General features: G+C 38.7%; 6 protein-coding genes across 12 annotated transcripts in view; 4 read left to right on the plus strand and 2 right to left on the minus strand.

The window, feature by feature from the left end:
- Positions 1–15,030: 15,030 nt before the first annotated feature.
- On the minus strand, positions 15,031–30,731 carry kcnj19b (potassium inwardly rectifying channel subfamily J member 19b). The gene is made up of 3 exons (XM_053639021.1): positions 30,066–30,731; positions 16,061–16,277; positions 15,031–15,804 (listed from the first exon to the last, which is right to left on the minus strand). Exons 1-3 carry the CDS (start codon positions 30,729–30,731, stop codon positions 15,206–15,208), a joined length of 1,482 nt encoding a protein of 493 aa, XP_053494996.1. The 3' UTR covers positions 15,031–15,205.
- A 3,790-nt stretch (positions 30,732–34,521) lies between these two features.
- Positions 34,522–45,076, plus strand: znf281b (zinc finger protein 281b). Of its 2 annotated transcripts, none has more exons than XM_053639010.1 (7): positions 34,522–34,938; positions 37,195–37,617; positions 37,833–37,949; positions 38,086–38,209; positions 38,331–38,414; positions 39,387–39,505; positions 39,646–45,076. In XM_053639010.1, the coding sequence occupies exons 1-7, from the start codon at positions 34,672–34,674 to the stop codon at positions 41,275–41,277; spliced, it is 2,766 nt and encodes a 921-aa protein (XP_053494985.1). In that variant the 5' UTR covers positions 34,522–34,671; the 3' UTR covers positions 41,278–45,076. The 2 variants fall into 2 exon arrangements, with proteins under 2 accessions (XP_053494985.1, XP_053494986.1); XM_053639011.1 differs by having other exon boundaries at positions 37,836–37,949.
- Positions 45,077–51,303: 6,227 nt separating this feature from the next.
- On the plus strand, positions 51,304–61,048 carry muc13b (mucin 13b, cell surface associated). 3 transcript variants are annotated; one of them, XM_053639023.1, is made up of 18 exons: positions 51,304–51,968; positions 54,924–54,956; positions 55,239–55,274; positions 55,548–55,583; positions 55,866–55,901; positions 56,167–56,202; positions 56,508–56,543; positions 56,814–56,849; positions 56,957–57,076; positions 57,252–57,361; positions 57,547–57,605; positions 57,861–57,970; positions 58,080–58,208; positions 58,311–58,356; positions 58,548–58,585; positions 58,719–58,806; positions 59,710–59,899; positions 60,038–61,048. In XM_053639023.1, exons 1-18 carry the CDS (start codon positions 51,917–51,919, stop codon positions 60,188–60,190), a joined length of 1,344 nt encoding a protein of 447 aa, XP_053494998.1. In that variant the 5' UTR covers positions 51,304–51,916; the 3' UTR covers positions 60,191–61,048. The 3 variants fall into 3 exon arrangements, with proteins under 3 accessions (XP_053494998.1, XP_053494999.1, XP_053495000.1); XM_053639024.1 differs by lacking the exons at positions 55,548–55,583; positions 55,866–55,901; XM_053639025.1 differs by lacking the exons at positions 55,866–55,901; positions 56,167–56,202; positions 56,508–56,543.
- Positions 61,049–71,958: 10,910 nt separating this feature from the next.
- On the plus strand, positions 71,959–91,056 carry mpp3b (MAGUK p55 scaffold protein 3b). The gene is made up of 20 exons (XM_053639020.1): positions 71,959–72,521; positions 74,921–75,060; positions 75,210–75,328; positions 75,431–75,508; positions 76,363–76,443; positions 76,908–77,045; positions 77,341–77,422; positions 80,346–80,431; positions 80,590–80,664; positions 80,803–80,999; positions 81,140–81,204; positions 82,436–82,456; positions 83,077–83,112; positions 83,550–83,615; positions 83,989–84,150; positions 84,276–84,356; positions 84,543–84,636; positions 84,760–84,868; positions 86,876–87,004; positions 88,940–91,056. The coding sequence occupies exons 2-20, from the start codon at positions 75,024–75,026 to the stop codon at positions 89,111–89,113; spliced, it is 1,830 nt and encodes a 609-aa protein (XP_053494995.1). The 5' UTR covers positions 71,959–72,521; positions 74,921–75,023; the 3' UTR covers positions 89,114–91,056.
- A 3,646-nt stretch (positions 91,057–94,702) lies between these two features.
- On the plus strand, positions 94,703–100,108 carry ppp1r3cb (protein phosphatase 1, regulatory subunit 3Cb). Of its 4 annotated transcripts, XM_053639029.1 has the most exons (3): positions 94,717–94,792; positions 95,892–96,031; positions 97,693–100,108. In XM_053639029.1, the coding sequence occupies exons 2-3, from the start codon at positions 95,955–95,957 to the stop codon at positions 98,639–98,641; spliced, it is 1,026 nt and encodes a 341-aa protein (XP_053495004.1). In that variant the 5' UTR covers positions 94,717–94,792; positions 95,892–95,954; the 3' UTR covers positions 98,642–100,108. The 4 variants fall into 4 exon arrangements, with proteins under 4 accessions (XP_053495007.1, XP_053495004.1, XP_053495006.1 ...); XM_053639032.1 differs by lacking the exon at positions 95,892–96,031 and having other exon boundaries at positions 94,703–94,792; XM_053639031.1 differs by lacking the exons at positions 94,717–94,792; positions 95,892–96,031 and adding an exon at positions 96,604–96,787.
- Positions 100,109–115,693: 15,585 nt separating this feature from the next.
- Positions 115,694–118,530, minus strand: part of hectd2 (HECT domain containing 2) — a 22,605-nt gene continuing 19,768 nt past the window's right edge. The window contains exons 19-21 of the mRNA XM_053639019.1: positions 118,307–118,422; positions 117,581–117,724; positions 115,694–117,304 (exon numbers count right to left, since the gene is read on the minus strand). Of these exons, the coding sequence (XP_053494994.1) occupies positions 117,184–117,304; positions 117,581–117,724; positions 118,307–118,422 (381 nt within the window). The 3' untranslated portion in view covers positions 115,694–117,183. The remainder of the gene's footprint in view (positions 117,305–117,580; positions 117,725–118,306; positions 118,423–118,530) is intronic.

The raw sequence follows: 118,530 nt of genomic DNA on the forward strand, positions 1-118,530 counted from the left end.
ACTTTTATAACAGGACAAAAAGCAAGTACCTGCTTTCAGTGTGCCACACACTCAGTGTGCTCCTCTACTGACCTTTAGATGTTGAGGTCTAGAGCAGCGCAGGGTTTTTTATTCATTGCGGCTGCTCCTGAGCAGATGGTGTTTGTCTGTGTTGTTGTTTGCTGCATGATCCATTCACTGAAGACGAAGATCCTCTGTTTCACTATTAAAGCTTGATATGATACATATGTCCATGTCTTTACTGAATGTTGGATCATTAATAAGACAGTGACGCATGCTGAGTTTTGGTTTGGTGGACAGGTGGTTAATCTTGAAGTAGCTGAACAGCTTTAAATCTGAAACAGTTCATTATCTATCATACAAATGGAATAATAAATTCAATAAAGTAAATATGGGAGCAGGCAATGCTTGTGGCATGACCTGGCTTTAGAAATGTTAGTTTGTTTGTTTATCTGAGCACTTATCTGATTCTTTCCAAGGCCTTATGTTTCTATCTGTCTTTTGGAATAACACGATTCATGTTCATATCTTTTATACTGCTTTAATGATGAATGATTTTGTCTTCCATGTCTGATTTTTGAAAGCCTTACAGTGTTTTATTAAACTTCTGGCGAATAACATTCTCATTATTAGTTATACAGAAGCTCAATCGTCAGGCTCTGACACCCAAAGTTATTTAGCTACTAGTAATGTAATCTAATGACCAAGCATTTATTAGAAAGTGATTTGGCAGTGGATGGCGTTATAGCCTAACAGCTCCAGGGTCCCTGGTTTGATCCTAAGCTCAGGTCGCTGTTTGGTTTCACGAGTTCTTTTTCACCTCCCAAATACATGGGGTGGACTGGTGACTCCGAATTGCTCCTAGGTGGGAATATGCGTGTGCCCCAGTTTTACCAAGATGCTCACCAGAATAAAGCGGATACTGAAGATGAATGATTCATTTTGGATCACCCTAAGCTAACAGGTGCTATTAGAACTTACAGTAACGTGTGTAAGCAGGTCAAGCTGTTGGAAAAAAAAAATTATGTGAAAACATGTGACTTCATATTTTTCTTCATAATGTGCTTAGAGCATTAGTCACATAACCTTCTCTTTTGTGGATTAAGTCCTTACTTTCTACTAAAATAGTTGCATTAACTCAATGTTATAAATATATCATAAATGTTTCCTCAGAATAATCAAAATACTCTACATTCTAATAACTAAAATCTCCTTGAAACATAACATGTACACACTGAAAATATCATCCAGGTGATGTTTGCACTTTTCAGTCATCATTGAAAAGTCTTCACCATCCTCTGATTATATATATATATATATATATATATATATATATATATATATATATATATATATATATATATATATATATATATATATATTAACAACTTTACTGCTTTACTGCAGCATTTATGTCCTTATATCTCTCCTTTCTATCTGTCTCCGAATGATCGAATGGTTCCTCTTGGCAAGAGTGTGGCACTGGTTGTGAAAGCTGCTACAAGATATTTCATGTGGTGAAAGTGGGGCTATGTTGTATTTCAAGCGGTTTCACAAGGGGTGGATGGGGGGTGAACATAGCTTTTGGTGTAAGCTGGCTGTGTGTGTGAAAGTGTGTGTCACTTTGTGGGGGGGGGACTTCAGTAACCTTCAGAGTGAATGAAATAATGCCAACCCATCTGCTTCATCCTCTCCAGTGATCAATAGCCTGACAACTCACTAAATCACACACACACACACACACACACACACACACACACACACACACACACCATTTATAAACGTAATATTTTCTGTTTAACACTCAGCATTCTCAAATCAATCTAGTCCCACTGTCCATACTAAATTACTGTTAGACTGAAACATGGTTGTATTCGTGTAGTGATAAAAAAAGAAAGAAAGTGTTTTACCTATGCATGAGGACATCGCATGTGTTGCGATTGATGTCCAGTTTATGATCATGGCTTGTAATACACTAGTGTGCGACATGAAATATAGTATTGCCAAAACGCCTCTTGATTCATGCATTTGTGGACATGCATGGTTCTAATTTTAGTTACATAATTAGATCCTTTTTTAGTCTGTCACTATCACAGTGGTCCTCTCATTCAGACTGCTGTAAGATATCTCTTACTTCTGTAGTGATGGACTTTGCAGGCCTTGTCAGATTTGAGGCTGCCCTAATGGAACAATGAATTATTTATATAATTCTCTGCATGAAACCATAAGCTGTCTAATCAAGGCTTGAACTTTTTTTTTATTAAACTGAGTAAAAAGAGAAAGTCATCTGGTCTGTCCTCAATAACAGAAACTTTTGTTGTATTTTATTTTGGTAGGGGACAGTGCTTGGAGCTATTTAACAAATTATGGTATGTGACCTAATTAGGTTTCACAAATGAACTGGGGTGCACTGATTTCATAAATGGGACATAATCGGGGGAAAAACTAATACTTCTGGAACTTTGAATTGTTCTACATATTCCTCAAGGCTTTACAGAGGCCTTGTTTTCCTTGTGTTCCTTTTCTTTCTCTGAACCTATGCACTATTTGCTGTACATACAGGATATATTTATATGGAATTGGAGAAGCAAGAATACTTTAAATAATAATAATAATAATAATAAAAACATTAATGCACATCTAACATCACTCTTCATTTAAATACATTTGTCTTTGTGCTCTAGAAATTGATATGAGCGCTTGACAGAAGCAACAGAAGCTCTCAAAATATTTCTCACTGTTTCTTCACTGAATACAGATTTCCTCTTCTATCCTCTCTTGCTCACCTTCTCCCTCCGGTTATTCGCTGATAGCCTGCAGCAGCTCTCTGATTCCTGGATACAGATTGGATTTGGTGGCCAAGTCCGACTGCCAGGACTAATGCGACCCTGGCTCTGTGTTCCTGGAGCTGTCTCGCACCTCTCACACTCTGCAGGTTTTCCATTCGTGACCACAGCACTGGTTCCTTTGAAGGGCATGTCCACAGCTCAGACAGACACGGACAGAGAGGGGGGTTTAATCTAATCAAATGCAAATGGAACAGGCAGTAAAACGGGAACAGAATCACTGAGCAAGCGGGACACGGGGTGACTCATGATTCCATGAGAGAGGGTTTGAGATGGTGCTTTGACAGTTACTGAATTAGTGACAGCTTGGCTGATAATGGCTCTTTATTATGCAGAGAGATGCTTGTGAGATCGGATTGAGATTCAGTTTTAAGACACGAAATCTCTTTCATAAAAAAGTTTCGTATACACCATCAAACAAAAGTAACTGAGTAGGGAAAGAACCTTACTTAAAGCTTTATGTAAACAGTGAGAACATTCTAAAGTATTATTTTGGTGTCACGATAGTGTTCTGGAGTAGCTGCTCACATTAACTCTTTGGACTGCTGTGTGCTGCACTCATTTCTAATTTAAGGGAAAGGGAAATCTTCCAGAGTCGCCACTTGGTGTCTTCTACAGCACACTGCCATCCTCTTAGCCAGCAGGAATCCCAGGGCCAAGCTGTTCTACCAAGGAAAATTGGCACAGAGAGGCAAACGAAGCCATATTGGTCCACCCTGGACACCATAATGATTAGTTATTTTTTTCCTAAATTTTCCATTAAGTATGTGCACCGCAAGCATGACTCCAGAGTTGACATGCACATTTGAATTGATTACATGTCATTTTACTCCAACGTGTGCCAGTCAAAGGTTTTTGAGCACCGGAAGGTTATTTTATTACAGTTTAATCACTATTACTGCCACTGAACACACAAAATGTAAATCATTGAATATCATCAGAATGGCATTTAAATAAGGAAACCTAAATCTTTTTGAAACTGGATGCTCTCATTTCTTAATGATGCTTTAAATGAGGGCTTTATTAAAGGCAACAACAACAACAAAAAAACTTGGAAGGTTAGCGTGTTAAGCCTATAGATAAAAGAGCTGTAGAGAGTATTAAGATTCACTGTAAAACATTACAAAGTGGTGTGCTACAAATGCCTAATTCAAAGGTGTCCAATCTTATCCACAAAGGGAATGATTTTCATTTCCTGATTCTAGCTGTTTAATTAGTTGATTTTGACTTTCAATAGACTATAGCTGCGTTCAGGCCATGGCGTAATTACCGCAGTTACGAGATTCCATCTTGTAAAAAGCGTTCACGTCCTCGTAGAAGTCCTAATTTCAACTTGTAAAACTAGGCATTTTCTGAGGGCTCAGACTTGTACAACCTGGCCGCTGCAAATATCATGTGGAAACCCTCAAAAAGTCGCTAATTAGTTATCTCGTAATATTTCTGTGTAATAATTCATATAAATGACTATGATTAATGTCTTATTAATGCAAGATTAATCTGAAAATAAATGAAAGGCATACAATACAGTTTAATGTAGCTAGCAAAGTATTGGATAACCGTCTATTGTCTAATGTCGCATAATTCCAAGTGAACAGCTCCGAGTTGAATGTCCAGATCGTCATCTAGTAATTACGGTAATTCTGACATGGCGTGAAAGCAGCATGTTAGGCCTGGATTCTGCTTGGTTGGAAGGAAAACCTGCACCCACACTGGCTCTTTCTGGATAAGATTGGACACTCCTGGCCCTTTATCAATTCAATAAATATTTAATAATAAACATTTCTTGATTGACTTATACCTATTCTATGGTTTGATTCTGAAAATTTAGATTATTAAGAATGATGTCTGTCATATCCGAATCCACTGCCGATCCAAGAGTCACCACAATTCCAGTGTATTTAACTTTCAGTGTATTTCAGTTCAAGCACCTTTATTGTTTGTGAGGTTTTGTCATGTTCAACATGCATTTTTGAGTGTTGTATCTCTGTGTTACATATTCTGCTTCTATTCTTCATTGATGAATTGGATTGCACTGCATTTTTCTGATTCTCTGATTTGTTGACACCTGCCTTCTTCCTCTTTATGATTTGGTCTGCCAATTTGCTTTGAATAAAAAAAAGCTTGCACTTACATCCTACTGCCTCTGTTTCATGACAGTCATTTAGATAAAAATGCTCAAATATAGGGTGTTCAAAACATTTAATGGCAGTACAGGTGCAGATCTTCTTTGTCACAGCTCCTCTTTGTCTGTTGCATGGGGAGTAAAATGGACATTTAGCATGGAATCCAGGTTCACACTTGTGCCTCTTATATATTTGTTCCTCCTGAGAATTCTCACAAAGACAGTAAGTTCCTCTTGTTCTTATACACTGCCACTCCAGCACACTTCACTAAACCAATGCATCCTAATGGAGGAAGCTGAAGATTAAAGGCGTCCTTGCATGTTGAAACAGGTTTTGCATATCAAAAGCTTGGGGAGTACTTACACACACTGCACACAGTGTTTTAGAGTTCTTAGGATTTTGCAGGTCTTGTGGATGTTGTTGATACTGTGAGCGTTACACTTTGCTCTGCCGTCCTTCTCTAACTGCTCTATTGCTTCATCTTTTCTTTTCACGAAAAATGTTAAGGATGCATCCAGGTATGTAAGTCATGAATAACAGCAGATATGCTCAGGTCTTTGAGCTTCATCCTTGTTCCACAATGTTTTCTATGAAGGAAACCATTTTTCTAGTAATATGAATATCTTTTTGCTCTGTTAAATAACGTAATTTTTTTGTATTAGTAACACTGTTACAACTTGTTACAACAGCCATCTTGAACTATGAAATGCTAGCTAACCATCGTATTATTGTAAGCTGTGAATCAGGCTTACAGTGAATCAGAACTGGTGAGCTATTTTGGTGTCATTTCCATACAAAATGAACACATTCATTCATGTTTTCCAGTTGAGGACAATTACATACTGCAAAATTTGCACCTAAAATTCTATAATTAAGCGCTTGTATTTTTTCAAGCAGGCCAAGGTTGCTACTGTTGCTACTTGCTTAGTGTCACCACTGTAGATTATTGCTGACTGGAGCAATTGATACAAGTGTTTGTTTTTTTCTCCATTATGTCGTAAATAAATGACTTGTACATATTGCTTCAACGTATCCCTTGTGATTAGCAGTGTGGAACATTGCTGGTTGTAATGTGTGATTTTTTTTGGTAAGCCCTTGCAGTGAGCGGCTAATAGCACTGCCAATTTCAAACCAGAGTAATCGGCTCCAGTTCTTGCCTGACTGAGTGGGCAACTATAGTCTTTGGCACATGAGCTGCTCTGTTTTTTTTGATGTCCTCCAGGGAGCTTCCACTAGACCTGTCAGTGAGGGAGATTTTGGCTCAGCTTACCCATGCTGCACTGCTCTAGTCACACTTCAGCACTATTCCTTCTCCTGCACACGGTCACCTGACACGAGCCCATCACCTGGACAGGCTGAACTGTAGGCTTTTAAGGCTTCTACAGATGGATAGGGTAATTTTTTTTTTAACACAATAGAATAACACTCAATAGTTGCCAGAAGGAAATGGAGTAAATACCATTCATATTAAATAAAATCAACAAATGTATGTTTGACTTAGCTCAAATCAGAGAAGTATATAGTTAACATCAGGTAAATATACTCAGCAAAAAAAAAAAAAAACATTCTCTCACATTTAACTGCTTTTATTTCCAGCATATTTCTTAACTTGTGTAAATATTTGTACTAACACAAAAATATTCAACAACTGAGACATAAACTGAAGAAGTTTCATAGACATTTGATGAACAGAAATGGAATAATGAGTCCCTGAACAAAGAGAGAGTCAATATTAAAAGTAACAGTCAGTATCTGGTGGCCATCAGCTGATTTAAGTACTACAGTGCATCTCATCCTCATGGACTGCAGCAGATTCGTCACTTCTTGCTGTGAGATGTTCCTCCACTCTTCCACCAAGGCATTTACAAGTTCTCCATCACGTCTGGGGGGGACACATGGTTACATGTAATTTTCCACAGCAAGGACGATCAGCTGTCTTTCCTGTCTCCCTGTAGCACCGTCTTAGGCGTCTTAGGCGACATTGCAGTTTATTGCTCTGACCACATCTGCAGTCCTCATGCCTCCCTGCAGCAGGCCTATGGCATGTTCACGCAGGTGAGCAGGAACCCTAGGCATCTTTCTTCTGGTGTTTTTCAGAGTCAGTAGAAAGGTCTCTTTAGTGTCCTAAGTTATTGTAACTGTGACCGTAATTGCCTACCACCTGTAAACTGTTCGTGTCTTAAGGACTGTTCCACAGGTGCATGTGCAATAATTGTTTATGGTTCATTGAACAAGCATGAAAAACATTGTTTAAACCCTTTCCAATAAAGATCTGTAAAGCTTATTTGGATTTTACAAAATTATCTTTAAAATACAGTTTCGTGAAAAAGGGACGTTTCTTTTTTTGCTGTGTATATATTTATTATTGATACCACAAAAAACATTGGGCAAAAATGGCATTTTCAGTTTGAGGCTGAAAAAGAAACAGGGACAAAAAAATGGACCCCAAAAGATTAAATAGCCCTACAGTGAAATGTCAGATCTAACTCTTTATAGAAAATGTTAGTGGTAATGACAATTAGAAAGCAATTAAATATGCTGGGTTTTTTTTTTTTTTAACTTGCACCAGTCAGTACCCAGATGAGCTCAATCACTTTGAGCAGCAGCATTAAGAATGAAAAATGTCAGATGTGGACAACAGATTTGTAAAAGGACTATACTATACTATAGAAAATGTACTTTAACTGCTTATTGAACATTCACAATTGCCGCTGCCAGCAAGCAGTTCCAGACTGCACAGCTGATAAAATTATCACACCCCCATACCAGACATGGTGGAAATGCTCATTTTCTGTTGTTTCTTTTCCTCTGCAAGTGTAATTGGAAATTTAAAAAAAAAACCTAACCCTAACATTTATTTATGCAAATGGACCTTTGCTTAAGGATGTTACACTATCTGTTGTTACCCAGATGAGGATGGGTTCCCATCTGAGTCTGATTCCTCTCAAGGTTTCTTACTCATATCATCAAAGGGAGTTTTTCCTCGCCACCGTCGCCACTGGCTTGCTCAATAGGGATAAATTCAAACACTTAAAATCTGTATCCTGTGTTTATATGTTTCTGTAAAGCTGCTTTGAGACAATGTCCATTGTTAAAAGCGCTATACAAATAAAATTGAATTGAATTGAATTGCTTGATTAAATTCTGTATGTGCAAATGTGGATAATACAAACAAAAATCTACTCTTTGGATGATAGAATGTTTATTTCACTGCAAAGACACATTTAAGAGAAAGACTTTTCAGAATAGTTTGTTGGAAAGTCATTTCTTTACTGTATAATGAAGCTTGAATAATGAATAAGAAAAGAAAAAGAAATGAATTTTTTTTATCAACTTATCTATAAATTTTTATTTATAAATTTTTCACTTATCAACATTTTTGGAAATTCCTCTGTAATGTCTCTATAAAGAGTGATAGGAAAGAATATATAAAATTTCATGAATGAAGGCTAAAGATACTCCATCTCAGTTTTTCCATAACTCCACACATTTTGTGTTGCCATGCATTTCAAAAGTAGGCCCTTAAGTACAGGTGTACTCCCAATTAACTTCTGATTATGACAATTGGCCAATCAGAAGATTTTAAAAGTCATTGCATAATTTTCTGGAAACCTCCACACTGTTTAAAGAGGCAGTTAACTTTGTGTATTATCAAAAGATTAATATAACACCATAGCACAGAATTTCAGCTTTCATTTCCTGAAACTAATATCTAGATGTGTTAAACAACATGGCAACTTTGATGGCAGACCTCTCAATGTTTAGTTGAGCAAAAGTATTGGAGCAGATAGTCTTAAAGCAAATTAAAGTAAACAACATTTAATATTTGATTGCAATAACTTCAAAAATACTGGCTTGCAATAACTGCTTATTGTTTGTTTTGGGGGGTTTCTCCCTTCAGTCTCCTCTTCAGGAGGTGAAATGTATGCTCAATTGGGTTATGGTCTGGTGTTTGACTTGGCCAGTTTTTTCCCCTTTTTCCCCATGATGTAGTCATTTCTTGTGTTGGTAGGGTTCTGGATCATTGTCTTGCTGCATGATAAAGTTCCTCCCAAGTAGATTGGATGCATTTCTCTGTAAATTGGCAGACAGAATGTTTCTGTAGACTTCTGAATTCATTCTGCTGCTATCATCATGAGTTACATCATCAATAAAGATTAGTGAGTCTGATCCAGAAGCAGCTATGCAAGCCCAAGCCATGGCACTACCTCCACCGTGCTTGACAGATGAGCTTTTTCTGTGTTTTGTATCATGAGCAGATCCTTTCCATCACATTAGTAGAGGTTAATGCTGGTTCCTGAACTTTTTGGTTTATCTCGGTATTTCCTTTTTGAATTCCAATCTGGCTTTCTGACTCTTACTGCTGATGAATGGATTGCATCTTGTAGTATGGCCTCTATATTTCTGCTCTTGAAGTCTTCTTCGAATGCTGGATTGTGATACCTACACCCCTGCCCTCTGAAGGTTGTTGGTGATGTCAATGACTGATGTTTTGGGCTTTTCTTCACAGCTGTCACAATGTGTCTCCAATCAGTTGCCGTTGTTCTCTTATCAGTGGCTGACCTGTTCGATGTCAGTCTGTTAGTACAGCAGTAGTTTCTTTCTTTTTCAGGACATTTCAAATTGTTGTATTGGCTATGCCCAATGCTTGTACAATGCCTCTGATCGATTTTCACTTTTTTCTCAGCTTCAAAATGGCTTGCTTTTCTCCCATAGACAGCTTGCTGATCTCCATGTTGGTTTATCCTTTTTAAGAAGCACAGTCTTCATTCCATGGTGGAATAGTAGGTAGCATGTGGTGCTCACACTGCCGTGGCCTGGGTTTGATTCCCAGTCAGGGAACTGGCCCCAGCCACTGGAAGGTTGCACAAGCCAGTGCATTCTCAGTACCAGTCCCAAGCCTGGAAAATGAGGAGGGTGTGGGGAAACACAACAAGTGCAGTATTCACAGGTGAAATGAAGAGTAGATTTTCAAGGCTATTGATTGTTTAATCAACTAACCTAAAAGGGCACTCCTGGGCAACAAGGAACACCTGTCAGTCATATTTTCCAAGATTTTTAATCAGTTGAAAAAAGGGTGTGTTCAAACAAAAGCTGCCATGTTCTAAGCTGTTTAACACATATCAAGAAATGAAAGCTGAAATTCTGATCGGTCATCTCATAATCATATTTTAATCTCAAACCCAGATGTCCCATTCTTTTGGAGGGGACTGTGGGTGCTCTATAATGGTTTCAAAATTGGATTCGGACTGTGATGGCACTGTGATTTTCCCCCTCTTGCTTCACGTTAGCATTGATTATATCTAGTGGACATGGCAATGAACATTCATTTAGTAATAGTAGCTGTCTGTTTAATTAAGTTTGTCCGTCGGCCTGGTCTCTGGCATAGAGGATCAACTATGTAATGATTTACAAACTTCCTTTTGAAAATGCACTGAAATGAGATTAGTCCATGTTGATGGATAAGTGCTGACATAATGAGGCTGCTCTGCTCTTATAAAAGACTTTATCTATAAAATTGATACTTGCATTATGCTGAACATTAGCAGGGTGCATCAGATATTTGGACAAGAACAGATGTATTAATAATTATATCATAATTTTCTCAGAACAGTAGCGCTTCTCCCTAATGCTTTTCAGAAGTACTATCTAAAGGCAACACATATCTCTGCCAAAAAGTGTGTAGACTGCAATATCTGCAGTATGCACACCACCTTATTTATTCAAACTTATATAAAGTTATACACGGCTATACAAGGACAACTCACACTGATTGCTATGCAGAACCAAAGCTGATTGTGCACTTCCTCAGTGCTGCTAAAATGTTACAAACAAGTATTTATTTTTGACTCAACAAAAATGAGGTTAGGGGTGCAGGTATATCCAGCATTTTTTGTCAGAAGTTAGCCTCTCAAACACTCACTGAATGGGAGTCCACGAGGAGAAGCTTTAATAATTTACAGGCATGTGGAGACACCTTCTTGTCCTGATTAGTTGGATGTTGGTAATCCATAAAATTTATTCTCCTTTTTCCCTGAGGAACCTGAGGCTCAGGAAAAAAATCTTCTCTGAGCAGATCTGTAGTATTTTATCAACAGCTGCCAGTATGTGACATTAACAGGGTCAAATATGTGAATATAAAAGTGTTCCTAGCATAAAAATCACTGTCCCCAAGAAAAAAAATACCCTTGTAAAACTGTCAAAAACTTCTCCCATACCATTTGGATGAATAATATCATTGACAGATCCAGGGACTCCAGGAGGTTAATCCTGAGCGCAGATTACTGTGTTTATGTATTTTTGCATGTTTTACCTGTGTTCACATACATGGGTTTCCTCCGGGTACTCTGGTTTCCACCCCTAATTCAAAGACATGAGTTGTAGGCTGATTGGCATCTCTAAATTGTCTTTAGTGTTTGAATATGTGTGTGTGTGTGTGTGTGTAATTGTGCTCTGTGAGCCTGGTGTATATGTGTACAGGGTGTCCCACGCCTTGTGCCCCAAGTCCCCTAGGATAGGCTCCAAGCTCCCCCACGACCCTGTGTTGGATAAGCAGCATGGAAAATGGATGGATGTCTATGCCTGGTAAACCTAAGTGAACCATATTAGATGTGTTGACTGTCCTTAAAAAGACAAGACAAAATCTACTCCAGAGTTGAATAGAAATGAAAGATTATTATTTCAAATTTTTGCGGACTTAACATTACTGTGACATTATTGAGACCACATTCATAGCCAAGGTAAGATTCCTTTTGGCCTTCAGCTTCTGAAACAAACATTTCCATAACAATTTAACGATGTTTAAAAAAAAACAGAGTGCTAGCTAATGTAACTGGGCTTTGTCTCCTGGTGTAAAAAAATTATTTAAATGCATTTTCAACCCACTTCCACTGATTATTACTTACAATTTGCCCACTGTGTAATGAATATCTACAGAATGAAAACTCTTAACGCATTTTCTTTAAGTAAACAAAGAACTCTTTCTGCATCCTTCCTGTTGTTTTTGTCCCTATGAGGGAGACAACCATACAGTCTGTGACACATTTTCCCTCAACATCTGTGGTGCCTGGAGTGAGAGTGAAGCGTGCAGGTGAAGTTTCTTGCTGCATTTTATATTCCCAGTCTCTGCTCACTATCTTCTGCCTGTCCAGGAACAGTCGGCAGAGATTGTGCACATGTATTCCAGTGTATTTGATCCTGTTTATTTGGGGCTCATTAGATATTTATGAGCATCTGGGCAGCATGGTGAGCGTGACTGTGGGCATTTTGGCTTTGTGTACAGCCTTTGGCATATCCTGCATGCAACTTGATTATTCGGTGCAGTTAACCGATGTAAGTGTAATCTTGTGTAAACTCAGGTACATCTGTGTTACTTAACCCAGAGGGTTTTCATTGCACAAATCAATGACAGACATTGTAATCTCCGGAAGCAGGATGTCGAAATAGATATCTTTCCCTTCATTAAATGATCACACAGAGCTTTCTCTTTTCCCTTTCTTTCACGTTTGTCCGCGATCTACACACATCTCTGAGCACAATTCTGTGCAGCTGCTCTGCTACAGCAATGCAGTAGAGAAGCCACGATTATTCAGATGTAACATTTGTCCAGGCTCGTATGGCAGCACTGGGCAATCGATACAGTGTCTCGGAAGGGTATTTGAATGTAGAGAAATAACCTTGTCCTCCATGCCAGGGTTAGCTACACCCCCCCCCCCCCCCCCCCCCGCCCCATAAAGAGCATGCACTCTGTAATTCATTTTCAGCAGCTCTGCAGATTGCAGGTCACTGTGCTCATGATTTATGGTTGCTCTCAGTGCAATTTCCATTTTCTAACTTGTGGCACAATCGTGTAAACTTTTAAGACAACCAAGCAATGAAATAAATGCAGAGTTTTGAAAAGGAAATTCCTAGACAGCTACATTAAATGGAATTATCACAGCACTGACTGTGCCTTTCTTTCTGCACTTGAATCAAGCGCTGGCGTCCTTGGTGTATATTTGGGGACATTAAGTGCACTGCCCCATGCTTATACTGCAGGTCGAGCTGTCCCTCTGTGAAACATATCTTCTCTGGCCCATGAGGACTGAGTGGCTCTGGTAATGAAGGATGCCATGGAAATTCCTTCTTTCTTTACGGGTACAATTAGGAGTAAGGAAGTTGTGGTAGTGGGTGCATACTGCATGGTAAATAGCTGTGATTGATGTCTTGCTGAAGACTAACTGAATTACATTAACTTCCGCCCACAGCCTAAGGTGAGAGCTGGAAGGTTGCAGTAGAAATGGTAATTACAAATAGCTCTCTGATGCCTCTATAATAGTGTCTCCTTTTCCTGTACACTAATGGATGTTAATGTAAATAACACATGCATGTTCTACAGAGCGTTACAGTGACTGCCACTGTAATGATGTTGTGTCAGGTGTCATGTACATGGCTCTCTGGGAACTGTATTATTTACTATAGCTGCATGAGTAAAGGTATAAATGCACTGTATAATAGATTATATTGTATAGTAGATTTCAATTGTTATAACATAAAATTAGCACTTAAATCATTTACTGTAACGTGAATATATGAAAATGCTATATAATAATATGCATGGAGAAATGAAGGTGTATATTAAGTATCCATTATCCCTGCATCCTGCATTCTGTATTACAAATGCGTGACAAATGAAAGGAAAAAACAAAATAAAGTGTATTAGTAAGGTGTGGGGCCACCAAGAGCTGCTTTGGTACACACTGAAAACCATTCTTGCAAAATATAGTCCCTCGATTCATATTTTGATGATAGTGGTAAAGTGTGCTATCTAACACACGGGTTCAAAATCTCTCACGTGTCTTCAGTTGAGTTGTTATGTGGTGACTGTGAAAGCCAAAACATATCATTTACATCATTTTCATCCTCAGTGAGTCCTCATGTCGTGTGGATGGAGAATTGTCTTTCGGGAAGAGCCTACTCCCATCAGGACAGAAATGTTTCATTACAGGATAGTGATCAGTCAGAAGAACCGTGTATTGATTTGTAGTGATCGTTACCTCTAAGGAGACAAGTGGACCCAAACCATGGCAGCAAAATAAATGACTCCAAATCACCAACTACAGAGCCACAGAGTTTTTCTTTAATTTGTCACCCCGTCTGTATATAACAATAGAAGGAGAAGCATTTTAAAGTCACTATGTATGCCTTATTGGGTCTACTGGGTGTAATTCACATATTCAGACAAATGTCTGTTTATCTCAGGAGAACAGTTCATTGGTAGTTGAAGTAACCTCGTACTGAAAGACAATTAAATGTAACATTGTAAAATCTTTACATACCAGTAATGTGTCATCCTAAATAAATCATTTCTAATCAGCTTATTGAAAATATAGATTTATCATAAATAGATATGTGCAGATATGAAATGTTCATTTCACATTAATTGCTTAAGCTTTTATCATAGTTTACAATATCCTCACTATATTGTATTTCAATAAATACCTACATACTTACTGGCACCTGTTTTGCTGATAGCATTTTAAACAGAACCTCACTTCGAGCAAGCTGTGCATGTGACTTTTGTTGCACTCGCTAACATCTCGGCTTGGATAAAAAACCCAACTGGGAGCTATAAATAGGGCAATAGCTTGAAAAGTGAGATGACTAGTCAGCTCATTCTTTTTTGTTGTTGTTTTTGTTTGTTAACAAATTGCCTTTGCTAAGAAATACACATGCAGTGCTGCCTTCAAAATTGGGCAATATCTTATATCTTGCCTATTTTATACTGCCTTTCAAATGGGACAAACCTTTTCTACCTACTTAACAAGATGCTTAACAAGGTGCATGTTAAATATATATATATATCCATTGTCATATTCTATAACTGATTATAGGCATATGCCTAATCAGAACTAAAACAAGAACATGATTTAGTTTGATCAGTTAAGCATACATTAATAAACAGAGTAGCATGATACATATGAACATTTTACACAAAAACAAGTGTTCATTTAGTCTCAAAATATATTAAGCATATTTGAAACTGAACAGAATTCTGGCGGATGAAGATGTAATCAGTTTGGCAATGACAGACATGGCTGTTTCCTTTGTGTAATAATTTAAAAGAATCACAGTATAGTCCAGCTAAAGTTTATATTGAATTTGTGTTTCAGAACTAGCCTTGTCTTCGCAAAGCCTCTCTGTTCATCAGTCTGAGTCTGAGTCATGGTGGAAGTGGACAGCATCTTGGCTAATGGCTCAGCGGTCCACATTCATCCTGCGTAGCTTCTCGGGCAGGTTGTCCTCGGGCCAGCCGCCAGCTGCTGGCAACTGGTTGAGGTTGGGTCCTGCTACTGGAGTAGGCATTAAAGGCAGTCTGTGATACTCCAGCTCTCCTGCTGACAAGATGTGTGGCTCTGCCTTCATCTGGTTGGTGGATTCCTCCAGCCTGGCTGATGAGCGCAGCGGCTCACTTGTGTTAGATGTTTTTTCAGCTGCTTGTGTATTGCTGGCTTTCCCAGCCTCTTTACCATTTCTGGAGCTCATACGCTGGAGCTTACTGGGCAACCTAGAGACCGTTCCTTCAGTGTGGGGAGCACCATCAAGGGAGAAGATGCGCTCTCTGCGGCTTCGTGGATCTCCTGGAGTTGGTGTGAGAGGAGGAGCAGGGGAAGGCAGGCAAGATGATTCCTCCTGCTCCTTTACACTGTAGGGAGGTGTGGGCACCTCAAAGGTGCTGTGGAACTGCGAGTAGTCCACTCGGAAGAAACCATCCTCCAGAGACATAACAGGAAGGAAGCGGTGCCCCCACAACACCTCATCCTCTGTGTAAGATGTCCGAGCCTGGCATGTCATACCTGAGAGAGAGCGAGAGAGAGGGAGAGAGAGAGAGAGAGAGAGAGAGAGAGAGAGAGAGAGAGAGAGAGAGAGAGAGTAGGCAATCAATCCAGCATGGAAAAAGATAGCGCAGCACAGACAAGCAGTGAAGTATTGCTTTTACCTTTGAGTGCAGCTATATTTATCATGGTTTTCTCTGACCACATAATGGCTTGACATGAATCATTTAGACCCCAATCCATTTTGTTTGTCTAGTGATCTCAGTATGATGCTAACCTGTGGTTTCCACTATCCCTTCAAGGATAACAACAATCTCAAACTGCTCACTCATGAGTGAGCGCTGTGAGAGGTCGAAGAACGGGCTCTTGGGATTAATCTCGTGGCAGATGGTGAGAGGAGAGACGAGGAAGAGTTGGTCGGCGCCCGTTCCAAACCCAACGTCCAGCTCTCTTTGGTCCAAGGGCAGAAACTCCCCCTCAGGTGTCTGTCGAGACTACAGTAGAGGAGACAGAATCAAAAATGCTACTCAGGTAATGGCCTTTTCAAAAGTGCTTTTCCCCTGGTATCTGGATGAGTGTCAGACTTCCTTCATCAACACTGGTGCAAATCCTGTTCTCTTTTCATTCTCATCCAAGAGCACAGGCCTTGGAATGCACAGAACAATTACTTAGATTAAAGTGTAAATGAAGTCAATGGAGAGCTTAATGTGCTGTTTCGGAGTAATACATTAACTCCAACGTGAAGACAGAAAAGGAGAGTGAAACCCTCGAGAGATGAACAGATGCAAAAGACTACTTTTAGGAAGTGTATCTGAGTTCATCCATTAATCTTAAAGATCCCATGTAACATACTGAGAATCTGTAATTTAGATTTGAAGCCATAAATCAACATAAGCAACACCATGTTTTTACCATTTGCATTATTGCCAAGCTCGGTCCTCAGTGGAGACTTGCTGATGGAATTTTTAAATGGGCCATTTTCTACTGATTCATGGCAAATCAGTGCAACAGTGATATCCTACAAATTTTTAAATTCTCATTAAATGTAGAATATGCATGAATGTTTAGTATAATCATAATTATAAGTATTTTTTTTTTTGTGTGTGTGTGTGTGTGTGTGTGTGTGTGTGTGTGTGTGATACGGAAAATCTGGGCTGTGAACAGAATTTCAAATTGTCAGCGGTATTAACCTACGCTAAAATCCCAAGTACTGTATATTTAACTCATGTTGTATAAGAGTGCATTTATTTGATCAAAATGTACTCAACACACTGTTCCTTCCATTCGCTTGCAGGACACAATGTACAGCCCACATACAGTACCGAGCTGAACAGTAAGCCTGAATAACAATAACACACAACTATACATAGCACTCCCAGAGATCGTCTTTCTAGCTGTAAAACTCTGCAGTGACTTTTAAAAGATGAAAGATAAGATGATAGCTCGTTTAAAAGATGAATATGAGGATAGATCAGAATTTCAGCTTTCATGTCCTGATATTTACATCTAGGTGTGTTAAACGACATAGAACATGGCACCTTTTGGGGCAGACCAACCAATTTTTATGTGAGCAAAAGTAATGGAACAGATACTTAATGAGACTTAAAGTAAATTCATGTAAATAACACTTAATATTTGGTTGCATATCCCTTGCTTGCAATAACTGGTGACCCACTGACATCACCAAACTGTTGCATTTTTCTTTTGTGTTGCATTTCCAGCCTTATACTGCAGCTTCTTACAGTTGTTGTTTGTTTTGTTGATATTCTGAGCCAGCGTCTCAAACCCAAATGTCTTCAATGTATAGTAGTACCTACTCAGCGTGGCTCAAGGTTCCTTTCAAGAACATTCAAACTAACTGTTCCTCAGTGGTGGAATGAACTTCCAACCTCAATCCGGACTGCAGAATCTCTCACTATCTTCAAAAAACATCTAAAGACCCACCTCTTCCGTGAACACCTAATCAACCCATAAAAAAAAAGAGAAAAAAAATGTACTCTGGCACTTACACCTCTACTCTGCGCACTTTGCTTCTTCTGGAACTCAATTAACGGATCTTGTATGGCAGCACTACTTTTGTTCTCTGCTTGATTTATCGCTTTGCTTGTATTTTCTCATTTGTAAGTCGCTTTGGATAAAAGCGTCTGCTAAATGAATAAATGTAAATGTATATCGAAAACAATAGAATTGGCCTTGCTGTTCCAATACTTTCAGAGGGGATTGTATACGGTGCAAGCCTAATGGACATGTATTTCACAGTTAATCATCAAAAAAAGCACATTGCAAACTGTACGCTATGAAAATATCAAGAAGAGGTACTTCTATAAGACAAGTAACCTGATAAAACACCTTATGGCATTTAAATAGTATCTCAGCTGACTTAAGCAAGCAGAGTAGTATCAGAGAGCGCGGACATTAATAATGCTGTGAATTGTGAGCACACAAATGTATTTGCAAGTGTGGAGCACTGAAGCAAGTGTACAGACAAACTGTAGTGCATAAGAGCACTTCAGTTCTGCGAGCACTGAGCACTGAGACTCACATGTTTTGTTCACCATGCTCGCTCGTACTGCTCTGTGTCGCCCTTCTTAAACATAAAACTCAGCAAGAGGAGCATGGCAACAACCAACATAAACAGAGCTAAATAAACTGTTCCATAAGGCAGCACCTGATTGTTAATACTAGGAAGATTACTCATTTCAGTATCAGTATCGGTATTGGTAATGATGAGTACCAAAACACGTTCTCATACTTGTACTCAGTCAGGAAAAACAGGTATTAATGCATTCCTAGTTTAATTCAGTCTCTCCAGGATTTTAAAAATGAACACAAAATCAAGCACACTCTGCAATATTCAGAAGAGCTTGCAATTTTAAAAAAAATATATATATATAATTATTACCACAGATTTTCCACAGATTTGGGCCAAGACGCATCACATGACATAAGCACAATGCACATTCAGCCAAAGCCCTCTTGGATTCATGTGTGTCGAACATGGGGACAGCTAAAAGGTCACATTTACCATCAAACATCACTGTGAAAGTGATCTTGTCAAGTAGTTTTCCGCAAAAAAAAAAAAAATCCACAAACTTTTTAAAAAAGCCGCAGCAAAATCAAGTACAGACCTGTACTTGAAAATCTGTTAAATCATTCCAATATGTAGTCTTTAGAGTTGTGCCTTTACACATGAACATAAGGGACTGGCAGGAGAGTGGGACAGAGCTGGCTGTGTGCGCCTGCCGCTCCAGATGGTGAACAGACTGAGCTGCACTCGTGGAGCTGTACCCAGACCAAGGGGTGAGACTTTTCACACGATAGACACAGTACCCACACATTCTCCTTAGTGCTGTAAAAGAAACAGCTCCAATACAATCAGATACACATACTTATACAGACATGTATGCAATGCATGCTCACGCACATACAGTCATGTGAAAAAATAAGTACACTCCAAGGAAATTGTTGGCTTTTTTTGACATATTTTGACAAGCAAACATTTGAAACAGTGCCTATTAGTGAAGTTAATACACTCTATCAAATTGACATTTTGTAGTCATTTTCACAATTTAAATGAACTAAGAAGAGATTAGACACTTTTTGGAAAAATTAAGCATACCCCTACATTTATCACACCTTCAAACTCATAAAATTCTAATCAGGTGTTCAAGTTTGGGTGCCAGTGATTAGACCATGCTTAGGGAGTGTCAGGTGTTCCCTTTGCTAGTGAGGTGTGTGGTGTCATCATGCCAAGATCGAAAGAGGTCAGTCAACATATGACTGAAGCATAGGCAAAGATTAATTAACACTACAGCACCCACAGAGAAACATGAGGATGTCATCCATCAGGTTGAAAAAAAAAGGAAACCCTGAAAAATGTCTAATACCAGCTGTTATTATTTCTGTCAAAGTAATTGCACTCCTGTGGTCATACACCTGCTAATCAAAGTTAACTCTGCATAACATTGCTGCCTTGCTGAAATATACTGGTTGCTTGATATTTATACAGCAAACATTATGAACATGTGTGTGCACTGCACTTTCACTGGAACAATGCAATAAGAGAAAGTGAACCTTCCTTTGAAAGAAAAAAAAAAACCATAAATCAAGATTCCTGGCAAGCTTTCTGGAAGCTGAGCCAATGTAAGGAGCACTGAAGGGTAGCAGCAATGCTAATGCACAGGTACGAGGTCCCAGTTCACAGTGTGGCATCTGTCTCAGGTAATATTTAATAATGTGCTATAGAAGGCATTCTCTTCACTTTTCAAACACCCAAGAGAGGCAACATTAAAACCCTGCTGTTCCAACCCTCAAACTTTTATCTTCATGCTATAATCATCTTCACAGATCTAGGTACACATACACACTGTAGTGCTTCCCTAGCATTTATAGAGTCAAATATTCCTTGCAATGTAGTAGTGTGTAGTCCAGTGTTGCAGTAAAGACTGTTTCGGTAGAACCTAAGACAAAACCGCAACTAAGATCAAGAAAAGATTGACCCTGCATCTTAATTCGCCTACTATCCGTCCAAAACAGTATACGAGATTAGAATTAGTGTGTCCCAAATAGTAGTATGTTAAATTAGTATCCCAGAGGTACCCAGATGGTCTACTATTTCCAGTAGATTTTCCAAGTGTGGATTCGTTGACACCTTTTCAGCTAATATTACCCACAAGTCCTTGCACGAGGGAGGGGGAGTTGGTAGGATCAAGGGAATCAAGGGAATGGTAACGGAATAATGAATGAAGAAAAGCTAACATGTGGTGAGAAGTTTGTTTACGGTGACGGTGTCTGTAACTAGCCAATGACGTTCTCTTCCGTTACGTGACGTGTTAGTATGTCCTAGTACTTGCATTCTCTTTTGCTACCCACTCAAAATGTATGTACTTTTTCTTCACAAGAAGAGTGCACATTTTTAGTATATAATGTAAGTAGGTGAATTTAGATGAAGGGTGATAATTTTACAGGTCTAGATCAAGAAGAGACCAAAGCTAAAGATTGTGAGGCCAGGATCACAAAAAAAGTTGCAAAGCACTTTGTTTTTTCTTGGTTACATTGGAAATAATTTTAAGGATTACAAATTGAAACTGTAATACACAAACTTTATTATAGACAATGACACAGACATTGCTGAACTGAGCAGATTGCAATTAGCTCTCTAGGACCAACATAAACAGTTTGTGCTACAGAAGAAAAAGAGCTCTTTTCTATTTAGAAAAGCAATAATAACAAGACTCCCAAGTAATGCCACAGAAAAGCCTTTGCCCGGTCATCAGGATATCACAAGTTCATACACTGACAATTCTACAGCCATCTGTGACAGGGAGTCCTAGACAGAAAAATTGGATACCATTGCTCTCTCCCCTGTCAATCAGAGCAACAGTAGTCGTTTAGCCAATTGTGGATGTCTGTTAGATCATGTATGGTTAATCAATGCTTTCCTGAGTGTGTTTGGCTGTCCTGTGACATAGCATGATGGTGTCTGGTTTCATGTGTCTTGGAGGAAGCACCTGCTAGCCCTCACCCTCCCACATTAATAGTTGCTGGGAGAGTCAATACGGGAGAGCTAGCTAGTGATTGGGAACTGGCAAGGTACACTAACCCTAACCTGACCATCGTACCCATGTGTGTTTTTTGAACATCCCATTCTAAATTTGGTCCCCCCCATTGCTAATTAAATAACCTCCACTCTTCTAGGAAGGCTTTCTAGATTTTGGAGTGTGGCTGTGGGGATTTGCCCGTTCAGCCACAAGAGCATTAGTGAGGTGAATGATACCGATGCTGAATGAGGAGGTCTTGGGCGCAGTCGGCATTCCTGTTCATCACAAAGGCTTTCAGTGGGGTTAAGGTCAGGGCTCTGTGCTGGCCACTCTATTTCTTTGACAGCAATCTTGGCAAACCATGTCTTCCTGGACCTCGCTTTGTGCATAGGGGCATTGTCATGATGGAACATGTTTCAGGCCTTTTAAATCTAGTGCAGGGAAATAGTAAAGCTACAGCATACAAAGACATTCAATACAATTGCGTGCGTCCAACTTTGTGGGGGACGTCCCTCATATGGGTGTGGTGGTCAGATTGGCCATATAGTGTACATCATTGTCTGCCCTAAGATTGTTTTCCTCCAATGATTCACTCACATTGTATACCCAATATTGGAGTAACTGCTTGAATTATTTTAGATTAGAACACACAGATATGTGTGCTACCACAGAAAGTGCTTATGTGTAGGTTTGGTTTGACTGACTGCTAGAAAACAGACCTTTCCTGTAGTTGAGTGTGGATATCATGTGACAGTCTCAGCATAGAACCCAATTATACATGTGGTTAGTACATTTGCCTCGTATCTCCAAGTTTGGAGGTTCAATTCCTGCCTCTGCTTGTGTGCGTGCCATGTTCTCCCCGTCATTTGGGGGTTTCCTCCGAGTACTCTGGTTTCCTCCCCCAGTCCAAAGGCATGCATTGTAGGCTGATTGGCATTTCCAAATTGTCCTTACTGTGTGAATGGATGTGTGAGTGTATGTGCGATTGTGCCCTGCGATGGGTTGGCACTCTGTCCAGGGTGTCCCCTGACTTGTACCCCGAGTCCCCTGGGATAGGCTCCAGGCTTCCCGTGGCCCTGTGTAGGATAAGCGGTACAGAAAATGGACGGATGGATGGATGGATGTTATTTCTTTCGAGTCAATAATTTCATTTCTAAAAACATCATTGATTCAGTTACAATGAGTGAATAAGGGGTTTCTTGTGGGAATTAGTCCATAATACAATAAGTCAGAAGAAAGAAAAAACTTCACTTGAGACAGAAGACAGGGTCTGGTTATATTAAACAGGACTTACACCAAACACTCCTAAATCAAATAACTATAACATATCAACAATAGGTAATGAATTAGGTATGGATAATATTCCACAACAGTCACATTCATGTCTTTTTTTTTCTCTTAAAAAAAAAACTCACCCAATTTTACACTCCATTAGGAGACTACATAACAAATGTCTCCTGTTACAACACATTAATTTCTGTGCACTACCAAGTTTAATTAATTCTAAAATGTAAATATACTTGTATTAGACATTTTACCTGTTTTTGCCTGACTACACTGCTAGTGGAAAACCATTCCATTTATAATAATTATTATATCTGACTCCTGGTTGAGATGTGGCTGTACAAATGTTGGCCAGATTTGGGCCATGATTCACTCCTTTATATAGATCAAAGTACAGCTGCTTATGTGGCTCACATCTAAGCCAATAAAAATTCTTGACTGGGTAGTGAGCTAATGTTTGCTGGAGACAGGACAGAGAACCCAAATGTTGAAAACAAAATTAGATAATACATAGGACAGATAGGAATAAATACCCAGAATGTGAGTTTTGTTGTCATCATCTCTGTTTTAGCTAGACAGATAGCTAATTGTAGCGAGATAGTTTGCGGAAATGTCTCTCATAGCTAAGCCAACATGCTGTAATATATTGAATGCACTGGGGAAGAAATCAAATTGTTTGTATTGATGTGATTAAACTGCTTGTAAAGCCTTGAAACCATCAGGGAGCCAATGATTAGCTACACATTTATCTCTGTGTGAATGTGCAAAGCAGTGTGTGTGTGTGTGTGTGTGTGTGTGTGTGTGTGTGTGTTTAACAGCACCACTCTACTGACCATTTCCCATGAACTCATCTGATATTCTGTTATTTCACTGTATTACTCAGTCATGTTTGGTTTTGTTAGTCATGATGAATAATGTTATCGAAAGGTAATACCTGTAATCTTGAATGTGAAGCATGTCTCATTTGATTGTTCTCCATTTCAGCTTTCTGTAGGTTTGATCCGTGTGCACTACTGTTATTTTTCAAACTGCTCAAATGTGATTTAACTCATAGTAGCAAGCACAAGTTGTATAACCAGTTCCTAACTGAGTTTTGTAGCCAACATTCTGCATCAACCACCAAACACATACTCGCACATCTTTACACATACTCATTCATGCAATTATCTAATCATCCAATCGTGTGGCAGAAGTGCAGTGTATAAAATAATGCAGATACAGGCCAGCAGCTTCGGGTAATGTTCACATCAACCATCAGAATGGGGAAAAATGTGATCTCAGTGCATGACTGTTGGTGCCAGATGGGCTCATTTAAGTTTTTCTATAACTGCTGATCTCCTGGGATTTTCACACACAACAGTCTTTATAGTTTACTCAGAATGGTGCAATGAAGAAAAAACATCCAGTGAGCAGCAGTTCTGTGGATGGAAGCAGCTTTTTGATGAGAGAGGTCAAAAAAGAATGGTCAGACTGGTTCAATCTGACAGAAAGACTACAGTAACTCAGATAACCACTCTGTACAATTGTGGTGAGCAGAAAAGCATCTCAGAATGGACAACACATTGAACCTTGAGGCGGATGAGCTACAACAACAGAAGACCATGTCGGGTTCCAATTCTTTCAACCAAGAACAGAAAGCTGAGACTGCAGTGGACACAAGCTCACCAAAACTGGACAATTGAACACTGGAAAAACGTAGCCTTGTCTGATGACTCTCCATTTCTGCTGAGGCACACAGATAGTAGGGTCAGAATTTGGTGCCAACAGCATGAATCCATGGACCCAACCTGCCTTGTGTCTACAATCCAGGCTGGTTGGAGGTGGTGTAATGGTGTGGGAAAAGTTTTCTTGGCACACTTTGGGCCCGTTAATACCAATCAATCATCACTTGAATGCCACAGCCTATTTGAGTATTGTTGCTGACCATGTGCTTCCCTTCATAGCCACAATTTACCATCTTCTAATGGCTATGTCCAGCATGATACTGCAGCATGTCACAAAGCAAAAGTTGTCTCAAACCGGTTTCATGAACATGACAACGAGTTCAATGTTCTTCAGTGGAATTCCCAACTACCGGCTCTGAATCCAGTAGAACACCTTTGGGATGTGGTAGAACAAGAGTTTCACAGCATGAAAGTGCACCTGAACATCTGCAGAGATTAGGTAATGCAATCATATCAACATGGAATCTCACAGGAATGTTTCCAACATCTTGTGGAAACCATGCCACAAAGAATTGAGGCTGTTTTGAGAATAAAGGGAGGTCCTACCCAGTATTAGTATAGTGTTCCTTATAAAGTGCTCGGTGAGTATATATCTCTGTTGTTACTTTCTTTCTATTTTTTCTGTATTGTTACCATTTTCTGATTTCTTTAATGGCTAAATAATAAATGTGTTCAACGGTTTGGCTCTGCACCTTCTTAACTGCCATTAAAACAAGGTTTATTATTGTCAGCTTGCCAGTTATAGTTTTAAATTATGTGAATATAAATTCTCTGTAGTAATCTTCCATTTATACTGGGTCTGTTTATCATGTTTAAACTCTGACTCTGCTATTAATGAAATGGTCATGGCTCACTTTAACTGAAGGGAAACCTCTGATGTTGCAGTGGAAGGCTTTTCATCACTGACCTGGAATTGAAGGTCTTTAGCCAAGCGAGTGAATTTAATTTGTAGCAGTAACATATAAACCTATTAAAATGACTTGGCATGAGATACTAAATTGTTGGCTAATTGTTGTAGAAGCCATCAGCCAATCAAGTTTCAACTTTATGTCTTAGTTCAGGCTAGGAGCTACATAACTCACAATCCTTAAAGCAAGATTGAACAATGAGAGACACATGATGTAACAGTGGAAACATTAATGGCAACACATATTAGCACCTCTCGCTTTCTTTCTCTAAGATGTGTTTGTTTTGCTATGTAATTCAGTGAAATCTCTTCGGGAGACTGACCTGCTTTTGTTTCCCCAGTTCACAAACCAAAGTTACTATTTTTCACATAACACGAAATAAGTCTTTTTAATCAACCTTTCTGAAAATGTTTGGTATGAGGGAGTCTGAAGTGAAACCTCGCACCAGGACATGGCTTGCAATGCTGTTATTAGGTTTGGCAATATGATGTCATGATGCATGTTATATCTTGTTGGTGAGCTGCCATTTTTTACAGTTAATCAATCACCTAGTCGGATATCTAGCCGAGCTTGTCGATTTTCATCTAACTTGAGTGTTTTGAGTGTTTAGATCATTATGATGGGAAGCTATTGCTGTGTTATAAACTCACACAGCAGCACATGACAGCCATCATGAAGTCTAAAATCTACAACGGGCTGTAAAAATAGAGAACACAGCGCGCATTCAGCCAAAGCCCTCTTCTATTCACGTGTGTCGAACATGAGTACAGCTAAAAGGTCTCATTTACCAACAAACATCACTGCGAAAGACCGTGCAAGACTATTTCATGCAACTGCAATTTCCGCAAAAAAAGCTGCATCTCAAATTTTGAAAAAAGCCGCAGCAAAATCAAGCAAAATGGCAAAATGCTTTCCAGATCATGGCATTAGTGTCTCCAATGCTTCCCTATCAACAATTTTCATATCCCCCACCATCAACAGAGATTTTAAAGTAAATCACAACATATCTGGAGTTATAAACAGTTTTTTTTAATAGAAAAAGGAATAACACCAATTCATAGTTAATACAATTGAATGTTTTATTAATGGGAAAAAGTCAAGTGTACAGAATAAAAGTGTACAGAATACTACACTCTTACTTTAATATATGATTATTTATTGCTTGAATATATTTATGTGCTACCTGTCACTAGCAAACTAGGGCAAACATTAATATAATAATATCCATAGGTGCTCTACACATTTATTTGTAAACTGTACATGAGCTTCAAGTTACTTGGAATTTTTTAATTGCTCCAACGAATTGGCACTCAAGCCACACATCAGATATGAAAAGATGTCTAAAAGTGTATAAGGTAGCATATCATTACGCCACTCTTTATTTGGCTCTACACTGTCAATAAGACTTTTTTTTATCCATATGGTGGTGTTTGGCGTCCATCTGGACTTTCATATGATATAAACCCTTGTCCAGAAATTCACTTTTATGTATGACACATCCAAAAAAAAAATTATTTAGAAAATCAATCCCCCAATGCAGCACAAAGCTTAATAGTAAATTAGCCAGCCTGAAACAAAGGAAAGATGAACAACAAAACCATACCAATATCATATAAAACTCTATGTTGTTTGTACACACACACCTACAATACATACTGTAATAACCAAATAGACTAACATTAGATAAAATACGTCTCAATGACGTCATTCCCAAGGCTACACAATATTGTGCCCTTGACTTTTCCCCATCTTTCACTGGCGTTTCTTTGATAAGTCCCATGAGGGCATGATTCATATTGTAGTTGTATGGTTTGCTTCAAACTCAGTGTCTATGGAGAAAATGATGTGCGTCCAAGGCTGTTGGAAAAAAAAAGGTCTATAGAATGTCATCTCTCCTACAAAACTCAAATTATAATGTAGCGAAGGCACTTCCTACTTCGCAGTTCGATTAATTAAGTTCAGTCATGCGTTACACACTCGGCCCCCTAGTTTCTGTCATTGGTACGAGTCAACACATGAGGTTAGAGCAAATGGAAAACCCTACAATGATAGTAAGTGTGTAAATCTTTGACGCAGGCCAGAGTGCTTACTCTGCACAATGATCTGGTGCAATGATGTGCTGCTACTGCTGCGGTTGCTCAGACCTCTAATCTATTGTTCAGTGTTGATTATAGCAGAGAGAGAGAGAGAGAGAGAGAGAGAGAGAGGTAGAGGAAAGAAGCACCTAAAGTTAGCCGTCAGTCTCCCCCACCTTCTCTGCAATGCACCTGCTCTCATCCACTGCTGTCAGAAACCAGCTGTCAATCACTTCGTACTTTCCCTAGACCCCAGAGTATAATACCCCCGACACACACACCTGCACTGAACATTATACTCCTGCTTGATCTGTCCTTCAAGCCTGCACTTGTCTTTTTTTCCCCCTTCGTTTCCTCTTCTATTCTTTTAATCCCCTTTTCCCCGTCCCTCCCTCAATCTTTCTCCCTGGTGAAAATTGGATTAGGAAGTCATGAAAGAATATATACCAGAGAACCATCTCACTTAAACTCGTTACATGTTCTATCTTTAAAGAAGCCTGTTTTTTTCCCCCTGGATAAGGTGAGTGCTCACACTCTAGCTCTGTCTAATGAAAAATTAATCTGAGAGCATGGCAGAAAGAAAGCCGCTGGCAGAGTTATACTGTATCAGACACGCAATTATTCTAACTGCATGTATATATTACAAGCATTCGTTCTAACTGCTTCTGAATATTAAATGCCATGACTTGTCTATTCATATCGCTTATAATAATTTATTGTTGCCATTTATTTAGTTTACACTTCATAATGAGCGTGAGTAACCTTGACATGTAGTTCTACCGAGTACCTGATGTAGTGCATCTTTACCTCCCTGTCACTCAAGCTGTTCCTCTAGGCTACGTTTCAGAGGTACAATGATCCACTCCCTTGGCATTAAAGTACGAGGCTCTGGCATTTTCTGACAGCTTGCCAAGAACAGAGGAATTTGCCTATGTGGCTGAGAAACAGTATACAGACTCCCCAGCAATGATTTTTGGGTGAATGCTTAGAATGTCACTGCTTTTTTGGGTCAATCTATGTACTTTATTTTTGTCCTTAAGGACTAATATATGTGCCCAGCATATAAGTGATTACCCTATAAATTTACTTTCTTTTTTACGCTCATTGATTAGTATACTCTAGTTGATCATTTATACTTGTAGACAAGATGAGATGAGCTCTTCTAATCAACAAAAATCAATAAAGGTGACAAGTAATTCCTCCTTCCAGCTCAATCTATTTCTTATCACATCCATCAAAGTTCTCAGTAGAGACTTGAGTGAAATCATGTAGCTGACTAAGCTGAGCAACAGGGTAAACAGTAATGTTTAGCTTTTCATTGCTCTGTTTGGACACAGGTGATGAAGTAAAAATTACTTCAACACTCATGATTTCAATGAGTGGGAAATTCACATTTATATTCTCTGTGACCGTGCTATCCCCAGCATTTACATCAGGAGTACTACTTACAGTGCTTAATAATAATATTATAATGCTCTATACACCACCTTTCTTAACTTTCTTGTATCCGCATGAAGATCTGTGACTGAGCACACAAAATATAAGGGACAGTCATCAAAAGCTAATACACACAGGCAGTTTGATTATATTAAGATATGTTATATGATTTGTCTTTGTTATATTAGTATATATTATAAATATCATGAATAAGGTTACCTTGACGAGCATATACATTATCTGTTATTCCATGACTGAGTGGGTATTGCTCAGGTTCCTAACCCATAAATGAATCAAAGAGATTGTTATGTTGTGTCCAGTAAAAGGGAGCTGACTCACAGAATGTGGGACGTGAGCCACCATTACAGCTGCTCTCCTCGCTGCTCCATGCTACAATTATTGTAAATCTGAGGATGCTGATTTACATAAGATAAAATATGTGACACCAGTAACACCTACACTCTTAAAAAATAAAGGTTCCAGTTAAAACCAAAAAGGGGTTTTCAGTCTGATACCATAGGAGAACCCTTTTACGTTGCACAAAAAAACTTTTTACTCTCAGAGTTCTTTAGAGAACCATCTACTTACTGGTGCTTTAAAAAAAACCCCACAAATGGTTATTCATAGCCATAGCCGCAAGGAACAATGTTATCATAAGTTCTCTAAAAACCATTTTGGTTAGTGCTTTAGGGAACCAATGTAAGGTTCTTAAGAGTGATGCCAGGAGAACCTTTTCCAGTCCCACAAAGAACTTTATAGGGTTCTGTTTTTTACCTGTTAAGTGATTATACCTTGAAGAACCAATACACTGCTCTGAAGAACATAATGAACCATTAAGAACTTCTTTAATCTCCAAAGAACCATATAGCTCAATCCAAGAACTCTATATAATGAAAAAAAATTTCTTGACAAGAGGAAGGTTCTTTGCAGAAAATGTGGTGCTGTAAAGAACCATTGAAGAACCTTTATTTTTAAGAGTGTATAATATCTTCAGTGCTTAAAGTTATGATACTGAGTAACAGACCTTTGTCTATTTTCTCCTACCTTCTTCGAACTATACATCAGATGTGATCATAATAATACTCTCACATGATATCAGCCTATAATGAATAAACCATAACAGCACAGTCCCCAGGCTTAAATTACCACGTACATGTAGTACTGAATGAACTCTAATGTCACGTTGGATTCGTGTAAACAATGTAGTGTGCCAATTTAGCATTGGTGATTTCCCCATAATCATATGCACATCCATAATGAATGAAATTTTGATTTAAAGGGATTTAAAGTGCATATATCAGGAGACTGAATTACCTTGATGAGCTTGCACCTGATCTGAGCCGACACCATGTGGCTGTTCCTGAGGTTCCCCACGCGGAACATGAGGCAGAGTTTGCCGTCCCGCTGCGAGATCACGGCGTCCTGGCTGAACATGAGCGTCTCGGCGCGCTTCTTCGGCTGCGACATCTTGATGAACATGCAGCCGATGAGGAAGGCGTCCACGATGGAGCCGAGCAGCGACTGGAACAGGAACAGGATGATGCCCTCAGGGCACTTCTCCGTAATGTAGCGATACCCGTAGCCGATAGTGGCCTCGGTCTCGATGAAGAAGAGGAAGGCGGAGGGGAAGTTGTACACGTTGGCCACGCACGGCGTGTACTCGGGGTCGTGCCCGCGGCCGAGGTCTCCACGTGCGTACGCGATCAGCCACCACATGGAGGCCATGACGAGCCACGCGACCGTGTAGGTGAGCAGGAAGATGAGCATGTTCCAGCGCCACTTAAGGTCCACCAGCGTGGTGAACAGGTCCGAGAGGTAGCGGCTGGTCTCGCCGCCCAGGTTGCCGTGCTGCACGTTGCAGCGTCCGTTCTTCTCCACGAAGCGCTGCCTCTTGCGCTTAGCCGGCGCGGGGAAAGACGCACCTCGGGTTGTGTTCACAACCTGGTATTCCTCGCCGAACTTCCTTCTGACGGCTGACATAATGAGCGACAGTGTTTGTTTGTTTGATTATTGTTTTTGTTTTGTTTGAAAAAAGTACCGCTGAAGTTTTCGGGTTATTTGCGCACCATGCACCTCACACGATGCGGTTTCATTCCGAGCTGCAGTTTACACTTTGTATTCAATAAAAAGGCTGAGCAATAGACTCATCCATACATGAGCAAGTAAAATGCTGAAGGAGCTGCAAACTGTCAGCTCATCTCCGGTGCATAACTTTACACTGCATCCTCTTCTTGATCAAGGCGCGTCTTGATTTCACGCACTTTTCTTTCTTTCTTTATTATTATTATTATTATTTATTGCATGAGTGAGCAGTGTCCTGTCTGTTGCCTGACTCGCTTCCAGTCTGGTCACTGGTGCGGTGTGTCCTGTCCTCTGCGCACCTCCATTGCGCCGCTGTACTACACACACTGACGTGCTCCCTCACACACTGCGGCGATCTGTGACAGTGTACCCAGTGGCGCGAGCTCCAAAAATTTACGTCCTTGTTTGAATCCGGCTCTGTGATTGGACGTTGAGCGGAGGCGTGGTCTGAGAAGAAACAACGGCATAAAATGAAGGCATTCGAACTCACTTGATCACTTGCGCTTTTATGCACTTAATCCAAACAGCCTGCTTTTTCTTTTTTTTTTGAGCTAAGAGGCTCAATCTGCATGATGGTATAACACCGCATTTACATTTAACAATCCGGTTTAACTGCTGAAAACAACATGCTTAACAGTCTGTGCTCTACAAGCCAAGCGTTAGATCAAGAATCATTAGCCTGCAATAAAGAAAAGAGGCAACATTGCCTACAAATCTTGTTGGATACATTATTTCATCTAATCACATCAGTCCATCACAGAGAAACATCTCAGTGGGATGTAACACATTCTAATAAACTTGGTAATTATGGAGTGAATGTTGCTCTGTGAAAATAAGAAGGAGTCTACTTGACAAACGGATTGAGAACCGATGGAGAAACTACAACAAAACTTCCATCCATCCATCCATCCATCCATTTTCCTTACCTCTTATCCTACACAGGATCATGGTGGAGCCTGGAGCCTATCCCAGGGAACTCTGGGCACAATTTGGGGGACACCCTGGATGGGGTGCCAACCCATTTCAGGGCAAAATTGCACACACATTCACACACCCACTCGCACACTACGAACAATTTGGAAATGCCAATCAGCCTACAAGGCATGTCTTTGGACTGGGGGAGGAAAATGGAGCGCAACAAAACATAGGCTATACATACAAATAATTTTTCTTCAGGTTGATTAGCTACATAGGCCATATAACCTAGCTATAGGCCATTTATTGTTACCAAAGTGTATCTGGTTCAATACTGATGTCAGGTTACTGTCTATGTGGAGTTCTCCCCATGTTCATGAGAGTTTACAGTAGGTTCTCTTCTTCCTACTGACCGGAAACATGTAACTAGACTAAATTGTCGTTGGGTGTAAATATGTGAGTGCATGCTGAAAAAAAAAATTAGAAACCCTCATAGAATTTGTAATGCTTTTAATGGTTATTATGGGAAGTGTATAGGTATTGATGGAAACTGTAATGGTCCCTGTGGGTTTCTACTGGTAATTTGTTGCCTTCTATTGGTGCACGTTATGTCTATGATCTACGTCCTTAATATGTCCTACTACATAATGGAAACCATTTGGAAATGGTTTTAATGGTTAACTGATGATGGTTTGTAATGGTATTTGTAGTGGAACCCATTAGAATTTCTGTGATGGTTTCTATTGTGTGTTTTTTTTTTCTTCAGCAAGGCTGTGATGGACTGTAGTCCTATCCAGGGTAAAGTCTTCCATATTGCATCCAATGTTGCTGAGATAGGCTCTAAAATCTTCCAGCTATGCCTATACACTGAGAAAACCAAAGAACAAGAACTTGTCTGTGTACAAACCAGCGGATATTACTAGATCGTATGTTGCCATCTACTGTTTAAACAATGTACTATACTTGTGAATACAGTAACATGAATATGGACAGGCATGGCAAGTGAATATGAACATGCCATATTGTTAAAGAAATGTGCTAAATATAATATTCATATACAACCAAATATAATACTAATAATGTGTTCAAGTATATATAAATTTTAAAAATCAGTGTGTGATATTAGGTCAGTGAAGCAGGCTATTACTAAAGCAAATTTGATCTTTTTTCATTGACTAGATGGAAGTATAGGGAAATGACACTCAAAGAAAAGCTTGATTTGGTCTGCTGAATGTTATTCAGGCTGCTTAATATAGAAATCATGAAATAGATCTGATTTTAATTTAATGTTACCTTCATACAAAAAAATTAAATGATAGAAAGAAGTTGAAAGAAGTTCAGTAGAGCAGTTCACAGTAGAGCGAATGGATGGGGGGGGGGGGGGGAATCAACCTTCAAACAGCTCTGTTATGATCATCATGTCTGTGTGCTCTTTAGGCAGTAGATCCCATGCTCATAGAGGAATGCCTGGTACTAATGCAGAACACTTGACTAGTGCATCTAAGTGCACAGATTTCATGCATTTGTCTATGTCGTTTAGGACAGTTTATGAACATACAACAGCAGATAGTTGCCAGGCCAGGCTAAATATATTGGTACTATACTGTATCTAGAGTGATATAGAGTGAGGTGAGGTTATTAGGATGTAGAGCAGGTGTCTTCAACTTGCAGACCGGATAAAGACACAGCAAAGTATTTTAGTGGATCAAACTGTGTATACGTGAAAAGAATACTGCAGCAGAAATGATATTTGTCTGATAAACAGATCCTCTGTTGCAGCTTACACAATCACATGCATTTATGTGCAGTTTTTGTGAAGGCAGATCATCAGATCAGAAAATAGTCACAAGGCTATACATTTCATACTATAAGTTTTTAAAAAATTATTTTATTATTAATAAAGACTTGACAACAGACAAAAGACAAATGGACAAAGAAGTATTTGTATACTCCTTGCATTAAAGTCAAAACATCTCATCTGTCCAGAGTGCTTGATGCTTGATAAATGGTAATGTAAAGTGCCACTATGAAACAAAACATATACAGAGTGTCCCAAAAGTCTCCATACACAGGGGACTATGTTTGCCAGCACCACGTCAGTTGTGTCTTCATTGGTGGATGTTTGTGGACGTCCACTTCTCCGTTAGTCCGCAGTACTTCCAGTCTTTTTCAATTTGTTAGTAAGTTAATAAGTGTCTTGAGTGATGTGCTTGCCATATTTCCTGTTAAAGTCCTTGTTAAAGTTCATACCCATAAACTAATCCTTAATGGTCAAACATTAAACATTGTTTAATGTCACCATTTAGTCATGTTAGTCACTTATCCGGAACTGTAAGCCAGGACTTTAATGTAGCTGGACCATCACAAATTTTAGTTGAATACCATTTTATACAATATAATTTTTACATGATAATCGGCTACTGTATATGATAATATACAAGGGAAATCTTGTATACAACAAACAACAATTAATTAAAAATTGCTTGGTTTTTATTAAATGTAGAAAGCATTTGATGTCCTTGAGCCCTACCAATAAGTGCAAACTTGAGTTGTTAGTAAGTGTGTTGTATTATTAAAAACTGCTGAAAAAACAAAATAACAAACAATAGAAACCATCACAGAAATTCTAATGGTTTACACTACAAACACCATAACAAACCATCAGCTAACCACTAAAACCATTACCATTGTACTGTTGTAATACCACTATTGGTTCTAAATGGTACCCACTAGACATAACATGCCACAAATAGAAGGCAACAAATTACCAGTAGACACCCACAGGGACCATTACAATTCCCATTATAACCACTACAAATTTTATGAAGGTATTTTTTTTTTTCTCAGCAGGGAAGTACGCCTAATATGTCGTATGAGCTTTATAAATGTGTTGTAATAGCTTATAACGTATTTTAAGACGCAAATGAACCGAATAAACGCACAGTTTATTACAAAACAAACAAACAAACAAACATTCAAATGTGTTGCAGGAAGTGAGACAGCACTGTCCCGCACTGGGACTTGTCTGTCTCCTCTCCCGACCCGTCCGCTTTACCCAGAATCCCCCGCGCCGACACAAGATGGAAGAGGGCAACAGCTGCAGGAGAACAATGTTTTGGCAGTAAACGCTAAAAGAACTGCGTGTTTGGGGTTCATTCAAACGTTAAAAGTCGGACGTGGACATGCCCGGGTGAGTGTTATTGATTCTACAGATTTCTCCTGAGCGCTATCGCAAAAGGATTTCGAAATCTGCGCGGTAGCAGCGTGAAAAGCCGGAGTGCAGACGGAGTGATGCGTTGGTTGTTGGCGAGCATCATTGTTTCTGTGTGCAGTGCCACCATGGGCCATTTAACACCGAGCTCTGATGCTAACACTTTATTACCTTTTTTTTTTTAAACCCTGTCTATTATTATTTTTGTCTAAAATGAAAAGATAAACGTAGCCATTTCTGTTTGGCCTGTATTCAAATCTTCTAACTCATCCTTTTTTATTCAACAATGTAAATTAGGAAATATTATATAATTGTGGCTGCAGTTGTTCCAACACCACACGTTATAATTAGCTATGTATAGCTAAAGAAAAGCCACGGTTATTTGTTTAGGCACAAAGGTTTTTTTTTTTAAATAAAAAAAATATATTTTTAATTTCAGACGAACTGATTAAATATCATACTATATGGTAATATGATGTGTTTATATTTGCTAGTCCGGTAGCACTTGGTGTTATTTCTCCAGCTAGTCAAGTGGCTCTGTAGCGCGCTGCGTGCTAGCGGTGTGTTGACCATCACTGGAAGGGGTTTTTTGTTCCATAGCTAACGCTGACTTGATGGCGATAAATGCCTCTGTGTTTATTTGAACACGAACTAGCCAGGGTAGTGGAAACGCCTAACGTCTAGCTATTTATTTGTCTTCATTTATATAGAATTAAACTGTAAAAACAAAGTTTATACATGTATAATTTCATTACAACACTGCCTGGTTGCTCTAGTGGTGGTTACACTGCTAGCAAATGTTTGCTAGCTACACGGCTAGTCATTTAGCTAGCTGGTTATCTAGGCGGAGATTTGATTTGTTGACTAGCATGAGAGGTGGATTAAATGTCTTTATCAGATAAGCTTCGGGAAAATCTTTCTAAATACAGATAGGCTAACCCTGTTCAAGAGTTCTGGCTCAAACCGCGTCCTCTTTATTATGCTGGATTAGAGAAGCAGCAGAGCGGCTGGGATCTCTGTGCGTTATTCATTATTGATGTAAAGGACATTAGCTTTGATAGCTGGCTAGCTCACTCGACATTAGCTTCGTTAGCTGCTTGCTGTCGTGTGCTAGCTAACGTTACCCTCACCACAATAGATGCTGTGTGGCGAAATCAAAATCTCGCCGAATCAGAATTTATCTGACATGTTGGGGGGAAAAAACTATAAATCATTTCACGTAATAAAATGAAAGTTGAATTAAGGTTTGAAGACAGCCGCATTATCCGTTCATCTTTCAGAGATTTACTAGGCCATTTTTATTTGGTGAGGTGAAGTTGAGTTCTCTTTCTCTTGTCTCAATTCATTTCAAAGTAATTTATTGGCGTGATTGTTTACATACAATATGGCCAAAGCATCAATATAGATAAGAGTATTTTTTAAAAAAACAAGTCATAATAGAATAAAATATCCCTCTCTCTTAATATTTCATCTTCAGCATCTTTAGTTTTAAAGCGTTTTGGTGTGAAAGTCAAATGCAGACAGTTTCAAATTTCCATCAACAATAGTAATTTTGCATAGCGGTAAAACCCATATATTGAAACCGACCTAAAGTTCTGCACTCCATGAGCAGAAACCGTTACCTCCTAAACGAGCGCTTCGGGATCTCCTCGAGACTTCCTATGAGTCATGAATATCAAATATTAGGTGCATCTGATTAAAAATAACAGTTAGAAAGGAGCAGGGGGAATGGTGGCTTAGTGGTTGGCACGTTTGCCTCTCACCTCCAGGGTTCGATTCCCGCCTCCGCCCTGCATGCGTGGAGTTTTTATGTTCTCCACGTGTTTCCGGGGTTTCCTCTGGGTACTCTGGTTTTCTCCCCAATCCAAAGACATGCACTGTAGGCTGATTGGCATTTGCAAATTGTCTGTAGAGTGTGAATGTGTGTATGTGTGATTTGTGCTCTGTGATGGCTTGGCACCCCGTCCAGGGTGTCCCCCGCACTGTGCCCCAAGTCCCCTGGGATAGGCCTCAGGCCCCCTGCAACCCTGTGTAGGAAAAGCGGTACAGATAATAGATAGAAAGGAGTATTGTGTCTGAGCTGGTTATGGTGTTGTTTACTTTACTGATCAGCCTGTACAAGTCATTTTCTGGGCTGTGCAGCAGTTTCCAACAGTAATATCGTGCTTTTGTGCATGTAAAATAGTTTGCGTGTTTGTCCTGGACAAATTACATGATTTGTTTATATCTTTGCAGTGTATCTCATCTTTTGAGCTGAATGACCGTTGCCCTCTCGAGGATCCAGCCATGAGTATTATCCAGGACAAGCTAGGCAACGAGTTTCTGCGCAACGGCAACATGGACCCCAACTTTGCCCCCAGCATGCTCATGTTCAGCCATTTACCTCCAGTCACCAGCTTTACGCGGCTCGCCTCGCAGCCGGTCGTGACCGATTTGCCTCAGGAGATGGTCCTGAAGAAGGAGAGGGATTCTCCGGAGCATGGCGGCGGTTTTCTGCACAGCATGGGCATAAAGCAGGAGAAGTTCAATGAGCTTGACTACCGCATCCCGCTGTATGGAACAGGCCCGGGAACAGGTGGAGGAAAGAGTTCAGACATGCTGGACATTTCACTTGGAAGCCACCAGAACATGCTTCTGCATGATGTCAACATTAGCAGTGTAAGCTCCGAAAAGCAGAGGATGAGGAATTGTATTTTTGCGTGTGTGATTGCGTGTGTTTGTGTGTATGTGTGGATTAAATACTTCTGCATGGTTAATTTAGCTCTAGACATACCTAGCATTCTCAAAGTCTTGTACAAGTTCTTATTGTGTCTACATTCGACTTGTCTCTTCATGTTCCATCAACCTCAGTTGTATTATTCTTGTTTTGACAGCAGCTTCCTGCAAGATTAGGGAAAGACCCAAAAGATTCCACACACAGAAAAGGACGGCGGGCAAATGGGGAGGGAACAGAGGGCAGGGGCAGAAGGAAGCGAGGGGATTCCACAAAGGTGCTCATTCTTTAACTTTTTCTTTCACTCTCCCATTTACAGAAGCCTTTTTGTATATTTAGCCTCGAAGAAATGTGGAAAGAAAATATGATGATTGACACTAATGGACTAGTTTCCTCTTGTCTCTTTTGCTCAGTCACTGATGCTGGATGGGGAGGGAGGACCCCTTTCTCCCAGCTCCAAACCACATATATGTGAACACTGCAACGCCGCCTTCCGCAGCTCCTACCACCTGCGCAGACATGTGCTCATCCACACAGGTGAGAGTCTTTCACTGCCAGCCCAGTGCAGATGCAACTCCCAAAGACGTGGTCTTGCTAGAATGTTTAATGGGACGATTCATTAACGTTGACGTTTCAACCCATGTTTCTGATTGCACAGGTGAGAGGCCTTTTAGGTGCAGTCAGTGTAACATGAGCTTCATCCAGAAGTACCTGCTGCAGCGGCACGAAAAGATCCATAGTGGTGAGTCCCATACTGGCACTAACCCCCCCCCCCCCCCCCCCGATTTATTATTTTTTTGGGGGGGGGGGGGGAGATTTTAAGATTCTTTATCCTGACAAAAGGTTTATATTTAGGAATGTTTATTCTTACAGCTTCATAGGATGCAGTTTATATCTTTAAAAGTAGCAAATTGTAAATCATTCCATATATAGCGGGATTCATTGCACACTTTATGCAGGAACTGTGGTACAAGCCCCTTGATATTCTACACGCTGTGTATGCACTAGCGGTGCTTCTTCTTCTTTTTTTTTTTTTTTAAAGCAAATTAAAAGTATTTGCATATTATTCTGTTTATTCAAGTGTCATTGCTGTGCTAAGCCACTATAGACTGCAGCCATGACATTGTTCGGTGTTTAGAAAGTGGAGGTGTGGGATCTCCGGAGTTCACACACAAAAGAAAACGAGTACGTAAATCAAGCAGCGCATCTCCAGAGTCTGTTTGAAATGGAAGCAAATTTGTTACGTCTTGCGTGTGTGTTTTTGTTTTGTTTTTTTAAAAAGAAGAAGCTTTACAAAATATTAAGGTTGTAAGTTGGTCTTTACAGTTTAAACAGATGGTACTGTTTTCATATGGAGGAGTGCTGGAGTCCCTTGTTCTGGATCAAACTAGCGCTGCTAGCTAGATTAGACTTTTAGAGTTACTGACAAAACTGAAGAAAACACAAGAACCATTGCCTCCCAAGTACATACACACCAAGCAGAAATGAAGAAATGATGTATTTTACCATAGTTAGATGATGTCTGATTGTAACCTGAGTATGCCGATTCGATATGTGGTATGAAGTTGTTGTGAGATTAGTCATGCCTTATCCTGGGAATTCAAGTGTTCATTCATTAATTTTTTTTCCTGTCAAATATTCAAACTGTCGAAATGACAAAAAGGTACAAATCTGCTAACGAGGTATGTACGCAACTGTATTTCTTTTTTAACAGGGGAAAAGCCATTCAGCTGTGACCAGTGTAACATGCGCTTCATTCAGAAATACCATATGGAGCGACACAAGAGGACACACAGTGGAGAAAAGCCATATAAATGTGATACTTGCCAACAGGTAACAATGAGCTTACTAATGCATCTGTCAATGCTTATAATGATTATTTTATGCGAGAACAATTGTCTCTAGATGTTTAAGTTGACATTCATTTCATGGAGCAATCTTAAACTCACTCCACTTTCCTTACCCCTCTGCAGTATTTCTCTCGTACTGATCGTTTACTGAAGCACAAGAGAACCTGTGGAGAAGCCATAAAGAAGGGTCTGGACCCAGGGATGCTAGACCTTGGAGATGAAGACCTGGGACAAGGCAGCTACCTACACACTCAGGGAAATGCCAGTGCGCCACCACGCAAGAGAGGCAAGTCAAAGAACAGTGGGGAGGGTGGAGAGCGGCGGAGGAAAAAGACTGTAGGTTCAGGGGCAGGCCATATGGTCGGCATGCAAGACTACGCCATAGACATGGCCGCTGGCTCTGGGGCATCCTCTTCAGGGGTGGGGAACATGGCAGACACCAGCATGGCAAACCAGCACGTTCGCAATCCCAAGCTTGCCTTTAAGAAAGGAGGACGCAAGGGTGGGGACAAGAGCCTGCTCTCAATGGGCGAGGCCGGCTCAAGCTCAGCTCTCCACGAACAGAAATTGTTAGCTCCTAAATCCAGTCCAATGGATCTGCCTGGACCTGGAGGTATGGACGGTCTAGGTCTCCTGCAGAGTTCCTCAGAGTCAAAGCAAGGTGGCACAAGCAGCAACTACGACGATGCCATGCAGTTTCTGAAGAAAAGGAGATACTTGCATGCGGTGAACAGCAGCGGCGGCGGCGGTGACTACGGCTCGGTCCACCTTCCTCCTCAGCAGACGGTTATCCAGGGCGGCATTGGTGAACCCACACTTGCGTTACTGGACACGTCACCTCTGGTCAGTGTTGATAACAAGCACGACAAGTCCGGCATCCCAGACGAGGTACTGCAGAGTCTGCTGGATCACTACTCCCATAAAAGCGATGTGACTTTTGACCTCTCGGATCCGCACCACGTTGAGCTGCATGCAGCTTCAGCGACGCCTGAGCTAGGAGCAGATGAAAGCTCCTCGAATGGCTCGGCTGACAAGAGTGGCGTCATGAACGAGTATTCCAAGTTCTTGCTGCAGACACTGGAGAGGACGAGCCACGGCGGGAGTGGTGTCTTTACATTCTTCCCGGAGAAGCACATGTACGCTGCGTCTCCTCTGGAGTGTACCTTCGGCCATTCTGTCTCCTCCCCCCATGGTCCCTCATCCGCTTCTGTGCTCCCAAAGTCCCACTTCAGCATGCTGGTGGGCTCCCACTCTCCCTCCCATGCCTCACCTTCCTCCCAGCAGGCCTTTCACCTGAGTGCCCTCGAGCCCTCAGCCCACCAGCAGCTCACGCCATCTCAAGAGCTCACTGAGCAGTTGGACAACCAGGAGCTTGCTAATGGCAACAGGCAGAAGGAGCAGCAGGTGAAGAATGGCAGTGCCACCAGTGCGAACAGCACCAGCCGTGGCACCACCTCTGTCTACTCCCTAAATTCCCCTCCTGATCTGACGGCCCTGGAACCATCCAAGGAGGTGGACATGCGGCCCACGTTTCAGATCGAGAACTTCGCTCAGGCATTCGGCTCCCAGTTCAAATCCGAGCGCCGGACCCCGCTGGCGTACAGCGCTGACCCCCAGATCGTCGTCGTCGAGGTTGACCCCCGAATATCGCGAACTCCCGTGTCGGAATTCTCAGGGTATACCAGTCTGTTAGCTGAAGTAAATGAGCCAGCTAGCTCAGGAACCAAAACCCCCACGAGCCAAAGCTACAGGTAAAGGTTTTGGTAGCCAACCTAACCCTGCAGTTTGGGACAAGGACTTTCCCCAGTGCCCTCGAGCCCAATTCCCTCATTTAAAAAAAAAAAAAAAAAAAGCAAGATAAAATATTAATTATTACACTGCCATTAATTGTTAATACTCTACCAGGGAAGGTCTACCTGACCTCAAATGCAATTTTTTGATATTCTTCTTTTTTTAATATGTATTTTAGTTCCTCATTTTTATTAGTGTAGTCATTTCTGTGATTTAGAGGGTAGGTAATGACTGGCTTGACTTTTCATGAACCCTGTGTTTTTAGCAATCAGGATAGAATTGTAAAATAGATGAAGATGATCTATAGTAATAACTATTGTCAGGGTGTGGCCCAGTATTCAGTGGCAGAAAATGTCGGCCTATTGTCTGTTACAATAATTGAAAGTATTACTCAGGAAAAACATTTTTTTTTAATAATTAGGTGCAACTAGCACTGATTTTGTTTTTAACAAGTATAGTTTAAAACTACAGTGAATCTTGTTTTCTGAAATTCCTTGAGGAAAAAAAAAATCAAATCCACACTCAGTCTACCTGTTCAGCTGATCACACTGGTGAATCTTTCCACTACTTGTACATATGCAGATATTATGGTACTTTGTCAATGTGAAAACACTGCATACTTTAATCACTAAAGGACAGACGTAAGACACGGTTGCGAACCTAAACGCACACGCTCAGTCCCATGCGAATGCTCGTGGAAATCTGTTTGCGTGCATGTAATGTCTTTTTAAGTAGCGTCTTTACTGCTACTGAAATGTGGCCTCAAGGTTTGTCATACACAGGCTGATTTATACTTCTGCGTCTGCGAACCTGTGAACGGGTAAAAAACATTTGCTACTACAGCAGAGGGCAGTGTCGCATATAGCAAACCAAGAACGTTCTGAACTCCAGTCAAAGAGGAGAGTCTCGCGCTTCACTGTAGAAGAGTCGATGGATAGAAGTAGGAAAGTGTGGTTAAGAAGAGTTTAGTTTTTACATTGTACTTGATCATGAATGGCAGTATTCTGCTGAAATCGATCTTGCATTGCCTTTGGTTTATTAATTCAATAAAAACTCTGTCCCAGGTTTTTGCCCTCTCTCTCTCTCTCTCTCTCTCTCTGTCTCTCTCTCTCTCTCTCTCTCTCTCTCTCTCACTCTCACTCTGTCCTGTAATTCATTGTCCATAATTTTGTAAAACAAAGACCTTCTAATGTGTCTCTTCTACAAGTCGATCCTAAATCTGTGCCGTTTTGCTTGTGCACTAGTTCTGGTTTGAGTTTAAAACCCTGACATTACTGTACACGCTTTCCTGCTCAGCCAATCAGTGTCGTGCACAACAGATGGTCATGAGACGTAACGTTTCTGTCGGTTCCCCCTTGAGCTATGCTTACCCATGAACTATTTCTCATTGCCTTGGTGCTTTCCAGAAGTATAAATCAGCCCTAAATCATACCCTGTTGTTAAATGTGTCGGCTCTCATCCTTTTTATTTCTCAAGGAATCATATTAGCACTTTTACCACTGAAGACAAAAACTGTTGGATGACAAATACATACATGCTTTTGTTCAGAGGAAAGCTGTGATTTTAATTGTTTTTTTGGGTTTTTTTTTTTGTAATGGATATGGGTGTTTATTGCTATGGGCATTTTGTTTTTAATATATAGCGGGATGGGAGGGGTATTAGCATGATTTGTTCTCGTAATGCTATCGACATGGATGCCATACCAATTTTGTGCTGTGGAGCCTTGGGTGTAAGTACAGGGCCTCTTTGTATTCAAAGTGTATTTAAGTATTAAGTTGATTTTTTTGCGTGAAAAGCTGCATTTGGAATTCTACCTCTCAAATTACAAAATTGATGCCTAATGGACAAAAATGCAAACTTCCCTTTCAAGGTCTTTGCTTGGAGAACCATCCAAGTTGTGGACTTTTAAACTCATGCAAATCTGAATTTTTGGACCTGAACCTGTTTAAATGTTTGTTTGTTTTTTGTTTTTTTAGCCATGAAATCAGGAATCACTCAGCCTGAGGAGACTTGTGAATCTGATTACCATTTCCCCCCTCCTCACACACACACACACACACACACACACACACACACACATACACACATACACACACAAATACAATCTTTGCTGTGCCCGTGAATGAAGCAGGTAGACTCCTGTGTCTTCCTTCCATGTCTCCTGCTCCTACCCAGCATGAACGGGACCCAGCCATTGGCCTCAAGTCCCTTCACAGAGAACTGCTGATTCTGCACTAGTGTCGGGGCTCAAAACCTAAATGCTGCACTCCAAACCTGTCCCATTCTTTAAAAGAGGAAAAAAAGTTAAAAAAAAAAATAATAGTGGCAAAAAGAACACAATTGACCTTAATATACCTCATATCACTGTATACACGACAAAACCAGGGACGTGTTTCATGTAGCCTATATAGTGGTAATATTGTAGTGTACATCAGCCATATTGTAGAACCATATAATGCCACCTGTGTTTACGATTATCATTCATGTTGGTCTGTTGGAATATGGTTTTTTTTTTTTTTGGTCTGTTAAGCAATTTTGCCAAGCAGTGTTTCCTTGTAGATCTCTTCCCCTTAGGAGTTTCTGAATTTGTTCAATGTTTTTTTTCCCCCCTTGTTTTTGTTACTTGCCATAATGTGTTTTGATATGATCTCTTGTTTACAGTAATGTACAAAACACTAAAAAAAAAATGTGTTTTCTTTCCCGTTTGATTTTGTTGTCTGATGCATGATATGAAGTTTTTTTGTTTTGTTTTTTTTTCTGATCATGATCGCACCAAAATATTTTTTGTAGCAGATGTGTCCTCATCTTCAAGCTTTTGTTTTTTGTGACTCTACAGGGCTGAACATGTCAGATGACTTTATATATGATTAGATAAGCCAATAAAACCTTTTGTTATGAAAGCTTGTCAGTGTAACTGTGCGTGTTGAATGTGAGTGTTAAACTCCCTTCATTCCTCAGGTTTACTTCATTGGCTGAAAATGAGAAGTTTTTTTATATTATGATGGTTGTTAAGGTTTAGTCACAGTGTAGCAGTCCGTACAGGATTTCGCAGAGTTTTTCTCATTGTGATTCTTGCGGCCGAAAATGCTTGATTTAGCTGCGGCTTTTTTCAAAATATGCACGGCCCCTTGCCGTGATGTTTGTTGGTAAATGAGACCTTTTAGCTGTACACACGTGAATTGACTTTTCCAAATGCATTTGGTGATGTCACATGACGTGTCTTTGCCCAAACCTGTGGTAATTTTGAAAAATTGTAAGCTCCTCTGAATATTGCAGTTTGTGTGATTTTGCGTAAATTATACTGGTGTATGATCGAACAGTTCGCTCTTCCCCTTAATCACACCACAGCGACCTCAGTTTCTCTGAGCAGGGGACGTGACTACACTACAAATCCTTTAGCTGTGCAATACGTTACATTGCTTCCTCTCCTGCCGCTCCTAGCATGTTCATAACTTCATCATACACGACACAACAGCTATCAAACGCACAGAAGAACATGGCTTTACTGACCATGACTGAAAGAAGCGGCTGTCAATTTTTGCCTAAGCAGCACCAAAAAGTTTCATGTCATTAAAAAAATGAATTCATTTTTTTGGGGCTCAGTGTGCCAGCTTTCCTTGCAGCCCTGAATACTGAATACTGACCATGTTGGACATTTTAAGGAAAAAGCTGGTCTGAAATACTGCATATATTTCTGAGAAAGAAAAATAGATTTTTTTCTTTATGTTTTTTGTTACACATACAGATGTGTGCAATCTTTTTCTTTTCTCTTTGTCACCACTTGCATGTGCAGTTTTAAATAGTTGACTAATACTGTGCAAAAGTACCTTTTTCTTTTTGTTGTCCTATTGTGAAAATTTCAACCTGTAACAGATTTATTAAAGCAGCAATTTTGTAGTTGAAACAAAAGCAAAGCTTATGTAAAGTATTGGCTGCTTTTTTTGTTGTTGTTGTTGTTTTAATGATTCATTAACAAATGTGGTAGTAGTCAAAGCAAAACTGGTCCAAGTTCCTTCTTTGGCTATTAACCAGGAAGTCCAGGAAGTGATTGTAGTTTAAACAGCAGTGATAATGCACAGAGAAGTGGAATATGTGTGTGTGTGTGTGTGTGTGTGTGTGTGTGTTCCATCCAGTAAATTTCACAAATTAAGCAGAAAATCTGTGTGGAATAGTAGAGTAAATAAGCTGCATTTCATGACCTCAGTATTATTAAAGTTCTGTTTGGCATTTTGGTCAAATATAAGCATCATCACCTGGAGATACTTTATTCTCTTTTGGTGTTCTTTAGTTTGAGAGTTTTTGGTATTTTTATATTATGTTCTATCTGCCAGCCAATCGTCATCCAGGATGAACAGAACATCCAGCAGAAAAAATATTGTGACTAACATTAGATAGTATTATCATTAAATATTGCAGACATTAGATAGCTATGTGCTTAATAATCTGCATATTCCAGTGTAACCAGCAACTGAAGCTCAGCTGGCGGATTCAGATTTGTTTGTGTTACAAAGAAATTTGTTATATGCTGTTGTGATAATATTCTTAAATGTTTTATAACTGAAAATCTCCTGTTTAGCAAAAACTTGAAATGTCTTGTATTTTACACCGATCAGCCATAACATTAAACCCGGTGATGTGAATAACATTGATTATCTCCTTACAGTGGCATCTGTCAAAGGGTGGGATGTATTAGGCATTAAGTGATCAGTTAGTTCTTAAAGTTGATGTGTTGGAAGCAGGAAAAATGGGCAAGCGTAAGAATCTGAGTGACTTTGATATGGGCCAGATTGTGAGATGACTGAGTCAGAGCATTTCCAAAATGGCAGGTCTTGTGGGGTGTTCCCCGGCATGCAGTGGTTAGTAGCTACCAAAAGTAGTGTATGGAAGGATAGTCCGTGAACCGGTGATAGGGTCATGGGTGCACAGGCTCACCGATGCATGTGTGGAGTGACGGCTAGCCCGTCTGGTCCGATCCCACAGAAGAGCTACTGCAGCACAAATTGCTAAAAAGGTTAATGCTGGTTATGATAGAGAAAGGTGTCAGAACACACAGTGCATCTCAGCTTACTGTGTATGGGGCTGTGCAGGTCTGAGTGCCCATGCTGACCCCTGTCCGGCACTGAAAGCACCTACAGTGGGCACATGAGCATCAGAACTGGACCTTGGAGCGATGGAAGAAGGTGGCCTGATCTGATGACTTACATTTTCTTTTATTTCATGTAGATGGCCTGGTGTGTTTGCTTCACTTTCCTGGGAAAGTGATGGCACCAGGACGCACTATGGGAAGAAGGCAAGCTGGTGGAGGAAGTGTGATGCTTTGGGCTATGTTCTGCTGGGAAACCTTGGGTCCAGGCATTCATGTGATTGTTACTCTGACACACACCACCTATCTAAATATTGTTGGAGACCAAATACTATACACCCCTTCATGGCAACAGTATTTCCAGAAGACAGTGGTCACTTTCAGAAGGATAATGCGCCCTGCCACACTGCAAATAATGTTCAGGAACGGTTTGAGGGACATGAGAAAGGGTTCAAGGTGTTGACGTGGCCTCCAAATTCCCCAGATCTCAATCTGATTGAGCATCTGTGGGATGTGCTGAACAAAAAAGTCTGATCCATGGAGACCCCACCTCGCAATTTACAGGACTTAAAGGATCTGCTGCAAACATCTTGGTGCCAGATACCACAGCGCACCTTCAGAGGTCTTGTTGAGTCCATATCTCAACGGGTCAGAGCTGTTTTGTTGGCACAAGGGGACCTACACAATATTAGGCAGGAGGTTTTGATGTTATGGCTGATCGTTTTAGGTCATAGAGTATACATTGAGAAATAAATAACTTATTCAAAGGCATATATGATTATAATGTGGTCTTAATAGATTCAAAACATCTGTCTCTACTTACTTACACCGTTTACTAGTTGTTTAATGAGATTTAAAGATAGATCCGTATAAAACCAAACAGTAATTGAGCTTACAGAATATTAAGTTTCTAATAGCCACTGCTCAAAAATCCACTTTCTAAATGTCTCAGAATTTCCATAATGGTAAATTGAAGTACCTGTAAAGTATCAATCTTATTATTTATTTATTTGTTTGTTTGTTTATTTATTTATTTATTTTCTTCCTCATATAATCAGTTTTTCCTCACCACCGTCGCCACCGGCTTGCTCGTTAGGGATAAATTCACACATTTAAAATATGTATCCTGTGTTTATATGTTTCTGTAAAGCTGCTTTGAGACGATGTCCATTGTTAAAAGCGCTATACAAATAAAATTGAAGTGAATTGAATTGAATTATTGATCTATCAATATAAATTTCAGGATTTAATCAAACGTCTGATGTCCCATATCTCAAAACAGCTGTTCACTCAGATGGAACTTTATTATAATACTAAGATCATGTTTTGTATTTAGTGATCTATATAAAATAGCCTGAGTCACAGATTCAGTTGGGGCAGATTTAATTGCTTCTCCTGTGGGTCAAAGTCTCATTTTCCTGGGTTTATTTTACAGCGTAGATTATATAGTGCCAAAGTTGACTTTTTTTTTTGTAAAGCATTTCCTGTGACGTCTTTTTCCATGACAAATATTCATTATGGTTTGTGTGATGTGAGCTATTGATTCTTTATGACCTTGCTTACAGTAAAGTAAAGGAGTGGCTGTGTGACATGTCATGATTGTTAAAAACATCCCAGTTCAGACCAGTCAAGAGTATTCACTTAGATAATAGGCTATATCTGGTATCCATGTACATATGTTATTACGACCTACATGGAAAATCAGAATATGAGCTTATTTTATAAATTATAAAATCATTTTGTTAACCCATGATCTCAGTCCAAAGCTTTGAGACATCATCTTAATGCTGAGAGCTGTTTACATGGTGTACCAAAATATACTGCCATATAATCAGGACAAAGATTGAGTGTGATCATAAATTGTTCCTGGTCAGTAAAGCTCATATACCACGTATGCGAGGGCTTCGCCAATCTGAGAAACTTTGGACCTAGCTCCATGGTAGCAGACAATTCCACCATCAGTTTGTGTGATTAAGACGCCACTCCTGCTGATACTTCCTTGTGTCCTTATGCCCTTATGTCCTCCTGTGCCATGAGCCATGTGCGATAATTCACTTTCAATAACAGTAAATGCAGCAGTTTCTAATTCCCTATAGAGCTTCTCATTTCCCTATAGAGATTACAATTTCCCTATAGACAGGTTGTGGTGTCTTTTTGAAATCTTATTAGTGGAGACAGTGCAGGAATAATTTGTTTTTTACAACTGATTATTTTATGAGCTTTTAAACGTACAGTGAATGCCAGGTTAATATGATTTTGTAATTTAGCTGTCTGTTTTTTTTTCTAGAAGAAATCATTGAGAAATAAACTAAACAGAGGCTGATTTGATCATCAAAAATAACACCAAAATCATTTCTCCTGAACTGAAAGTCAGCCTTGGTGTCACGGTGTTACATAAATGCAAAATGGTATGTTCCAATATGTGACGTGTTTTATACCTCATATACACAGTGATCTCTTCCTCACCTGACTGTTTTCAGGTTATCTCTTGTAAAAAGATGTTAATGATAAACCAAATTCAGCTCAGAAGGTCCTTTAGAAAAGATGTGAAATCCTAGGGTAAAAAAGCAGTACTCCAGTCTTTGGAGATAATGTTTTACATGAAAAGAAACATAAAATAAAATAATAATAAAAAAGGTTTCTAAGTCAATCATAAACTGTGTCTGCTCAACTATGTTGTCACGAAGACTACTGCATAGTTAATTTTTTTTCAAAAGAAAGGGAGATGGCATGAAAACACATTCTGTTAAATTATAAGCCAAAATGTATAGCCTGAAATTCATAATGTCCTCATGTCATTAGTATGGATGCTATTTACTTACATTTTGTGTATTTGTTAATTGAATGCTTTTGATAGTCACTGACAAGCAAAATACAGTCACTATGAGCAAAAAAATATATATATAAAAAAATAGCATTGCCTGAAATGGGTCAACACATGTTTGAACATTTACATGCATGTTCCATTCGATTCACTGTTGAGTTACAAGACCTAAATGGCAATGCAATAGAATCAGCAGTTAATGATATTTCACTAGATTACACTGTAGTACTCTCATTTTAAAAGTGCATTTAAAAAGTAGATTTTACTGTGAAAGCAAATAATTTTTATGTTTACCACAACTTAAAAGTCAAGTCAAATTTGATTTATGAAGCACGTTTAAAGACAACAGTAGCTGATCCAAAGTGCTGTACAGAACACCATAAAACAAAATTGGAGGTTAAAAGTCACAAATAAGACATAATGCTTTTCTTTAGTGAGTTTTAAAATATTTGGTAATTCTGTAACTGTACAATTATTAATACTAATGTATTAGTGTTTACTAACTCTTTAAGAGAGTAAATCGTTACAATTTGAATTTCTGTGCCAGGGGTTCAGAACAATATAGCCACAATAATAGCATATTTACATTTATGCCAAATGCCATTAATGAAAATATCACATGCTGTCTTTAGTGTAATGCTAACCCCCAAACAGGCACTGGACCTTAGCCATGAGGATGTCTATAAGCCCATAGTTGGGCATGTTCAGACTCGAGAGAGGGACCATCACAGAAGGCAAACAGAGATTACTCTTTCTCTAAGAAGGAGGCATTAAAATTATTCTGTAATGTACAAACATGGGAGGAAAAATGTTTATTTTACATTCAATTAAATTTCAAATTTCAAATAGACTTTGAAAACGTGTTGCACACTGTGGACTTATTGTAAATCCCTTGATCAAATCCCTGATCATGGCATGAGCCTGGCCATTTTCCTTCTTTGGTGAACTTACATATTAAAGGTCACCCAGCCCTATTCATCCCATTCACACAATGTCCTTACTTTACATTTGAAAATACTTAAAATATGGCCAGCCGAGACTGGCCCAGTGAACTCCAAATGTAGCTGCCAGAACACGGCCACAAGTCACACCTGGGAGACTTTCAGACAAAAATTAAAATGCCTAAATTAAAAATAGATCATTTTTGTCCCACATTCCAAAAGTACATTTCAATTAACTGTGCTTTGCTATCCATTTGGCCAATTTTGGCCTATTAATAAACCAGTCTCAATAAACCATCCCTTATAGTATGTGCCTAAACTCAACCATATTTGACTCAAATTTATCTGCTATTTGGGATTTCACCATCAAATGTTCTGCCACAGAATATTTACTAGCAAAAACACCTGTGTGACACTAAGGCAGGAAGTAATAGCTGATACATGAGTGGTGGTGGACCATTCTAGTCTGCAGTGTTGCTTGCACAAATACGATCTGCATGGAAATCTTACCTGTGGCCTCATCACAAAAGTGAAATAAGCAAAACAACATCTAGAAAAAGATGCATTTTGCACTGTGGCTGTGGGACGATTGTTAGGCTGTGGATTGATGAAGGACTGACAATGTAAAAGCTGAACTCTTTGGTCACAATCATCAAAGGTACCATATGTTTGGAGAGAAATATTAGTAGCATTTGATGAAATTAACACCTTGACAACTATTAAGCATGGGCTCTATCTATCTGTTTTGAGGTTGTATGACAGTTAGTGGTACAGGAAATATTGCACAGGTAGATGAAAGAATTGATTTCAGTAAGTATCAGCAAATTTTGAAAGCAAAATTGGTCAAGAAACTGAAGTTAAAAGATAAAGTTAAGTTGAAAAGAAGAGGTTGACTTCTACAATAGGCCAATGATCTAAGACATACCTCAAAATCCACCATGAACTCCTTTAAGAACAGCAAACTAAAGCTTTCAGAATTGCCCACACAGTCCCCTGATTTAAACTTTCATTGACTTAGATTTTCAATGAAAATTTGTGGGTAGAGCTTAAACATGCTGTGCATGCAAAGTGACCCAGGAAAATCTCAAAATTAGAAACGTTCTGCAAGTGGGTGAAAATTCCTTAAACAAGAATGGAAAGATGTTTGCATGTCACATTTACTGTCATTTTTTAAAAAGTTAATCAAATATAAAATAACTGTGCACCAATATTTGCAGAAATATACTATAGGCACATGGCCAAAAGTTTGTGGACACCTGACTATCACACCCATATATTTTACTGAACATCCTATTCCAAATTTAGTTCCCCCTTTGCTTTTATTGTAACCTCCAATCGTCTGGGAAGGCTTTCTACTACATTTTGGAGTGTGGCTGTGAGGATTTGCTCCTTCAACCACAAGAGCATTAATGAGGTCAAGCATCGATGACCGTAGTTATTTCTGTAAATATTTTGGCCTAGGAGCAAGCTCTCTGTTTTGTTCAATGGGCAGGGTATATAGTGTCTGCTTTTGTCTTAAGAGATCCGGTCCATGTTTTTCATTATAATGTACAACAGCACAGGTTTAACTGTCTAACTAACATTCATGGTTGTAGTTTAGAGGGAGTGGCTTGACAGTCAGACCACACCCATCGTTTCTCTACACTAAAACTGTGGGAGCTTCCAGAAGGAATCAGTACACACAGAAAAGTGTTTAAAGAAGCTCTCTGCTGAGCATTGATCCTCTATCCTCGTATTCAACATAGGACTTGCATTATGGCTGTAATGATACAACTCTTGAGCTTATGCTTACTGGTTCTGCTTGTGGGTGAGTGATGCATTCTTAAAAGCAGTTTTATGGCTGGTGTGGCTTTAATGGAGTTAAAATGTTAAACATGTTAAAACTAATAGATGCAGACAGCAGTAGGAAATGTTAGTAATCCTATTAAAATGTGTTCTACTCGCAACCAAACTGTGTTTGACCACCAGTTTTTATTGACTTTACTTAAAACCTGATAATAAAAATGTATTTTCTCCTGCCTTAGTTTAAATAAAACAATAGCCGAACCATGTTCCTTTTGAGGAAGTCTAATAGCTAGGATTTTATTTGGAAAAATATTTATTATTTAATAGTGTGTGTGCTATTATTTAATATTATTTCTGCTTTCTGTTTCTGGAGCTCTGTCCTCTCCTCTTAGGCCATCAAATCTCCATTATGTCATTTTAATTTTGCAATGAAACACAATTGGATGTGGTTAAAGAACAACAGTGATTGTTGGTTATATTAATAGCAGAAAGTGCTGCACCATGCCAGAGATTTTAGAAATTAAAAAAAAAAAAATCTCTATATTGCGACAAAGAATAGAATCCATAAATGACATAATCCATGGTCCCAACCTTAAACAGAGCAAGGAAGCCTGGAAGGGTAGAATGTAATACTGAAACTGTAGTGTCTGGAATAAAATTATTCAGTACCTTTATTATACTTGTATAGTCCACTGGACAATTAATCCCTCTTTTGGGTTCACTCAGATTGGTGTAAATCTTGTTTAGACATTTTTAGACTCGTTTTTGGTGACTGTTTAGGTAGTATTACTCATTTGGGTGATGCACAGAAAAGTATGTCATGGATTTTTGAAAATACTGTAACAACTACTTTTATCATGTTGCCCTCTTTTTTAAAAGACAAGCTCTTTTTCTTTCATTTATGTTTTTAATTCTAGCTTTTGGCAAACAATTTAGTATCAGTCTGTACCTGATTCAGCTCATTAACAGGCTTCAAAAAGCTGAGAATGTCTTTGCTTGGGTTAAAGTGCATTTCCTGGTCTGTATTACACCATGCCACGTCTGCATAGTGACAAATAGTAAAACTTAAACATAATATTGATGTGATAACCGAACATAAAAAAACATAAAATGATCATAAAGTAGTCATAAAGTATGACTTAAACAGGACCCAAAGAGAGGATAGTCACAAATAATTTATTTCATTTATAATTCTTGATATCTATGTTTGTGAAATGAGAGACAACTCCCAACTGTCCAATGAATTATTAACATTTTTTCCTAAACAAGACAAAGTTCAAGATTTTTTTGACTGGTGATTGTTCTTCCATTGCCTATAATGATAGCTGATTGCCTATTGCCTATAACTATAGCTGAAATGATTTAAAGTAGTCTTACTCTACATTCTAATGAATAAAATAACATTAAGCAAGGCAGAATGAATGTGCTCTGACAAATACAGTAAACATCCCTGCAGTAGTGCCATTGTTCCTGCTAGGATTCCGATTCACAGCAAGAGTAACAGAATTGTGTACATCTACAAAAAAGGAAAATAAAACAGTTGGTGTATGCATTTTGGCACTCACATAAAAGTCCAATCAATGTAATGTAGGCAAATAATCTCCCACTGAAAGTAGGTATACATTTTAAATATGGAAAAAGTACTGAGAGATTATACTTAAGTGAAAGTAAAGATAATGTGCCAAAATGTTACTCAACTAAAAATGAAACCATCCAGCCTGGAAAATATAAAGTGAGAAAAGTTATATTAAAAAGTAAACAGGAAATGTTTTACCTGATAATTGTGAGGCAATTAAGAAATAAAGATCAATTAATTAGGTAATATCATGTTTTTGTGTGCAAAGTGCATATTTTTACTTACTTAAAGGTGTTAGTTTGAAAGCAACCACACTATTTTACCTGAACACTTTGTAGGTAAAGCTTGCTGATTGAAGACTGGAACAATCACCAGGTGATTTTTCCAGTTTGGGCGAGTCTGTTCCCATGATAGCCTCAGATCCTTGTTCTTGGCTGACAGGAGTGGAACCTGATGATCTTCTGCTCATCTAACCAATTCACTTCAAGTTTGGATGCTTTGTGCATGCTGAGATGCTTTTCTGCTCACCACAGTTGTACAGAGTGATTATATGAGTTACAATATCCTTCCTCAAAGCAATCTGGCAATTTTCCTCTGATGTCTCATCAGCAAGGTGTTTCCATCAACAGAACTGTTGCTCACTCAATGTATTTTGTTTTTTACACCATTCTGTTGTGTGTGAAAATCCCAGGAGATCACTAGTTTCTGAAATGCCCAAACTAGCCCATCTGGCACCAACAACCATGCCAAGGTTAAAGTTACAGGGTTCACACTTTTTCCCCATTGTGAAGTTTGAAGTGTACATTAACCGAAGCTCTTGACCTGTATCTGCATGATTTTATGCATTGTTCTGCTGCCAAATGATTGAATGAATGGGTAATTGCGTAAATGAGAAGGTGTAGAGGTGTGAACGGTGAATGTATAATGTGAAGTTATTATTCAGAAACCTCAATAGACCCCAAATAATGCACCAATAGAGAAAGTGAACAGATTATTAATGTTATTCTGTAGACATGCTATGATACTCTCACAATTTACAACACAGGAAATACACCAGTTTGGACTGATAAACATGCCTGAAATAAGATACTTTAAACAATAAACAATAAGATGTGAAGAACAAAGCTACTGAATAGTGCAATGGACAAAAATGTTTTAAATATCTTTATTATTATTTTTATTTAATGCACACTAATTAGGTAATGAATTGACCAATCAGCTTCTTATATATATTTTTCACTGAAAGGGGGAGATTATCATGAGTCCCTATCCACAGTTTTGTTTTGTTTTGTTTTGTTTTGTTTTCCAAATAAAATGTCCCATGCACTGTTTCTTTGACTTTGCTCATATCTGTTTTTCTTTCTCCTCTCTTTTTGCTCAACTTCATTGTCAACTTTGAAGGTGGAACAACTAATGTCACTGTTCCTGAACCAGGTAAGGAAGAATTTGGACACCATGTAACTGTCTTCAGCACTATGGAACATTATTGCTGGCATTTATTTTAACAGTATGAAGTATGTGAACCTGGAAGAGTGTTTTCCCATTATTGATATACCTGGCTGGTCCCTGTGCCTCAAACCCTTGTTTCTCAGACAGCACCTGTCAAGAACTCCTGACCAACAAATAAAATGTCAAATGCATTGTTTATTTGACTTTGTTCATATTTATTTTTCTTTCCCCTCTCTTTTTTGCTGAACTATATTGTCAACTTTGAAGCTGAAAGCACACCAACTACCATTACAACTGCACCAGGTAAGGCAGAATTGGGACACCATGTAACTGTCTTCAACATTTTGGAACATTATTGCTCACATTTAAACTCATTTCAATCTGGAAGAGTGTTTTCCCATTATTGAGATACCTGGCTGGTCCCTGTGCCTCAAACCCTTGTTTCTCAGACAGCACCTGTCAAGAACTCCTGACCAACAAATAAAATGTCAAATGCACTTTTTATTCGACTTTACTCATATCTATTTTTCTTTCTCCTCTTTTTTTTTTTGCTGAACTATATTGTCAACTTTGAAGCTGAAAGCACACAAACTACCATTACAACTGCACCAGGTAAGGAAGAATTGGGACACCATGTAACTGTCTTCAACATATTGGGAACATTATTGCTGGTATTTATTTTAACAGTATGAAGTATGTGAACCTGGAAGAGTGTTTTCCCATTATTGATATACCTGGCTAGTCCCTGTGCCTCAAACCCTTGTTTCTCAGAGAGCACCTGTCAAGAGTTCCTGACCAACAAATAAAATGTCAAATGCACTGTTTATTCGACTTTACTCATAGCTATTTTTCTTTCTCCTCTTTTTTTGTTGAACTTTATTGTCAACTTTGAAGATGGAAGCATACAAACTACCACTACAACTGCACCAGGTAAGGCAGAATTGGGACTCCATGTAACTGTCTTCAACATTTTGGAACATTATTGCTCACATTTAAACTCATTTCAATCTGGAAGAGTGTTTTCCCATTATTGATATACCTGGCTGGTCTCTGTGCCTCAAACCCTTCTCTTTACACATCACCTGTCAAGAGTTCCTGACCAGCAAATAAAATGTCCCATGCACTATTTATTTGACTTTACTCATCTATTTTTCTTTCTCCTCATTTTTGGCGAACTATATTGTCAACTTTGAAGCTGAAAGCACACAAACTACCATTACAACTGCAACAGGTAAGGAAGAATTGGGACACCTTGTAACTGTCTTCAACATATTGGGAACATTATTGCTGGCATTTATTTTCATAACAGTTCACATACTTCATAACAGTATGAAGTATGTGAACCTGGAAGAGTGTTTTCCCATTATTGATATACCTGGCTGGTCCCTGTGCCTCAAACCCTTGTTTCTCAGACAGCACCTGTCAAGAACTCCTGACCAACAAATAAAATGTCAAATGCACTTTTTATTCGACTTTACTCATATCTATATTTCTTTCTCCTCTTTTTTTTGTTGAACTTTATTGTCAACTTTGAAGATGGAAACACACAAACTACCACTGCAGCTACACCAGGTAAGGCACAATTGGGACTCCATGTAACTGTCTTCAACATTTTGGAACATTATTGCTCACATTTAAACTCATTTCAATCTGGAAGAGTGTTTTCCCATTATGGATATACCTGGCTAGTCCCTGTGCCTCAAACCCTTGTTTCTCAGACAGCACCTGTCAAGAACTCCTGACCAACAAATAAAATGTCAAATGCACTGTTTATTCGACTTTACTCATAGCTATTTTTCTTTCTCCTCTTTTTTTTGTTGAACTATATTGTCAACTTTGAAGATGGAAGCACACAAACTACCACTACAACTGCACCAGGTAAGGCACAATTGGGACACCATGTAACATTTTGGAACATTATTGCTCACATTTAAACTCATTTCAATCTGGAAGAGTGTTTTCCTCATTATTGATATACCTGGCAGGTCCCTGTTCCTCGAACCCTTGTCTGTTTGACAGCACCTGTCAAGAACTCCTGACTAATTACACATGTGTGTGTCGACCGGGACTGTTCTACGATGCAAAGCTGAACTCCTGTAACCTAGGTTTGTTAGAATTCTCTTCTTTGTCCTTTCATGAATGTCTGCCTTATATATGCCAGACAATAATCGTGTATTTTAAAATTTTGATTCAGTTGGGGGCGGGTTTCAGATTTCATTGTATAGTTAATAGCAGAGATGGTGCTTCATATTTATGCTTTTACATGCAATTTCATTCCAGCAAAGACTTTCCCAAGTGATATAAGATTTACAAAAATGGACTATAATTCAAATATGGCAGACAAGAACTCAGAAATATTCCAAGAGAAAGCAAATGATATCCTTAACCAGGTCGGTGCCTGAATTTTTTTCAGTCTGTTGATTGATGCAAGTCCTTTTAAATCTTTTCTCATACTATACATCTGCTTAAGCTGGCTAACATAATGTTCTAAGATATTACATATTTCAAAAATATTAAAGAGATCAAATGAACCTGTTAACATGGCTTTTTCTCATGTCTCCAAACTCAAACACAGATTAACACTGTTTTGACTAAAACTGAAGGTTATCTTGGATCCGTGGTGAAGAGTCTATCGTAAGTATATTTCTGCATATATGTGTAACTAAGAGGGATTAAGGTGAAATAATGCTTTGCATACAATAACTGCAATTACAAATAAGAGATTAAATTCTATTCTCCTTTTTTAAATGTTGAAATTTATTGGATTGTGTGATTGTATTCCTTTAAGGCAAAACAAATGATGAGTTGAACTGGCTTTGCAGAACACGCAGAACTGATGATTTAAATAAAAAAGATTGTTATATTTTTCATTACTGTGTCAATGTGCAGAAAAGGCAGTGTAATAGCAGATGTGCAGAATTTCTACAGTCCTTCGTCACAAGTTACTGAAGAAGATGTACAGATGGAATTACTTAAAGTGCCAGAAACAGACGTCACAAGTATGTCTCTTTGTGTATACCACCAACAATACCAGTAATCTCACATATTCTCTTGTTTGTGAGAGTAAGGCTTTGCTGTAAGTCTCACATATTTTGTCACTCTCTTCAGTGAAGAATTCATGCTCTACTGGATTCTGTGAAGAGACAAGCACATTATGTAAAGACAATAATGGTCTAGCTGAATGCACTTGCAAGAATGGATACATAAAGTTGACAGCAACACAACAGGCTTGCTTTCGTAAGTTATACTTCATGTTTCCTAAACCTAATTTTAAAGACTTCAGGTAATTCAGGACATTACATTTCTATAATTATTGATCACATGTCATTTTCAACACAGCCTGTCCCAGTGGTGAGAAAGCAGTGGATTCTGAGAAATGTGAACAGTAAGTTTTGCCCTTCATACGTATAGGAACGTTTGGTATTCAAATTGAACTCAAATGTAGGATTTCTGATGAGTGTCACTTTTTTTTTCTGTGCAATTTGTCTTCATAGTTTGAAATTTAAAAAAGTATTTTTATTATTAAGGTAATTTACGTAACATTGTTGTCATTTTTTATTTTTATTTTTAAATTAGATGTTCTTTTGGATACTCTGGTTTCAACTGTGAAGAATGTAAGTTAACATAAAAAGTGATAAATTATTAGCACAGACTGTATTAAATATAGTATATATTTTATAAAAATGAATATGCATTATTAATATGAGTGACAGTCCCAAAGTGAATCTTAAACCTCTGCCTTTTCAGCGTACCTCTTAATTCTAGTTGTGATCGCCTGTGTTTTGGGCACACTTCTTCTCGGCACTCTCATAGGTGCTATAGTCTTGTACTTGAGGTAAGAGTCCCTAGTTTATGTATACAAAACCCAAGCTACTCTATGTAATATAAAATTTTACATTATGGTTTTTGATTAACTTCATCCTAGACAGGGGCATAGCCAGGCCTTTTACAGCGGGGTGTCCAGGTTCTGATTTAACTGGGGTGGGACAAACTACTAATCAACATCCATATAACATTATATAATGTGGCTATATGTGTATGGCCTGAATAGGATCACCATGCATAAAGGGCAACATTTGTTTGTCATCTAGAAAACTACAAAAAAGTAAAAGCTAACAAAAACATTCAGCTATGTCCCATGCAGTACATTAGTGTAAGAAATTCAATATAATTAGCTAATAATAATAACTAATGAATTGAAAAAATTACAGTGTTATGCCCTCAAATAATAAATATTGTTGACAGTTAAAAAAAAACAAAAAAAAAAAAAAACAAAGTTTGACCAATATTTACTTATTTGTTAGTGATCAGGGAATAGTTTGCTTCTGTTAGCTAGCTAAACATGTTTGTTCTTGCACAACATTAAATGTATTGACAATTATCATTTTTGGACAATGATGAAATAAACTTTCAAATTTCCCATAGATGTTGGGATATGTAGTGAGCAATCGTTTATTATTCAAACTAGCCTATCACAGACAGATTTACCAAAGTTGTTCAATTTAGCATCATATTATAACTGTACTGCCAATATAATAATATAATAATAATAACAGTAGTAGTAGTAGTAGTAGTAGTAGTAGTAGTAGTAATAATAATAATAATAATAATAATAATAATAATAATAACTACGCTATTCCTATAAGCCACCCCTTAGCTATGTCCATGATCTTAGAGACAAAGTTATATGAGACAAATAATATGTTATTCCTGTTTATGTATTTTCCCTTCATAAAAGGTCAACAAAAGAGACCAAATCTCCAGAAAAAAATTCCCCAAATGGCAATCTGGAGTTCAATAAGCCTGCAGGAATTCCCAGGATCCCACGGGCTAACCCTAATGGTGGCTGGCAACCGACTAATCTGGAGATGGCAGACAGTGGAAGCAGAAATGCCCTGGTGACAAAGGACCACACAGATAACACAACGGTAAGAAGTGTCTGCAGGTTATTTCATTCAGCCAAAAATGGGATTTGCTTGATGTATTAGAAATGCATTTTTTTGATTGAACTCAGTATGTTTCACAATGATTTGTTGAAAGGCAAATGACTCAATGGTCTGTTCCAGATGTGGGATAATGCATACACTGATGATGCAAGGAGCCAGAAGAGCCAGACACCCTTTAGAACAGGATATGGAGCCTCAGGAGCGAATAACGGGCCCAGGGCCAACAGGAACCCCTACTATGATGCATATGAGGACAAAATGCGCCGATACTAATTTTACACACACAAAAAAAGACTCCATTTATTGATTTCTTCAGCAGAAATGGTTTGTCTTATAAGAAGCTTGGCTCTATAGAATGATGCTATTAAAAAACATCTGTACAAATAGGAAAAAATATTTAAAGTATTAAGCCTTAACATTTGAATTATTAACATTAGAAAGAAAGTCTTTTATTGAACTGTATGCTGGACAAAAACGAATGAACATTACAATCAGAGTAGGTGTGTGTGTGTGTGTGTGTGTGTGTGTGTGTGTTTAAAAGTGAAAGAGCATGAGACAGAGATGGTATGTGCAGCCACATGTACATACCTATAATGTGCTAAATGCTATGTAATCAACATATTAATTTTATCTAATTTATAATGTGTTTTTTTTTATTTGTTGTTAGCAAAGCTTTAAAAATCACACATGTAGTGAAATTAAAAATGATGTAATTTATTATGTCTCATAGATAAAATAATGGTCAGTTTGGTTCACTGAGTTCTGACCCAGCAGATGTCACCGTTTCATGCAGTTTGGGCTTATTCCTTCTATGAATAACTGAATCAGGGCTTGTTGTTGTTGTTGTTGTTGTTGTTGTTGCTGTTTTGCTGTTCACATTTTTGTGTTTTCATGATTTAATGTCTAGGATTAATTTTAAGTACAGCCATTTCAATGAAATGTCATTTCATAAGAAGGAAAATGACTGGAACATTATGTAAATTGTGTACTTTATCTGCAGATTCTAAAGGAATTGTATATAAATATGAGCAATCCAGGTGATGTGCTGCATTTTATACTCAAATTTTTAATGTTTAAATAATTAATGAATGCACAAAAACAATAAAAATTATTATTAATAAAAAGAAAAAAGCAGTGTTCATTATCAGCAGTAATGCTATAAATACCTGTGTTGAATAAAGTATTGGGTTTAACTGAAGTGAACTAAGCTTAATGACAAAATTATGACCCTTAATTTTTTAGCTGCACATTGTTTTAACAAAAGCTCAGGTATTGCATACGTAATAGATATATTTGAATACATCATCTGTTTCTGTAGGCTTTCTACACTAACTGCCACTTTATTAGGAACAACTATACATCTACTCATTCATGCAATTACCCAATCAGCCAATCATGTGGCAGTGCTGCAGTGCGTAATATCATGCAGATACAGCTCAAGAGCTTCAGTTAATGTTCACATTGAACATCAGAATGGAGGGGGAAAAAGTTCATCTCAGTGACTTTGACCGTGGCGTGGTTGTCAGTGCCAGAAGGGATGGTTGGAGTATTTCAGCAACTGCTGATCTCATGGGAATTTCATTTGGCACTAGAGTTTATACAGAATGGTCTGGAAAACAAACAACATCCACTGTGTGTTAGTTTGGTGAGTGGAAATGCCTTGTTGCGTGATTTTATGCACTGCAGTGCTGACTGGCTGATTGCATGAATGAGCAAATGTACCGGTGTTCCTAATAAAGTGGTTGGTGAATGTACATGATAAGTCCATATTGAACCATGGCATTAGTGTACTGGCGTCTTCCTGGATCCTGGCAAAACTGAGTCACAGTATTGTCATTCACCATGAGTCTTGAAAAAAAGGCTGTCATAAAAGTGAATGTATTACTCATTTGATCCCATTTTCAGTTTTTGCAGTAGTGGACCAGTACACAATGGTGACAACAGCTTTAAAAGTACCATATCTTTCGGTTGTTCTGTGACCACAGCAGGGAACAGGGTAACAGCAGGGATGGACTGTACAAGGCTTAATGACAGCGTATCATTTAATACATTGAAACACACTGAACATACTGATTTCAAACTGTAAGAATCTCTGCCACAAACTGAAAGCATAAAAAGAAATATAATAAATACTGTAAGGAAAGGCTAAATCCTTGCAAAAATCTCCTCCGCATTCCGTTTACAGATTAAATCAAAGCTGATCTCATAAGTGATGGGAGACAAGCAGTTTCAGCATATCAGATACCAAGAGCAGCTGAAGTAGTAGAAAAGTTACGATTTTGGGTTTATGTTTGTGTAACATATTTAACCTAATCTGTATATGACTTTTATTCATTCAGTTTTTTGAAAAACTGTTCCTACTGTAAAAAAAAAAATAATAATAAAAATAAAGCTTTCTTGATTTGATCCTACATCATACATGCTGCTATGTTAAGAAAGGACATGATGGTTGATGTACTTTGACTGATTACATTTATAATGAATAGTTTAATCCAAATCTCAATAATTAAGATTAAGATTAAGATAAACTTTATTGATCCCACACTGGGGAAATTCCCTCGTTACAGCAGGAAACTGCTGCATAGAAGATAGCAGATGCTACCACAGTGTCATAGAAAGATTTTTCAGGGTCCTGCACACACCAAAAGACCTCGGTCTCTTCAAAGTGGAGACGACTTTGGCCCGTTTTATACAGGACATCTGTGTTTGTGAACCAGTCCAGTTTATTGTTGAGGTGAACACCCAGGAACAACCATAATGTCTATAAGCAATGCCAACTTTGAGCTAATAGTTTCTATTTGGGGAAATTTCAGGAATTAAAAGCGCTACAAAATAATAGACAAATTAATATTGTGCATATTAAAGAAAAAGGTGAGTGTGTGTGTGTGGGGGGGGGGGGTGTTGGGAGGGGGGTTAGTTCGTGGGGTTCCACATGGGGGGGGGGGGGGTCTATGAAATTTAAAGTTAAAGAGGTCTCTGACTGCAAACAGTTTGAGAACCCCTCATTTAGATGTTTGGTTGTTTATAGGATGTGGGAACAGCAATGGGAAGAGCAATTTTGGAGCCATTCAGAGCTGTTTTAAGATGTAAAAAGCTAGAAAGTCTAGTCTGCTGCTTCACTAAACCACATGTAGTCACAGTTCATTCGAATAAGAGTATCCCATATGGAATAAAGAGATCTATTTTACATGCATGCATGGTACAAAATATTATCTCTTGCATCTTCACAGTCTAGACGTCTGTGTCTAATTAGGCTAACGTCATCAGTCATACGGTGAAGGATAAAAATTTGATACAGACAAAATGTGACAGGTTGAGATTGTGTAGATCATTTCCAAATAAAAGGACAGCCTGAGCATTGATATTAATACTTCCCTAAACCAGTGATTTGTACAAAATTAATTAATTAACGTAAAGATATTTTGCATGGAATAGAATCTGTTTCTGACGAAAAATCAGTGATTTTTGCCTGACACAATGATTCACCTCACACAATGTCCGATGAGTCATATGGAAGTGAAAATCACTAAAGATTAGTGGGGGTTTTTAACCACCATAATATTGAAGGGTACTTTCTTTCTTTCTGATCTGAAGGGCAGTAAGTAGTAAAGTACATGTCCACAGGTGAGCAGAAGCAGAAGTGTGAGCAGTAGTTTGACTCTGTTGGTAATCAGGTACAGTCTGTCAGGGTAAGGCTTAGTCCAAGGACTTAACTGCATTCTGACATTCTCCGATAAACAGGAACAAACAGCCCAAACTTCCAGAAGACTTATGGCTATGCGTGGCTTACACTATTGAAATGTTTCCAGTTTTCTCATTTCTAATCACCATTTGCCATGGGACTGCCCACCCTCTGGATGGCAGCTAGGACCAAAGCAATGATTTAATATATTTTCCACATCTTACTGGCTGTATTTTATTTAATGCTATTAGAAAATTTTAATCAAAGTCTGAGCTCAGACCAAAAAAGCGTCAGATATTACAGTGATGCTCCATTTCCTCTCTGACAGTGCTGCTTGAAAGTTTGTGAGAATTTGTAGAATTTTCTATATATCTGCAAAAATATGACTTAAAACATCATCAGATTTTTAGAAGTAGAAGTAAATAAAGTAGATACAACAAAGTAACAAGTAGATAAAGAGAACCCAATTTTACACAAAAAGACAAAAATATTATACTTGGTCATTTAATTATTGAGAGAAATTATCCAGTATTACACAATTGTGAGTGGCAAAAGTATGTGAACCTTTGCTTTCAGTACCAGTACCTTTCCAGCAATAACTTCAACTAAATGTTTCAGGTAACTATTGATCAGTCCTGCACATCGGCTTGGAGGAACATTAGCCCACTCACTACAGAACAGCTTCAACTCTGGGATGTTGGTAGGTTTCTTCACATGAACTGCTTGCTTCAGGTCTTTCCACAACATTTCTATTGGATTAAGGTCAGGACACTGACTTGGCCATTCCAAAACATTAAGTTTATCCTTCTTTAACTGTTCTTTGGTAGAATGACTTGTGTGTTTAGGGTCGTTGTCTTGCTGCAGACCCACTTTCTCTTGAGATTCAGTTCATGGACAGATATCCTGACATGCTCCTTTAGAATTCACTGGTATTAGGGCTACAACTAACGATTATTTTGACAGTTGATTCATCTGTCGATTATTTCTTTGATTAATCATTAAAAGGCCAATTTTTATATTCTGTATTTAAAAAAAACCAAACATATTATTTCACATTCTGCCCAATGTTGTCCTTTAAACATTGTGCAAATTGAAGACTATGAAAAAGGTATTAAATGTATCTATGTGGGCCATGTTATACATTGTGCACAGGATTTAAAAAAAAAACAATATTAACATCATATTTTGAAAACAAAAAAAACAACAACAACTGATTGTCCACAAGCTTTAAAGCAGAAGTTAAATCACTATATTAAAATGCTAAAAAAAAGAAGAAGAAGAAGAAAAAAGCACAAACTAAGTGTTAACTGGTAAGAGGCTGAATGTTCTGCAGTAACACACACATTCACTGATTCACTCACCCTGCAGGTGGGGAGCCTGGAGCATATGCCATGGAGCATGGGGCACAAGGCACGGACCTGGACAGTGTGCCAATCCACCGTATTGCACGATAACAAGGGTTTGTGTTTCAAATAAAAGAGATGGCCAGGGACATGCAAAGATTTCCTCAGGGGCTCAAAAAAAAAAAAAAAAAATGCTCACTTAAGAGCAAATTTTTCTACTTTAACTACTTTGCTAGCTTTAATTTAACTACAAAGTCTTATCACTCTTATAGGCATTGTAAACTATGGAAGACTGTTTCCGCCACAGTTGAGTGAAAAAAATATGATTCTGTATGTCATAATAATAAAAGGATAAGTGGTATAGAAGATGGATGGATGTCATAATAATGAGAAAGTTTCTTATTATGAGAAAGTTTCTCATTACTACGAGATGTTAAGTCATTATTATGAGATGTTAAATTATTATTACGAGATGTTAAGTCATTATTATGAGATTTTAAATCATTATTATGAGGTGTTAAGTCAGTATTATGAGATGTTAAGTCATTACTATGAGAATGTTTCTCATTATTATGATATGTTAAGTCATTATTACGAGATGTTAAGTCATTATTACGAGAAGGTAAGTCATTATTATGATATGTTAAATCATTATTACGAGAAGGTAAGTCATTATTACGAGATGTTAAGTCATTATTACGAGATGTTAAGTCATGATTTTGAGATGTTAAATCATTATTACGAGGTGTTAAGTCATTATTATGAGATGTTAAATCATTATTATGAGATGTTAAATCATTATTGTGAGAAAGTTTCTTAATTATTATAAGATGTTGTCATCATTATCAGATCTTGTCATAATAATGAGAAACTTTCTCATAATAACGACTTAACATCTCGTAATAATGAGAAACTTTCTCGTAATAATGATTTAATCCACGCATGCGCAATGTGCACAGGTAAGCGAGGCGATCATGTGAGTTTGCAAAAACAGGATGGTTGAACTGTTTTGAAAGTAACTATGCCTTTATAACAACTGAACACTTTTGAAAGTAACTAAGTTAAACCGTAACATATTAATGTTTTGAGAAAAGTTTGCGTCGTTTAAAGATGCGGCTGCGTGAACACAAGCTCCAGACTGTGATTCACTTAGTTGTTCACATTTTAGTCGATGAGTGGTCGATTATTAAGTTGGCCAATTCACTTTGATTATGTACCTTATGTCACGTATGGTAAAACATCGAACTCCAAACACTCAAGTGAAAAGTGAGACGAAACGGTGCTGTTTGAACTGCGCAGCACGAACTAATAATGTGCGTGATGTAGTTGCGTTTGAAACGCCGCCTTAATGTTTCTGTTTAATAACATTGCTGTTATAATAACCTGCATATACCAGTAATATAGGTAATATAATGTAGGTTATAATAACCTACAATAACCTCCATCTACACGTGTCACTGAATCCCAGAATGCTAAATGCTCATGATGTTCACGCATGCACGCGGTAGTTTACGTCACTGTCGTGGTCAGGGCAATAATATTGCTGCATTAGTCTGGGCAGTGGGAAGTAGGAAGTGGGAACTGGGAAGTAGGAAGTGGGAACTGGGAAGTAAGAATATCTGTGTACAGTGACGTCATTTTAGAGGTTCAAGTGCTAGGGGGCTGTGTCCGAAATTGCGTAATACCATACTACACAGTAGGTGAGAAGCAGTACGCCGTGTTTACTAATCAGCCAAACAATATCTTATTAAATGTCCCCTGAGCTTCTTCATAACCCGACACTTTAATACACACAAAGCACTGAGTTAGCTAAACATGCAGCTGCAACATGCAGCAAATTCATAAAACATTCATGTGTGTGTGTGTGTGTGTGTGTGTGTGTGTGATGTCTGATGTGTGGCTTTGTCCTGTTTTGTGTTAATGCTGTTTAGATTGGGGCAGTTTTAATATGGTTTTGAACTGGTTTCAGCACTGGTCACTTGGGATGTGTATGGAGAGTTCAGCCCCTGGTTCGGGCAGTGTTTATAATGGTTGTCTCTGCACTGTGCGATTCACTGGGTTCCATGATTAAGCACAACTAAATCACGCACATAATTAGCTCGTGCTGCGCGGTTCAAACAGCACCGTTTCGTCTCACTTTTCACTTGAGTGTTTGGAGTTCGATGTTTTACCATACGTGACATACAGTACATAATCAAAGTGAATTGGCCAACTTATTAATCGACCATTCATCGACTAAAATGTGAACAACTAAGTGAATCATAGTCTGGAGCTTGTGTTCACGCAGCCGCATCTTTAAACGACGCAAACTTTTCTCAAAACATTAATATGCTACGGTTTAACTTAGTTACTTTCAAAAGTGTTCAGTTGTTGTTATACAGGCATAGTTACTTTCAAAACAGTTCAACCGTCCTGCTTCTGCAAACGCACATGATCGCCTCGCTTACGTGTGCACGTTGCGCATTCGTGGATTAAATCATTATTACGAGAAATTTTCTCATTATTACGAGAAATTTTCTCACTTTCAAATAATTTAGAAAAAGGGCAAGGGCTCCAGCCCCAGAGCCCCTCCTCCCTTCTGCACGTCCCTGGGGAGGAAAGAAAAAAAACAAATACACACGCACGCACACACACATGCATGTACACACACACGCGCACACATACACGCATGCACTCATAAACAGAGCGTGCGCGAGAGACAGAGATTGACACGCAACACTGAAACTGCAGACAAAATACACAAACAGTCAGATTTATTATGTAACCCTCTTGTGCCAACCCAAATGTGTTCATCTATCACTCCTACACACACACACACACACACACACACACACACACACACATATATATATATATATATATATATGGATACCTTATAAACTCATGGTATATAGCATACAGTATACTCTGCCAATTTGCTATAAGCTAAATATAGTGCAGCTGTAAAGCTTGGACATCACTAAAGAGTAGCAGGAGTGTGTGTGTGTGTGTGTGTGTGTGTGTGTGTGTGTGTGTGAGAGAGAGAGAGAGAGAGAGAGAGAGAGAGAGAGATGGATGCTGCAGTACAGACCTTTCAGAAAGATGTAGGTAGTAAACTTTGAAGCTGATCATGTGCACTGCATCACTGGTTGTGAACATATATGTAATCTACAGTGCCCTCCACTAATATTGGCACCCTTGGTAAATATGAACAAGCTCACAATTAATTTATTTTCTACAAGATGCAAACCACTGAGGTAAGCTAAAAAAAAAAAAAAAAAAAAAAAAAAAAATGTTGGAAAGGTCAAAGTGTGGAGAAAGAAAAGATTTTCTCATGATCCGAAACATACAAGCTGATCTGTGAAACATGGTGGAGGTAGTGTCATGGCTTGGGCTTGCATGGCTACTTCTGGATCAGGCTCACTAATCTTTATTGATGATGTAACTCATGATGGTAGCAGCAGAATGAATTCAGAAATTTACAGGAACATTTTGTCTGCCAGTTTACAGTGAAATGCATCCAAATGAATCAGGATTAAACTTTATCATCATGGGAGACAATGATCCAAAACACACTGCCAAATCAACAAAGGACTTCATCAGGGGGAAAAGTGGAAGGTTTTAGACTGGCCAAATCAATCACCAGACCTTAACCCAAATGAAGAGGAGACTGAAGGGAGAAACCCGCCGAAACAAACAACAACTGAAAGGGGCTGTGGCGAAAACCTGTAAAAGCATCACAAAAGAGGAAAATAACAATATGGTGATGTCAGTGAGTCGCAGACCTGATGCAGTTATTGCAAGCAACCAAATATTATGTGTTATTTACTTTAATATACTTCCTATACTTTTGATCACCTTAAAATTGGGTGCTCTGATACAAAAGGTTCTATGTTTTATGTTGTTTAACACATCAAGATATAAAAAGAAGAAAATAAAAGCTGAAAACCTAAACTCTCGCCTCATCCATCTTTTGATCTCAAACCCAAATGACTTTGGTATATAGCACTAACAATTGAATTGGCCTTGCCGTTCCAATACTTTTGGAGTAGACTGTACATGCGAGTTTACATGTGCAATTTCAGGAAATAATATTTGGTGAAATGTATTGTCACATGTTTTTCATGTGATTATAGATTGCTTACATGAATACATAAAAACTTGTGTAACAGGAATGTTATTATTATCATTATTATTATTATTATTATTATAAAGAATAACTTTGGAGTGTCCGTGGTGCATTTAGGGGGAAAAAATACCTTGTGTTTTAACATGAATCTGGCATGGTATTGTTACGAAACGGGGCCGAGGCAGAAGCAAGCACAGATCAACGTCTTTATTTGTAAACATTAGTCAAGACACATAAAACGTGGTCTATACTGGACAAGATAATAGAGGTTAAACATGAAACTAAAGTCGAGGCATGGAGCGAGAGCAGGACATGAAGACACGACCGCTTGGCATACTTAGACGTATTCACCTAAATATTCATTCAGTTACTAAAGTAATACTGCGCGAAGTACAAAGCAACACGAGGGCTTTAAATACCAAACATAATCAATAACAACACCCCCTTGAACATCAACCAATGCTTAAACAGGAAGAGAACAAAAACCAAAACAAAGGCACGTGTCCATAGGCAACAGTTCAATCTTGTGCACGTGCGCTCTCTGCAGCCACCCGTGCATGTCGACGCAGCAGCGCCATCTGCCGGCGAGAGCGTGACGGGTATATTTAGGATTTTAGATATTATACACCAACAGATATGTGTAAACCAAATATGAAAATAGGGAAATAAGAAAATTCTTAGTATAAATCAGATGATTCATTCTGGTATTTAAAAAATAAATACACTACCAGCCAAACAAAGGTTTGGACATTGAATATACATTTTCCATTAAAGGTTATGGTTGAATTTTTAAAGTAGTTTTTACTTAAAAACAAGTCATTTTACTCTAAATTAAATTGTTTTCGTTTAGAACTTAGGAAATGTTGCCAACTGGTGCTTGGCCTATATGGATGCTTCAAAATGTTTTGGTTCCTTCATGAAGTTGTGCTTTCCTTGGTCAATGCATCATTCCATATGTGTTATTTCATAATATTAATGCTTTTATTATTGTTGCAAAATAGTAGACTTTTAGTGCATGTGTGCATGATGATTCCCTCATTTTCAGAGGTCCAGTTCTTTATCATTCAGTTCAATTCTTGGAAGGGCTGGCAAGAAAATATGGCAAAATATTTATGACATAGATCTAGGTCAGGTTAATTCTGTGTGGGTGAGTGACAGCACTTCATTTCCTTTTGCTTCATCATGCTGTGCCTTTCCTGTCAGTTAGTAAAGTCTGACAATGATTGTACAGATATCCTATAGTAAATACATAATTATGAGTTTCCATACTCACAAGTTAACACGTGATATCTTTCTCTGTAAATTAATTGAATCAAGCAATATAGCTGCTTTAAACAATTTGTCCAGGAAAGCATGATTGACTCAGAAAATCTAAATGTGAAACTTATATTTAACTCAGTGCTTGGTATCGATGTATTATTACAGAGGCAATAAATTGCGTTAGGAATTTGTAACATGAGTCATCCATATTTAAGAAAAAGGGATTCTTGTTGTGCGCTCTCTTTGCAGGACCCAACGGACATGGCCCACAATCAGAAAATAGCGTTGGACTATGTGATGTCAGGAGAACTGTCCTGAATCAAAGGAATATAAATGATTACCCTGTAGATGATACATTATGAACATATGATACTCCGACTACTCGGATTTATTTTCATTTTAAAAGAGAATATGTTTTAATACAATGAGTTGCTTTTTCATATAAGTCATGGCTGATCAGACAGAATTTTACACAAGTTCTTTATACACTCACAGGTCACTTTATTAAGAATGTCACATGATGTTCTAAGAACAGCCTGAATTCTTCAAGACATGGGTTCCAGTAGGTGTTGAAAACATTTATTTCAGATTTTGGTCCATGTTTATGTGATTTGCCATGCTGCCACTATAAGATGGATAAATTGTGGGATAAAGGGATATACATGGTCAGTAACAATACTCAGCTAGGCCGTGGCGTTTAAACAATGCTTGACGCGTATTAAGGGGACCAATGTGTGTTAACAATGCATTCAGCATGTTATTACACTACCACCAGCAACCGGAACTGTTTACAAAAGTCAGATTTGCTCCATGCATTCATGTTGACACCAAATTCTAATCCTACCATCTGCATGTCACAGCAGAAATCAAGATTTCTCATCAACGTTGCCAGACACAGAATTACCATTCACTAGATGGTTTTAGTTTTTTACACCATTCTGTGTAAACTGTTGTGTGTAAAAATCCTAGGAGATTAGCAGTTTCTGAAATGCTTAAACAAGCCTGTCTGGCACCAACAACCATGGCACGGTCAACATCACTGAGATCACATTTTTCCCCTTTCTGATGCTTGATGAGAACATTAACTGAAGCTCTTGACCTGTATCTGCATGATTTTATGCATTGTGCTGCTGCTTGGCTGATTGGATAATTGCATGAATGAACAAGTATACAGGTGTTCCTAATAAAGTGACAGGTGAGTGTCTATTTATATACATTATACCCTTAGTTTGTTTGAAAACGGTTACATTTAACACAGTTCTGAGTCGTGTTGCCTGATAGCTTGTCTCTAATGTACATTGGTGTGTTTCTGATTGATTTTAATTGAATTAAGTGTGTTTGCATGTTCCCTGACCCTGGCTATGGATTTTGAAATTTTTTCTTTAGAAGAAACCTTAATAAACAAACAAACAAACAAACAAAATTTTATATAATATTACCTCTGATTCTGACTTTATTACAAGTTACTAAGTAGCAGAGTCATGACTTGAAGATTTGGATTGATGTATCAATTAAAAAGCAACATCATAAATCGATTATGATTATAAACATTCATGAAATGCCTTGGAAGTACAGGACTGAACAAAAGACCAAATACAGGGAATTATTACTGTGTCTGTGTCTGCACATTCAGACAGACAGATAGTCCTTTCTAAATCTGCCACATGACAAATAACCCTCTCTAGCTGATCCTCTTCAGTCTCTGTCTACCCAAACCACAGACAACAAATGCTCTTTTGCCACTCATATCCATTCCAAGTGTCACACTAAGTCAGACTTAGGTTTGTAATGGAGGTTAATAAGAGGAGACAGGGGGTGAAGTTGGATTGAAAGAGCTTGAACATGAAGTTGAAGGCTGAAGGAGGAGGGTGTGAACACCAGAGATGGACAATAGACATGAGCACATTGCATCCACTTCCCATCAGCTCTCCACAATAAAAGGGCTAGTGGGGGATGGTGATAGAGAGAGAAACTGATGAAGGCAAGGCTAAAGACTGTATATGTAGAGAAAAGAGAGAGAGGGAGGGGGAAGTGTGTCACAGCACTGGAATAGGCATCGGCAAAGCCCTGATAGTGGATCGAGCCAGTAGAGCAGTCACGGTTACAGCGCAATACAGGGAGCTTCCATCAGAAGAAGAAACACCCCCTTACACAGACACACACACACACACACACACACACGGAGACACAGCAAGGCACAAGGCAGGCAAGGTAAGAGATGCAGGGGCTGTTCCCTCTGGCATGGTTGGGTTGGGTGTATAATCCGCTTTACAGACAGAATGAGCAGCAGGGATTCAGCTTGTAAAAGGATCCTGCAGTGTGTTTTCGGTTGACTTGCTTTTTGACGGAGCATGGGAAAGAGACCCTGGCAAAATGTCTCTATCTGCTACTGAGGTATGGTTGTGTGTTCAGAGTTTCCATAACCATCATCAGCCACCAGCCTTCACCTGGTCTTAGCATGTACTTAATAATGCAACTGAACTAATGATCTGATTTCTCATGGAGGGAGTGAAGAGATGTAGATTACGTAGCTCTAACAGTCACTCCTCACTTAGGCAGTCCTTTCCTTCCTTATCATGCTTTGATCTTTCAATGCATTGGATTTTCAGCATGGCATGACAGAGTGTATAACCATGCATGTGCATGTGCATGCTTTCGAGTGTGTGATGTATGTTAGAGTGTCAGTGCCAGTTGAGGTGTATATATTGGCAGATATTCTGTGTATTTTGTCTGAATATGACAATATTTCTACACTCCCTGCCACCACTTTGTAGTGTAATATGATGCTTGCGTGCACTTATATGCACATACACTTAGAAAAAAAAAAAATGAAAATATGAACATTTGAACAAACAAAGCTTCCAGTACTAATGAGAGACCAGAAGAGGGTGGTGCTGGTGGTGGTTGTGGACGGGACAGATGGTGGCAGGGTGATGGCAGGATGACCTTCTGACTCTCACCTCAATGCCAATCCTGATCACTCATCAGGTAGCCCTCCTGGTGCCAATGGACAGATCAGGGAGGATAAGAGGACATTTCAAGCTAGTCTACAGTCCCGGGGCTTAACTGAGTTAAATCTAAATGTGGATAAATTACAAAAAAAAAAAAATGTGTGTAGTATTTTAGCAAATGATCCCAAAATGTAGAGAGATAACAAAACAAAGAGAAATGCTGCACATACGAACATGACTGGAACAGTATTTGTATTGTAGATGATTACCGAGGTTTTGGGAATGCCGTGATAAAATGCTAGCCTATCCAAAGTGTGGCATATGCACTGTAATAATCCACCAGCTGTAATTGTAACATGATGGCTTGCAAATCCTGTCAGTGTAATCCTTTTATCACACACTGTAATCAGAGAGAGAGAGCGAGAGAGAGAGAGAGAGAGAGAGAGAGAGAGAGAGAGAGAGAGAGAGAGAGACTTTGGGATATTTGAAATCTTCATATGGAACCAGTATGGATTAGTGAGCATGGAGAGTCTACACCAAATCTTCACGTGGTCAGGATGAATAAATGCTGAATAAGCTCAAACTGCAAACATTATTAATGAAGCAATGTGGACGGATATTGTCCATATATTGTCTGAATAATTATCTGTATTTTATAGCCTGCCTTAAATTATTTATCAGCTCCACTAAAAACAATTGAACAAACATTTTTGGATTATCAAGCTATCTGCCTTAAAAATAAATAAATAAATGAATGAATAAATAAATACATATATACAAATCAGAATAGATGTGTGGAAAACAGAACTAATATAAATGTTAGCTTTTATGCTGTATATTTATTACATAAATTTGAACTCTGATAGTAATCAAGTGCATGCAATACTGTCCCAAGGCAATTTTGTGTACAGCATGCTATCAGGGTTAAACAGGCTTTATCCTTCATTAAATAAGATTATTCCTTTAGTGTATTATGTGGAATAAATGCTCATTTGTCCTTGAGTTTCCAAGGGCAGGGACATGTTATTATAATCAGTCCCGGTGAATGATTACCTGTAGCCAAGTAGCTCATACAGGAAACTCATACTGTATAAGAGCAGTGCATGCATGATAAGAGTATATTCAAGCTCTGCAGATTTATAAAGGTTCAATTGCTGGGATGACTGTGTACAATTGTTGCAATAAAACAGTGACTGCTGTGGATTCTAAGGTTACGAAAAACAAAACATGTTTATGAGCTGTAATCGTTTACGACCTGCAAAAGTCATTCTGTAAGAAAGCAGTGATAGAATATTGATTCTAGAGCCACAAGGACTTGAGAGTTTTTCTCTTGGGGGCATTTTTAAAGTGATCATATTTCTCCTGACTGCACACACACGCACACACACACACACACACACACACAGCTGTACACATTCATGCTGACCACAAGAACAAAACTGACCCTTTTTACCCTTTAGAAAACTGATTTTTTTTTCTTAAAAGCGCCACCACACTTTTGTAGTTTTTCCCCCTCAACGTTTTGCTTTCTTTTAATAAAATGAGATACCTTAGAATACATCAGAGAACACTGCTCCATAAATCTCTATATGCAGAAACAGTAAATAATTCAGAAACAACAGCCAGTGGTAGAACTAATTTTCTCCTTGTGTATTACAGGACTGTCAGATGAGCTCATTCTTAGTGTGAGACACAAGGAAGAGAGTGAGGAGTTGAGGGGGGAAACACCTGCTGTCTACTTTCCTGTGTGTCTTGCTTTTAAATGAGAGAAGTCATGCCTGTCCTCTCACCCAACACAGGTAAGAGCTTGATGCTATATGCGTGATGTTCCTTTCCTTACTTCTTTGAAAATGGATAACACAGTCAATCATGTTTATACTACATTTCTGGAGTTCTTGCTGGACAGTAAGGAAGGTTACGTCCAACTGTGTTTCCATCCTCTGTCCAGGCCTACATGAGATGCTAGCATTGCTCACATCTCAGCTGCACCCTGGAGCAAATCACAAAGAGGATCTGGTGTTCCTCCGAGAGGTTTTCAGTGAGAGAAGCCTTGGCTACCTAATGAGAGTGTGTATACTGTTACATTTTGCAAGCCCCTGTGTGTGTGTGTGTGTGTGTGTGTGTGTGTGTAAGGTTTGTCCTGACCATTGAACGTTTGCTTTGCTGTAGATTCATGAGCGCCTCAGGCAGTACGAACAGCAAAGTCCGACGCCTGTGCTTCACAGTGCTGCCTGCCTGGCAGAGGATGTAAGTGTTTGATTATCTCCTCAGCATTCCTTGAATAAAGGATAGGTGTTGGACCTGGATGTAGGACAGGTGTCAATAGTCCAGTGCTGACCAGATGTTTTTGGGTGGTGGTGGACCATTCTCAATGACATTGAATCCCCAGCAGGTTGAGGAACTGTCCAGAATTCACAGTCCATGCTGAGAGTGCTGACATTCTACCTCAGAGTTATTTCCCAGTGTTTCCAAGGGTATTGTGGTAGAATTCACATTTAATAAAAAAATAAAAAATAAAAATCCTTCAGGATTAGTGGGGAGCCTGCAGCCTATCTGAGGGAACTCATAGTCCAAGGCAGTGAACACCCTGGGTGCAAAGCCACCACACAGCACAATCACACACTATTTGGAAATGCCAATCAGCCTACAATGCATGTCTTTGGATTGGGAGGAGGAAATCTCCAAAGCACAATGACATGCAAACTCCAGAGGTGGGGATTTGAACCCCCCACCTCAGAGTTGTGAGACAAACATGCTAACCACTAAGCCACCACAGTTACAGGTTCAGATACAGATAGTATCATTGTGTTGCCCCCCTACAAGTCAGTAATTAAATATCTTATAATCAGGCATGTCCAGTCTTATCCATGGCTCCTACTTAGTTGGAATGAAAACCTGCAGCAACACAGGCCCTTTATTGGAAAGATTGGACATCCCTGACTGGTACATATGGTACACTGACTTAATGAATTGACCACTTAGTGTAGATTTAAGTAATGAGATTCATTAGCAAAGATATTCCTGCTTTTTAAAGCTCCACATGGTCTACTGTAAGATGGCTGGAAACGGCTGGTGTTATAGGCATGTGCTGTGTCTGACAGGTGGCTGAGGAGCTGCAGAATGGGCCATTAGAAGGAGATGAGAAGGAGCTGCTTATGCTACTGACTACTCCACATGTGAAGGTACACACACACACACACACACACACACACATATGTCCCCTTGTTTCCTAAACTATATTTTATCAGCTATCAATTACAGCAGCAAAGCTTTTTCAACCCATACAGACAAGTTACTGCCAGGATACAGACTTCCCTATATAATCACTGTCGTTAATAACATGTTGGGGCAATTAGATTTAATTAGATTGACATTTTAATGCTGTGTGCTATAAAGAAATGCTGTCAAAAGGTATTTTAAGACAATTTAATTAAGCTGATTTTCCCTCTGCCCAAGGTATCTTTTATAAACCATGTTTTACTTAGTGTTGTCTTTCCTTCTCACACATACTCTCTCTGTCTTTTTCACCCCTTGGCAACTGTCAACTGTCAGTGTGTCGGATTTAGTTCTGACCGTCCTCCCCCTGCTCGTGTGTGTGCGTGTGTGTGTGTGTGTGTATCCGTGATTCTGTGCAATGTCTCCCCAGGCAGTGCTAACAGTGCACGACACCGTAGCGCAGAAGAACTTTGATCCCGTGTTGCCTCCATTACCTGATGATCTAGATGATGAGCTGGAGGAGGAGTCGGTCAAAATTGTTCGTCTAGTGAAGAGCAAGGAGCCTCTAGTGAGTTTCAGTACAAGTTCACCACACATTGTCCTTCACACCACTAACTGTCAGTCATAAAAGCAGAACCATCATTATATCTGGATCTGGTCATATATGGTATGTCTGATATAAATCAGATCGTAACACTGCCTTTACTGAGCTTGTGTCAGTCACCATGTGTATGTGTATCAATGCATTTTACATGGTAAATAGAATTCAAATGAATGTAGTATTCTCACTTGGTCTAATTCTTTTATCACACTCAGATGTTAATGTGATGCTATGTGATCTGACTGGAACATTTGGTGTTCAGGGAGCGACCATCCGCAGGGACGAGGTCACTGGAGCAGTGGTGGTCGCTAGGATTATGAGGGGCGGGGCTGCTGACCGCAGTGGTGAGTTACTTCTCTCTCCTGCTTCTCCTGCTTTCCTCCTTTTCTCCTGCAGATGGATCAAATAGACCATCTCTGTCTAAGAAAACAGTGTATGATCAGACAAATCCTGTTTAAACAATACCAGATTTTAAATGAATGTTGTAATACAGCGTCCAACAGATGGATTTACTACCGGCTGCAGCACCGTGCCACCCACACTAGACAATTCAATTCAGTTTAATTCATCTTTATTGTAATTATGGCAGCTTACTCACTAGGCACACAAATTATAAGCCTTTACCATATAAACATGGTACTTATCATGGCCTTCCTGTATCACAGTGTTTGTTGAAGTCTGTAACGACCAGTGTGTGTGTGATTGGCAGTGAGTATTTTAACAGCTCTGGAATAGATGCTTCCATATTCCTCAGTCTATTTGTGTGTCACTGAATAGTCTGGTACCACCTACCAGATGGTAGAGAGCCAAACAGATGGTAGCTGGGTTATGTGCGATCCCTTATCATAAATGTCCTTTATTTGTGGTAAGGCCATTCCAGTTATTTTCTGCATTGTCAGAAAACGACCTGCTCCAGACATGGTGGTGTTGGCGTATAAGACTGTATGCAGTTGGTCATTATGCACCTACTTGTAGTGTGTGAGGATCCATGGGTGATGGTTGAGGTTCCTCATAGTCCTGAGGCTGTTGCAGTGGGTCATTCTTGATGAGTGTAATGGGAGTTATGTGGACTCTGAAGAGCTTGAAGCATCTGATCCTTTGTTCCAATGTTCCTTTGATTTAAATGCTTTGTGGTTTACACTCTGCTTCCTAAAGTCAAGCATCAGCTCCTGTCTCTAGCACTTTTGCGGCTTTCTTGCAGGCTGTATCCTTGTTGTTTGGTCAGGCCCGACATAGTCATTTAATCCGAGATGGCACGTAGCCCTTACAAATACTTCAGATCATTCCTGTGCACTGTAATTTCATAAAATACGGATAAGATCTTCAATACCATAGAGATGCTTTTTATCATACGAAATCATCATGAAATGATTTTACCTTACAGTGTACCCCTATAATACTAGCATGATGTAATAGCAACTTAATAAAATATCACCTTTCTTTAGCAGATTACTGATTGATTTTGCAGAATTACACGCAGTCTTTAGTATGGGATCTCATCGCTTGTATATGCAAAGTACCTTAGGTAACCGTGGTCGCCTTGGGCAACATTTCAATAGAAAATAAACCTATTGTGTAGCTATTGTGTTTGCACTTTGCACATCATATGCCATAATGTTTACTGTGCTCTTCATATGTCATGTATTTATTCACTATCGCTCACTAGTGTAATGGCTTTCTTGTTGAGAGGTTCTAAATTTGCAGCAGCTATTGTTCTGGTGCTAGGGTATTGTTTGCTGAATAACATACAAGACAGGTGACAAATAAAAGGAAAATTCAACAAAGTGTCATGAAGAACAGGTGCTCCTCTTATTTTCCTTACATATTCACACTAATGCACTAGCATCATAGATATTTTAATAATAAAATATCCAACCCTGTTTACTGATGTCTTTAACTATAGGTCTAAAGGCAAATATCACTTACTCACTGTTTCTACTGAAACATGGGGCTCTCAAACACATTGTATGGACTTACATGCAAGAGGTAGATTGGTACAAAATGGATAAAATGTTCGGGGTCAAACACAGTGAAATCTTAAAGTGGTTCGAGTCTAAAATACAGTACAAAATGTCACAAGACAAGGCAGGGTCAATCTACCAGAGATCAGAAATATCATAAAATCCAGAGTGCTAGGCAAAGGCAAGGCAAGACAAGATGAGACAAGACGAGACAAGGCAAGGTCATACAAAGGTATTCTGTCCAGACAACAATAGTGTGCATGGTAGGGTTGCAAGGAGAAAGCCACTGCTCCCCAAAAACACTATTGCTATTCTTCTGCAGTTTGCTAAAGACCACATGGACAAGCCAAAAGGCTATTGGAAAAATGTTTTGTGGATGAATGAGACAAAAAAGAATTTTTGGATTAAATGAGAAGTGTTATGTTTGGAAAAAGGAAAACACTGCATTCCAGCATAAGAACATTGTACCATCTGTGAAACATGCTGGTGGTATAGTTTGGCCCTGTTTTGCTGCATCATGACAGCTTCCCATCATTGATGGAACGATGAATTCTGAATTATACCAGAGATTCTTTAGGAAATGTCAGGATCGCAGCAATACAACCACCCTAAGCCCAAGTCCCAGAGCTGAAGCTGTTCTGTAGTGAGGAATGGGCTAAAATTCCTCCAAGCCGATGTGCAGGAGTGATCAATAGTTACCAGAATCGTTTAGCTGCAGTTATTGCTGCACTGATAGTGAAAGCAAAGGTTCACATACTTTTTGCCATTCACAGATATGTAATACTGGATCATTTTCCTCAATAAATAAAGTTTAAGACCAAGTATAATATTTTTGTCTTATTTGTTTAATTGGGTTCTCTTTATCTACTTTTAAAACTTTTGTGAAAATCTTATGATGTATAACAGTCTAAAGGGTTCACAAACTTTCAAGCACCACTGTATGTACATAACCTTTGAGGTCATGTTAGCTAGTTAATATTTACCCCAGAAAGGCTGCTGGCAAACTATGAACCCATTTATGTTAGCTACTTACAGTATGACACAAGCAGTTCACATATATTTGTAAATGTACCCATCTGTCAGAGAGACAGATTACCCCACATGCTTGCTGAAGTTTTGATGGAACTTTAGTCTTGTGAGACTTGGAGGGATACATTCAATGCTGCCCTCATATCTGGACAAAATAAGGTCTAAGGATAATTACCTTCTGAACGGTACAACCAATTTATTTGAAATTCACAAAGTTCCAAAAACAATGCCTATCCTGAAAGCTACGGATTGGATTGCAATGTGTATCTGTCCACAGGGCTGGTGCACGTGGGAGATGAGCTCAGGGAAGTTAACGGAAATCTCATCACCCACAAGAGACCTGATGAGATCAGTCAAATTTTGGTACGTATTCTGCAGTCTGCAGACTGGTACTGCATCATCAGTTCATATTTTGCAGAATATATTTTACTGAATTGCACAGGTCAGATTCTGTATGTACACTTGCTCATGCTGTTCTCAGAAAGACTGATTTATATACTTTTTTAAACCTCTGACTGCAGTCACAGTCTCAGGGCTCCATCACTCTGAAGATAATCCCTGCCATTAAGGAGGAGGACAAACACAAGGAGAGTACGGTGAATGGCATCAGTCATTATGATCCACCAGGATTTCTACAATTCACTGGATACAGCTGTTTTAAAATTATATTCTTATAGAGTCATTGAACTAGACATATATTTGTGTTCTCATATATTATCTGGTTTGTTTACAAGGTCTATTTAAGGGCCCTATTTGATTACACCCCATTTGAAGACAAGGCCACACCCTGCCAAGAGGCAGGACTTCCTTTCCTGCGAGGTGACATCCTGCAGGTGGTGAGTCAGGACGACTCTACATGGTGGCAGGCCAAACGTGTGGGTGATAGCAACCTGCGTGCTGGCCTTATCCCGTCACAACACTTCCAGCAGAGGTGCGCTCTCCTATACATGAACTGTGGTGACTATTGCAAAGTATGCTTTGGATTTTAAATAGTCCAATATTTTAGCTAAGCATACATCAGCTAAAATATCTGCCGGATAACTTGCTTTTATCTCTTAATTATTTGTGCAGGCGCATGGCACATAGGCTGAAAACTGGCACGTACCAGAGTCCTAAGTCACCAAGTATACCACCCTGTAAGTAATCTAAAAGAACCTTACCATCAGACCTACATATCCGCTCCTAGTCTAACCAGCAACAGTGTCGTTATGAGTTTATTTTGGTCCCTCTAATCTGACAGCAAGATGTTTGGCCAGTCTGAAATGGAAACAGGGCTTTACTGCTGCCAAAATCATACAGAAGTCAAACCATTAACAGATTAATGCCCTTCTGTTCAAACCCCAGGCCATTTCACCTTGTTTGTTTCAGAGCATCTGTTATTATGTCTACACTCACTGTCCACTTTATTAGGAATAACTGTACACCTGCATAGTAACTCCAATAACAATACTTTACAACTGTGGTGAGCAGAAAAGCATCTCAGAATGCACAATATGTCAAATCTTGAAGCAGATGGGCTACAACAGCTGACGACCACATCGGGTTCCACTTCTGTCAGCCAAGAACAGGAATCTGAGTCTACAATATGCATAGGCTCTCCAGAACTGGGCTTTTGAAGATTAGAAAAACATTGCCTGGACTTTTTCCAACCTTAACTGTCTACGCCATGGTTAAAGTCACTGAGACCACAAATTTTCACTATTCTGATATGAATATTACTTGAAGGTCTTGTCCTATATCTGTATTATTTTAAGTATTGTGCTCCTGACAAGTGATTGGCTGATTGCATAATTGTATGAATGAACAGGTGTACAGGTGTTCCTAATAAAGTGAATGCTGAGTGTATATTGTGCATGCAAACCCCCCCCCCCCACCCCCCCACCGCCTTACTGCAAAATATAAGGAAACAAACAAAATAAAAATAGATATGATATGATATGATATGATATGATATGATATGATTACTGTGCTTCAGGGGTTTCCTACAGGTTCTCTGGTTTCCTCTCCCAATCATACACTGTAGGCTAATTTCCAAATTTCCAAATTTGGAAATTTCCATTTCCAGATTGGCGTGAATAGGTGTGTTAATGTGTGTGGGATTGTGCCTTGTTATGGTTTGGCCCGTCCAGGGTGTCCCCCGCCTTGTGCCCCGAGATCCCTGGGATAGGCTCCAGGCTCCACGCAACCCTGTGTTGGATAAGTGGCATAGAAGATGGATGAATGGATGGATATGATATGATATGATATGATATGATATGATATCAGCATGAGTATATTTTTATGCATGGAATATTCACTTTACCATGGTGTAATCTTGTGCAGAAACAGATGCTTCAGTTATCCATTTTTTCACTCTGCTTGCTACAGATGACCAGGCTTCTGATAAAGGTATGTGATTGGGGAAAAGCTTTTTGCTTTTTTTTTTTTATTACCATGGATTGCATGTACAATGTGCAATTCTGCTCCTGAACAGCAAGGTTTCTGTGATAGAAGCATCATGTGTGAGTTTTAAAGTGCCACATGTCCACTGCTTATGCCACTTATGCTGCTAAAGCTGAGACCACTGTTGAATGATGTGCAGACTCTACACGTTGTACACTTGTGGCAGTGTTGGTGTGCACTTCCGCAGGAAATCTTGTGATATCAACACACTGAAAATACTCCCTTGTAAAACACCTGCTGCGATTCCTGCATCCTTAAGTATTTATTAATTAGAATTGTTTAAATTGCTATGTTGTCTTACATGCTGTGGTTATGTTCAGTTATTTATATGCGCACACCACACACACAAGTCCCATTCCCTCAGCCCGTTGCCCACACACCACTTGAGACAGCCCTGTGTTTTCCTGTCCTTATGTCTTCTGATGTGTAATCCTGTCTCCCATTGCCTAACCTGCTACCTGCTATGACATTGCCTCTGTACTCTTATACATGTCCCAGCTCCTTATTGATTCTCCCTTTTCTTCATCACATCCTCTCCTCCTTTCCCCTTTCCTACGTTTTCCTAGAGGACTGTGACTGTGAGGGCAGTGGACAGCACATAGGTAGGTGAGACAGCACTCTCCTTCGCACACACACTCATGCTGGATGTGGCTTTGGCATTTAGTGACGCTTAGTAAAGTGGCATTGTAAAAAAAAAAAGTGTTGCACTTTCAGGGATATGTGTATTGCATTGTCAAGCCCAACTAATACTTTAAAAGGAACAGCTCACCGCACTGCTGGTGTCTGGCCGCTTTCCTGTCTGTCTTGATGTTGGTGCTTGGTGTGTGTGTGTGTGTGTGTGCCATGTGTGGAAGGAGTCTTCTGTCAGTGTCAGGCACTTCATGCTTTAAGGCGAGCTTTGCTTTGAACGTATGGCTTTATCTTGGAGGAGCTTTGTTTTGAATACATGGCAGAGTCTGCAGCATGGCTGCTAGCTTGCTGTCGCTCGTCCCAGTGAAATAGTGTTGGATGTGTGATGATGGTCTAATACTAGTTGTAGTTTCTCCAAAGTGTAAGGCGGTGGCACCCACCTGTGGTCAGGCCTTTTCCTGGGAGTTCTATTCAGGTACACTTTCCCATTTCTGTATGTCTTCATGTGTGGCAGCTGAATGGTGGTTATGTTTTGTGTATAATTTCACTTGTAGATTTTTTAAAAAAATTTTTTTTTTAAATAATACAGCATCCTTATGCTGTCTGAGGGGAAAAAAACAAGCAAAAGTGAATTCAGATGTCAAAGAGGAGCTTCCCTTGAGACCTGTTTGTTATTTATCTTCACCTCACTCCAACCATTATTATATTTTCTCTTTAACCTGACATTTTGTGCTGCCCTTCCAAACATATCTTCATATCAGTTTATTTCAGTGTCATTTTTTTTTCAAGAACATGTTGTTCAATGTCCTTACCACACTGGTACCACACTGTATTCCATTGGATTTCAGCAAGTCTTAGGAGAAGTTTCCGGTTAAGTCGTAAGGATCGGCACAGCTCTTCTGAAGACTCTCAGCCTGCAGAGTCCGGAGAATCCAAGTTTCTCGTCTATGAAGAGGTCACACGCTATCAGCAGACGCCTTCAGACAAACCCAGACTGGTGGTGTTAATCGGTGAGAATCAAGACAGTTGGTTCTAATGTTAACCATATCAATGTGTCTTTTTGGCATTTGGTGAAGAAGCGAGATTCAGTTTTCTCCGTCACTCTTTTCTCCCTTTTCTCTAATTGTCCCTCTAGGGTCTCTGGGTGCTCGAATCAATGAACTGAAACAAAGAGTGATTGCTGAGAACCCACATCGATATGGAATAGCTGTACCACGTGAGTTGGCTTTTCCTGATCAGACACAATAAAGAGCTGTACAGCTGAGAGACATTCTCAGAGTAGAAAAGTAGTGTCACATCTTCCTAGTATAACTCAGGGACTCATCAGTAATACCTTTTATGTAAAACTCCAGTGTTTTTTTTTTTTAAAATGAACACACATTTTGAACGTGTATTCTGACAGACACCACTCGGCCAAGGAAGAGCCATGAAAAAGAGGGTGTTGAATACCACTTCATCTCAAAGCAGGCCTTTGAGGCAGACATTCAGAGTAACAAGTGCGTTCTCCTGTAATATAAGACATTTTTACTCTCTTGGTCATGTTTGTTATCTGCAATAAATCATTAAAGTAAATGTACAGTAATGTACAACATTAATCTCGACCTGCTTTACTGCATTAGGTTTATTGAGTATGGAGAATATAAAGATAACCAATATGGGACAAGTTTGGAGTCTGTTCGGAGTGTACTGGCCAGAAACAAAATGTGTTTGGTGGATGTTCAACCTGAGGTTAGTTTCTCTCTCTCTCTCTCTCTCTCTTTCTCTCTCTGTCATAGTATATTAATGATAATTAATAACAATTTACTGTTATTATTAGATAATAATAATAATAATAATAATAATAATAATAATAAAAACATTTGCCTCGCACCTCTGGGGTTGGGATTCGATTCCTGCCTCCGCCCTGTGTTCATGGAGTTTGCATGTTCTCCCTGTACCTGTTCTTCCTCCAAGTACTCAGTCCAAAGACGTGTTGTAGGCTGATTGGCATTTCTAAATTGTCTGTAGTGTGTGAATGGGTATGTGAATGGGTGTGTGAGTAGGTGTGTGATTGTGCCCTGCGATGGGTTGGGACCTCGTCCAGGGTGTCCCCTGTCTTGTGCCCCGAGTTTCCTGGGATAGGCTCCAGGTTCCCCATGACTCTATGTAGGATAAGCGGTACAGAAAGTGGATGTTATTAATTTTCCCCTTATTAATAGGGTCAAGCATTTTTGTTTTTGTTTTTGCTGTATTATCAAGGTCTATGATAAAAATTTACATGAGGTAAAGGTACAAAATATTCTAGTTTAATTCTAGTGCATACAGTTCTAGTGTATACAGTGTATTTTGTACCATCATGGAGTGCTATGCAATACAGGATGACATAAGAAACAGAAAGGTTTTAGCCACAGAATCTGCATGCTAAGTTAACTAACATGCTAATTTGATTAACCTTAGTGATAAACAAAATCTTGGTTGTTATTATATATTTAAACAGGATTGGCTACTATTGAATACATAGCTGAAAACTAAAATAACAAAATCTGACCTGTGACTTAGCTTACTAGCAGTTTATTAGTCTGCTAGCTGTGTGCTAATATGAAGTGCAGTACAGTTGTACAGCAGCAGCAGGCAATGACAGTAAACACAAATTGGTAACTCACCATAGATGTTAGCATTAGAATAAACAATATTACAGTAAGAGCAGGATTTGACACAGTCTGGCCCTATATGCTCTAGTCTAGGACAATGATTGATTTAAAGATGTTCGAAAAGTCAGAGACTACCTGGTTAACAATGTTTTATGTGGCTTTCCAAACCAGACCTCTCCCAGGTCCCAGTACAGCTAAACAAAGCATTGAGAATACTAAATTCCCATGTGAGATAGTAACTGAAGGTAGTTTTGCTTTATGAATTAGTCTCAGTATGTCTCATTCCAGGACTGGGAGGACATTTAAAAGGATTGGGGAAGGTATAGGTGCTACCTTTATCCCTAATACCAAATAAGTAACTGATGATGGCCAGCACTAACCATTTCATCTGGCCCACATATTGCCACGGACTGACGCTGATGAAATAATCAGAATCTGACTGCCAAAACACAGGCACAACAAAACACAGCAATAAAATATCCCTTAATGAGACCATGCATTTACAGCCGGGCCACTTTCATATCAAAATTAAAATGGCACACAACACTTGTTGAATTTACGACCCACATTCCAAATATTATTGCAAACTTGTGATGAGTTTTATATATGTGAATCTTTTGTTTAATTAATATCCCAGAAAAAAAACACAAAATGAACAAAAAAGCGATAAAAAGCAACAGTATGGTTGTTGGGGAATGGGAGCAATTTTAAAAGAATAGACTTTTTCCAAGAGTGAACATTTGTATGCATTTATATGATATATTCTTAAGGGTTGTCAATACAAATGACACACACATTTCAGAGAAAACACTGCTATTTTTAAAGAAGTTATAAGAATGATTTTTTAAATCATTATACACAATTTTAAAAATCCATGAAAACATTTTGTGCATGGTGCCAAAACCTTTTTGCTAGAGGACTTTTTTCATTTTGTCCATAGTACTGGTATAATTAATGACAGCTTAAGTTTTTATTATATGATGATGATGATGATGATGATGATGATTTAATTTGTTTGTTTGTTGTGAATGTTTGTTATGAATTGTGCTCACATGCCACTCTGTCATGGTTAATTACAATATTTTCATCCCTTATAAATGACCAGGCTCTAAAAATCCTTCGCACAGCTGAGTTTAAGCCCTATGTGATATTTGTCAAGCCATTCATCCCTGAGAGCCACCACCACTGCAGCAGAGCCACATCGCCATCAGGAGGCGACAACGGACACCTCACGGTAAGAGCTTTTAAACCCCACAAGACATGTATATGATGCCTCTAAAATCTCAAATTTCACCTCTGAAAAAAAAGTAAAAATAGCAAACCATAGTGTTCTAACTTTGATGTTAATAAAATATAAAATGTATGGAGATATGAATTTACATCTGGTAAAATAAATAAATAAATAATGAAATAAATTGTCGCTAAATTGTACACTATTTAAACCCATGATTACATTTGCATGGAAGGCCATGATTTCTGAGAGACAATCTGGAGCAATTAGGAGAAGATGGTACTGTAGATGCAAGTGAAGTAGTTTTTAACTGAGCTTGTTGTTATTACAGTGCATCCGGAAAGTATTCACAGCGCTTCACTTTTTCCACATTTTGTTACGTTACAGCCTTATTCCAATATGGATTAAATTCATTATTTTCCTCAAAATTCTATAAACAATACCCCATAATGACAATGTGAAAGAAGTTTGTTTGAAATCTTTGCAAATTTATTAAAAATAAAAAACCAAAAAAAGCAGATTTACATAAGTATTCACAGCCTTTGCCATGACACTCAAAATTGAACAAAATTGAACGAAGGTGCATCCTGTTTCCACTGATCATCCTTGAGATATTTCTACAACTTGTTTGGAGTCCACCTGTGGTAAATTCAGTTGAGTGGACATGATATGGAAAGGCACACACCTGTCTATATAAGGTCCCACAGTTAACAATGCACGTCAGAGCACAAACCAAGCCATGAAGTCCAAGGAATTGTCTGGAGACCTCCTAGGCACAGATCTGGGGAAAGGTACAGAAACATTTCTGCAGCACTGAAGGTCCCAATGAGCACAGTGGCCACCATCATCCATAAATGGAAAAAGTTTGGAACCAGCAGGACTCTTCCTAGAGCTGGCCGCCCGACCAAACTGAGCGATCAGGGGGAGAAGGGCCTTAGTCAGGGAGGTGACCAAAAACCCGATGGTCACTCTGACAGAGCTCCAGCGTGTCTCTGTTGAGAGAGGAGAACCTTCCAGAAGAACAACCATCTCTGCAGCACTCCACCAATCCGGCCTGTATGGTTGAGGGGCCAGACAAAAGCCACTCCTCAGTAAAAGGCACATGACAGCCGGCCTGGAGTTTGCCAAAAGGCACCTGAAGGACTCCCAGACCATGAGAAATGAAAAGATTGAACTCTTTGGCCTGAATGGCAAGCCTCATGTCTACAGGAAACCAGGTACCAGTCATCACCTGGCCAATACCATCCCTACAGTGAAGCATGGTGGCGGCAGCATTATGCTGTGGGGATGTTTTTCAGCGGTAGGAACTGGGAGACTAGTCAGGATCGAGGGAAAGATGAATGCAGCAATGTACAGAGACATCCTTGATGAAAACCTGCTCCAGAGCGCTCTGGACCTCAGACTGGGGTGAACGTTTATCTTCCAACAGGGCAACGACCCTAAGCACACCAAGATAACAAAGGAGTGGCTACAAGCAAACTCTGTGAATGTCCTTGAGTGGCCCAGCCAGAGCCCAGACTTGAACCCGATTGAACATCTCTGGAGAGATCTGAAAAGCTTGGCATGCCAAGCTTGTAGAATCATACTCAAAAAGACTTGAGGCTGTAATTGGTGCCAAAGGTGCTTCAACAAAGTATTGAGCAAAGGCTGTAAATACTTATGTACATGTGCTTTTTTTGTTTTTTATTTTTAATAAATTTGCAAAGAGTTCAAACAAACTTCTTTTGTGTTGTCATTATGGGGTATTGTTTGTAGAATTTTGAGGAAAATAATTAATTTAATCCATTTTGGAATAAGGCTGTAACATAATAAAATGTGGAAAAAGTGAAGCGCTGTGAATACTTTCCGGATGCACTGTATATATCATTTATGTCATGCAATTATCAGAATGCAAACTTAGTTTGGCCCATTTGTTTCTCTGTCGCTCAATGTGTAAAGGAGGAAGAGCTTCAGGAGATGCGTCATTCAGCCGAGCAGCTAGAGCAGCAGTACGGCCACCTGGTGGATAGGATCCTAGTGAAAGAAGACTCCAGCAGTGCTTGTGCAGAGCTCAGGAGCATCCTCGAGTGCCTGGAAAGGGAGTTCCAGTGGGTTCCAGTCAGCTGGGTTTGAACATAAATCCTTCCTCAGTCTGTAACAGGGTGCTCATAAACCTGACTGTGTCTGTGTCAACCACAGAAATGCATCTAAAATACTATTTTATAACTGTGCTAATAGAGCCTCTAGTCTTGCATGAATTAATGTCTGAACAAATTGCATCCATCAAGCAGGGCTCAGGCTCAACAGTGCAACTGAGGGAACTTGAACATGAGTAGCCATGCAAACAGAATTTCATGTACAGGCTCGACAGTAGATGTCAGTACAACTGGGGCATCAGGCAATATAGGACAAATAAGTGTTTATTTGTTGTGCTCCTTAAATATTTGATGAAATGAGAAATTATTTGATTATTGGTTATTATTGATTTTTGGTGTCATTATTATTGATTCAGGCTCCATCTGAAGTGGAGGCTGAATAAGCACATGGTGCCTGATACAACACAACACAGGTTAACAACCTAACAAGTTGTTAACAATATCTATACACACAGTGGGCAGTGGGTAGAGTTGTCCCTTCACAGCTCCAGGGTCTCCTGTGTTTTTGGGCATGTTCTTCGTATGTCTTTGTGGGTTTCTTCCTCTGTCCATAAACATGCCACATGGCAGATTGTCAGTAGTTGTATTGGGTTTGTTAAACTGACCAAGGTGTGAAAGAGTGTGCTTCATGCTCAGCTTTCCTGAGACAGGCTCCAGATCCACCACAACCCCGACCAGGTTAAAGTGATTACTAACAATGAATGAATGAATGAATGAACGAATTAATGTTATGAATGACTGAATGGATTCACTAGCAGAAATATAGATCAAGACAGAATGCAAGACCTAATAAAAGACCTGAGGGATTTTAATACATTTTATTGATGCAAAAACATCACAGGAAGTGAAATTCTTGTTTATTATTTTTTGTTCAGGATGTCCCACTTTCCCCATCGTGTTGTTCCAATTTACTGCAAAGAACCACCTGAATGAACCCTGCTGAAAAAACACAATAGAAACCATCACAGAAAATCTAATGGTTTCCACTACAAATTCCATTACAAACTATCAGACCATTAAAACCACTACCATTATTATTATTGGTCCTTAATGGTATCCACTAGACATGGTATGACAGAAACAGAGACAGTTCAATTAATTAGCCTTACTTAGCTGTTAAACAACACTATCTCGACTTTTAATAGCATATTATTCCTTCCGAAAGCAAAAACAGAAGTGACGATAGCCTGCTAATAATTAGCTAATGAAGTTAAGAGGCCTGCCACTGTTTTCGTGCACAAACATACAAATTAGTCCTTAAACTGAACTAAAATTTATTTGAGGGCTTTTTTTTTCTTTCAGTAAATACTATCATTATGTGCTCCTTGTGCTCCTATTAAAACAATATGTAATATGACCTAAATTAGACCATTGAAAGTCTTACATGTTCCCTTCGTAAAGTGATGTTTACGTCATATTCTGCATTTCTGTCTATATGTGATGACTGTGTATATATCCCAGTGTCCGATAACATCACATCATATTACATGTATATTTGCAAGTCATTGTGGGGGAATTGTTGGGTAAATAATACCGATATTTATTACCCTTTGGTCATTAATGTTTATGAATCCTATAATCTGTAAAAACTATAACCATGACTGATGTGTTGGCTAGATTGTCTTAAGTTACCAAAATCTTATAGGATATCAATATTCAACTTTAAACAAAATATCCAATTAAATCATAATATTCAAGAATGAGGCATGTTAAAACCTTGGGGTCATGTAATAATAGTATGTTATGGCCTTATAACCCTTAGAATGTTTGAATATAAATATAAATTGTGACTGGGTCCTCCTTTCGTCTGAACAAGTGTGCTAATACATAGTTAGGGGCATGATGTTGGAAATCTCTTATTTTTTTATTAACGTGTAAGAAGATGAGAACTCTAATAAAGTATTAATTTTAGAAATTTGGCATAGTTTTTTCAGATGTTTTTTTTTAAATCATGTGGTAATCCAGTAAACATCGAAACAACATTGTGGGGTGGCTGTGGATGATGGTCATTAAATACATTTTTACATGGTCATTCTTGAGCAATGCTTTTTACTTTTTGTTAATGAAAAAAATACTATTTGTGTCGTTTTTCTGTCTGGCACTAGATGGTGGTATAGGACCTGTGCTGTTTGTCTTGAATGCCAAACAACTCTACATACCTGTTATACCCTACCAAATACCACTCAGAACTTTAGTCATTAGAAATTAATTAGAAATTAGAAATAATTAATTACAAATTATTAGAAATTATATTTAGAGGATATAACCTGGCCTTATTTTTTACTCAGTTACTGAAATGCTGATTTAACTTGACTTTGTAGTCTATGAAGTGCTTTTGCATATTATTAATAGAAATGACCATAATCTAAGCTATAACATAAGCTATGCTATAATTGCTATGTGGCAATCAGGCCTGTGGTATATCGCCTGATAATGTCATATATGGCCTGATTATTTCTCTAGTTTATTTTTATTCTTGCAATCACTGTACAAATAGTGCCAGATTATGTAACACTGTCCGCATTTCATCAATCCTAGGATGCTTGCCAAGCGTGGGTCTATCACAGTGCACAGAAAATACCATTGAAAACCCTTGCTGTAGACACAACTGCAACAGCCAGCTGTATGTCCCAAGCTGCTCTCTTTTTGTCTCTAATATGGGGTCCACTCATAACCCCATGCAATGTGTGCCGTGCAATTTTTCTAATCTATTTTGCACAGGTAATTGCTTGCAAAAATACAGACAGTGGAGAAACCCATTTCTATTTGGCATACTGCATAGCTAGGAGAGGTTTTTTTTTTCTCTCTCAGTTTCATTTTTATTGAACATTTCTGCCAAACATTTCTGCTAGGAGAGGTTTTAAGGGACTCCAGCACAAGGGAGTGATCCCATGCCAGGCTATTTGGGTTAGGGGCAGGGGACGCCCAAACCAGAAATCCCACTTAACCATTTAAGCTGGTGAATGCCTAGACAGTGGGCATACAAGTGCTTGTACTGGCTGCACAAGTTTTGCATCATGGTTTACATAGTTGAAGCTGTGTGTAGTGGAGCCCAGTTAACTTGGTAGCTAACCTTGAGAAGCATACTGTATATAATGGCAGGGAAAGAAATCTCTTGAACATGCCATATTTAGCCACAGGACCAGTCCTATTTGATGGGAAAGTGATGGTATCCTCTTAAACATTCTATAAGAAAAGTTAAATATTGCCCTAAGAGTGAGCAAGTTTTTCTCCTGTGCCCACAACTTTATTTTTCCAAGGCAAGTCTAACTTTTTTTTATGAAATTGCTCTATGGTACAGTATAACTGATGAAATATAGCAGCTTATTGGTAGAATGTATGTACTGTTACATAATGATGACAGGTACATAGAAGAAATTGCTTTTTTTCATGAAAGAGAAGGCTAATCCAATTGTAGTTGTGGCAGATTATGTGGTTAGCCATGTAACTATCAGGTGAATAATGCCCCATTTACAGTACAAGCCAAATGCCTTTTATAGTCACTGTTTAAGCCTCAGTCAGGCACAGCTCCAGGCCAGTTTCAGTACTTCTGCAATAGAGGATTCCAGATGACAATTACAAACAGATTATATTTACATTTATTGTATCCAAAGCTACTAACAATTGAAGATAGAGTACAAGCATATACACTATAAGGCTAAGAGTATGTGTTCCTTCCTCAAACTGTTATATTACAATTTCACTTCACTGGAACTAAGTGGCCCAAACCTGTTCCAGTGAAGGGAACTAGAGTGGCCTACACAAAGTCCTGACCAAAACCCTGCTGAAAACCTTTGGGATGAACTGAAACTCTGACTGTGGCCCATGCTTTCTCTCCCATCATCAGAGTCTGACCTCACAATGCTCTTATGGATAAATGAGCACAAATCCTCACCGTCACTCTCCAAAATCTGGTGGAAAGCCTTCCCAAAAAAGTGAAGGTTATTAAACCCCAAAGGAGGACTAAATCTGGAATAATATGTTCAAAAAGCACATATGAGTGTTATGGTCAGGTGTCGGCAAACCTTTGGCCATATAGCAAAGTACCCTACTAAAATTACACCTGTTCAAATGCCACATACACTATTGGAGCACTTTATTAGGAACACCTGTACACCTACACATTCATGCAATTATCTAATCAGCCAACCGTGCAGCAGTGCAATGCATAAAATGATGCAGATACGGGTAATGTTCACATCAGAATGGGGAAAACCGTGATTTCTATAACTGCTGATCCCCTGGGATTTTCACGCACAACCGTCTCTAGAGTTTACTCAGAATGGTGCAGTAAAGAAAAGAACATCCAGTGAGCAGCAGTTCTGCAGATGGAAACACCTTGTTGATGAGAGAGGTCAAAATAGAATGGCCAGACAGTTTTGAGCAGACGGAAAGACTACAGTAACTCAGATAACCACTCTTTACAATTGTGGTGAGCAGAAAAGCATCTCAGAATTCACAACACATCAAACCTTGAGGCAGATGGGCTACAACAACAGAAGCCCACGTCGGGTTCCACTTCTGTCAGCCAAGAACAGAAAGCTGAGGCTGCAGTGGGCACAGGCTCACCAAACCTGGATAGGTGAAGACTGGAAAAATGTAGCCTGGTCTGAGGAATCTCTATTTCTGCTGAGGCACACAGATGGTAGGGTCAGAATCTGGCACCAACAGCATGAATCCATGGACCCAACCTGCCTTGTGTCAACTGTCCAGGCTGGTGGAAGTGGTGTAATGGTGTGGGGAAAGTTTTCTTGGCACTCTTTTGGCCCATTAATACCAATCATCAAGCACTTGAATGCCCTACTTCCAGCTACTTCCAGCATGATAATGCACCATGTAACAAAGCAAAGTCATCTCAAACTAGTTTCATGAACATGACAATGTTCTTTGGTGGAATTCCCAATTACTGGATCTGAATCCAGTAGAACACTTTTGGGATGTATGCACCTGAAAATTGTGTGATGCGATCATATCAACATGGACCAGAATCTCAAAGGAATGTTTCCAACATCCTGGGGAATCCATGCCGTGAAGATTTGAGGCTGTTTTGAGAGCAAAGGGAGGCCCTACCCAGTATTAGTATTGTTCCTAATAAAGTGCTCAGTGAGTACGTATTACCATGCTTTCTGTTCCATGCAGTGTTAATTATTAATAGTCCTTAGGTTTTGTATGTGGTAAATTGTCAGTGCCAGTATTTTGGCAAGCGATCAGCCATTGATAAGAACTGAAAAGGTCTCCCACCCTGTATTGTTCTCCTTTTCATTTAGGATATCATCTATCTGCCATGAAAACAATACCCTTGTGTTCGTTTCTCAAAGTCATTCCAACATTCATAACAGCAGATTCCAAAGCTGAACCATATGTTTAGAACATTTGATGCATGCACTGGCACTAAACCTCTGCGAAATTAAACCCATGTTGTGACATGCTATTTTATATAAAGCTGTAGCTGTAAGAACTGTTGTCGTCAAATACACAAAGCAGGCACTGTGACAACGAACTTCCTGTTTTGAAAGTTTGGTGAAGCAGTAAACTGGGGCTAGGTGTAGTTGTAGTCATTGTGTAAATTGTGAATCGTTGTGATCAGTGTATAACGTCTGAGAGAAGCAGTGCTGTAACATTACAGGAAAAAGTGGAAGTATGAACATCTTTAAAGGTAAACCAAACATTTCATTTGCCTCTTTGTTTATCTAGGTAGTTAGTATTTATAGAAATTCTCTAAAGCAGCATATCAGAGAATACAGAATTACTACTTTAATAATTAATACTATTCAAAACAATTTTTTGCTTTGATTTCATAGTACCTCCGAGATGATTAAGGATTGGTTTTCCCATAGCTACTTTAGCTATGAATTTGTTTTGGGAAGCCGGGGGTACTATAAGCCCACTAATAAAAGACATTCTTTGCAGTACAGTACTTTGTAAGCAACTTCTGCATATCAAAATGTCTTACCACTTTCAAGGCTGGAGATAAACAAGGCATATATTTATACACAAACCAGAACACATTTTATGAACTAAAGTTTCCAAAACATGCAGTATCAGGGAAAGTGAACTGGTCATTCCAGTTCTTTTAAGGCTATCCAAAGTTCTTTAAGGCCATCCAAGCACACTCAGTGGTAGTGATGAACACTGAAATCTGTAGTCAAACATAAATCATCTTATCATTTTCATTTCATATTCTAAAGCATGAAAAATGTGTTGTTTCACACTTATCTGGATACACATGACATGAATTGTTAAGCATTTTCATCTTTTTAGTTCACCCCATTGGTAACCAAAGCTATTGGCCACAAGTAAAAGTATGCTACAGCCAAGTAGTAATGTGTACAATTTTGCTTTCCGGTTCTTAGTTACCTAACTTGACCAGTTCCAATTTGAAGCATTGCTTCAGTATTTTCTGAGTCACATAGATCAAACCAGCCATTTGTACCTGATGCCCAATGCTAGACATTTTCCCTATTACCGGGATCTAACACAGGCATGTGTTTTAGTGAACCAGACTATTGAAGGCCAGGTGATACATACATTAGAAAGTGTGTGTGTATATATATATATATATATATATATATATATATATATATATATATATATATATATATATATATATATATATATATATATATATAGTGTGTGTGTGTGTGTGTGTGTGTGTGTGTGTGCAATTTACTGACAGTGATGACTAATAATGACAATTTATTAAGTGACATTTCACAATCCTCCTTGCATATTTCATCCTGCTACACCTGACTCAGGTATTCAGCTTGAGACCAAGCCTATCAAGATGTCATAATGGATGTGTAAGGTGAAACACTGAAATGTGCAATCCATATACTCCAGGATCAGCTTTGGGAAACCGTGGAACGTCTACTATTGCAGCTGCTCGCCTACCAGGGTGCGTGACTCAGAAATTGTGCAAGTGCAGTTGGTGTCTGTAGTAATCTGTATTGTAATCGATCAGAAATCCGTTTGTTATTTTTTTTTGTTTTTTGTTTTTTTTTAAAAAAAAGTGTGGAAAGTAGAAGCTGGTTAACAGGGATGATATCAGCTTTCTCCAGTCGGCTCCTACTTGTTTTGTTTACATATTAAACAGATTCAGTCTTTATTTCTGTGGAGTAAAATGGCTGGATTTAGAAACATGTCATTTTTCTTGGCAAACTGAAACTTCAATGGTGGTGGTGGTGGGTGAACTGGACAAAAATATATTATAAACAAACAAAAAAAACTAACTTGGCCCAATTTTCACTAGGAGTCCAGTAGAGGTCCGTCTCCTCAGACTCTCTTCCGCCTCTCTCTCTCTCTCTCTCGCTGGCTCACTTCCTACAGCACGCGCGCCATGAGTGATCGCGTTCTGCACGCTGATTGGTTGAACGCTTTGTTTTACTGATTTCTCATTGGTCAATGTAATGAGACCACAAAGCCCATGCGCCCAAAAAGAGTTAGAGAAGGGGTTGAAATCCGCTCCACATTAAACATACAGCTGAGCTGTGAGGGGGCGTGACGACTAAACTAACTCAGTTTTCTCCGTTTTATCATGGCTTAACGTGTACCGAAAAAATACAAGTGTTTTTTTGTTTTGTTTTGTTTTGTTTTTTTTGCTCTGTCCAACTAATTCGTTTGATCGAACAGAATATCGAATGAACTGCACCAGGTAAGAATATTGCGTCATGACTGTAGAGTGCATGGGTTAGGACTCGTGGTCGAGTTTATGTAGTGTTTATGTGGATCTTATTCTTCAGTATTCAGTTTTAAGAAGTGATTTTTATAACCATGGTATGTGTGTGTCGTGTAGGTAAGTGTGTGGAGTGAACATTACCTGGTGTTTGTCTGCAGAAATGTAACTTCTCTCGTCGAGTTGGTGCAGATTGAGTACATTTAAAATGTAGTATACTTCCTGTATTCACGTTTCCTTTAAAAACAACAAACAACTCCTTCAAAATCACTGTTGCTGTGGACATGAAACAAGCCTTTCACCTCTGCACCCTTATTACTGTGAATTCCTCACAGCTTTGGCTTTTCAAAGATCATATGAAATAAATATACAGCCTGGCTAGCAGAGAATAAGCAAGAGGTTAGAGCTTGATATGTTTTAAATAAATAAATAAATAAATAAATAAATAGCACTACTAAATTTGACTATATTCAATTTCTTCTAGTGAGTTCTTTTTCCGGTTTGTTTTATTTATCAGCATATGGAATCAGTTTATAACAATTTGCAATATCTTATATCTGGCTGAAGCTGATGATTAAAGATTGCTTTTTCAATAGCTGCTTTCCGTAACCCACTAAGGAAAGGCTTTCTTTGCAGTACTGTGTAAGGTTGTTTTGTTTTTTTGCATATCAGACTTATGTTTTGCCAGGCTGGAGATATACATGGCATACACACATTTTCTGTTAACATTTCCTTCAAAAAAAATAAAGATGCACAAACATGCTCAACACGTATAAATGAAGAATACTTTGCCCTAGACATGTAACAGGTATTTCGCTGCTGCTCACTTCTACTTTCTCTCTAATGTAGTAATGCATAATTTTGTTTTGTTTTTTTAAAAACAGAGTTTTGCACATCTTGAATCCTAGACCGATGCCATCTTCCATCATGCCTGTGGATGTGGCCATGAGAATCTGTCTGGCACACTCTCCGCCCCTTCGCAGCTTCCTCGGTTCCTATGAGAGCTGTAAATCCAGAAACTTGGTCAAGCCATTCAAACCACTGAGATCATGCATCAGCTCGAAGACCAAGGTGGAAGCGACCAACCGAGGATGGAAAAATCCCAAAGGCAAAGGCAAGAAGAGAGTGGTTTTTGCTGACTCCAAAGGCATGTCACTAACGGCAATCCACGTGTTCAGGGAGTTCGAGGAAGACTCGCTCTTGCCACCAGACTTGCAGTTTGAGATGTCGGACTTGGAGGATGCCATTGTGGGCCTAAAGGTGGAGAAGGAGAGGAGTTTTGTTTTGGACTTCCCCCAGCCTGCTGTAGACTACCTGGACTTTCGGAACCGACTCAAGAAGAACCTGGTATGTTTGGAGAACTGTGTAATCCAGGACAGATCCCTCATGGGCACGATAAAAGTTAGCAATGTAAGCTTTGAGAAGTCTGTTCATGTCCGGATAACGTTTGATTCATGGAAAAGCCACAAGGACGTTCCTTGTGTGTATATGAACAATGTTTATGGGTGTGCAGACATCGACACTTTTACCTTCACCGTTGATCTGCCGGGTTCAGTGCCACATGAGGATCAGGTCGAGTTCTGCATCTCCTACACCACTCATGATGAGACACACTGGGATAATAACGATGGGAAGAACTACAGGTTGGTACATGTCGATAATGACGGCAATCAGACCAAACATGACACTCAGAAAACAGCGTATGAACCCAGAAGCACCAACAAAAGGCCTGAGATGGAGTTTGATCAGTTTGGGAGCCCAAGGACCTCTAGTGGTTTCTTTCCAGAGTGGCAGAGTTGGGGGCGAATTGAGAACAACTCCCCCTACTGGTGAGGGTAGATGTTGCCACAAAAATTGAATACCTGTTTAGGAGGAGGTGCTAGAAATGCAGAATTGACTGATGTAGCGTGAGATCGTACTTGTAAAAAAATTAATAAAATAGGGAAAAAGTTTGAGACAAAATTAATATTGCGTCAAATGAAATGCTGAGCTCATCACAATGATCATATTGGATATATTCCTGGTTCATACAAACTGTCCAGTGTTGATGTTCAGGATTTTGGCAGATTTAGAAGTGAATTAAATGATAATTTTGAGTCGAATACTAACTATTTTAACACTATATAATGGAATCTAATTTCTCCAGTTTTTCTGTGCACTAAAGCAGTTCCAAGGTTAAGAATTTCTCAAAACCGTCATGTCATGAAATAGATTTCCTTTTTCGATTAGATTACTTTTAGAAAAATTGTGGCATTATTGGAACCTTTTTTCAAGGACAAATTGCACCTCTAAAACATTCTTTTTTTTTTTTCTTTTCTTTTCTTCTTTTAAAAAAAAACAAAAGAAATTACTCCTAAAACCTCACTCTCGTGCAGTAGTTTCTGTTGAATAGATTTCATATGAATTATGCTGTTAAACTGATCTATGTGCAACATTGAGAGAAAGAATCCATTTCCCCGTGGTGACTCTGAAACACAGTGCATTCAACAAAGGTGGAAAAAGTCTCCTCCGTGTGCAATGTGACTCTTCTTATGGATGTGCTTCCATGAAAACAAGAATAGGGGAATTTGCACTGTATAAGATGCCTTTAAACTAAACGGCGTGAAAGTGGAATAATTTGGTACACCATCAAGGTGCTTCATATTGAAGTTTAAGTTTTTCTTTAGTACCATCTTATTGGCCACTTTGCACCTGAAGCAATAATCTAAAGCTTGTACATTATGGGCACCTGTGTAATATACTGCTGATCATTAAACATCATTATCCATGCACTTCTTCCATTCAGTTTGTATATCTTTTCGTTGCACATGCATTTGACTTTCTGCCATGTCTCCTTCTCCGTTTGCTGCTGCTTTTTTTTTTTGTTTTTTTTTTTTTTTTTTTTTTTAAATGCCAGTGTTTTCTCTGCATTGTTTCATTGATATGTGAGATGAAATAGTAAGGGATATTGAATGTTACTTAATGCAAGTGTTGGTAAGTGTAGTGATACAGAGATAAAATCTGTGAAGGAGTGGGGTATTTGAGATTAGTTATTGTGTTTTTCATGTTTGCTTCCTGTCTTCCATTAGTGGGAAAAACGGTCTGGTCAATGTGAATGATTGAATGTGAATAATTTTAATGCAAATGGCTGACATTTGTTAGCTACTGTTTATTTTAGAGATGGAATATGTATGTTGACTGTATAAAAGGGCTGGAAACTATGGTGTTTGTCTGTGGAATTTTCTACTGTAAGGAAGGGTGTCGCTAATTCTAAGTTCCTTTAAGAAAGAAATTGAATAAATGCAATGTTTCTACCGTGAACAGCTTCTGCCTCAGTTATTATATCTCAACTGTCATTAAGATAAGGATTTGAACCACAGGCAACAGGGAATACAAGCTATAAGTGACGCATTTGAGCACTATTGCACGAGTGCTGTGATTCGGCCGTAGACCAGTCCCTCCAGGATTTTGCGATTGGAGAAAAGCGAAATCAAGCAAATTTGGAGGAGTCTTGCAATTTTTCACAATTATTGGATTTTCTGCAGATTTGGGCCAAGATGCATCATGTGGTGTTATCGCCATGTCAGACCTCTTCGATTCATGTGCTTCGAACATGAGTACAGCTAAAATGTCTTTTACCAGCAATCATCACTGCGAAAAACATTTGGTGCAATTCAAATAGTGTTCCACAAAAAAAAGCCAAAAAACTCTGCAAATTGCATCGCAAATTTAAAAAAATAAATAAATAAACCCAGCTAAATCATACACTGTTAAGCATAGTGAAATAGCATGATCGTGAGTGTGATATTGCTTTTATACAACAGTTCTATAAGCAATAAATTGATCTCAAGTAACTGACATTTCAGGCAAATATAGCCAAATATTCCGTATATTTTTTTTCTGCTAATGAAAATAGTTCCCAAAGAAGCTGCCGTTGAATAGAGCGTTGCATGGTTCAATACAATGCACCGACTGACTGACAGCCTGGCGTACGTGTAGTAACCATTTCAGTGTAAAGATCTATTGCTAGAATTGGAAGTTTATGCTGGGAACTCCGGCAGAGTGATGCAACCGGTGAAATTTACCAGTGCTGTTATACTAAATATCAGCACTCTTGGAACACCATTCGTCCAATCAGAATTAGTGGACCTGTGCTAACTTTTGTATAATTTGAAAATAAGCATTGTTGATTTTTTTTTCTCATTTCACAATATGCCATATGAAGTTTTGGTGGCAGTACCAAATACAAAAGGATAAGTATTCACATTCAATACCATCTCATTACAAGTCTTTTTTTATGGCAGCGTAGCATATTTTGGCAAACTCTGCCAGTATTTGTTTAGTGTAAACCTATATAAATGACTATTAATTTAGTTTAATTTGGCTTATTTAATGTAAATCTCATAGCTGGGTTGGTTGTGTTTACTTTGTGTTGATGATATTCAGTAGAACTGACCTGGTGTTCTGCTTTTAGGGAATCGGACGGTTTTAAATGGAGGAATGCGAGAGAAAGGAAAAAGCTAAAGACTTCTCTTTATGGAAGTCGAAATATAGGAAATCTAGATTATGACAGCTTAAGAGATTCACAACAATATCTCATGTTTGCGTTTGTAACAGAAAAATAAAAGTGTAGCAGAAAAGATCTGTTTTCTTACTTGGGTGTGTGTTTCCTAACAGGAAGCTGCAACACTGATGGTGGTCAGTGTTAACACTTCCACGCTGGCCTCACTTACTGTAATACACATCCGTGTGAGAGTGACACAGAGGGTAGTGTTGATACCTCACAGCTCCAGTGTCCTCAGTTTGATCTTGAGCTCAGGTTACTCTCTGTAAGGAGTTATGCATGTTCTCCCTGTGTCTGTGTGGATTTCCTCTGGGTTCTCTGCGTTCTTCCCACCTCCAAAAGCTTACCAGTTGGATAGACCACGCTAAATTGTCCCAAGCTATGAATATGTGTGTGTGTGTACTGCAGTAGACTGGCATCCCATCCAGAGTCCTGCCTTGTTCATTATTCAAATATTGAAATTGAAAATATTTGGAAATATTGAAATAAATTTATAATCCCTTTATCCTGGTCAGGTTACAGTAGATCTGGAGCCTATCCCAGGATAAAGTGGTTACTGAAGAATTTATTTCAATATTTGATCCCAATATTTTACAAAGAATACTTTAAAAAGTCAATAGTGTATTATAATAGCTCCTGCAACAAGTTAAAATTAATATTCAAATACCAACATAAATCCTGTAAAACACTTTTAGTCCTACTGGAGTTGGAGATTATTAGAATAGTCCTGTATGTCTCTGGCAAACCGGTCCAAACTCTCGACCTCTCCCACATTCTTTCATATTGTAAAGCTATGCTTTACTGTGAGTTGTCTGATTAGATATGACACACTGGCAGACAAAAAACGGATTAAAATTCCTTCTATTATATTGCGGTTGTTAAATTGTCTGCTTCAATCTTAGATGAGGTGAAGTGTAATGATCCATTTATTTATGGAAAAGAATCAAAATATTCATGACATAATTTTAGGTAAATTTGTAGGTTGTTTCACTACAGTAGTTTGACTATACCTTCAGCCAGTCTATGAATTTATTAACTATAATGACTATAAATAATATATTATTAATACATTTCTTAAATGTAATTTAAGAAATAAAATTGTAAAGCTTATTCCCATCCAGAGTGTATTCCTGCCTTGCACCCAGTGTTCGCTGGACTGGCTCTGGATTCACCACAACTTTGACCATGTCCATTCACTGAACATGAACGAATAAATGTAAGCCAAAAACAATATAAGAAACAAAATATCTCATGGTGATAATAATTTCAAAACAGCAATATATACAGTATATGTACACTTTATTAGGAACACCTATACACCTACACATTCATGCAGTTATCTAATCAATCATGTTGCAGTGGCACAATGCATATAATCATGCAGATACAGGTCAAGAGCTTCAGATAATGTTCACATCAAACATCAGAATGAAGGAAAAGTGTGATCCCTGTGATTTTAACCATGGCATGGTTGTTGTTGCCTGATGGGCTGGTTTGAGTATTTCAGAAATCTCCTGGGAATTTCACACACAACAGTCTCTAAAGTTTCAACAGAATTGTCCGAAAAACAGAAAACAGTGAATGAGCGACATTTCTGTTTGTGGAAATGCCTTGCTGTGTAGAGAGGTGAGAGGAAAATGGCCAGATTGGTTTGAGCTGCCAGTAAGGATATAGTAACTTGTGTAAATCACTCTTTAAAACCGTGGTGAGCAGAAAAGCATCTCAGCTTGCAGAAAACATTGAACCTTGAGGTGGATGAGCTACAACAGAAGAAGAGCACATTGGGTTCCTCTCCTGTCAGCCAAGAACAGGAATCTGAGGCTGTCATGTGCACAGACTTACCCAAATTAGACAGTTGAAGATTTAAAAAAAAAAAAAAAAAAAAAATTCACCTGGTCTTTTTCCAGTCTTCAACTGTCACTCACTCACTGTTTACAGGTTATAAAAACAAAGGGTGGATATTTCTATCGCATTCAGAACAGATGAGGCAAACATTTGAACTAATTTTAAGTTATTGATCTTTGTTTGTTTGTTTATTTTAAATAATATCTTAATCTTAATATTACCATACATTATGTGCTCAATTTTGTTGCACTTGTTCCAGGGATACACACCAGATCGATCTTGACCCTTAACAGAGTAAAATGGTTACACAACAACAAATAAATGATCTCTGAAGTAGGAGGGAGAGCCAGAAAGAAGTTCAGCTATGTGTGTAATACATCCTATGATTAATAGATACTGATGTAAAATCTGTTGGGTGTTGGGGTGACTAGTTTCAGAATAATGCAAGCAGTTGCATCAGAAATGTGTAACAGCGTTTACGGTAAATGGAACCGACACCAGTCTATTAGTGTTAACTGAAGTGTTAATATCAGAGAATAGGTGTGCATGGCCAGATCTGTCATTCCTCATGCTACGTGATTACTGTTGTGTTTGAAGTGTGTCGGCCATATCTGAATACCTATGGTGCACGTACACACACACACACACACTGCACAAAAATAAATACAACAAAAAAGAACAGGGAAATAAAACTGCCAACCACTGATCTGTGTTTAACCATGAACAACCCCAGTAATGACTTTTGTACTGCTCCTGATACAGGCTGCTTTAAATCAATATAATCTGAATATTTCCACTCTACTGCATCAATTGTATACTGTATAACTGTATACTCACAAGAAGCTATTGTTCTTTAATTTATACAAATAGTGATTATTTTATTGTTATTTACTCTATGAGTGTGGGTGTGTATCCTCGGTTCTGCTATTTACCGTGCGAAGATTTGGTTGGTAACAGTAGGCAGCATGTGTAAAGTAGGACACCCAGTGAGACTACTACAGCCCAGAGTAGACCTGCTTTTCTAATACTGGATGTTAGGATCATTAGAGATCCAGCACAGGCTCACGGATGTGGCCCGTGTGCGTCACAGTCGCATTGCCCTCACACGGCTATATGGATTAGTGAAAGTTAATCTAGTGCTAGATGGCTTCTGTGGCTTCATCAAGGCTACAGATAAAGAGGGATTTCACATTGTCTATGTGGCGGATGGAGAAACTCCAGCAACATACAGTACCATATACACACTTAGAAAAATTTCTTTGGTTGTCCCTCTGGAACCCTATCAGAAAAGGACCTTAAAAAAACCCTTATTATTCAAAGAACCACTGCGAGTGTATGAACATTGCTAAGAATCTCCAAAGATGTTAACGGTTAACCTTTTTTTTTTTATAGGTATTGTTGGATTCTCAAATCTGATTGGTCAGAAGTTGTTCCAGATGCAAAACACATCATAGTTTTATATTAATACTTTTTTCTATAGTCAACTTACACAGGGACTTGATTATGGCTCTGCACATAATCTAAGACTAATAATAAACTGAATTGAAAAAAAATTTAAGTGTTGTAATTTAACAAAAAATATAACTAATTGTTATAGTTGATATAGTGATATAGTTAAGTTTCCTGTAAGGACATATCATTTATTGAAAGAGTCTTGAACGTCAGAGCTTTGTAACAGTCATTAGGTTTTCCGCCACAGTGGACTTTTCAGGAAGGAAGGCTTTTGCGGTTTCTCAGTTATATGACGAGTTGCTTTTTTGTCTAGAGAGGCTAAAAAGATAACAGGGACACTTATTTCACACAAAGAAGTGAAAGGGTGAAAACTTAGAGAAGGGTTTATAGAATTACTAAAAAGTGTGTTGTGTCTACTGAATAGAGATGTAATCTTTGGCACATAGCTGTGGTATAAGAGGAATAAAATTTGAAAAGGCATGATGTTATATGAAAGAACTTCTATTGCAACTTTTATTGATCTTTGTATAATACAGTATGTTTTATTAAGGTGCTTTATTCCTTACATATCGACTGCTTACATGCTCTAATATTATCCCTGGGATACAGCTGGCTCAATATTGATGGTTAGGACAGATCTTCCTTACAAAAATAATCAAGCCCCATAGCTGGCCAGGAAACAAATGAGCTCCCACTGTGTAAAAGATCAGTGGTAAGTTCTTGCAGAAAAACTCAGTTAACCCCTCCTGAAAAGGATTTTTACACATTCCACCATAATGAAAACATTATTGGAGTGCGTTTCTGTGTGAAGTCCAACCAAGTAATCTTTGGAGGACGAGATGGAAATCAAAACGCTTGCTTGTGAAAGTCTTTCCTTATTTTTCCTCTTTGAAGTGGCTCACTCCAGTAAGGCATCTATGGCAGGCTGTGGAAGATTTACTAATATAATATTAGCTGCATCAGTTGACCGAACTTTAGCCATAGAACGGATATGAAAGTGTATCTCTAAGCTATGATCATGCATCCAGACTTTGCTTTCCAGCTATTACAGCCCAATACAGCAGCATAGCATCATTTTGTGTGCACCTTGGTTGGTGGTGGGATTGGGGGTTTAAATCCTGTCTCCGCCCCTGTGTGCGTTGAGTTTGCATGTTCTCCCCAGGCTCTGGGTGTTTCCTCCCCTAGTCCAAAGACATGTACTGTAGTCTGATTGGCACTGAAATATTGCCCATAGTGTGCGATTGTGCAATGGCCAAGTAACATCTCTTACAAAGATTTCCTTTTACGTCACCCCATGCAGCACTGTGCTGTATTCGGGGAATCCTAGACCAGGTTTCTAATTACACTGACAATCCCACACACTTCTTCTGTGTGTGTGTATTGTAATCTGCAACCTTCCTGTTTCTTTAGCAGCTCACTGACTCAGTGTTCAGATCTGTGGTCTCTTGAAGGTCAAAAGAGTATCGCAAGTTGAACTCTGCAGTGATTGGATGTGCAAGCAAGCCCTTGAGAGGGGTTATCATTGCTTATGGTTTATTTGGTCCATAGCCAAAAATGGCTGCTCCCCCATTCTAATATATGAAACAAATGGCTGTGATGGAATGTAGCCTGTGTCACTGATGACCCTTGTTGTACATGACATGGAACATGCTTACACACTGAGGTGGTTGGCTTAATGCTTCCTTCATATCTTGCTCACAAGGGCCTTAACTAACTTTATCTAGGAATGTGGCTAAAAATACCACCAAGGTATTTGTGGAAGGGCCAGCGGAATTTCACAGCAACTGATTTTTCTCCACAAGGCACTGCATGTATAAACTGTTAATGTTTTAACACTATATTTAATATGTTACTAATAAGTTGCAAACATTATGGTGTACTGCTACACATTTACTTCTTACTGATAATATTCTTTAAAAAAAAACAAAGGGTTTTGATGCAGTTTGTTTGGCTTCACATCCTTTGGTTAGCAGAAGTAAAAATCTGGCATGATTTTGTTATGCAACACAAAATTCACACACACACACACACACTAACACACACACACACACACACATCATATAGATTATTCTATACACTTTCCCTAATTTTTTTAAAAAGCTACTCTCTGACACTTAGGCCTGCACTCTACGTTAAGGCTCATTGAGTATTAAAAAAAGAAGAAAAAAAAAGCAGCACTCTGCCTGAATACACAACATGATTTCTGTGTTCAGCTCTGCTGCTCTACTAACAGCAGATCATACTGAATTCTGACTGCAGCTCCTGAACTCACCCTGAGGCTGGATCAGACTCAGTGCTGCTGATGAACAAGGAATGACACAACAACTCACACTCATTCCAGCCCCATACTCCAAATACAAAGCACAAGCTCTCACTGCGCTCTATTTTCACCTGGTTTCACGCTTTCAAAATATGCTACAGTGAGTCTACAGTTTTTTTCTAAACTGTGAACTTCAGTCACTAACGGTGTATTTACATGATAGGCAGGCCATGAAATTTCTTTTTCAGACTTTAAATAATTCTGTAAATTGTGGATATATGTGGAGGAATTATTCAGTGAAATTATTATTACTGTATTTTGTCCCCTCCCCCCAAGTATCCCAAATTTGGGCGCACGATGGCTTAGTGGTTAGCTCGTTCGTCGTCAGCTCCAGGGTTGGGGGGGTTTGATTCCTGTTGCTGCCCTGTGTGTGCGGAGTTTACATGATCTCTCCATACTGCGAGGGTTTCCTTCGGGTACTCTTTTTTCCTCCCCCAGTCCAAAGACATACTGAGACATAGTAGGCTGATTGGCATGTCCAAAGTGTCCATAGTGTATGAATGGGTGTGTATGTGTATGTGAGTGTGCCCTGAGATTGATTGGCACTCCGTCCAGGGTGTGCCCCATACCTCTTGGGATAGGCTCCAGGTTCCCCGTGGCCCTGAAGGATAAGCGGTATAGAAAATGGATGGATGGATGGATCCCAAATTTGATTGAGGTATGAAATAAGTACAGTATATGAAAGAGGTATAAAAACCTTGGTTCGGTATGCAGTACTACAAAATGGAGAAAGAAAATAAAGCTGTGGCCAATTTCCCTATTTTTAGTCTCTTGGGCAAAACTGGTTTAACTCATGTTGCATTTGGTCCTTCATTATTCTGTTCATTAGACTGATTTTCCTGCTTTACTGTAAAGGCTAATAACATGTAGCATGTGATCGCGGCAGCATGCTCAACTGTCATGCCCAATGAGAAGGTGCAAGCCCCTTCTATGATTAAGATGTATAATATTTAATAGCAATTTGTTTGGAATTGGTTTTTATCTGACAATTCAGATGCAATAGGAACATACAGGTTCTTTAATTTCTCTTAAGAGTCAGTGCAGAACTGTAAAGTCCATGGTCACATCATGGATCATACAGAGTCATGTCTCCTGATCTGCTTCTCAGTTTGTCAGTAAACTTCAAGGCTAACTATGATCTTAGACAAAAAACTAAACATAAACTGGCAACTGCATTAATCAGTAGAGCTAATATGTGTTTAAAGGCAATAAGATGAAATCAGCTCATTTATCATTCAGTGACGATACAGGGACTTTGTTGACATGGTTAATTTCCGCAAATTAACAACTTAGCACAAAAGTGGTTTAACTAGCATGCTAACTGACCAGTATTGCATCTAGACTGTATATTAGCATGCTGTTTACATTTTAATGTTGGTTAGCTTGATCATGTTGAGCTATTAATACACCTGTTGCAGCATTTATAATATGGAATGGATTTTAGGCATCTTATCTACAGTATGTAGGCTTGATGTCAGTGATTTTCCAAATAAATATAAACAGCCAGGTCTATTCCAATGTCGACATGGACAAAGATATTGCAATTTTAGCTGTTTACTGGAGTTGAAATTAAATAATGAAATGCAGACATTTCACTTTAATTTGGGTTTTTTTGTTTGTTTGTTTGTTTTTTTACATCCAAATGAGATGAATAATATAGGAATTACAGCACTTTTTATATGTGCCCACCTTTTTAAGGGACTGAAATTAATTGGAATTGAGGTGTGGTGTTTGCGTTTTGAATATGTTGCTGTTAACTCTCAATATGAATTCCAAAGAGCTGTCTCTGCCAGTGAAGCAAGCCATCATTGGGCTAAAACAAACAAACAAACATACAAACCATCAGAGAGACAGCGAAAATATTAGGTGTGTCCAAATCAACTATTTGGTACATTCTTAAAAAGAAATGCACTGGTGAGCTTAGCAACACCAAAAGGTTTAGAAGACAATAGAAAAGAAATAGTAAAGATGACAGAAGAATTCTTTTCCTGGAAAAGAGAAACTTGTTCAGAACAGCTGGCCAGATGAAGAAAACACTTCAGGTGGTAGGTGTGTCTGTGTTAAAGTCAACAATCAAGAGAAACTTTGACCAGAATAAATACAGAGGGTTTACTACAAGATGTAAACCACGGGTAAGCCTCAAAAGCAGGAAGTTTAGATTTGGCAAAAACATCTTTTTTAAAAATTAAAATTTTTTTTACCTGGCCTGTGGGTATTAAAAATGATAATTTAATTTGTGATTATGTTTGTCACCCAATTTCAGTGTAAACACCAGGGGCGTTAGCTGGACTGTTTATCATCCGGGGCTGAGCCCAAATTCTTCTCCATGCATTTTTTTTTCAGCTCAGCTAGTAACCAAAGTTTTGTGAACATATGACATGATCAGAAAAGGTTGGATTTATCATAAAACTTGCCTCCGGTGTTATCACTGTTTATAGGACTACCAGACCGATAATATATAGCCTAAAACTTTTCAAACTAGATTAGTTTGGTGTCTCTAGCCAAAGGGAGGCACAACCAAGCTATGGGTTTAGCTGCTACATTGCCATGCAAAGTACATTATCTTTCCTTATGCTCTGCTCGTATCATGTTCACGTAAACTGGAACTCATATAGACATTTACACTCCTTGTTTTCCTGCTCAGCATCAGAGGATGTTACTGTTTCAGTTTCAACCCCTTTACTGGTTAAAAAAAAGGTGTATATCCATTTTTCTTCACACTGATTGTGTGAGCTAGCATTTGGCAGAATTGAGAGCCGTTAGCCAATAAGACACAAGTATTTCCACATATTTTCCTGTAAACCCTGTCTGATTGGTCTCACCTCCGTTCACAGAAGATATAAAATTACAACACCACCATCTTCTTTTACTGACGTTCAGTTACGTAGTGACAAACCGCTCCAAGTGGAGAAGTATTCAGGGCTAAAGAAAAAATCTTCAGGGCTACAGCCCCCGAATGACCAGGCCAGGTTACACCCCTGGTAAATACCCTCAAACTAAACCTCCAATACATTGTGTTAGACGTCTAAAATAACAATAACCTGCTAAAACTTGCCAAAATACCAAGTACTCTGTTTTATTTAGATCATTTCACTTTGATTAATGTACTTAACTAACAACTACAGATACGCACAATAAACTGGTTATGCACAACACATACCTGAGACTGAGTAATATTCTCAGAGTTTGTGTGTGTGTGTGTGTGTGTGTGTGTGTGTGTGTGTGTTTGTGCCCGCACGCAAAAACTGTGGCTTACACAGAGGAAATTAAACATTCTGCAATAAATCTGACAGAAGAAAAAAGTTCCTGACTTAGGGCATTTAGAGGGCCTTACTTTCTATTTCACAATATCTCATACAGTGACATCAGAATACAGATAAAATATCAATTACTGGATATAGTTTCATGAGCTGTCCATGTGCCTCTTTCACCTAGCTAAGACACTATACAGTATATCATAGCATGCAGCCAGTGACCTTTCCCGAGCTGTCTAAGCTCTCTCTTAATATAGGCCAAGATGGAATCTGGGGTCATCTGGAAGTATGGCATGTACATGCACAGTGTAGTAAAGGGCATCTGAATGTATAATTCCCCAGTGAGGGCTGTTGGAGTGCAGAATGATACCTGGTTTACAAATCGTGACCTTAGTATTAAAAGGTTCTATCTGGGTGAAGAGCTGTTTACAGATATGACACATCAAAGATTTGACATTGCAGCTAGCAAAACTGTAAAATAATGAAATTTACATTTATAGCGCTACAAGGTTTACACTTTATTTCACTTTACATTATGGAAATTTTGGACACTGGCCAAACACAAGATTAAATACTGTTCAGTTTTCAAAAGGTTCTATCTGGCTGTTTCTTGTATAAACTATCTCTGAATCCCATCAAATAACTAATAAAAGGTACAACTCATTTCAAGCCTATTAAGACCACATTATGATCATATACACTCATGGAGCTCTTTATTTGTATTATTTATTAATACTAGCTAGGGCCACGCTTTGCTCTCAAAACAGCCTCAGTTCTTCATGGCATGGATTCCACAAGGTGTTGGAAACATTCCTTTGAGATTCTGGTCCATGTTGATATGATTGCATTACCTGATTCCTGCAGATTTTTCATCCTGTGAATCTCTCGTTCTACCACATCCCAAAGGTGTTCTACTGGATTCAGATCCAGTGACTGAGAAGGCCACTGAAGAACACTGAACTCATTATGTTCATAAAAACAGTTTGAGATGACTTTTGTTTAGAGATGTGGTGCATTGTCATGCTAGACCTAGCCATTAGAAGATGGAAAATTGTGACCATGAAGGGATGTACATAGTCTGCAACAATACTCAAATAGGTTGTAGCATTCAAGTGATTTTTGATTGGTATTAACCAGCCCAAAGTGTGCCAAGAAAACATTCCCCACACCATTACACCACCTCCAACCAGCCTGGACTGTTGACACAAAGCAGGTTGGGTCCATGTTGGTACCAAATTCTGACCTTGCCATCTGTGTGCTTCAGCAGAAATTGAGATTCATCAGACCAGGCTATGTTTTTCCAGTTTTGGTGAGTCTGTGCCCACTGCAGCCTCAGCTTTCTGTTCTTGGCTGACAGAAGTGGAACCTGATGTGGTCTTCTGCTGTTGTAGTCCATCTGTCTCAAGGTTCGACATGTTGTGAATTCTGAGATGATTTTCTGCTCACCACAATTGTACAGAGTGGTTATCTGAGTTACTGTACACTTTCTTTCAGATTGAACCAGTCTGGCTCCACTGACCTCTCTCATCAACAAGGTGTTTCCATCCACAAAACTGTCACTCACTGGATGTTTTTCTTTATTGCACCATTCTGAATAACTCTAGAGACTGTTGTGTGTGAAAATCCCAGGAGATCATCTGTTATAGAAAAACTCAAACCAGCCTCTCTGGCACCAACAGTCATGCCACAATCCAAATCAATGAGATGACATTTTTCTCCATTCTGATGGTTGATGTGAACATTACTCGAAGCTGCTGACATGTATCTGCATGATTTCATGCACTGCACTTCTGCCACATGATTGGCTAATTAGATAATTGCATGAATGAGTAGGTGTATCTGTAGGTGTTCCTAATAAAGTGCTCAGTGAGTGTATGCAATTCAGTAAGTTTGATTTTTTTCCCCCCTTAATGTATTCTCTAAGATCTAAAATACAAGATATTTAACTTATTGAATTCTGAAATTGTTCCTGAACAAGATATTTTACTTTTGAAAATGTCATTGTAAAAATATTTTCATGTGTTTATTAAAATGCAATAGCATATGCAGTACATTTTCTACTTTTGTCCAATCACATGAACATGTCTTATAGGTCTGCCAGCTAGGCTTCAGTCACCAGTTACACTGAAAAGTTCAGTTTAATAAGAGCATTGCATGTAGCTATCGAATGTCAGTAATATTTCATGCTAATGTTAGCCACAGTATTCAGTTTCTGCAGGGATGAAGACTTTCTAATGTGCCAGAAAGTTTATCCATTGTGAGTACAGTAGACCTGTACTGTACCTGTTTTGTACAACTCATGGAACATATGTGGAACATCTACAACCAAAAATTATTTAAAAAAAAAATCTGTTCTCCTGTGTCAGATTGTAAATAAAACTTGGACGCTGATTGGCCAAGACCTTCTATGTTGCATCCTGGATGATGGTTTTCTAGCAGATAGAACCTCATAAAAATCAGGTTTATCTGTGAGTTTGGCGGTAGATTTTTTAAAATGTCATACAAAACTCTTTGCAAAATTAAAACGTAACTCCCTAGAAGAATAAAATATCCCCAGTGATATTTATATTTAACTAATTTGTGACCAAAATGCCAGATAGAACCTTATAATACTTTACGAATGTTTAAGAAATTTACAATTAGTGCAGTATTATGTGCCGAAGCTAACGTATTAAGTTGTTTAATTGAAAGACATACATTTGCCTTTTATTAATTTTACAATTAGATGTAATCTAGATAATTTTGCAAGCATATTAAAATGAGGATTTATAATCATGCACATACACATGCAGTACTCAGTAGTATAAAGTCCTTTAAGTAGTTTTAAGTTTTCACCAGTTTTCACAATGCTTACTAAACTGAGTTAAGACCTGACAAACATCTATTATTATATGATTATATATAAACTAGCAAGTCTTAAAGGTTGCCAAGTCATTGCGTTTGTTGCAATAAGTGCTTACACACCTCACTCACAGAGCAATAACAGGTTAAAATCATCCAGCTCTGCCAGGTACGCATAATCAGGCCATTCAGCAGAGAATTCTGGGATGTCTAACAGGCCTTGTGTACTGCTGTGTCCCCTCTAACAGTAAAGAGGCAGGGGATATTTAAAGCAGGGACCCGGCAATGACTTAGTTTCAAGTCAAAATGTTATTTTAATATAACTTCATTATGACCTGCAATAACCCCAGCACAAGTCTCTTTGATTTAGGAGATAAGGTTATGACTGCTCTGGCTACAGTATGACTAATATTTCACCACAGACAGCGAGTGCCCTAGACCTTTCTAGAGCTGTCTAAGCTCCCCTTTAAATATAGATCCAGAGGGAATATAGAATGACCTGTCTGTCTGCTATGGACGTGTACAGCATGGCACAAGGAATAACTTACAAACACACTTAAGTGTGTTTTAATTATGAATTCATAATTATCCAGTGAGAGATGTCTTCAAGAGGGACGCCTTGTGATTGATGTCTGGTTATTAGTCTTTCTTTGCAAAAAGCATAACTACTTTGTTAAATAAAAAACTAAGAAATAAATAAACCCTAAATTCTCCACAATCCTGCAAATATAAGACAATTGTACTATTTATAGAAGATGCATCGGGTTTATTATTCTGCAATCCTGCACTTTTGTCCTATAAATCATTATATAGTCTTTTTTATTGTATTTTAAATATTAAATAAAAACAGTTGCTTTAAAGTGTGAGGATAATATTGTAGATATAATGAAACTTTCCCTGACTTTCATTTTGGTTTTCAGCTTACCATATTTGTAAAGAGTAATAATTTGAGCTACTGTAGCTTTCTTATCAGCTCAAACTACTCTGGCCAGCCTCCTTTGACCTCTCTCATCAACAGGGCATATATATAGTTCTGCTAGCGAAACTGTTTTTTTTGTTTTCCACACCATTCTTTTAAAACTCTAAGAGACTGTTTTGTGTGAAAGTTTGAGGAGATTAGCAATTTCTGAAATACTCAAACCAGCCCACCTGCCACCAACAACCTTGCCAAGTCAACCACCAACAACCCCCCCCCAATTCTTGTTTGATGTGAACATTAACTGAACCTCTTGAACTGTATTTGCATGATTTTTTGCACTACACTGCTCTCACTTGATTGGCTGATGTACAGGTGTTCCTAATAAAGTGGTCAGTATGTGTTTGTATATGTATATAGTTTTGCAAGTTTTTGTATGTACTATATATTTTGTCATAGACATACAGTGCCTTGCGTAAGTGTACCAGCAGGGTGCTCTGAAGCTGTAGATATAAAAAAGGTTTCCATGCATAGAACAAGCTCACACAATGTTCACACTCAATGGAGTATGTTGCTGAAGCATGTTGTTGAACATGATGAATAGAAAATACATATACTGTGACTGACTGGTCTGATGATTGAGAACTGGCTGTTTTCCCAATAAAACTTTGACCCATTGCTAAAGCCAACAGAGAGCAGCTGTTTAACAAGCTTAGACCCTGCACGCCTCCTCAAAGTCCATCACCATGGTGTTTCAGCACAGCTGAAATCCATCTATCTCTCCAGCCTGGCTCAGCTCCAGCTGCAGACAGCCTTCCACATGTCTGAAATGACAGCACGACACCTTACCATTATTCAGGCTTAATACGAAAGTTTCCATCTGTCCATCTGTAGATGGTTCAAATATAACCAATTAACGTGACCACAATGAATTGTCACTGGTATCTGTTATTTTATTAATTTTTTCTGGACCTGGTTTCACTCTAAGGTGAAGACAGAAGAGTGTGATAAGAGAGTCCAAATAAAGCTGTGAAGGTCATTGTGATTACTATGAAGCCCAGTACTGCTGATCAATCACTTTGAACCGGAGTCATCTTCCAAAAAAGGCCCCATTTAAATATAGACATGCTCCGGACGTCCTGTAGAATCGCTCAACATGTTTCGAGACCGTGTGCAACATTTTCCCATGATGCCTCTGCAGAGATGGTTTGAATAGTAGCAAGAACAGGTGAAAACGAACTGGCTGACTCAGCACGTGATAGAGCCGTACACACCTTTACATAGGCAACTCTATTAACTCAATAGCAGGGAACATGTAAAGCATCAAGGCATGAAGAACTCTGAAGAAGTCTTATATACTGTATGCTTTTAACATTTCAGATCTTACATTGTTAGAATGCAAATGCTCCACAACCCTACCAGACAATAACACAGGCTGTAACTTTTACAATCTATTTTATACAGTGACTTGTCCCTCATCTTTATGAGTTTATTCGTGTGTTCTAAATGACTTTTCTCAAATTCAAATCATACCTATATAACAACATAACAAACAGCACGCAACCTCTCGAGTCGAGCTCGTCTGACCTTCAAATTCCATAACAACGTGTACTTGAGGCTCGAGCGCATGTAACAAAAGCACTGATAATGTCCGGCTAGACCAAATAAACAAGAAACTGGGCTGAAAGCTATAAGAATAATTCAGACAATAGGGTCGCTGTATAACTTTAATCATTAAGAATGAGCAAAGTTAAAATAAATACATGGCAAATACATTTGTATTCAGTCATACAACAGAATCAACAATAAAGTGAACACTTGCAAGATTCTTGCTGACAATCAAGACAATAGAGTTAATCTAATGTCTATGGAGGCCAAAACCAGAGGTGAGATTTCAGTGGAGTGAGTGGGACAGGTCAACAAGAAGTTGATTCAACAGTCCGTATGGGAAAAAAATAAACAGACAAACAAAAAAAAAAATAATGAGATGTTTCTAACTAGTGGAAGTTCTATAATTATTACCGCTCAACTATAATATAATTTTATCTGAATGAGCAGTAAAAAAATGACTATCCATAAGGCCACTGTTTGCATCAGCTGTATGATTAAGTTTATATATATATATATAAAAAAAAAAAATAAAATAATAATAAAAAAAAGACAGTGGGATGGTTGTAAAATAAATTAATCTCAACGGTTTGGTGTTGACATGTTGTACCTGCCGTTATCAGATGTGTCCGCTTTCCATTCAAGAATAGCCAGTAATAACTACCACAAAAGACTTTTTAGTACAGAGACACACCATCGGTGTGTTTTATAGCTAGTCACTGTAACAGACACAAAAAAACGGACATTTACACGGTTCCTTTCCTTTCACAGAGAATACAAAAGGCTTGTCAACACTTTCAGAATTATATACAGAACAAAAGCATCTCTGAGCATGAAAACAATCATCAGATCCACTTAGGGAATATTTAGAACAGTCCAACACTGGACATGAATTGGAGGAAATACCTAAATCTATTACACGCTAACATAGCCTTGGTTATTACCAGGGAGTCATGGAGACATGGCACTGTCACTTTAAATGCTCAGACCAGAAGCAGTCTCAGTGACAGACTGTTTGCCAAGCTACTTTATGGCCCAGACTTCTCTCTGGCCTATTTTCAGCCCTCCTCATTGCACAACTGTGGGACATTACATAAAATCCCTGCTAGTCAAACAGAATCAAACTCGTAAAAGTTGCCAAGTTTGATATGGTAATTTCATTTAAATAGTTCTGTAGCTATCCTGCTGATTTAGTTGGATATATCATGAATATATCACATGCTGCTATTTTGCCAAAGCTATAAAAACAAAACCATATTCTATTAAAACATAATGTTTGGTCCTTGATATACATAACACAATGCAAAATCTGAACACTTCTAGGCATACAGTACAGTTTAACTGGATTCTTTCTCGAATCCTGGTTCATGTCAGAATTCTTACCATATATACACACACACACACACACACACACACACACACACACATCACAGCCATGTCAAATGGCCTAATGTTTGTGAATCTTCAGGTCTAGCTTTAAGGACAGCTACAGTGCGTAAATCATTTACTAATGGGGCCTATTGTGCAACCATTGAACAAAAATAACAGTTACTGAAAGGATGGCTTCGGGTATTCCTTTTCCTTTAGACCATCACACTACTCCAAGCCAAAGCCCTCAGCATTGGAAATGGCTATGGTTAGCTTTTGCCGTAGTTCTTTCTTGCTCTTGTAGGGTGGCAGGCAGATCTGGTTGAAGCATGTGTGCGAAACAGGTAACCTGAAGAGAGGAAATGACACACATACACACATTTGTCTTACTATCGTTGTGAGGACCTTTCATTGACATGTACCTAAATCTAACTCTAACCTTAACCTCAGTCATCAAAAGGTTTTTGACTCTTAGTTTTGCAGGTTTTTTTTTTTTTTTTGCAGGGGAAAATAAATAAATAAAATCTGTCAGATATTCTGATATGGAAAGATTTAGATCCCTACCAAGACATTTAGGTCCCCCCACCACACAAACACACAGAGTGAGGAATTACTTCATGCTTACCAGTCTGTGGAAACATCAATCTTAGAGATCTTGAAGTTGAGGTCTGCCATCCCTCCCACAGGAACACGGTCACTTCCTGTTGTGAAGTGAAGAAGCCTCTTCTGCAGCTCCAGAGGGAAAGCTAGAACCACGTCCCAAAAAGCACTGCATTCAGAAACAAACAAACAAACATTTACTAAGTGCAAAATATAATTTGTTTGCATAAATAACAGATATAGAAAGCACTATAAGCTATGCACACAAAGCATATTGTTTATATACACATGCATATGAAAATATATGAATTACAGTTGCAATCAAAACTATTCACCCTCATTGCAAATCAGGTTTATTGTCAATATTTGTAACTAACGAAGCCCTTGATTAGTTGCATCAGGTGTGCTTGAGACAACACCCGTTTTGCATATTTGTGCTGCTTTGAAGGATTCTATTCAGGGGGTTGAATCATTTTGAGACTGGAGAAATCAAGTTGCATTTTCAGTTGAATTTGGGGAAACCACTTCCAGCATTCGCTGTGTTGAACTATTTCAATTGCCTTTGTTTGATTTGTTCATTGCAAACAGATGAAAGTCTGAATAATTTTGATTGCAACGGTATATGCATTTTTTCTATAAGAAGGGAAAACATTTTGTTTTGCATAAAAGTATGCCTTGAATAGTTTGTAAAGCATGTTGTTTTATTTGCAGCTAGACAACAAGTGCAGTCATGTTTGCAGATCAGTGTTACCGGATGGTGGGGTCTGTCTTGCTGTAGCCCTCATACTGCGCCACCCTCTGCAGAGAGCTCATGTCCAGATTGGGACTCCCACAAACCAGGATCTCAACCTCCTCTGGCCTCAGCAGCTACAGTTAAATGAATTACAATAATGTTCATGACAGTGATGGAGATGCAGTAATACAGACACGCACTGAATGCAATTACGTAATTCCACACTTGTCTGGCAGGGATAT

This window comes from Ictalurus furcatus, chromosome 13 (assembly GCF_023375685.1).
Source record: "Ictalurus furcatus strain D&B chromosome 13, Billie_1.0, whole genome shotgun sequence".
Taxonomy (NCBI): Eukaryota; Metazoa; Chordata; class Actinopteri; order Siluriformes; family Ictaluridae; genus Ictalurus; species Ictalurus furcatus.

Bases quoted from the DNA above. Each gene is read 5' to 3' on its own strand.
- kcnj19b (XM_053639021.1), bottom strand. From the start codon at position 30,731: ATGTCAGCCGTCAGAAGGAAGTTCGGCGAGGAATACCAGGTTGTGAAC. The intron at 16,278-30,065 runs GTAATTCAGTCT...CCTCTACTGTAG, and splicing joins TCAGGTGCAAGCTCATCAAG to TCTCGACAGACACCTGAGGG. The intron at 15,805-16,060 runs GTTAGCATCATA...GCTCTCTCTCAG, and splicing joins AGGGATAGTGGAAACCACAG to GTATGACATGCCAGGCTCGG.
- znf281b (XM_053639010.1), top strand. From the start codon at position 34,672: ATGAACCGAATAAACGCACAGTTTATTACAAAACAAACAAACAAACAA. The intron at 37,618-37,832 runs GTAAGCTCCGAA...TTGTTTTGACAG, and splicing joins ATGATGTCAACATTAGCAGT to CAGCTTCCTGCAAGATTAGG. The intron at 38,210-38,330 runs GTGAGAGTCTTT...CTGATTGCACAG, and splicing joins ACATGTGCTCATCCACACAG to GTGAGAGGCCTTTTAGGTGC.
- muc13b (XM_053639023.1), top strand. From the start codon at position 51,917: ATGGCTGTAATGATACAACTCTTGAGCTTATGCTTACTGGTTCTGCTT. The intron at 57,971-58,079 runs GTATGTCTCTTT...CACTCTCTTCAG, and splicing joins GCCAGAAACAGACGTCACAA to TGAAGAATTCATGCTCTACT. The intron at 58,586-58,718 runs GTAAGTTAACAT...CTGCCTTTTCAG, and splicing joins TGGTTTCAACTGTGAAGAAT to CGTACCTCTTAATTCTAGTT.
- mpp3b (XM_053639020.1), top strand. From the start codon at position 75,024: ATGAGAGAAGTCATGCCTGTCCTCTCACCCAACACAG. The intron at 81,000-81,139 runs GTGCGCTCTCCT...TTATTTGTGCAG, and splicing joins TCACAACACTTCCAGCAGAG to GCGCATGGCACATAGGCTGA. The intron at 83,616-83,988 runs GTACACTTTCCC...ATTGGATTTCAG, and splicing joins TTCCTGGGAGTTCTATTCAG to CAAGTCTTAGGAGAAGTTTC.
- ppp1r3cb (XM_053639029.1), top strand. From the start codon at position 95,955: ATGTGCAATCCATATACTCCAGGATCAGCTTTGGGAAACCGTGGAACG. The intron at 96,032-97,692 runs GTGCGTGACTCA...TTTTAAAAACAG, and splicing joins GCAGCTGCTCGCCTACCAGG to AGTTTTGCACATCTTGAATC.